Source organism: Peromyscus eremicus, chromosome 8a (genome assembly GCF_949786415.1).
Source record: "Peromyscus eremicus chromosome 8a, PerEre_H2_v1, whole genome shotgun sequence".
Lineage (NCBI taxonomy): Eukaryota > Metazoa > Chordata > Mammalia > Rodentia > Cricetidae > Peromyscus > Peromyscus eremicus.
In genome coordinates this window covers 103386684-103514616 of record NC_081423.1, presented here as the reverse complement: position 1 = coordinate 103514616, position 127933 = coordinate 103386684, and the positions used below count along the sequence as shown (strand labels likewise).

At 45.5% G+C, this 127933-nt stretch overlaps 5 protein-coding genes across 13 annotated transcripts; 2 read left to right on the top strand and 3 right to left on the bottom strand.

Annotated features, from left to right (window-relative positions):
* Positions 1–7396: 7396 nt before the first annotated feature.
* Positions 7397–29244, bottom strand: Narf (nuclear prelamin A recognition factor). 2 transcript variants are annotated; one of them, XM_059272327.1, is made up of 11 exons: positions 24089–29244; positions 22850–22930; positions 19512–19655; positions 17328–17460; positions 15451–15585; positions 15080–15198; positions 14056–14185; positions 11939–12002; positions 10288–10425; positions 9737–9894; positions 7397–7832 (listed from the first exon to the last, which is right to left on the bottom strand). In XM_059272327.1, the coding sequence occupies exons 1-11, from the start codon at positions 24224–24226 to the stop codon at positions 7558–7560; spliced, it is 1515 nt and encodes a 504-aa protein (XP_059128310.1). In that variant the 5' UTR covers positions 24227–29244; the 3' UTR covers positions 7397–7557. The 2 variants fall into 2 exon arrangements, with proteins under 2 accessions (XP_059128310.1, XP_059128311.1); XM_059272328.1 differs by having other exon boundaries at positions 7397–7799.
* On the top strand, positions 24036–43694 carry LOC131918059 (cytochrome b-245 chaperone 1). 5 transcript variants are annotated; one of them, XM_059272338.1, is made up of 10 exons: positions 24036–24357; positions 35996–36090; positions 36587–36760; positions 37281–37401; positions 38777–38818; positions 39276–39349; positions 40239–40335; positions 41494–41638; positions 41957–42096; positions 42244–43694. In XM_059272338.1, the coding sequence occupies exons 4-9, from the start codon at positions 37317–37319 to the stop codon at positions 42075–42077; spliced, it is 564 nt and encodes a 187-aa protein (XP_059128321.1). In that variant the 5' UTR covers positions 24036–24357; positions 35996–36090; positions 36587–36760; positions 37281–37316; the 3' UTR covers positions 42078–42096; positions 42244–43694. The 5 variants fall into 5 exon arrangements, with proteins under 5 accessions (XP_059128321.1, XP_059128320.1, XP_059128317.1 ...); XM_059272337.1 differs by having other exon boundaries at positions 37248–37401; positions 41957–43694; XM_059272334.1 differs by having other exon boundaries at positions 24037–24357; positions 41957–43694.
* On the bottom strand, positions 38296–62354 carry Hexd (hexosaminidase D). Of its 3 annotated transcripts, none has more exons than XM_059272329.1 (13): positions 61954–62354; positions 60808–60944; positions 54545–54654; positions 51965–52052; positions 50850–51014; positions 49242–49425; positions 48333–48404; positions 47767–47962; positions 46469–46551; positions 45088–45166; positions 44909–45010; positions 44676–44765; positions 38296–44057 (listed from the first exon to the last, which is right to left on the bottom strand). In XM_059272329.1, the coding sequence occupies exons 2-13, from the start codon at positions 60889–60891 to the stop codon at positions 43853–43855; spliced, it is 1458 nt and encodes a 485-aa protein (XP_059128312.1). In that variant the 5' UTR covers positions 60892–60944; positions 61954–62354; the 3' UTR covers positions 38296–43852. The 3 variants fall into 3 exon arrangements, with proteins under 3 accessions (XP_059128312.1, XP_059128313.1, XP_059128314.1); XM_059272330.1 differs by having other exon boundaries at positions 60808–60940; XM_059272331.1 differs by having other exon boundaries at positions 43942–44765.
* Positions 61882–104455, top strand: Ogfod3 (2-oxoglutarate and iron dependent oxygenase domain containing 3). Of its 2 annotated transcripts, XM_059272333.1 has the most exons (9): positions 61887–62285; positions 63673–63890; positions 67709–67784; positions 68715–68757; positions 70916–70980; positions 71486–71542; positions 73855–74008; positions 85611–85734; positions 104080–104335. In XM_059272333.1, exons 1-9 carry the CDS (start codon positions 62212–62214, stop codon positions 104214–104216), a joined length of 948 nt encoding a protein of 315 aa, XP_059128316.1. In that variant the 5' UTR covers positions 61887–62211; the 3' UTR covers positions 104217–104335. The 2 variants fall into 2 exon arrangements, with proteins under 2 accessions (XP_059128315.1, XP_059128316.1); XM_059272332.1 differs by lacking the exon at positions 85611–85734 and having other exon boundaries at positions 61882–62285; positions 104080–104455.
* Positions 104456–118260: 13805 nt separating this feature from the next.
* Positions 118261–119885, bottom strand: Uts2r (urotensin 2 receptor). The gene has a single exon (XM_059269886.1). The coding sequence runs from the start codon at positions 119821–119823 to the stop codon at positions 118663–118665; it is 1161 nt and encodes a 386-aa protein (XP_059125869.1). The 5' UTR covers positions 119824–119885; the 3' UTR covers positions 118261–118662.
* Positions 119886–127933: the final 8048 nt, after the last annotated feature.

Below are 127933 nucleotides of genomic sequence, written 5' to 3'. Positions count from 1 at the left end.
TGGCCGCTCTTTTACTCTGCCCTAGGCTACGTAGAGCCACGCACACTGCTCGGGAACCCGCCGAATTGACTAGTGTGCCACCGCTCAGGGCTGTACTTCAAAACTACCCTAGTATACTAGTTCTGCACTCGGTCATTCATACCAATGACTGCAAAAATCTAAGCATTTTGCCAGTTTGTGTGTGTGAGATCCCATCTTTCCCATAAAAAAAGAAACCACCACGGGGGCCGGTGAGAACAGCAGAGCCATGCCAATCGAGCAGGCTGTGAAGGGCTCATGAAGCCAGTGCCAATACTGAGGTGAAGCTTAGGCCCCAGTGTCTTTTCCAGGACCGAAGGGCAGTCGGTGCACCTGCTTTGGCTCTGCTGAGGGAGGCACGTGGTCATGAAGAACGTCACACCAATATGGTGGCCCCTAGGTGCAGGCAATGGGATGCAGTGTTCTTTGAGGCACAAAAGGAGTTCAGGTCAGGGATAGTACAATGGAAAGGTTGAGAACAGGCTGGACTTCATCTGCACATTCTGGGCAAGAGCTTCTAAATAGAGGCCCCAGAAGAGAGGCATCAGAACATTTTGCATTTTAATTCATTCTCTGTGTCTTATGATAAAGGTAATGGAAATCAATATGTCTCTATAACATTTACATATCTTATTTGACATATATGTCTGTAATTACAGTATAAATTCCTAAAGGTTCAAACTGCTTTGTACTATAAATATGGAAGAAGACAATTCATTATTCATTTAGGGATTGTAGATGATGTAGAGATAACCTTGGGAATGATAACTAGGTAAGAGTCTAGAGACAAAACACAGTCAAAGGAAAAGGCAAGAAATGATTTGCCCTCACTGTTGACACCGACTGAGCTCCCGCTTTATACATGTTTGGGTCCAGGGCTGTTTTAAGGTTCTGCAATCTTTTTCCACTCTCCAACAATTTTTGTCCAATAACTTTTCACACAACCCTGGCTATTACAGGTATATAAAATAAACATACAACCAGTTATGTTGCTTTGTTTGGCTTTTGTGGTTGGTTTTGGTACTTTTTGTGGGGAGAGAAAGACAGAGTCTTATTCTATAGCCCTACTTACTATGTAGGCCAGGATCACCTAGAACTCAGGGACCCACCCACTTCTACTTCCCAAGTGTTGGGATTAAAAGCATATACCACTATATCTGGCCAAATCAAACACTTATAATAAATCATGAAGACATTTATTTTAAGGCAATTACTCAATGTACATATAAGTTTACATTTTATTAGATTAAAACAAATCTGCATACTAATAGGATGCATGTGCTTGTCTACTTATGTATATGTAGTGTAGAAGAGTGAATGTTTCCCACTGTGGAACGTGTGGTCACAGGGATTGATGTCAGGATGTCTTCCTCAATGGCTTTTCTCCCTTGTCTTTTTCTGAGACAATATCTCTCAATGAACCTGGAGTTCATTTTGGCAAGGCTGGCTGACCAGTGAGTACCCAGGATCTGCCTGCATGTACTTACTCCTGTGCCCCACTCCCTCCTGTGCCCCACCCAGCTGAATATTGGATCCTGCAGGACATAGAACATCTTTGATGATTTTCAGAGTTGATCCATATGCTTTGTTTGTTGGAGATAGGGTCTCACTACGTAGCCCTGACTGGCTTGGAATTCAGTCACCTTTTTCTGAACCCCAAGTACTGAGATTTAATGTATACTCCAGCAAATTTTGATTTTCTGATTATCACTACTAAGAACACTGCTTTAAATAAATACACAGCTACAAAATGGCATAAGTATGTTTAAGATCACTTCAATAGTTGGAAATACTTTCTCCAAAAACAAATATAAAACAAAAATTCTTACACCTATTGGAGGGGCTAAAATTGACTGACATAAAGACCAGGCAATGATGTGAAGCAACTGAGAAATTTGTGAGACACTATGGGAGATGGTTGGCTTCCTTTTCTTAGTTTCAAACTATTTTGAAACAAGGTATCATGTACCCCAGGCTGGCCAAAGACACTGTTTGAGGATGACCTTGAACTTCTGGTTCTAATGCCACCTCCCAAAACCTGGGATAAAAAGCACTTACCATGCCTGTTTATGTGGTGCTCAGGATGGACCTAGGACTTTATGTATACTAGGCAAGGAAAACAGATCTTATCTTTTTTAAATAAACTTCACAGATGAATAATATACATTCCAAATTGAGTTTTAAAAAATATTCTAGGTTTTGCCTTCCTTTTTGTTTTTTAAGACAGTGTTTCTCTGTGTCATCCTGGCTGTCCTGGAACTCGCTCTGTCGACCAGGCTGGCCTCAAACTGACAGATTTATCTGCCGCTGCCTCCTGAGTGCTTAGATTAAAGGAATGCATTACCACTGCCCGGTTTATTTCTTGTTTGTTTGTTTATGAGATAGTCTCACTGTGTGGCCCTTGCAGGACTGGAACTTGCTATGTGGACCAAGTTGGCCTTGAAGGTTTAAGATTTTTTTATTTGTGTGCCAGGTACATGTGGGTACTTACAGAGGCCAGAAGAGGGTATCAGATCCTCTGGAGCCATAGTTAAAAGTGGTTAAGTTGCCGGGCGTTGGTGGTGCAAGCCTTTAATCCCAGCACTCGGGAGGCAGAGCCAGGTGGATCTCTGTGAGTTCGAGGCCAGCCTGGTCTACAAAGCAAGATCCAGGAAAAGCTCCAAAGCTACACAGAGAAACCCTGTCTCAAAAAAGAAAAAAAAAAAAAAAAAAAAAAAAGTGGTTAAGTCACCTGATGTGGGTCCTGGGAACCAAACTTGGGTCCTCTAAAAAAGCAGCAAGCATACTTACTTGCTGGGCAATCTCTCCAACCACTGCTACCCCTAAATTTACTGTCAGGATTTGAAAGGGAATGTTACTGGGCATGGTGGCTCATGCCTGTAGCCCAGCACTTGGGAGATGACAGATGCAGGAGAATCAGTTCAAAGCAAGCCTTCACTAAATGTGACAGTATCTCAAAGCAAAACAGGAGAGAGGGAGTTGGAGGGGCAGGAAATGGGGTGGGGGAGGGAGATGGGAACGTGGCTGGGTGGTACATGCCTGTCTCAAAAACACAGAAGGTGGAAAAAAGGAAGCAGGGAAGGAAGGCTGAAGGAAAGGGGGTTTGGGTTTTTTTTAAATTTTGTTTTGGTTTTTGAGATAGCATCTCTACCATTTAGTTCTGGCTAGTCTGAGACTATGTAGACTAGACCAGCTTCCAACTCAGAGATCCACCCACCTTTACCTTATAAGTGCTGTGATCAAAGGTGTATGCCCCCGTATCTGGCTGAAAAGGCATGATTCTGAGATACTCTATAAGAATTTCTCCAGCAGTGATATGAGCCTAGAGTCACAACTACTTGGTTGGCTGAGTGGATCCCTTGAGCCAGAGTTCAAGGCCAACCTGGGCACCAGGTTGTTTCAGGGGGGTGGAGGTGGAGTAAAAGTAAAGGAGGAAAGGAGAAAGGGAAGGGGGGAAGAAGAAAGAGAAAAAGCAGAAGGGAGGGCAGGAAAGGGAAAAGAGAGATAGAGCTGGGGACACAGCTCAGCTATCAGAGCCTGCTTAGTATAGTCCCAGACTCTGGATTCAATCCCAACACTGTATAAACAGGGTATGGTAGTATGCATCTATAATCCTAGCACTTGGGAAGTAGAGGCATGAGGATTGAAAACTTCAAAGCCAGCCCAGGCTAGAGTGAGCTCAAAGCTAGCTTGGGTGACTTAGTGAGACCTTGTCTCAAAATAGAGTATAAGAGAAAGGGGTTTTGTGTGTGTGTTAGAGATGTAGCTCAGTGGTAGCTTTTGCCTAGCACATGACATACCTGAGTTCCATTCCCAGCACTAGACAGACAGACAGACAGACAGACACACACACACACACACACACACACACACACACTCATTTAAGCAAAACTGCACCCAGGGATATCTAGAAAGATGGCTCAGCAGTTAGCTCTTGCTGCTCTTCTAGAGGACCAAAAGTTCAATTCCCCCCTCACAAGTGCCTGTTAACTCCATCTCCAGGGCATCCAACACCCTCTTCTGGCCTCTGTGGATACCCATACACACCTGACTTTCACTCACATAGACACACACACACACACACACAAATGAAAGTCGTAATAAATCTTTTTAAAACTGCATTCAGTTTACATCCATTTCAACTTAGTATTTACAAGGAGACACATCCACAGGCAATACTGTGCTTCATGAAAGGTGAGATGTGAGGCGTTTTCTCTTCCATAATGGACTGCACCCTTTCAAATGGTAAGCCAAAGTAAACTCTTCAGGCAATTTCCCATCTGTAGATGCAGAAGGGAACCCACATGTAGTATGCCAAGTGCATTACCCTTACAGCTAGCTGTGCCCCTCAGATGAGTGCTGCACCCACTCAGCACCTGCAGCTCAACTGCCAGCTGCAACTCCAACTTCTGTGGCTGGCTCACTTGAAATGCACCTGGCAAGCCCAGCTATCAACCAATGAGTAGGGCACATACTGCAAGTCAGATCTTACAGCAATCCCAAGTGCACGTTACCAGGAAAAATGCAGTGAATCTTTTTCCCCACTTTCTGCTTTTGTGGTTTTAGAGGATGAACTCAGTGCCCAGGTACGATAGGCACACACTCTGCTCCTGAACTATGGCCCCCACCCTGACAGAACCATTTCTAAATTACCTGTAAAAGAAACCAAATTTGTTGTTTTTGTGACAGAATTTCATCGTGTATAAGCATGGTTATCCACAGTGGCATAAACTAATACAGCTCAGGCCAGGTAGGAAACAAACTTGGTCCTCTGCCAAGCTAGACCATAGGCACTGTAAAAGAGAGTACTGGGTAGATATGAATCTGGGATTGTGCTGTCTTCTCATGTTAGAACCAGTCACTCATCAGGAGACATGTCTACTCTGACTACAGTTGTCATGCTGCTTAGACCAGGTCTTGTCTGTCAAGGACTTGCTCACTTTGTGTTTAAACTGTTTTTTTGTTTTGGGTTTTTTCAAGACAGGGTTTCTTTGTGCACCCCTGGCTGTCCTGGAACATGCTCTTTAGACCAGGCTGGCCTTGAACTCACCTGCCTTTGCCTTCCAAATGCTGAGGTCACAGGTATGTGCCACCACCACCCTGTTCATGCTTCCACTGTGATGGATGAACAGAAAGACACTTGCAGTCTTGAAAAGCTCACAGGGCCATAACCTAGCACCAGCAAAACAGAAGGCCCTACATCTCATATCTTAGCACCTAGCCTCAGCTGCTGTCATGGATAGTGCCATGAAATTTTTAGGAAGTCAATCCCTTCCTACATTGACTCTCAGTGCCCTGAGCCTGCTGGGCATCCTCCTGACCTATCAGGAAGGGACTCAGAAACAAGGTAATACCATTCAGGCTAGGGCATGATAAGGGCTGCAAATTGCAGGGTGTAGTCCAGGATAGGCAGAACAGCATCTGGGTCTTTCAACTCTACACTCAGACCCTGTTGCACTGTTTATTCCATAATCAGTTACTTTGGGGGATAGATACCAAGGCATATGGACTGAAAGCAAAAAATTGTAATTTATAACAGTGGTTCTCAACTTTCCTAATGCTGCAACCCTTTAATACAGTTTCTCATGTTGTCCTGACCCCCAACCATAAAATTCTTTCCATTGCTACTTCATAACTGTAATATTGCTACTGTTATGAATCATAATGTTCATATCTGATGCACAGGATATCTGATATGCAACCCCTATGGGAGAGTTGAGACCCACAGGTTAAGAACTGCTGGTTTACAACATACCCAGCTATGCTCTTAGACTCACGGGAGTAATAAAACATAAACCAAAGCTGACAACACTGAGGAGTCAAGGTAATCACATACATGAGCAAAATCCAAGTGCTTTATAAAACCAGCTCTGCTTCTTCAGGCATTATCTCCTGGATGAACTCTAGTATGTGGCTCATGATTGTGTAGATTTCGTCATTGCGCAGCTATTTCTGTGTGTGGATACACCAGTTCCCCTTTCTAAGGCATGCTCACAGCAGCAGTAGTGAGGGCTAAAGGGATGATGCCACAGAGCAGTGGGCTTTGTGGAGCTGAGGGCACAAGCCATGCCCATTTGTATGAAAAGACAGTCCTGTTTATGCCAAAAGGCTCTGGGGAGGAGTTTAGAGGAGGCTGGACATTAGAAAGCAGTTCCACCCACTCCATGGAGCCTCAGCTCTATCTTCCTGCCCCATGAAGGTAACCGATGAGCTGGACCTCCTTAGAACCCAAAGCCTAAGTGGGCTACCCTCTTAATTTTCTGCTCTACTTATTTATTTTTAAATGTACATTGGATCAAATCAGGTCCTCATATATGCTAAGCCAATGTTCCACTCAGTGGATAGCTGACACTCTTCATCCACCTTTCCCCTGCTATGAGATGAGTCCAACTCAAAGCTGAATGCACAGGTCAGGTAGAAACTGACTCACCCACCAATGGTCCAGCTTGCCAAGAGTTGTAGTAGCTGCTGACCTTTGGTGACTACGAAGAGCATGGCTCACTGTTACTACAACTTAAAATTAGCATAATTTTCTTTAAAATTACTTTTTGGGGGGTGACCTTGGTGGCACACATACATACACCATGGTGCCTGTGGATAATTTATGGGAGTTGGTCTCTCCTTCCACCAAGTGGGCTCCACAGGTCAAACTAAGGTTGTCAAACTAAGGTTCGTACCAATGAGCCATCTTACTGGCCTTAGAATTCAAAATTATTTTCAAAAATGTGTACAAGTAAAAGAGCCAAACTGGGCAGGGTTAGGGTTAGGGCAGAAGCCATAGTTATCTACCTTACAGCAGTCTGGCCCTTCCTGCCATCCTCATTTCTGCAGCAATAAACTGAGGCTCATGGATCACAACTCCAGGGTCTTGAGTCTTTAAGAACACATTTTGAAAGCCGGGCGGTGGTGGCGCACACCTTTAATCCCAGCACTTGGGAGGCAGAGGCAGGCGGATCTCTGTGAGTTCGAGGCCAGGCTGGTCTCCAAAGCGAGTTCCAGGAAAGGCGCAAAGCTACACAGAGAAACCCTGTCTCGAAAAACCAAAAAAAAAAAAAAAAAAAAAAAAAAAAAAAACCACATTTTGAGATGGGCAGTGGTGGCACACGCCTTTAGTCCTAGCACTTGGGAGGCAGATCTCTGTGAGTTCAAGGCCAGCCTGATCTACAGAGTGAGATGCAGAACAGCTAAGGATACACAAAGAAACCCTGTCTCGAAAAACAAAAACAACCAAACAAAAAAAGAACACATTTTCGATTAAAAACAAACAAACAAACAAACAAACCAAAAAAACCCCTGAAAGACAGGGTTATGTCCCTGGCCTCACTCTTTGGGATCTTTCTTATAATTTTGGATTAAAAGAACACTCAGAGAGGAAAAGTGCTTCTCCCATGTGAAAACATTCCACTCCCTCACACACTACAAAGATAGCACCATGTTGCATGTTGCGGAGGAGCACTACCAAAACTGGAGTGACCCGTTGTTGTTGAAGCGTCCACCACTCTCCACTCAGAGCTGTCTCCTCCTGCCCTCCTGGCTCTGTCACCACTTGATATCCAAGCTGTCTGTGCAGGCTTCCAGGCTCTGGTATGTGGTGTGCAGCACCTCCTGGACTTTGGGGGACTCAGTACCCTCCAGCCACTCCTGGTACAACTCCTGCACATGTGCACTGCTCTCTGGGGGCCGCACAGGAATGCCGGAGTAGATCCCTTCCATTTGCCGCAGTAGTGCACGATCTGTGTGGCCGTCCTCTCTCTGTGCTTGGCCTCTGCCATTTAAGCATCCTGAAAGATACACACAGGTGGACCTCTTCTTCCCTGTGGGGTAGCCAGTTACAATGGAGCTGTACATCAAGGGACACAGCTGGAAGCAAGAGAAGCATGAAACAAGCAGTACCATGTGACCTGAGCTTGTTTCTGGGGCTCATAGTATTCTCTGAGGTTATCATGGAGCCTGCCCAGGAGGAGAGCCCTGGATGTTCTTTAGTTTTACCATATACATTACCCATAAACTGTTTTTCTTTTTAATAATTTATTTATTTTTTTTTTATGTACATTGGTGTTTTGCCTGTATGTCTGTGTAAAGGTGTCAGATCCCCTGGAACTGGAACCACAGACAGTTGTATACTGCCATGTGGGAGCTAGGAATTGAACCTGGGTCCTCTGGAAGAACCGGCACCGCTCTTAACCTCTGAGCCATCTCTCCAACCCCACCATAAACTGGTTTTACCTAAAAGCCTTTAGAAGTGGGCAGCTTTCTCCTATCTGGATTCCTGGCTTCTTCTGATAATTACCCAAAGAGCATGGAATGGCTGAAAAGCTGTGAGCACAACTACCTGCACACAGTGTTGTCAGTGTGCAGGCCCAACAAGGCTGCATTAGGGCTGAGTGAGCTATGAGCTCTCCATGAGCATCCATGTAGTCTAAGTATGTGTCTCCTACTGTCAGTCTACCCACTCTTAAACCTGCAGATCACACTCACACACACACTCTCTCTCTCTCTCTCTCTCTCTCTCTCTCTCTCTCTCTCTCTCTCTCTCTCCAAAATGCATTAAGTACAATAGCTTGGAGGTAGAATGTGTGTCTAGAAGGCTCAAGTTCCTAGTTTCTACTCCTAGCATCAAGACTTTCATTTAAAAGAACCAGGAGATGGGCTGGGAATGCATAGCTCAGTGGAAAGCTATATGAAAGTACTTACTACCATATACAATGCTTTGGGTTCAGACTGCAGCACCAGGGGGAAAAAACAGGAACAAATTCCCACCTGGTTAAACTTCACTCTCCACTGATCCAAGCCATGTGACAGCTGGACTTTTGATGTCTACTTTTTCAGTGGGCATGCATCCACTTCCTCTCCTCTCCAGGCCTATGCACAGTTTTCCCCAGAAAGCAATATGGGCTCTCCCAGAGGCTCCACCCACCAGCCATCTTGTCTCTGCTCACTGTAGCACAGGGTTCTAACAGGAAAAGTAGCTGCCCCTGCTCTCATCCCCCTCTCAAATGCTGGCTTCTGGCAGCTTCCCTCCTCTAGAAGATCCTGTAGGACATGGACTAGAAATATAGGCCTCTCCTTTGTCTCACTCTTTACGAATCCTTTCTTCATTTCTGATGGTACACCTTCCCTGGCTCCCTCTGGGCCTTTCTGAGAACTAGTGTTCCTACTTGAGTACCTTTTATCACCCCAAACTCAGGATGACCTAGGCATTCCTGGTCTTGAGGCAGCTCCTTCACACCCACAACACTTCAGATCGGAGGCTCCCCTCATTCTCCAATACCTATACCTTCTCTATCAGCAAGAGATTCCAGGCACTACATCTTATCTTAGCTCTGGCCTGCTCTCATTTCTCTCCACCCTAGATGAGAACTTTCCTCACCTGCCTGGGTCTTTACACCTGGATGGTTAATTTCCCTTTGAAGCAGGGGGAACTCTTAGAGAGCAAGTACCATCTTCCCTTCCTACTGCCACTCTTCACAGGGTCAGCGTCTCCTCATAGTCCCTGTGTACCAACTCCATGTTAGTGACCTTAGGAGCTGGTTCCCATCTGGTACCACGTGGGGCTCCCATATGGCACTGACAAAGGAATGTCTAAGGATACAACTTTCCACTTTTCACACTACAGTTGAGGGAAGGGAACCTTCATGGCTGAGGATAACATGCCATGGCATAAGGAAGCAACCTGCCCTGCATTAGTGGCTATTAGTGGGCCTTCTGCACCCCTTACCTCTGGGACATGCGAGGACCTCCACGAAGTGATACGGGAATTTGCCCTTCTTGAGTTTCAGGACCATGTTCTGGATATTGCGAAAGCCATATGCTGCAGCAAAGCGCAGTAAAACCTCCCCATTCTTCTCAAGGGTAACCTCATGGAAGTCTTTGTTTCTATAAATCAATAAAATGGGTTTTAATGGTCAGTGACCTAAAGATCACTTCTGTTTGTTTGAGGTACAGTCTTACTATGTGGACCAGGCTGACCTTGAACTCACTCACAATTTTTCCTCAGTCTCCCCAGTGCTACGTTTACCATATCTGCCCATTTTTCAATTTAAGTTTTGAATGTTACCAAGATAATTTCAATGGGAAGACACACAAAAGGTCCTTCTATCCAGTGCTGGCTTTCCTATAAGAGCAGCCACTGGGAGAACAGCCATGTATACCACATCCATCAGGCACACTACACATACTGCATTCAGGCCACAGACATCACACCCTGGCTCTGGCTGATCTCTCAGCACCACTCCTGGCTACACCAGCTGTAGATATGCTGGCTCAAACCTTAGTGCACGGTAGGTGATCTCCTCTACGTGCTCGCCAAACAACTCTTTGGCTGCATGTCTGAAGACGTGGGCCAGATGCCCATCCGAGCTCACTCCATCGTGACGACGTACTGCCTCCTCCTTCACATCTCCAAACCTCAAAGAGATAGGATAAAATCATTAGTGCTGATAAAGAGCAGCAAGTATGTACTTTTCTGTGTCAACTTGACATGCAAGCTAGAGTAATCAGAGAGGAAGAAGCATCCGTTGAGGAAATGCCTCCAGCTGTAGGGCATTTTCTCAATTAGTGGTCAACGGGGAGGGCCCAGCACGTTTGTGGGTGGTACTATCCTTGGGTTGGTGGTCATGGGTTCTCTAAGAAAGCAGGCTGAACAAGCCAGGGGAAGCAAGCCTGTAAGCAGCACCCCTGCATGCCTCTGCATCAGCTCCTGCCTCCAGGATCCTGCCCTGTTTCAGTTCCTGTCCTGACCTCCTTCAGTGGAAGTGTAAGCCAAATAAATCCCTTCCTCCCCAACTTGCTTTTTGGTCATGGTATTTCATTACAGCAATAGAAACCCTGACTAAGACAAAATACTAACTCAGTTTTTATAGGAACAGGATCCAGGGAGCCACTAAAGGTTAGTCCTTTGCAGGTATTTAAACTTTGGGGAGCTACCATGTGGGTGCTAAGAACCAAACCTGGATCCTCTGAAAGAGCAGTAAATGCTCTTAACCCACTGAGTCAGCTCCAAAAGCATATTCTTTTTTTTTTTTTTTAAACTTTTCCCCCCAAAGGTTTATTTATTTATTATGTATACAATATTCTGTCTGCATGTGTTCTTGCAGGCCAGAAGATGGCACCAGATCTCATTATAGATGGTTGTGAGCCACCATGTGGTTGCTGGGAATTGAACTCATGACCTCTGGAAGAGTAGTCAGTGCTCTTAACCGCTGAGCCATCTCTCCAGCCCCAAAAGCATATTCTTAATAAGGTCTAATGATCAACATGGAATGTCATCTCACATCTAGCCCAAGACTGCAAGTGGGGCTATGTCACTGGGTTCACTCATTTGCTTCTTTGTGCAGCTACATGTGCATTCAGGGCAGGACAGTTGTGGGGTGACTTAAGCATGTCCAGGCCAGAATGAGGACCCTTGGTCACCCTGGGTCCAAGGTCGGCTCCAGCAGCAGGTACTCCAGCTGTTGTAATTCTACAAACTTCCATCTCACCTCCCATAAAAGAGGGCACAAATGTAGCACCCAGGCCAAAGGTTGTTCACTTGGTCTTTGCATTATACTTTGTACGGGACCCAAGGATGCAGCAAAAGCCAGTCCTAGCTGGGGATCAGGGTCACCATGGGAAACAGAAACCCAGCAGCTATGTTCTTGGTGCAAAGAGACCAGAGGGAGCCACAGTGTTAGATGTGTGGCTCTGCTCCACATAGCTTCTATGATTGCCTTTCTTCCTGAAGGATACAGTAAGCTCCCAAACCCGCTGGCAGTACTAGAGAATAGTGTCCCAGTCCAGGATCCTGCCTGAATTTGTTTCAAAGGCCAGGTTGGTAAGGCTGCAGGAACCTGTCTCAGTACTCAGATGATCTGATTAGGGCAGCCCTGGGGCCTGCTAAGCTCACCGGAGGCCCCTCCCAACTTACAAAGATGCCACTTACAAAGTATCCACAGCAGTGTCTTTCACAGAGAGGTCACTTTGCTCCATTATCTGAGCAATTTCACCTGGAGAAAAACAAGAGGCATGAGTTACTGAAAGGAGGACAGGTGGCCCAGAACTCTGGGCCAGGCTACATTAGAAACCTAGGACCCCTCCTTGCTGTATAACCCATTTTATTTATCAGGAGCTCCTCACCAGGAAAAAATAATGCTAACATCAGAAAAGCACTTAAAAAAAAATATGAAAACAGAATCCTCTTTTGGACCCTGAACTGAGGTAATTTTGTAGTTGCTTCACGCTGCCTCAAAGTGGCAGCTTGTGTATGCACACCACACTGCTATGTTGTGACACGTGGACACTGTGCATCAAAAGCTGCTCATAACCAGAAACACTTTGTATACCACCTTCTTTCTACGTAAGGGTTCTCAAGAAAAATCCCTGGTAGAGTCCCCTAGACAACAGTAAGACATCATTAACACACAGCACAGGTTGAGTTCTCAAGGTGGTTCTAAGACAGTCCCCTGAAGGTTCTTATTCCATCAATGTAAGTAGAGAGACACTGGGCCCCCTGCTCAGGAAGTATAGAACAGCACCACTGAACACCTTGCCCTCCCTGCCACACAGTTCCACCTTGGTCAAAGCTAGAATCCCAGGAAAGGGAGGAAGAGGGCTCCTGATCTTCAATGTCATCCTGAAAGATAACCAGGCCACTTGACCCTGGTCTAAACACCTTCAAGGATCAGTTTTCAGAGTCTAATTCAAGTAGACAAGCCTGGATCCTAACAAGCTCCCCACAAGCACTCTTGGCCTTCTTTCTTCTGAAAAGCTCCAAGGACACCAGTGGATAATTTTCATCCCCAACCAAATTTGCCAGTCTCTAAAGCAGTGGTTCTCAACTTTCCTAATGCTTCGACCCCTTTTATAAAATCCTCATGTTGTGGTGACCCCAAACATAAAATTATTCGCCTTGCTACTTCATAACTATAATTATTCTACTGTTATGAATCATACTGTAAATATCTGCTGTGACCCCTGTCAGGGTTGCAGCCCACAGGTTGAGAATCGCTGCCCTAAAACATAGCATCTGCAAAGTGCTACCAACAGGGCCACTAAATGCAACATTACTAAAGTATAAATGAATTTTCCACTTCATTCAGTGTAAAACATTCTTTGTGTCCTACAGTATACTGGTTTTCTCACATGTGGAAAAGTGTGGAGGGTCTTTGCAGGTTTTACAAGCAGGCATCCACAAGGAAATGAAAATTCAGCCTGATTTTTGGTACTGGTGCTGGGCCAAGACTTTGAGAGTCTGACCACCAGTTCATCTACTTCAGCCATATTTAAGCACAGCACAATTTTGGAAACAAGTTTTCTGATAACAATTAACTTGGCCCTGTAATTACCACAAAGCTTAAGACATATTTACATTAAAGCTCTTTACAAAATACATATGGCTTCATCCCTAAGATAAGGTTTTTTGTTGACTTAGAAGCAATGCTCAAGATAAGGGTCTAGGGAGAATGACTGAAGTAAACATAATGCCCATGGGAGTCAGGATTTGGTGTGACCCTAAGATAACATAGAAGTCAATTAGGCTGTTGTAAAGTACAAAAGACATCACTCATAAGGATGGGTTTTATGGCCTAGAAACAATGCTCAAGATTGTTGGGGAAAGGGTCTAGAATAAGTAAAACCTAAATTCTGGAGGATACGGGCAAAGCCTGGCTCAACAGATAGTAAAGGATCACCAGGTTATAAACTACACCCACTACCAGAATTCCAGGAGGAGGACAGGTTAAGCATTTCTTTCCTCTGAAGGATGCTTACATGGTTTAACCTTCCTGGCTTCTCCAGTGCACAAGCACTTTTTGCCCTCTACAGGAAACAATGTTGATGGGCTATGATGTAAAAACACATCACCTAAGAGCCATGTTGTCAATATCATTCTCCCACAGACCTGACTCATCTGGAGGAAGACTGAGAGGAGGCAAGACGCAGAACCTTCCTCTTCACTTTAGGCCACTGAGGCCCCAAGAATCCTTAGTTATCAGTGCCATCAGACAGCTTAGCCAGACTGGCCTGTCAGAGACATGCTCACTTTCTGAGTCCACCTCTCACCTGAAGTCAGAACACAGTCAGTGCCCCTGGCACCATTCAAAGTAGTGGAAAGTCCCTCTCGAAGAGCTTCCAGCTTCTTATCATAGCAAGGAGCCACGACAACATGGAAAATTTTCTCTGGAGACAGATTCTGCGGAGGACAGCACTCAGCTTAGAGCTTCAGGGAAGCAATGATGGCAACTAGATCATGGGGGAGTCCCAAATGCTGCTCCCACCCTACCCCGTGTATGGTGCTGTCTCATGAGCTCTGCACAGTAAGAACAGGTCTGTGTTCCACCTGTTTTACTGGAAGACTTTAGGAAGCTGTTCAAGGAACAACATCTAGGCCACTCCTCTCCTAAGACAAACCAAGAGCCAGTTGCCCAGTGACTTTTACATTTAGGCCAGAGTAGAAAAGCCATATTCAGGGTAGGGGTAGAGTCCAAGAGGAAACATACCTCAATCTAGCCCTCTAGGGGTTAAGCCAAGAGGTTGCTACAGCCCAGAACTCTAGGCCCAGCTGTTCCTACTAGCAGCTGCAATCAGATCTGTAACTCTGGGCTCCACTCAGACAGCACAGGGCTAGGAGCCCTAAGAAGACTAAGAAACACTAGAACTCTCACAGCAGGTATAAGAGGGCAAGTGGGGGGTGGGGGAGGAGCTGAAGAGATGGCTCAGAGGTTAAGAACACTGGCTGCTCTTCCAGAGGACCTAAGTTCAATTCCCAGTATACAACCATCTATAATTCGATTTAGTGCCCTCTTCTGGCATTTAAGCAGAACACTATACATAATAAATAAATAAATCTTAAAAAAAAAAAAAAAAAAAAAGGGGGCAAGCGGGGTGGGCATCTGTGGCCTGGAGCAAAAAGCCAGGATAGAGGTGAGGCTTAGCTTCCTGAGGTACCCAGAACAGAAGCAATCAGGCAGTGTCTCCATAGACGAGGTCCAGGGCCACCCTGTCCATGGAGTGTTCGGTGTTCCCCTCAGGCCTTACTCACCTTGAGTCCACCCTCTGCTGCTGTTCTCTGGAGAGGCTGGCTTACCTGCTGTCTAGCAAAGTAATCCTTCACCAAGGAGCCCATGACCTGCTGGGGGGACTTAGCAGTGCAGAGATGTGGGATGACTGGGCGGCCCAGCACACGCTCAGCATATCTGACCCAACCTAGAGAGAGAAGGAGAAATAGAAAGATGAAGAGAAAGAACACATGAAGTCAGTTCCCTCTGCTTCCCCCTGCCCTCTGACTGAGACTGTCATCCCAGGATGAGCCAAGACACCCTCTTCTACATTGTCCATATTCATAAGGTGACCTACTCTACAAGGTTGAGTGAGATAGGCCTGCCCACTTCCAACCAAATCCAGGGCCACATTTTTTCTACAGTTCTGATGAAATGGTACCAGCAGGCTTGTGCTCACCAGGACAGGCAGAGGTCAACATGGGCAGTTCACGCTGCTCCTCACTATGCTGGTGATACCGGCGTACAAATTCCTTCTGACTCTCCAAGATGCTGAAATCAGCAGCGATTGTGGTGTCAAATACATAGTGCACCCCTGCAGGAAAGAGAGACATGGATGTTTCTCTCAGACCAAGTATGGATCCAGATCACATCTGATTTCAAGTACTCTCTATCTTCCATTTTATATTAAGACAAGGTCTTACTATGCAGCCCTCACTAGTCCAGAGCTCATTAGGTCATGTAGACTAGGCTAGCCTTGAACTTGTGATGATCTGTCTGATTCCCAAGTGCTATGATTAAAAGCATGGACCACAACACTTGGCTTTTTGTTTTTTGTTTTTTTTTTTCTTTTTTTGGAGCTGAGGATCAAACCCAGGGCCTTCTGCTTTCTAGGCAAGCGCTCTACCACTGAGCTAAATCCCCAACCTTGTTGTTATTTTTGACAAAGTCTTTCTATGTAGCCCAGGTGGATGCGAGCCCAGGAATGTGAGCATTATAGGTAGACACAACCATTCCCAGATTTTGAGCACCCCAGTTCTTCCTCAACTGTTTCAGACATAAACACAGATCACAGATTTGATGACACCTGCCTCTCCTTACCACCTGACCACAGTTAGTCTTGATACTTTTCTTACAACAGTAGCCTGGTTCAGACTGGGCATTTTACTTGTTTGTTGTTTGAAACAAAGTCTTGTTATATAGTCCTGGCCAGCCTGGAACTCACTATAGTCACCAGGTCTGCCTTGAACTCATGGATGATCCTCCTGCCTCTGCTTCCTGAGTGCTACTTATAGATGTGCTACAGTATCTTCCTGACTCTCACTTTTATGTATGGTGTTGAGGGACAGTGAATTTACACCAGTACTCTCCTGTATTGGAGAGAGCCCTTACTTGCTAAACCATTTTGATGAACCTTACTTGTTGAGATAGTTTTCTCACAGAATCTGAAGTGTGCTATTTTGGCTAGATTGGCTAGCTAGGGAGCCCCTGAAAACGACCTGTCTCCATTCTTCCAATGCTAAAGTTATAGGAGTCGGCTGCCACGCCTAGCTCATTTTTTTTTTTTTTTTCCAGACAAGGTCTCACTGTATATCTGTGGATGGCCTAGTGCTTACCATGTACACCAAGCTGGTCTTGAACTCAGAGATCCACCTGCCTCTGCCTCCCAGTGCTGGGATTAAAGCTATGTGCACCACTGGAGCAAATTACCTTTCATTCCTCACATAAAAAACACATGCCTGGGGATAGAGATGTAGGTGAGGGCTACAGCTTACCTAGCTAGAAAAGGTTCTTAGGAAAACAGACATTAGTCATTGCAGAAATAATTATCAAATAATCATTCTGTGAGCTAGAGGCAAGTATAGGAGCCTCCTAGTAATCACTGTCTACCTGTCAGCAGGGGGTTACCTCTTACTACAGAGCAGGGGGTTACCTCTTACTACAGACCAGTCAATCTCATTGTAACAAAACATCTATCTGCACACAACACAGGGTATGTGACACCCCCACCTACCACTGGTAGCAAGCTGGATTCCTGACACAAGGGATGGTGTCCTTTGACATTCCAGGTTTTTCTATCCTATGCCCTTGAAAACTGAACTTGAAAAATAAAAAAAATGACCTTTCATGAACTGAAAGTATACTCCTACAGTATTATAAAAAAAAGTAACTGGTCAGGCAGTGGTGGCACACACCTTTAAGCCTAGTACTTGGGAGGCAGAGGTCGGCAGATCTCTGTGAGTTTGAGGCCAGCCTGGTTTACAAATTGAATTCCAGGACAGCCAGGGCTACACAGAAAAAAATCTGTCTCAAAAACTAAAAAAGGGATTGACTCACCAAGACTTTTGAGGAAGCCACAGAGTCTTCTGGATGCATCAGTGACACTGAGGTTGAATTTAGCAGCAAAATAAGGCAGAGACTGAGGACACACAGACACAACCAGCACTCTGTGCTTTGAGGTGTCACATTTCTAGAAGAAAAAACAATAATGTCACATGTGTATTGATTGCATCAGGAGCAAAGTAAGACACCTTAATGGAAAATTCATAGTAAATGAAATTTTTGTTTGTTTGTTTGTTTGTTTTGAGACAGGGTTTCTCTTCTTTGTATGGCCCTGGCTGTCCTGGAATTCACTCTGTAGACAAGGCTGGCCTCGAACTCAGAGATTCAACTGCCTCTGCCTCCAAAGGCATGCACCACCATAGCCCAGCAAAAACATAAAAGTTTTAAAACACATTTTAAACAAAAGAAAGAAAAGAAAAAGATGTAGGCTATAGAGCAAGTTCTAGGGCAGCCAGGACTATCACAGAGAGGAAAAACCCTGTCTCGAAAAACAAACAAAAAAGATGAATAGGATCTTGGTGTGGTGGTGAGTAGTTGACCTATAATCTTATCACTCAGGAGATGGGAGCAGGAGGATCAGCAGCACATCTGTATACCTAGGCCTCCAGTGTTGTCTATGAGGCTCCAGATGGGGCTCATTATCTGCAGATGAAATGCAGGATGACAGGGATATCGACAATAAATTACTAACAAAATCCAATTTAGAAGTAAACTTAAAAGCATTTCTACTAATGTCCAAAGGAAGGTTTTAACCAGTACTACTTATCACCATTGTTACTTTGTACCAGTTTATCCAAAAACAAGATGTACAAAACTTCTGTCATGGCAGCACATGCCTATACTCCTAGCACTGTAGAGGCTGAGACAGAGGAATAGAAATTTTGCGACCAGCCTCAGATATATATTAGACACTGTCACACAACACAAAAAGGTAATGATTACAAAATTGAATTTTTTCTTCTAATAAACTTATAAAACTAAAATACTTTGGCAAATCAGTCATATGCTAAGTTTATAAAATGCCATACACAAAACTGACACATTAACCATAGAATTCCAACACACCTACAAAAATCAACATTGTGGAATGTAGCAATAGAATGTAATATGTTTTGCAAAGCATCAGTGAACCCCATCACATCAAGAACAAGTTGCAGATACAAAGAATCAAGGAGCATTGACACACACTGATGGGGCAGATCCTCGGGTCATAGCTGGCTGGCAAGTACCCTGGATATTTTATCTATCTATCTATCTGTCTGTCTGTCTGTCTGTCTATCTATCTATCTATCTATCTATCATCTATCTGTCTATCTATCTATCTATCTATCTATCTATCTATCTATCTATCATCTATCTACCATCTATCTATGCTGGCTAGTTTTATGTTAACTTGACACAAGCTAGAGTTATCTGAAAGGAGGGAAACTCAATTGAGAAAATGTCTCCATAAGATACAGCTGCAGCAGGGCTGGAGAGATGGCTCAAAGGTTAAGAGCACTGGCCTAAGTTCAATTCCCAGCAACCGCATGGTGGCTCACAACCATCTATAATGAGATCTGGTGCCCTCTTCTGGCTTGCAGGCATGCATGCAAGCAGAACACTTTAAGAAAAAAAAAAATCCAGCTGCAGGGCATTTTCTTAATTAGTGATGGATGGGGGGGGGCCTATTTTGAGTGGTGCCTTCCCAGGCTGGTGGTCCTGGGTTCTATAAGAAAGCAGGCTGAGCAAGCCATGATGAGCAAGCCAGTAAGCAGCACTCTTCCAGGAGCATCAGCTCCTACCTCCAGGTTCCTGCCCTGTTTGAGTTCCTAACTTGACTTTTCCTTCAATGATGCAATAAGATGTGGAAGTATAAACCAAATAAACCCTTTCCTCCCAAACTTGGTTTTGGTCATAGTGTTTCATCACAGTAATAGTAACCCTAACTAGGACTTTATCATATCTATCTATCTATCTATCTATCTATCTATCTATCTATCTGTATTGAGGATTGAACCTAGTACAAGTGTTCTATCAATGAGCTATTCATTCATTCATTCATTCATTCATTCACTCATTCATAAACAAGGTCTTGTTAAGTTGCTCAGGGTGGTCTTGAACTTGCAATTCTCTTGCCTCAGTTTCCCAGTAGTTGGAATTACAGGCCTGCACCATCAGTTCCAGCAGACACCATACCTTATTAAGATTCAAGACATGGAAGAAGTCCTTGGCACTCTGCTGGGAAAGCTGGACTCCTTCCTCCACGGTCACACAGCTGTCACAGGCCAGGCAGTCACTCAGAAATATCTTCGCATCTGCCAACTTATGGAATTCTCCCTTCTAGGAAAGAAAACGGTGTTAACACTGTTTCTTTTCTTTTCGGGTTTTTTTTTTTTTTTCTTTCTTCAGTTTTTTGAGACAGGGTTTCTCTGTGTAGCCCCAGCTGTCCTTGAGCTCTATCTGTAGACCAGGCTGGCCTTGAACTCAGAGATCCACCTTTGTTTGTGGTCCATGCTGTGGTTTTTTGTTTTGTTTCGGTAGCATCGTTTCTTTAGGGAAGGTAAATGCATAAGCACAATAAAGAAAAGAATCTACACTTAACATGGAGACAAAGTCAGGCCTGAAGCGTCAGAAGGAGCTACTGGGCAACGGTCTCTGTTCTGAACAGTTCACGGCAGTGGAGGCACATGTCACGGCACAGGCCCCTGATGGCACTTAGGTTCATGCAGATGACAAGCAAGGGTAAACTAGCCCCAGTGTTATCGTGTGGAAAGATGATACTCCTGCCTGCTGTAAACTGGCCTAAAGGCTATCTCCATATCCTCTTCTTCCACCCTTCCTCTCCAGTGCCCATGAACAAGCCTCATGTTTCCCTGCCTAGCTCTTCCAGCTCCACACTGCTGAGCAGACTTGCTTGAGGTTTCCTCCTGTATGCAACACAGACCTCAGCTCCCAGCTCTGAACTGCTGGTGATCATTTCTGGCCCACCTTACCTCAATAAAGGGAGACTGATCATCTGGATGCTGGAACTCTATGACCTTGGTCCCTTTAACCCCATTTTGTATTCACCCCTGTGCCCCACTCTGGCTCTTTTTGGTCCCCAGAGAAATCTACTAAAGCACAAGTCACATTTCCACTGCTCAAAGCCCCTGACAGCACTCTCTCAGAACAGGGTCCACAGCACAGCTTTTGCCTGCCCCTGCCCTGCCCCACCCTCCCGGCCCACGGGCTCACATTCAGCCACACTGACTTTGTTCTTGAGTTCTTTCACAGGGAATATTCCAAATGAGCTCTCACTCACCTATTGGCCCTAACAGAGCTGGCATCCTGAGATTTATTTTCAGTGCCCACTAGCACAGTGTCAACTCGCTTGTCCCTTCCTAATGACCTCACAGAGGTTGGCATTTTATGTTCCTTATGCTCCCCGGCCCCTCTAAGAGCCTAGAAGGTGCTTAGGTGCTAGAGGTGTAGGTGACTTACACACCCCTCCTTGCAAGTGCAAGGCTCTAGGTTCAAACTGTATTAGTGAAAAATAAAATAAGCCAGGTGATATGGCACATGCCTTTAATCTCAGGACTCCTGAGACACAGAAAGAATCATTGAGCTTAAGCCCAGCATGGTTCCAAGCCATAGGTATACATATGTGACCCTGTCTCAAAAAGAAAAATAAATAAATAGAAGCTGGGGATGGCTCAGCAGTTAAGAGCACTGGCTGCTCTTTTGAAGACACAGGTTCAGTTGCCAGCATCCATGTAGTGGTTAACAACTATTTGTAATTCCAGTTCCAGGGGATTCAAACATCCTCTTCTGACATCAATGAACACCAGGCATTTATATGGTGCAGACATCCATCAGATGTTCCATTCTATTTTCAATTCTAACCTTCAGGGCCCAGTCTACCAACTCCTCCCCAACACCCCTCAGCCTTTTAAAAAGTATGTCCAGCCAGGCAGTGGTGGCACACACCTTTAATCCCAGCACTCAGGAGGCAGAGGCAGGCAGATCTCTGTGAGTTTGAGGCCAGCCTGGTCTACAGAGTGAGATCCAGGACAGGCACCAAAACTACATAGAGAAACCCTGTCTTGAAAAAAAAAAAAAAAGTATGTCCACACTAAACTACCAAGGTGCTGGTTAGACTGTGTTCAAACTTATCTCATCCTTACCAGAACCCTGGGAGAGAAGAAACCCAACTCCCCACAACACTGATAAGAAATAGGGCCACAAAGTATTGTAGGTTTATTTCATTTTTTTTTTTTTTTGGAGACGGAATTTTGCTGTGTAGTCTAAGCAGGCCTCAAACTCATGACACTCTGCCTCTACTTCTGAAGTATGTACTAGCATGCCAATGGGATTAGATTTCTTTCCAAAGTCATACAATAGTGTTGACATTAGGGAGCAGTCCTGCTGTCTAAACTGACACACGACTCCAGAGGCCACTACTCTTGGTGCACTGCTCTTCCCCAAAGGCTTAGTCTCCAAAGCACAATAATGCACACAGGAGAGCCAGAACTATGCCCATCAGATTAAACAGTACATCAGAACTACTAAATCTAAGAGGAAAATCCTAGTAACCTATTTCTCCCATGTTATTAATTCTCCACTTATATAAAAAAGCTGTTTTTTTGTTTTGTTTTGTTTTTTTGTTTTTTACACTAACAGCTTGCTTGCTTGCTTGCTTAATAGTGGGATGGGGGAAAAGGGGGCGAGTCATGGCATATGTGTTGTATAGAGGTAGTAGAAAGGCAACTAGTGAAAGCTGGTTCTCTCCTGTCACCTATGTGTTCATATGTCACATATAGGTCTTGGGAATCAAGCTGGCATCCTGAGGCTTGGTGGCAAGTGTCTTTACTAGCTGAACTACCTAACTAGCTCTAAAATCAATTTGTTTGTTTGTGATTGAGCTTAGGGCCTCAGGATAGCTAGCCAAGCACTCTATCAGTTGACTTAAATCCTTAGTTATTGTTTTTGAGACAAGGTTTCATGTATAGCTTAGACTGGACTCAAACTGAGACTCCAGAGGTATGCCACGATGCCTGACTAGTCCTAATATTTTCTAAGAGAACAGTGACTGTAACTTTCTCTGTGAATCCAGAACATAGCAAGACACATGCAGAGGCAAATGCCCCTCAGAGCATGAAGTAGGTCTAAAACCCAGCGCAGAGTGTGATACAATAAGTACAAATAAGCATCATTACTAGCTAAAACAAGAACTGAACTAAAGAAACAGCAATTTAAACACCAAGCTTAAAGAATCATGAAACTTGAGTTATATCTTTCCACATGTTACAGAATCTAAGTTCCTTTCATTTTATAGAATACAGCTTTCAACAGTGCACCAGGATGATGCTATTTCTCATGTAGTACCTGGCCTGGTTTGAGATGACTCAAGACTGTCCTATACATGGCCCTTACCACTTTTTACTTCTATCTTTCTTAGAGCAGTGAAGTGCAAGGTGATATGAATGTCTAGCGGGAGAAAACACAGCAGCAGCTACTCCACTCACATTAGGCTGACAACTGAAATGTTTACTTGCCTCTTCATTCTCCTGGGCTGGACTTGATACATCAGTGGACACATTCTCCTGGTCATCAGTTTTTGATTTTTTACTACATTCCTTAAAAAAAAAAAAAAAAAAAGTGGGGGGAATGACAAGGAAATGTTAGAAGGGGAAAATTCTTCTTCTTTATTTTATTTCAGCTTTCTTTGAGATCATGTCTTTCTATATAGCCCTGGAACTCACTATGTAGAACAGGCTGACCTCAAACTACTCACAGAGATCCTCCTGCCTCTGCCTCCTGAGTGCTAGAATTAAGGTGTGTGCTACTATACCAGATTTAAAGAAAAAAAAATGAGATAGGTTGTTGATAAATTGCACTGTCTAACTTTGAGTACATGATCTCCTGGCTCAATCTCTCAATCACAGGTATGTACCACCAAGCTCAGCCAATAATTTAGTGTGATTCTCTTCATTACCAAAAAAAACCCCAAAACATATCCTGAGCAGTTAATCTTACTTCGAGAAACCATTTCTATAGAAATAAAATCATTCCTATTTAAGCATGGATACACAGAAACACAAGCTGCGTGCACACACACACACACACACACACACACCTCCATCTGCATTGTTTTTGATAATTAACAGCAGAAGTGATATAACCTTAATGAGTACAAGAACACTTAGATGTGGCTATCACACAAAAATACAGGTGATTCCCTGAAAGATGTTTACTTACCACTTATGGTGGTAATTTAAAAAGAACAACTTATGGGGTGTTTGTATATGATACAATCCCTAAAAAAAAAAGATTCCTGCACATGCCATGCACCACACGGATATCACCATGTGGCAGCAAGTGTGGTGGTTGTCAGTCGCTTCAATCACCTAGTGGAGCAGGACAGGAAGGCTTGTGCTTAATTCCTTCTCCACTTGTTTTCACTGATACTCTAAGTATGCAAGTTTGTTGTCCTTGTTTTAATGTAAGAGCCGCTCAATGCATTTCTGATCACTTCATTAATCGTTTACTTCCACAGCAGGGTGCCAGGACTGGGATCGGGCACTGGCCTCAGAACAGTAGCTTCCACGACTAGTCAGGTGGTGCACCCGCCCGCAGTGGCCTACAGCCAGCTCGCCACCCAGTCCTCGGCAGCCAGGTGACGGCTATCAGAGACTGACATAACAGAAAGGAGGGTGCACACCGGTCGAGCCCGACACTCAGCACATTTTGCAGTCTTGGCTTTCGCACCCAGTCCCACCGGATGCCGCACTCACCTTTCGTGTGCAGTGCTCACACTTCATCTGGAGCAGGACTGGCGGGAGGCCGACGCACCCCAGCTGAGCGGAATAAGGAAGACTGGAACACCGCCGCCTGCAACTGGCTAGCGACCCGCGACCCTTTGTTGTCTTCATCGGCGGTGGCCCCGCCCCCAGGACTGGGGTAGACCAATGAGAGAGTCGAAACAAAATGAGCCCCACCCCTGGACCAATGAGAAGAGTACGAGGGCAATATCCGCCTAGGCCAATGAGAGTGCCTGGAAGTGGTAAGCCCCTCCCTAAAGCCAATCAGAAAGTGGGGGAGGAGCTTGTCTTTGGGGGGAAAGTTGACGGGCCGAAGCATAATCTCCAGTTATTTTTTTGCTGGCGGTGAAAGCGGTAATGGTAGGTGTATGAGGCAGAAAAAACGCGCTGACCGAGTGGAGGAGGCGGTCCGCAGCGACTGCAGAGCGCCTTTCGCCGAGGCGCAGCCTGGCCAGCTCAGTGAAGTCAGTGTCCTAAACTCAGTTCTACTGCAGCTCCTCGAGGGCGGGGTAGGCGCCGCCCTCTGTCACCGCCATGACCATCCAGCAAAGTCTCACGTAGGCTGGTGCGGCAAAAGTGCACATGCGCAGTAGGCTTGCGTTGCTTTGTGAGTTTGGCTGAGCGTGGAGGGAAGACCAAAAGTAGGCTGACCTTTAAGTTTGGCATGGTATTATACCATATATCACTTACAATTAAGAAAGTACTAACATTTTGCTGGACGTGGTGGCTCAAACTTTAATCCCAGCACTCGGGAGGCAGAGGTAGACCAATCTCTAGTCTACAGAGCGAGAGCAAATTCAGGTAGGATAAGCAAGCATGTTAGAGAAGGTTTGTAATCCCAGTACTCAGGCGGTTGAGGCAAGAGAATGGTAAAATCAAAGCCAACCTATCCTACCCTGCTACTTGTCTCAAAGGCAGCCCAAAAGCCTCATTCTTTTGTTGTGGCATTGGAATCCAGTGGGAAAGACCAAAGACTTAAACTCAATTCAAATTTAGATTAAATGAATTTATTCTTACTGCTACCAGAGGGATGGCAGCCTTAGAGCCAAAGAGCATGCCAGAAGGGGGCTAAAGGAAGGGTTTGTAAAGGTGGATATCAAAGGTGTACATTACAGTTATCTAGGGAATCCACAGCTGGGCAAGAAAATTGTTTTACTCCCCTCATTACGAAAGCAAAATGCAAGCAGTTAATCCCTCATAGCAGAAAAACACTATTATCTCCCCACCCCCACCCTTTTTTCCCCCTAGCATCCATATGACTGGCAAGAAAAAAAAAATCCCTAGCTTCACTTCTGGGGATTGAGTACCCTCTTCTGGCCTCTGCTGGAGGCCACAGACGCACACATGCTAGCAAAACACTCATAAAACAAAAAGAAGTACATTTATGAATTTAAGTGTTGCACTAGTGCCCGCGCTACCACCACCCGTTCACCATGTCCGAGCGAGGGGCTGTGGATCAAAAAACAGCTGTTAATTCACAGGGAGATAAAGGATCAGGGTTGCCCTTTAAGACATCATACAAAGGACAAAGTTGACCTGTTGGAATCTTTAAAGTGGACCAAAGCCAGAAAGGTTTTGAAATCATTAAGCGTGCGTAGCTGATCCATATGCAGAGTAATCTTTTGTGGATGTATGCCTGTGCGTAATAATTCATGACCTAAATAATGATAAGGAAAGGATACCTGTACCTTTTCTGGGGCTATCTGTAAATTAGCCAGGCTAAGAACCTCTTGTAATTTAGAAAAGGCATCAAAAACAAGTTTTTTATCTTTAGCAGCCAATAAAATATCATCCATATGGTGAATTATATAAGCATCTGGAAAAGCTTTTCGAGCTGGAGCTATGGCCAAAGACACATAAATTTGATATATAGTAGGGCTATTGGCCATTCCTTGGGGCAGAACTACCCACTGATATCTCTGATAAGGTTCTTTAAGATTTTCTGAAGGAACACTAAAAGCAAATCGAGGACTGTCCTCGGGATGCAAAGGAATGGTGAAGAAACAATCCCTCAAGTCAACCACAATTAAATGCCAATGTTTAGGAATTGCCACAGGAGCAGGCAAGCCAGGCTGTGTTGCTCCCATGAGAAGCATGGTTTTATTTACAGCTCTAAGATCTTGTAATAGCCTCTATTTTTCTGACTTCTTTTTAATAACAAATATAGCTGTGTTCCAAGGTGAAGTGGAAGGAAAGATATGTCCAGCAACTAACTGTTCCTTAACTAAAGCGTTTGCAGTGTCCAATTTTTCTTTAGTAAGGGGCCACCATTCCACCCATACAGCATCATCACTTTTCCAAGTGATTCTTATCAGTTGTATTATCAGAGGCTGCTGTTCATTGACCCCTATGGAAAAGACCCTAATCCTCTAGTATCCCCAGGACATCTAGTAACACAACTTTTGTCTGCCACAGGGAGTGGGTCTCCTTGCAACATTTTCCCTAAGCCTCTGCCCGGGGCAGTAACCCTGACTTTTCAGCATCTGTTGTACAGGCTGTGTAGTAAGCACTGCTCCCATACCTTCTAATACATCCCGTCCCCACAAGTTCACTGGAATGTCAGGTAGCACAAAGGGTTGAAAAGTTCCTGCATGACCTTCCTCATCCTTCCAATTTAAGAGTAGCCTGCTCTATAATGGCATCTGAGCTGTGCTGATACCTTGTAGGTTAGAGGTGGAATCTTTAAGGGGCCGTGCTTTGGGCCCGTGTTTTATAGAGATGACTGAAGTGTCAGCACCAGTATCTAAAAGACTCTGAAAACTGTGGATCATTAATTTTTAAATTTAGCATGGGTCTTTGTTCTAAAGTGGAAACCCAGCAGACTAGAGGGCCTGTAGAGCCAAATCCACCCTCACCTCTATGTGCTTTAAGAAAAGGATTATTAGTTTGAAAGCAAGACATCAAAAGTAATTGTGCTATGCAAGCACCCTGGGGAATAACTGTCACCCCCTTACCAGCCTCAACCATGATTCTAATTTTTCCTTCAGAGTCTTCATCTATCACTCCTGGAATTACTCTACTACCTTGCATAAGAGCACTATTCCTGCCCAGAATCAGACCTAAAGACCCTGCAGGTAGTGGGCCCATGACTCCAGTACTGAGAGCCTGGGGGCCCATTTAAGGTGTTAATACTGCTCTGGCGGAGGCGCAGAGGTCCAATCCTGTGCTTCCAGGGGTGCCTCTGATAAAGTCTTGGACAGAAAGGGATTCCTTCGAGGAATGAACTGGATGGCATGGTGGGAAACTGGGGTTGGGACAGGTGTATCCAGGGCTCCATACACCGTACTCCTCCAGAATATTTCCCCCTTATGGCTGAAGCCATTACCTGTCCTATGATGTGATGCCCATCTATATCTCTACATAATTTAAGATAATCATTTAAGCTCTTATTTTTATGAGGCCTAATGGCCTCCTTGCAATATTTATTGGCATTTTAAAAGGCCAATTGCTTTATTATAGGCATGGCTTGATCAACATCCCCAAATACTCTCCCTGTTAATTGAAGCAGGCAATCTACAAATTCTGCAAATGGTTCTAATGGCCCCTGAATGACTTTACATAGTTGTTCACCAGCAGCTTTATTAGGCAGCCCTTTCCATGCTCTGGTAGTGGCTACGCTAATCTGTGCATAAACTGTGGGATCATACAAAATTTGTGCTTGTAAAGTGGCATACTGCCCTATACCCGTGAGCATCTCAAGATTACGATCCGGGAAGCCTGCAGCGGCATTTCTATTAGCTGTAGTTTGACAATGAAACTCACTCCTCCAAATTAAATAATCCACCCCCAGAGAGAGCAGTGCAACACAACTGCATCCAGTTGCTAGGGGTACAATTTAAGGCAGAAAAAGATTCAAGTATAGCTGTGGTAAAAGGAGCATGGGACCCATATGACATTACAGCTTCCTTAATCTGTTTAATGCTTTTAAAATCTAGGGGATCGTGTTCCCTTTGCCTCTAACCTTGAGCATTTTGAGTCTCTATAACTGGGTAAGCAACTCCCCCCATTAACCCCTCTATGAGTGTGGAAGGAAGGACCTCTGTGTTGCAAAAGTCAGGGTTACAGGCTGGAGGTCTATCCTTGTAAGAAATCTTCTGTGATTTCCCTCGTAAGCATCTCGTATCTTTTTCTAATCTGACTTCTACATCATCACCCTCTGAAGACGACTCTGCAGGGTGAGAAACATCAGAAGTTTGAAGGGATATGAAAGCCTCCTCTATCTGAGACTCCTCCAACACAGCTTTAGCTTCAGTTAATTGTTCTTGAACTTTGACATTATCACTAAGCAACACATCTTTAACCAAGTGCCACAAAGAAAAAGTAGCTAAGGGTATGGAATCAGGCCCTTCTTTATGCAAATATTTTTGTAAGTCAACCTTGACCTGTTCCCAATCTGGTATATTAAATCCCCCAGAGACCAGAAACCAAGGACTAACATTCTGGAGGATGTGAACAAAATCTTTAGCCATCTTGCTCTTAACTACAGTGCCTTGCTGCCTCAGCAGTCCAATTAACTGTTCCTTGAGGAGCGACTGTGAGCTAGCTGCACCCATTTCAATTCAATTCACCCTTACCTTCTCTTTTCTTTAAAATGCTGGCCAGCCTTACTTTTGGGTGTCCATCAGTGACATCCCTTCTTTCTTGGATCTCGGTGGGAAATAAACACTGATTGGCCGGTAGCCAGACAGGAAGTATAGGCGGGGCTAACAGAGAGGAGAATTGAGTGAACAGGAATTCTGAGGAGGAGACTTCCTGGAGCCGCTGCCAGGACAAGCAAGATGTAAGGTACCAGTAAGCCAGGAGCCACATGGCAAAGTATAGATTAATAGAAATGGGCTAAGTATAAGAGTAAGAGCTAGACAATGATAGGCCTGAGCTAATGGCCAAGCAGTTTAAATAATGTAAGCATGTGTGTGTTTATTTTATAAGTGGGCTCCGGGACTGGTGGGACTTGGTGGGACCCGGTGAAAAAGGCTCTCCAGCAACACTTACCTTCTCTTTTCTTTAAAATGCTGGCCAGCCTTACTTTCGGGTGTCCATCAGTGACATCCCTTCTTTCTTGGATCTCGGTGGGACTTCCATTTGCTGCAGTAGCGCCCACGCTACCACCACCCGTTCACCATGTCTGAGGGGCTGTGGATCAAAAAACAGAGACAAAAGACAGCAGGTCATTCGCCTCAGCAGAATGCCGAATGCCATTTATTGAAGGAGGGAGGAAACCTTAAATACAGGCTTACAGCACAATGGAGGAACCCCGGAGGGAAGAAGTTCGCTATCGAATGTTCTATCTTGCATCTAAGCTGTTTATACCAAATGCAGGATACACGAACAAAGAACCTCCGGTGAGCATTCAGGAAGAAGGAAACCGGCAGGGAATCAGCATAGGGAAGACATCTGGTCAAGGTCAGCAAGCAAGGCAACAGCTACCCAAAATGGGGGGCCAGGGCCCTCATTTAAGGTCCAGTGAAATGATTAGCAGGTCAAGGCACTTGTCAACAACCTAACAATTTGAGTTCCATCACCAGCCTACCTCTGCTGCCAAAGCAGTTATGTCATCACCTGTCGCCAGGTGCCTTTCCACTGCACTTGGCTCTTATCTCTCTTGCCTCTCTCATGTCCCCACTCTGACACGGACTTTTGCCTCTCACCCAATAAACCTCTTGCACTAACTCTGTTGCATGTGGTGTGTTTGCTTAGGCATACCTTGGCAGGGCCCATCAAAAGGTACCCACTTCACCTTTCTTTTTTATTTATCATTACACCCAGAACTCACATAGTGAAATGGTGAAAGGAGAGAACTCCTGCAAGTTGTCCTCTCTTCCACTTAACACTATGAATACATACAAACATACAACATAATAAAAAATTAAATATCATTGTAGATTTAAGTACCTGATTTTTAGTTCACTAAAATTATTCTTAGTGATGTATGGGTATGGGCAGTAACCTGAGAAGCTCGAGATTCCATCTCCAGAACCAAAACCTGTTCTGCTTCAAAGGCTATTTTTTGTTGTTAGTCTCTTCCTCTCTTCTGTATCTTTGGTAGTTTTTCCGTGTGTGTGTGTGTGTGTGTGTGTGTGTGTGTGTGTGTGTGTGCATAGATGCACATGGGTAAGAGTTAGTTCTCTTCTACCTTCTTGGTTCCAAGAATCAAGCTCAGATCAACTTCAGCAGCTTAGCCATTTCACTGATCCTCTTGATTAACTGCAGGCTTAGGTACGCCTAGGAAAGGGAATTCCCTAAAGATGTCTTCACCCCCAGAAAGCAGGAAGTAATTTTAAGAACACAATGCCCACATTCCCAAGAGGTGGGGTGGGTGTGTTTTGGTCGTTTAATGAGTTATGGATATTGTCATTGTTTACAATGGTTGGTTACAAGTTGTTAATTGTTAATAGTCAAAAAAAAAAGCTAAACAAAGGAGAGTAGATACAGGGTTCTTGTTTTAAAAAAAAGAAAAAGAAAAAAGAAGATATAGAAAAGGGTAGATCATTGAATCTACTCTGAAAAAAGGGAAGATATAGAAATGATAAGATAAAAGGCAGATCTTTGGGTCCACTCAGAAAAGAAAAAAAATAATGTATATGATAAGATAAAAAGGGAGATTATTGAATCTACTTTTAAAAAGGAACTAATTCTTTCAAAGAAGATAAGCAATGAATTTTTTTATTTTATTTAAAAATATATTTATGTATACATTATCCTGTCTGCATGTGTCCTTGAAGGCCAGAAGAGGGCACCAGATCTCGTTATGGATGGTTGTGAGCCACCATGTGGTTGCTGGGAATTGAACTCAGGACCTCCGGAAGAGCAGTCAGAGCTCTTAACCACTGAGCCATCTCTCCAGTCTGAGCAATGAATTTTTTTGTCTGGATTTGTCAAATGTTAATGGACTGGACATTGTTAATGTATATAATGGAGTTTTTTGTCTGAATCTGTCAAATGTTAATGGACTAGACATTGTTAATGTAATTCTTGATTGTATATATTGTGTGTACCTATTGGATGTAGTATTTCTTTTTAAATTTTAGACAAAAAAGGGGGAATGTGGTGATATTGTGTTCCCCAATATACATTTTTTTAAAGATTTATTTATTTATTATATATACAGAAGAGGGTGCCAGATCTCCTTACAGACGGTTGTGAGCCACCATGTGGTTGCTGGGAATTGAACTCAGGACCTCTGGAAGAGCAGTCAGTGCTCTTAACCTATGAGCCATCTCTTCAGCCCCTCCCCAATATATTGTGAACACTAATAAACTTATCTGGGGTCAGAGAACTAGATATAGAGGCCAGAAAATGGTGGCACACACACCTTTAATCCTAGCATTCCGAAGGCAGAGATCCGTCTGACTCTCTGTGAGTTCAAAGCCATACTGGAAACAGCCAGGCATGGTGACACATGCCTTTAATCCCAGGAAGTGATGGCAAGAAGCAGAAAGGTATATAAGGTGTGAGAACCAGGAACTAAAGCCTGGTTAAGCTTTTAGGCTTTTGAACAGCAGTTCAGCTGAGATACATTCGGATGAAGACTCTGAGGCTTCCAGTTTGAGGAAACAGGATCAGCTGAGGAATTGGTGAGGTGAGGTGGCTGTGGCTTGTTCTGCTTCTCTGATCTTCCAGTATTCACCCCAATACCCTGGGTTCAGGTTTGATTTTATTAATAAGACCTTTTAAGATTTGTGCTACAATTTATATTGTCCTATGTTGTCATTATAGCTCTGGAAGTGGCTAAATTACAAATTTTACATAGCCAGCATCAATTGTTCAGTTTCATTAAGCATAGAGGCTGGATAAACAATAAAACTACCTACACTGAACCAATACCATGGTCAGCTTGTTTTCTATCTACTCTCCAGATTTTCAGCTACACTCAGAAGGCAACTAGAGTTTCTGCATGCAACTGCTCTATTACTAAGCTCTACACCACAGAACAATTTTAGCTTACTTCATAAGTACTTTAAATGTTACAGCTCTAAAGAGAAAGCTTTGAAGGGACACTAGCCCATTGGAGCATGTGATTCTGGCAGGCCTTAGCCTGTAGTTGGAAGGTTTCTCCGGTCCGCTCCTGCCCAGCCCAGCCTGGCCGTGGTCCTGCAGCCGCTTATAAAATAATCACTCAGAGGCTTAATATTATTTACAAACTGTATGGCCTATGTCAGGCTTCTTGCTAGATAGCTCTTATAACTTAACCCATTTCTATTTATCTATAAGTTGTCATGTGGCCATGGCATTACTGGTACTTTCATATCTTGTTTCTCCCGGCAGTGCTGGTGTCTCTCTAGACTCTGCCTTTCTCTTTCCTGTCTCCTTCCTTGGATTTCCTGCCTGCCTTTAAGCTGCCCAAAGCAGCTTATTTATTAACCTATGGGAACAACATATATTCATAGTGTACAGAAAGACATCCCCCAGCATTGTCCGTCTTCCCCATTCCCTCTGCCTTTCGAAAAAATCATTGGATTACATTACTAAAGCTAGCCACCAAGATCTAGTACCTTATTTGACCACTTCCTCCTCCTGAGGCTGGCTAGCAAAGTCCAGCAATCAAAAGCCCCTTTTGGCTCACCTAATTAACATGCTCAATTAAAATTAAACACCTCATCCTAACATGGGGTTTCCCCCTTTACCTTTATAAACCACCATTTGTCTATGGGTCACATCTGTCTACTTTCTATCCAGAGGCAGTCCTTTGTTCCTCTGGGACAAATACCCCTACTCCCTTTCCCTATCTCCTTCCCCTTCTCACCTATCTCCTTTATCACTGAATCCTAGCCCATTCTAACACAGACCTCCCCTTTTTATCCTCTTAAAAATTACACCTGCAAGGTCATTTGCTGCTGTTTTCTGCCTGAGTCAGAAAGCAGCCACTTTGACTTTTCTTCCTCACTTAATAAAGGATCTCTCTGTGAAAACAGGCATTTGGGAGTGGTTTGTGCCTAATCCATGGGTCTGGGAGGAAGCCCCCACTATTGGGTGGGTGGGTGGTCTCCTTCAGTCTTCCCCAGTGGAAGTGCTACAGCTCTACTCTGAGGGGATCCCCAGTGCCCCTGTTACAGCTTGAAAGGCTTCCCCAGTGGAGGTGCTGCAGCTCTGAGGGGAAGATTCCCCAACAGAAGTGTTAGAGCTCTGAGGAAAGAAAGAGGTTGCCCTATGAAGTGCTGCAGCTCTGAAGGGAAAAGTATCCTGGCAGTTTCAAGCCAAGGAATACCACAAAGTCACCACAAATCTCACACAAGAGATTTGTTGGGAGAAACGCAAGAGGGTTATTGTCCCTGCTCAGGTGAGAAGCAGCAGGGAACCGAGCAGGAGACAGGCTTCTATAGGGTTTCTTGAGGGAGGAGATTTCCAGGGTAAGGATTGATGGGATTTAAAGCCAAGCCCAGGGATAGGTGGAATGTCTAGCTAAGGGATTGATGGGTTTTCCTGCTCAGGAATTGGTGGGGTCTGGCAGTTTTTCAAACCTGGAAATGGGCTCAGATCTTTTACCCTACAGGTACAGGCAGAGGTGTCACCTACAGCAAACCTACTAGGAGAAATAATGTATTACTAGTCTGTGTGACCTCCAAAGTCAGTGACTTAAAAATTAACCAAAAGCAACTGGGTGCAGTGGTACATGCCTTTAATACCAGCACTTGAGAGGAAGAGGCAGGAAGATCTCTGTGAATTTTGTTTTATGTGTATGAGTATTTTGCCTACATGTATGTATGCAGGCCAGGTTACATGCTTTCCTGGTACCTGGGGACATCATAAGAGGGTTGAGAGTTGTCATATATGTGCTGGAAACCAAACCAGGTCCTCTGCAAAAGCAACAAATGTTCTTAACCACTGAGCCCACTCTCCAACCCTAGTTGTGTGTGTGTGTGTGTGTGTGTGTGTGTGTGTGTGTATGTATGTGTGTGTGTGTGTGTGTATGTATGTGTATTTCCAGCTGGCCTAGAATTCTGGGTTCTAATGCCTCTGCCTCCCAAGTGGTGTGCTGGAATTAAAGGAGTGTGCCATCACCAACAGGCCAAAGCTGGATTTTAAAAGGAGACAAAGCAGAAAGAATTTAGGTACTGAGGAGGATTGAATGCAGGTCATTGTGCATTCTACCTTTGAGCTACACCTCCAGTTCTCTTTTTACTTATTTTGAGATAGGTCTCACTAGATTGCCCATACTGGCCTTGAACTCACTCTATATCCCAAGTTGGCTTAGAATTTGTGGAGCAATTCTCTTCAGCCTTCCAATACTGGGGTTAGAAGCCTATATCAAAATCTCTCTCTCTCTCTCTCTCTCTCTCTCTCTCTCTCTCTCTCTCTCTCTCTCTCACACACACACACACACACACACACACACACATATTGACAAAACTTCTAGGGTTTTGCATCACATAACAAACAAATTTAAAGAGAACAGTAAAGTAATAGAAATCTCAGCTCTAGCATGATGTTCTAGCACCCAAAGATCACTTTACGTGTGTTGGAGGCAACTACAAAACTAAAAGCTCCTGCTTTTAGTGCCACTGTAGTTATTGTGTGTTAGGTCTCCAAGAAACCAGGGACAAAATGCTAACTGAGGTGCCAATTAACATATCAAAGCAGATGCTGGCCAGGCTCTCAGTGAGCACCTGTCACAGAATCCCTCCTCCTCAGCATTTCTCATACCCTCCCACTACTCTAAACCTCTCCACCCACTGCACTTCCCTTCCCTTCCCCAGCTTTTCTTTTCCTATAAACCCCAGCCATTTTGGCTTCGCCGCCCTCTGTGCTCTCTTGACTTCTTGTGCCCTCTGCCATTTTGGTCTTCTTTTGTCTCCCTCTCTTCTCTTTCCTCTCATGGCTCAGTCTATTCTGCTGGCCCTGTTCAGTCTGGCCTCTTCTAGATGCCTCTGGTTGTGCTTTTCCTCATATCTATAATAAAAACCTCCTCAAATTCCATTTATTTTACATCTTTTGTTAGACTGACTCCAGGTAGTCCATGTTTCCCATGCTGTCCTAGTGTAATCTATCATTTCCTTAAAATTCCAGATCCAACCAGGTGGTGGTGGTCCATGCCTTTAGCCCCAGCACTCCAAAGGCAGAGGCACAGGCAGGAGAATTTCTCTGAGTTCGAAGCCAGCCTGGTCTACAGAGGACTTCCAGGGCAGCCAGGGTCACACAGAGAAGCCCTGTCTCGATAAACAAACAAACAAACTGAAGGACGCAGGCAGAAGCATCCTGGCCTGACTTACTGCCATTTCCGAGTCAGACCCCTTTTCACCCATTGGGTGAAACAAAGTTCAGGTTCTCAAACCCTAGGGGACTTTACTTCTCTAGAACATTATGGCTGTTCCTAACAACAGAAAGAACAAATGAATTTGATTGGTTGGACTGAAAAGTTGACAGTGATGGAACATTCAAGGAAGCTTCTAATCTAAATCCTGATTGGTGAAAATTATAACTGTAAATTGGTAACACATGCTTGTGATTTTGTGCTTAAATACTTGTTCCAATTGGCATTTGGGGTAGTGTTCCCGAGTCTATTCTGTGGCCCTGATCCATCAGTCTCCTCCCCTTCCCCCCTTCTTTTGTGCTTCTGTGGTGGTATTATGTTCCCCAAAATATTGTGCACCCTAATAAACTTATCTGGGGTCAGAGACAGAACAGCCACTAGATACAAAGGCTAGAAAATGGTGGCACTCACACCTTTAATCCTAGCACTCCAGAGGTAGAAATCCCTCTGGATCTCTGTGAGTTCAAAGCCACATTGGAAACAGCCAGGCATGGTGACTCACGCCTTTAATCCGAGAAAGTGAGCCTTTTATCCCAGGGAGTGATGACAGAAAGCAAAAAGATATATAAGGCGTGAAGACCAGGAACTAGAATCATTTGGCTGGTTAAGCATTTGGCTGGTTATGCTTTTAGGTTTTGAGCAGCATAGTTCAGCTGAGAGCCATTCGGATATGAGGACACAGAGGCTTCCAGTCTGAGGAAACAAGATCACCTGAGGAATTGGCAAGGTGAGGAAGCTGTGGCCTGTTCTGTCTCTCTGATTTTCCAGCGTTCACCCCAATACCTGGCTCCAGGTTTGATTTTATTAACAAGACTCTTTAAGATTCCTGCATCATGCTTCCCTAACCTTGCCTTGAGGTAACCTCTGTGTCTGCTTGGGTTGATTCGGAGCCTCGGACCACAACAAAATAATAAAGTCCGATCCACTTCTCAGACTCCTAAACCACGTCCACATGCTGGTCGGTAGGATACCGCCTTGAGTGATGCCATTCTTGGCAGGCCGGAGGTTAAATTATGTTGCCCCATCCACCGTGCCTGCCCTCCAGTACCAGGCCCCGCCCCAGTGAGGCACAACTCGGGCGTAATCACTCAGTCTCCACCCCTGGGAAGTCCCTACCCTGTTCTTAGTCCGGAAGTCTGTGGGACAGAAGTCCGGAAGTTCGAGTGGTGGTTCCCTAGTTCGCTCCGGCTAATTTGGTACGCTTTCCTCTATCCCGGCGCAAGTGTGTGTCCCGAGGCTTTTCTGGTTCCGACCCGCTGTGCTTCCTTCCCGTTCTCATGTTCCTGCCTGTGCGGGTCATTGCTTGCAGACCTGGATCGGGCCCACAGCAGATTGAGCAGACCGGGCGTGTGCACTCCGGAGGAGCGAGCGGAACGGGCCGCTTGTGGAGCTTGTTGGTAACTGAGGCCAGGGGGAGGCAAATTGTGCACCTAACTAGGATTCTTGAGGATGTAGGTTACGAAGCTTGAACGCACCTGGGTATCCAAGGAGCTACTCAAAACTGGGGCTTTGGAAGTTGTTTCCATGGGTCTTGCCGCAGTGTCCCATAATTCGGATGCATTTGGGCCATAGTTAGTATGATAGCAGAAACTCAAGACACAGTAGCACTTTCAGTTCCCTTTCTTGGTAGGAAGAGTTTTTGGAAGACTTGGTTAAGGTGCCGGAAGCCTGAGAGTTGCTGGGGGCTAACAGAACAACTTCAAGACGAGGGTTCGGTCACAGAAAGGGTTCCCAGATATGATTGTGGCTTGGAAATGAGATCAGGCCTCACTTTCTGGGCTGTGTAGTCCCTGTGCCCATACATAATTGTAAGTTGAGACGGTCTCATGGAGAAAAGAGTTCAGAGTCGCCTGACTAGACTGATGAGGCGCTCCCTGTGTGCAGTGGTTGCAGGCTTCAGCTGTGTGTCTTTCCCAGCCTGCTCTGCTGTGAAGTGAAGCCCAGGTTCCAGGGATGTACATGCAGGTGGAGACTCGAACCAGCACCCGCCTCCATCTGAAGAGGGCTCCAGGCATCCGGTCTTGGTCCCTGCTGGTCGGTAAGGCTTTCCAATTTTACCATCTTAAATCTTAAAAGTGATGCAAACAGTTTCTTTGTATTCTATTAGAGGTCCCTCAATACAAGAACTTGATAAGCATGTTTTATTAATCTTAGTGTGCCTTTTCTTTCAGATGATATGCAGGGTCCTCTTGCATACTGGGCAACCTCTCTTAACACTGATATGCATTCTCAGCCTATCTGCTTTCTTGAGGTCACTAGTGTTTCTTCCATGTGACAGGTGATCACAGGTTCACATTTCTCCTCTTCCCTGTCTCCTTCCCCTTCGTAAGTGCACTTAGCCTCCTGGACTTCTCCCCCATCACTGCCTATCAGAAGTCTCTTGCATCTCAGGGACAGCTGCACTTGTGTTGGCTAGGCTGTACAGAGTCTGAGGTGAGGCACTGGCTGTGACTTAGCAGCAGCGTCTCTGTAGTCTGTCCTTATGATTTGTGAAGGTCCTCATGACGTTCTGTATGTTATGCTCTGTGTTGTGTTATAATTCTCTATGTAGTCTTGTCTTCATTCCTCATCACATGTAGGAAATACTTAAATCTGGGTCATTTGCATTTTTCATTTAGTTGCAGACAAGTCTGGTGAATGACATGGATATCATATCCTGTTTTTTATTTATTTTTATTTTTTAATTATATGTGTATGTGTATCTATGTATGGGTCTATGCAGGTGCATATAGGTGCCCATGGAGTCCAAAAGAGCATTAGCTCCCTAGAGCTGAAGTTACATGAGGTTTGAATGGCCTGACATGAGTATAGGAACCAAATGTTTGATGGACTTTTCTTTGGGCCGCCAGCTCATAAATAACGAAATGGAAACTTATTATGAAAGTTTGGCCTTTAGCTTAGGCTTGTCTCCAACTTGCTTTTATAACCTGCTTCTATTAATCTATGTTCTGCCACGTGGCTTTTTTACCTCTCGTCCATTCTGTATATCTGACTAGCACTGTTGCTGACATCTGAGTACCGAGATTCATCCCGATTTCCTTTTGCTGCCCAGAAGTCCTGCCTAGCTACTCTCTACTGCATAGCTATTGGATATTCAGCTCTTTATTAAACCAATCACAGTGACACACCCTCACATGGTGTGATAAAATATCCCACAACAGTGCTGAGAACTGAACTGGGGTCCTCTGCAAAAGTAGTATATATTCTTAACTAATAAGCTATCTTTCCAATTCCCTTGTCCCTTATTTTTAAACAAACTTCTTGGCTGTGTCACCAACCCTGCACTATGTAGCCTCTACTTGCTGCCCCTGAACATGTCCTGCCATGAGACAGGCCTGCTTGCTAGGGCTATAGCACTACGAAGAAGTGGGACTCCCCTTAGCTACTTAACAAGATAATCCCTCTCTTTACAGGAATATTATCCACTGGCCTGGCTGCTGCCTATTACAGTGGAGGTAAAGTATGCTATCCCCTTCAATTTCCTTGTACTTGGAAATGAACAAAACAGTCACCTGTGAGCAGTCCTGGTGTGTGTGGCCTTTAGGGTGGCCTCTGCCTTGCCTTGTGAGAGATGACCGCAGCCAATGTCTTGCATCTTAAATTTCTTCCTGTTATAAAATACTCTTGGAAAGAAGTTCTTTAGCATTTATTTGCTTGCTGCCTTGCTATAGGAAGGAATCATGTGTCCCACCCTCCATGACAAGGCTATATAGATCTACCTATCTCTTAGGTGGACTTAGGCAGAGTTTGGGAAACACATGTCACCAGTGACCCAGGCAGGTACAGAAGCACAGTTGACTACGCCTCTAACCTGAGCTGAAGGAAGGAAAGGCTGGGCTGGTGGGACCCTCATATGGACACATCACCTTGGCTTCTTTAGCTAATGGGCTGATATACTGTGTCTGCTTGCAGATAGTCTAGGCTGGAAGCTCTTCTATGTCACAGGCTGCCTGTTTGTGGCTGTACAGAACTTGGAGGACTGGGAGGTAAGATGGTACAGTAGCACCCTTCCCATTTGGAAGCATCTGTCCCAGTCCAGAGGCACTGGTTACCTGGAGTCAGCCCTAGACTCTTGTAGAAGCTACTCATAGCTTTTCACCAGGTTCTGTGTTGTGTGTTGTTTTTTTGCAGGCTTGCCTCAAACTCAAAAGTAAACTTACTGCTTCAGCCTTCTGATAGGCATAAAGCACCACACTCAACTCACAGAAGTTCTTTTTTTCCTGGGGTTGTACAAGTCTGCATTGTCCCTTGGCTGGACTGGCTGCATAGGGCAGGGACCTGTGAGAACATTCTGCTAACTCACAATTGGACCAGCTCCCAGGTCCTGAAGTTCAAGGGTTGGGGCTTCCTCTGACCAACTAGGACCTTACTGTAGGCCTAAAATAGTTGAAAGGAATCAGCAGAACCGGAGCCTGGGAAAAGTCAGCCTTTGGGGAAGTCCCCTACCCTTAGCTTTGGCCCTCTTAGAACCCTTGAAGCTGCCTGGCCCAGGCTTCTGCTTTTTGCTTAATGGCCTCATTGCCAACCTGTCCTTTTGTCCTTTCATTTACCCAGTACAGAGGGATGAACTTTAGGCCTCATACCTGCTGGGTAAGTGTTCTACCACTGAGTTAGATAGCCAGCCTGGTCTTGTTCTCATGCAAAGAGGAAAGGGAACCTACTCCATCTGCTCTCTCTCCTGTGCTCCTTGCCCACAGAAGTACAAGAGGTCAGACACAGAAGTTGGTTCTGGAAGAGAGCCCTGGAGTCTTTGGGGGTTGGTTTTCCACTGGGCATCTTGAGTATTTGTGCCAGTGTGAGTGGGGGGGGGATGATGTCTCAGCATAGCTTGGCCCTCTTCCTGGAGTTGTGTGGTTAGCATACATTGGTTTGCAGGAAGCCATTTTCAACAAGAGCACTGGGAAGGTCATCTTAAAAACATTCAGCCTCTACAAGAAGCTGCTGACTCTTCTCAGAGCAGGCCATGACCAAGGTAAGATGTGGGTAAAGGCTTGGGGAGGTCTGGATGGGTCACCTACTCAAGGAATGAGGGTCCCCCAGACATATCGTGGCTTGCAGGGTGGGATCCAGGCAGATATCTCATCCCAGGTTTCAGCCTATCAGGAAGGATGGAAGCTCCTCATTAGCTCTCTGAGGTTGGTGAGGGTAGTAGGAGTCAGTCACTCTGTCAGGTAGACTAGCAGGGAGTCATCCTGTTCTTCAGGAACCACTTTGCCTTTCACAGACCCAAGTCCTATATCTGATTCCTATCAGCTGTGTTAGCCATGCAGCGAGAGGATGGTCAGAGGAAGTCCCTAACCCTTGAACTTTTGGGCCTGTAAGCAAGCCTAACTGTGAAGTAACAGAAGGTTCTCACAGGTCTCTTCTCTCTGAATTCAGCCCAGGCATTGTGCATTACAAACATGCAAGTAACTGCGTGTGCATCCCACAGGATCTTCAGTAGGCTTTTAACATAAGGAGTTAGGCCCCAAGGACTTCAGGCCTTTAACTTGTATGGAGTGCTGGCAGTATATATCCAAATGTAGCATTCAAATGTGGTAGTATACAGCCAATGAAGACCAGAGCAGGTTTGTGGGGATGTGCATTAGTGCACTGGCTGAACTACCCCAGGCTGCTTGTTGGGAGCCCTGACACACCTGAGAACCAATCCCCACAGGCAGCAAGCCACCGGGTTAGCCCCGTGTCACTGACAGTGGAATGATCTCATAGGTTTCCTAGTGGCTCTTGGGAAAGCAGTATCAGCCATACATTAGTTAGCAATGGTTTTCCTGTGCAAGGAAATAGCAGGGCTACTCTACTGGAACCAGATAAGTTTTCCAGCCTTAGGTAAAATTAGGCAAAAAAGGTAGCTTGAAGATGGCAGCTTGGGCTTAGTGATCCCTGCTGTAAGATTGCTCAGGCCAGCCAGCTTCTTTCTGCCTAAAACTGCAGGAGTGATGAGTCCCCTGGGGGGTATTCTTATCCAGAAGTTATTCTGGAGCCACAGTCCAGAATGTGGAATAGCAATTATGTTTGTCACTAATGCCACTTCTACTGTTCAGCAGAGCTGGGCATCCTGAAACAGGCTGTCCTACAGCATAGGGTGAGAGCATAGGGATGACTGTTCATCTGCAAACCCTTCTGTCCCCAGTGGTGGTCCTGTTGAAAGACATCCAGGATGTGAATGTGGAGGAAGAAAAGGTCCGTTACTTTGGGAAGGGTTACACCGTGGTGCTCCGGTTTGCAACAGGCTTCTCCCATCCCCTTACTCAGAGTGCAGTCATGGGCCGACGCAGGTAAGGGTGGTATAGAGCAAGACTGGGCTATCCTTTTGGGTTTCTCATTCAGCAGGGGAGAAGCTGAATGTCTGTAGATAGGAATATGGGGCTGCAGGAAGGATGGATGTACTTAGGAGTAGCTTTGCCATGGGTATCTGTAGGGGAGGCAACAGAACAAGGTTGAGGTCTGTTAAGAGTAGGGCTGAGGCCAGAGATACTGGGCCCATTTGGGACCCCTGGGGTTCTTGTAGATATATGGTAGGAGATGAGACAGTGTGGGTCTTTTGTGGTGTGTTACCTTTGCCATGGTGACCTACTTTCTTGATTCTGGCCTAGTGATGTGGAAGCCATTGCCAAACTCATCACTAGCTTCTTGGACCTGCACCGCCTGGAGAGCCCCTCAGAACGGTCACAAAGCAGCGACAGTGAAGCTGATGGCCTGGGTGACCAGAGCTGACATTGTGGAATGACTGCTGGTAAATGTCACCCATTTCTGACATGTCTCCAACTGACTTGCCAATTATGAAGGTGCAGGCAGATCTTGGGCACCTGCCTATGGGTCCTTGGGCAGTTCTTGTGTGGACCACCTGCCTTTTGCTTGTTTATGCTTCTATGCTTTGCAGAACCATGGGCTGGATATCTTCCACAACCCAGATGCAGGAGGTTGGTGCTATCCAGAGGAGGGCAGGATCTCAGAAATCAGCGCTTTCTCCAGTTAGACTGCAGCTCTGGCTTAGGCAGCACAGCCTGGTTTGGATAAGCTCACCCAAGGGCATCTGAGGTATAAGATGCCAGTCTTTCTTCAGCATAGGCCTAGTGCCTGCCTTCAAGAGGTCTTGCCACCCCAGGCTATTGCAGTCAAGACTCCACTTCATAGTGAGACACCCACATGCATGTAAGGAGGACCCACTCTTTCTGTGTGCATAGTGGTTTGGACTTGTTGCTATAAATCCTGATGTCTCCTCTCCTTGACCATCCCTTCTCAAGATAGACATTTTGGTGGTCAGGGGCTTCCCCGAGGGCAGCTCTGAATGCTGGATGCCTGGGTGCTGCCGGGCTGCAGAACTCTCAGAGAAACCAGAGTGCTGCTGACTGCCCTGTTCCTGCCTAGACCACTTGTCTGAGATCCCAGCAGTGTTGCAGCATAGTTGTTAGGAAGGGAAGGCTCTCCCAACCCAATCTGGGAAGAAGCTGCTAGTGGAGGAAAGGCCACCTCTTCTGGCATCCTGTAGCCTTTAAGACCTGGGAGCTCCTTTACAGAAATTGGGTCTTAGCCTCTCAAGCCTTGAAAAGACCTGAAGAAGATAGGCATGTGATACACACCCCTATAAATCTCAGCCTTAAGAAGTGGGGCAGGAAGAAAGTTCAAGGCCAGTCTGGGCCACTGCCTCTTCTAACAGAAGTTGGTACCAGCCACTGATGGTTCTTTTCTGTTCTTCTAGTCTTTTTCTGAGTGGACTCAAGTCTCTCAAAAGTACAGTGTCCACTAAATTCCTAGCTTGGCTTCTAGGCCTGAAAGCTGTGGACCTCTGGTCTACACACAGCCCCCCTCAAAAGTTGTGTACTCATGCCTGGCCAGGGAGAACTGGGAAACTGAGGAGTTATATAGACAAAGAAGTCAAGGCAGCCCTGAGGCCACTGTACTTGGGCTGAGCAGGAATAGTTAGGCCAGAACCCTTAACAGATTTTCTTTGAAGTGACTACTACCAGTTCTGACTTGGGGAACATGGTCCCTTGAACATGCCAAAGTGAGCTTTTTAAATGGTCAAGTTAGAGAATTTTTTTTTCCACAAATGAAAAGTGTGAAATAATAGCTGTTGGCTTTTGGCTTGTTGCCTACAGACTCTTAAGGTACTTTAGACAAGGGAGGAGGATTCTGTTTCTTGGGTGCTGTCATATCCCCTTCCTATGTTTCCCAGTGTTGGGACTCATTCCTCGGTAAAGGAATGAAGCCCTCTATAAGCCAGGGTGGTGGTAAAACGCTGATCCAATTTTCTGTTAGTGGGACTTCTGCTTCTACTGTTTGTTTGATTTTTTATTTCATAATTAAAAAGCTCTACATGCAGATTGCAAATGAGTCTCCATGTGCCTTTTTCTGTTTTCAGCTTTGCCCAAGGTTACTGTTTATACAGTTTGGGAGCCTATCTGCACATGTGTCCAGGCCCCACATTGGCTGGGCACTGAGGCAGGAATCTTGGTGTTGTCCAGGCTGATAAACAGAGCCCCAGCCCTTTAGGGGTTCTGACCTGTGTCCCAGCCTGAGCTGGTGGGGGGTGGCAGTGGGGCAGCCTCCCCCAGGTCCTGCAGTAGACCCTGCAGTCGCTGCATACTTGGGAGCACATTCTCCTCTAGCCACTCCTCTATGGTGTCCGGGTAGAAGGCCAGCTGCAGGGCCACCTCCAACTGCTGCACAAGGTTGCTCCACCTGCTCAGAAGGCTGAGGGCAACAGCAGCCATGAGCTTGACTTGATGAGAATTCCTGTTAAGGCTCAAGTTTACATAGCTAAACTCATGTCCTCAGCCCCTAGAGTCAGTACTGTTCCATGCCTCAGTTTACCATTGGAATGAAATAAATGAATGATTGGTCACATTTTAACAATCAAAAACCACTATCTGGCATGAGGGTCATGCTGTTGGCAGCATGTTGCACTCAGTGCAAGTGTATTCTTATTAGCCCAGCTTAGAGTCCTGAACCAGGGGAGGACACAGGCTGCCTGGGGCTCCAGCAACAAGGGCACTCAGCTAGGTTGCACCAGGGAGTTAAAGGGCCAACATGGACTCTAGGTAGCCTGATTCCAAAGATGAGCCTTGGGTCAGGCTGAACATATGGTTGATGATCTGTCTCAGGCCAGGAAGCACTTAGCTGCTTGCTAATATTAGGAGCAGTGTTATTGAACAGTGGCCTATCAACTGATCCAAGATCTACAGCTGCAGTACCTGGAGCACTTGTCTTGCCTTAACACTGATAACCATATCATTGCTACTGTGTGTGTTCATAAAGGGACAGGGTGTTTCAGAGGCTGAACACTTGGGAGGATGAGATGATGGTGGCTACCTGAGTGCCTCTGGCTGTATGTGCTGGATCATAACTGGGTGAATAAGCTTCCGCCTGCGATGGTAGGGGCTGAACCAGCCAGTGACATACCTGGAGCAAATCCAGACAGTGTTAGTGGGCCAGTAGTGGCTAGGCGTTAACTGTGGGGGAAACTTAAGAATCTGATAGAAATTTTTAGAAGTCTTTCTAGAAAACCTTTGTAACAATGCCAGGAGAGATATGGGGTCGCTTACCTGTTCCTTTCCAGAAGTGTATCCACAGAGCTGCGCAGGTGAAGACTAATTTGTGTGACGAGGGCATGGATGTCACTGCCAGGGAAGGAACCAGCTCCCTCACTGCCAGAGAGTCACACTGAGAACAGTGCTCCCCAGAGAAGGGAGGGGTGGGGGAATGTCAGGTAGGATGGGATTACCTCATAGTATCCATTATTTCCAGGCTTGAAACCCCAAGGAAGTGTTCCACTCTCAGCTTAACATCCTCAGCAAAGCCTCCTGAAACCATCCACAGGCAGAAGTGGTCAGAGAGGCCTCCTGACCTTTGGGTGCTATGGGCAAAAGGCACAGCATCTCAAGGGGGAACCCCAGGCAGGCTAGCTGGCTGCTTTTTATTGAGCATGTGAAAGATATTTGTTAAAGATCAGGGAGTGGAAATAAGAATGGTATTGTAGGTAGCATCAGTACATGGATGTCCATGTGCACGTGTCCAGGCTCTATCATGGGCAGAGTACTCTACAGCACCTGGAACAAACTGCTGGGTTGTGGGAGACCAGGGCAGACACACCTCCAGGTCAGGACAAAAGGCTGTCACAGGAAGCCATTGACAGACAGTTCCTAGCTCTGTGTTGGGAGGCCTAGGTCCCAGTACAATCACTTCTCAAAAACAGGAAGAGCTAAAGCCAACACCACTAACACCAATGTCTCTTCAGTATTGGTGTGCTTATTATTTGTCTTTCTGCACATTCTAGACAGTTTACAATGAACAACTGCCAGAAACTAAAATAAGACCACCTCTACATCCTTGCTCTACTCCACAGCTGTTAAATGTTTTTTTTGTTTGTTTGTTTGTTTTTGGTTTTGGTTTTTCGAGACAGAGTTTCTCTGTGTAGCTTTGTGCCTTTCCTGGAACTCACTTGGTAGTCCAGGCTGGCCTCGAACTCACAGAGATCCACCTGGCTCTGCCTCCCGAGTGCTGGGATTAAAGGCGTGCGCCACCACCGCCCGGCTGTTAAATGTTTTTTTGGGGGCCCTTCTTTCCATGTGGACATCCTTTGAGCATTGTAAATTCCTATATAGTCTTATAGTTTAAATGGGCATGGTTTATTTCATCAAGGCCCCACTGCCTACACATGCTCTGAGCAGTGCCCATGCCTCTCTTCTGCAGTCAGTTGTCCCTATAGGTCATCTGGGTGTAGGAGCACTGGGATAAGGGGCTCCTGCAGCAGTGGAAGCATCTAGTTCTGCAGTCTGCCTCACAACTCACAGGATACTTGGGCAGCAAAGAGAACCTGCATCTGCATCTGAGGCATTAATTTCTTGTGTAGGGTCTCTGACTCTGGGGGGCATGTCCATTCTAACTTCCCAATCCACCCGAGGCTCAGGCTGAGGATCTAGATATGGGCAATCCTGAACCTGACAAGCAAGTGGACAAACTAGAAACATGAGTCTTCTTCCCCTGTAAAGGACTATAATCCAGACAGATCAGGTCAATGATCAAGGGAAACCAGCACTTGGCCTCCTTTCTTCCTGTCTGGCTAGGGGTAGGTAGCAGACCTAAAATTGTTGGCTGGAACATACCATGTACAAGTAACTGTAGACAGGCAGCCAGGGATGGGATTCCCACAGGGAGCAGCTCACACAGCACAGAGAAGTGGTCATACCTATGTCCAGAAGAAGAGTATTCAGCTCCACAGCCCTCATTCATCTCAGCATGATGATGATGCCCTGATCTGGGGTACTCCAGTTTCGAGGGGTTCCTAAGCTGAGAACCACTGTGGGCAGCCTGATGTATCCCAGTACCTGACTCAGGGTTTTTAAAATGGGTTTCATGTCATGGGATTTTGCATTAGATTTGTTATGATGCCCCTAGGGAGGAGCCTGTATAGGGGAAACAGGCTCTAAGCACCTGGGTCCACTTCACAGTGTACACTCAAGGTGGAGTGTCTATAGAGCCTTTATTATCCCTTTTCTAGTACTGGTCTGCTTCTTGGAGGTCTTTTCTGTAGCCTGCATACTATCTATCCACCTCATGCTTTCCCCTAAGGCCCCAGGAGGTCAACAGTTTAGGGTGGGCATCTGATCCCTCCAGTGCTGGGCAGAAGCCTCCTGGCCTGGTCTCAGTTTCTTCAGCTGTAAGGGTATAGAGAGATGTTCCTGAGTGTGGCAGATGAAGGCTAATGGAAGAACCAGGGGCCAGTGATTACACCACCACCATCAGTTTTCCTTTACCTCTGTGAGTCACTAGTCACCATGCAAGGCATAGAAAAGGCTTCACTCTATGTGAGTCTTGGTTTAACCCACACCTCGATGCTCTCTACTGGAATGGCAAATGCTTAATAAGTCTTCATGAGCCATCTAGAATCATCTCTGAAGCCAACCAGTGGACATGTACTGAAGCCATGAGCTCCATAACCATACTAGACAACCTCACTTGGCTAAGAACCCTGCTGTGTAGTCACATTTTGGAACCTGTGAAGGCCCCAGAGGGACACCTTTCCAGCTCTTCCTAGTGGAGTTGCCAGCTTCAACTGGTCCAGCTCAAAGGTTGGAACCTCATGCTAGGACTTAGCCAGAACCAAAGACTGGGTTCATTCTATTTTTCAAAGGGTGTGACATCTTAAAAGAACCAGGACTAATCTTCATGCCCTGCTACACGAGACATATGGTATCACTCATGGACTATGCGGACTACAGAGACTAGAGGGCTGCATGCTTGTGGTTCTGAGCACTCCAGTGTCTCCTCAGTAGAGTTAATGAGGCAGCCACAAAGGCATGAAGTGCATGATTTAGGAAGGGGCAAGGCTAACACTAGACAGGTTGCCATCATGGGTAATGGGAACTGTTCCCCACTCCCCACACCCAGCCTGAGAGCTTACCTCTGCCAGCCAGTCAGGATGATTCCTTGCAGAGTATCCACTGGACCACTGACTGCCACCTGTAGCCATTGCTCATGGTTTCTAATATGGTGCTCAACAGGGGGCAGGGCCTGATTAGCCCCTGTGGCCCCCTTGAAGGCACTGGCAGCCCACAGCCTCTGGAAGCCACACTCCTGGTACTTTCCCATGAGGAAGACTAGGCAAGAAAACAAGCAGATGAGCAGCTCTCACAGAGAAGCCCTGGATACACAGCCTAACCAGAGCAGCTGAGAGCCACAACTGTCCTAGCAGAGAGGAAGACTCCAACCATTCCCATATCACTCATAGGGATAAATACTTCAGGAAGAGCTGGAAAGAACCTGGGATGATCTGGAGCCAGCAGGGGATCCTATGCCAGGACAGGAGGCTTTGCATGGCTTTTCTGTTCCATGCTGGTCAGCCAAGCTAATGAGGTGCCTGTATTCCCAACAGGAATACAGTTCAGGTTACAGGGTCATGGAGGACTGGGAAACAATCATGCAGGCACATGCACCATGAGGAATGTAGCATGAGCAACCTATACTGACTTTTGCTGTGGACATCCAGGTCAGCTCCATAGTCCCAGAGCACAGGCTCCACCAGTTGAGGCACCCCAGATGCTGTCAACAGAGCAAGGCAATGAGTGTGGGACCGACCACTCAGGTCACACCCTTGCTCCTTAGACACATTTGTTTTATATAAGGGTCTCACTTTGCTGCCCAGGCTGGCCTTGAACTCTAATCCTCCTGCCTCATCCTCCTAAGTACTGAGATTATAGTCATGTGCCACCATGTTTACCTCTGGCACATTCATTTAATGTTAAAGTGGGAACATAAACCGTTTTCTCAAGTCTAATGGGTTTTAAGTATAGTTTGCAGCTGTGCTAGGCTTTTGGCTATAAACACCAGAGCTACAAATGATATTTGTAGCTACCTGCTTTAGTGAGGAAGGACTCCTAAGCTCTTCTCCAAGCTGCTGGCTTTGCAGCCTCAGGGAACTGGAACACATCTTTAATAGGAGCTGATTCTAATTCATAATGTAAAACATACACTAGTCTCACAGAGTATAGGTACAGCTGGCCCTGGATCTCTGCATTAAACTCAGGGTTCAGTGGAGCTAGGTGATATGTTTAAGTGCTATCTCCCAGGCTGGGGAAGGTACTCTTCAGCTTTCATCTCTAAGCTTTGGGACAGTGTGAACTTTTGGCCTTGACATCTATAAGGCTGACCACAGAGTGCACACGGGGCTAAAGCTATCAGAAGCACTGGACACTCCCATGGCCTCTCTGGGCCTGCCAGCAGCCACACCAATTTCTGGCCCACATTCCTACAAGGCTGTACAGTGACTTGAAAGGAAGGGTTAAACCCAACATTTTCACTGGAGCACACATTAAGCTTCTGGAACTTGAGGTCCTGGGCAGCCACATGTAAGCCCCCATCCATACAGGCCCTGCCAACCTTTTAGCTGTTCCTGGGGGATGTCTCGTAGCATGTCATCCCACACCAAGGGTGTTGTGCCAGGGTGCTGTGCCAGCACATGGCTGGCTACTGCCTGCATGTGGGACAAACACAATTTTGCGTGGCTGTTCTGTTCCTGCTGTAGCCACTGTTTTGAGGTCTCCCCCTCGCCCAAGTAGTAGACCTAGGAGGAAGAAACAGGATGGGATTGTATCTGTTGCCACCCTTACATCCAGGTTCACAATTGTCCTGAATCTTGGGGTAGCTGAAAGTACAGAGGAGACTAATTGAACCCAGGACTCTGGAAAAGCAGCCCGTGCTTGTAACCGCAGAGCCATCACTCCAGTCCCCCATCCTCTTCTTTTTGGAGGCAGGACTTCATATAGCCTAGGCTGGTTTGTAATTCCATATGCTGTAAAGGTTGCTGAGTTACAAGTGTGTATCATCATACCTTACTTTCAGATTTCCTTATTTTGAGATACCACAGCCCAAGCTGACCTAGAACTCATTGTGTAGCCCAGGGTGGTCTCAAATTTGTGGCAATTCTTTTGCCCTAACCTCCAAGTGCTAGGATTACAGGTGTCACCCACCATGTCCAGCTCCTTTTAAAAATGGAAATCTCAGGGCTGAATGCCTACAAACCCAGGCAGTGGCCTTTATCTCAGACTCTCCAGTCCTGTCCCACACATCTGGAATCTAGCCAGATAAGCAGAGAGGTAGAGGCTAGCCACTGGGTAGGCTAGGTAGGAGGACATACCACAGACACACTAGGGGAACACTTTTCCCAAATAGTGCTTCAAGATCCAAACATAACACTTTCTTCCTCTCAACACCTCAAATGCATTTCTTTGGCTAGAACCATCTGAAAGGGCATGAATTTGCTCATGGCTGGGACTGGCTCTGTCCCTGCAGGAGGAGGAATAGGTAAAGATGCCTATCCCTCTGTAATATCTGGTATACAGGGTACCTTACCTGGGCTCTGCAGGGCTGCCCTATGCCAGGTGACACTCCAGAGATGTCATCTAGAATAGTTCCATAAATAGAACTATCTCCTTGGCAATCCCTGCCTTTATTCTTTAGTATTTGGACTATTTCTCTATTCAAAAGAATCCATAGGGTCTGGCATGGTGGTACATGCCTATAATTCTATTGTTTGGCAGGTTGAGGCAGAAGAATCAAAAGATCAAACCAGCCTGGATAATGTAATGAAACTGCATCTCAAAAAATTTTTTAATTAAATTAAACTAAACCAAACCAAACCAAAAGAAAACACAGAGGGGGCTGGAGAGATTACACTGGAAACTCTTGCAGAGGATCCAGCTTTGATTCCCAGCACCCACAAGGTGGCTCACAACCATCTGTAATTCCAGTCCCAGGTGATCCTGACACCCTCTTCTGGCCCCTGTGGGCACCAGGCACACACATAGTACACAGACATACACGCAGGCAAAATATCCATACACATAAAATAAATAAGTAAATAAATAAATACAAAAGAGAGAGAGAGAGAGAGAGAGAGAGAGAGAGAGAGAGAGAGAGAAACCTTGACATAAGACTGGGTGGCTTTGAAAAGAAGAGGCTGCAGACCTTGAGATCAAAGGCACTCACCTCATCACAGCCAATGTGGAGCCACCGGACACCCCTATGTAGCTCCAGAATCTGGTCAATCATATCTTTTACCAATGCCAGAGACTCAGCCTCATGAGGGTTCAGGGTATTGGGGAAGAGAGCCACTTCACGGAGATGTGCAAATGCTTCATGCTTTAGCACAAACTATGGAGAGACAAGGACAGAAGGAAGCTGGTGCTCAAGGACCCTGGTCCCCTGCGTGTCCTTGACAAGAGTTCCAAGCTTATGTTGCTTAACTCGACAGTGTGCCTGAGGGCCAGCTGGATGGCCTGCAAAGATTACTCCTGTCTCTTCCAGATGTCTGCAGGTGAGATAAGCTTCAGAGCCCACAGGGCAGTAGCTTCTGACTCTACCTGAGCTGGGCTCTAAACCCTCTAGCTGGTTCCTCAGCAGCCTTCTTCCCTTCTCCCTTCCGTTTCCTTCTCCTCCTTCCTTCCTTTCCTCCTCCTCCTCTTCTCTCTCTCTCTCTGGTGTTGAGACTTTAATTCAAGGCCTTGCACGAGCTAAGTAATTTATTTTCCACTGTGCTATATCTCTAGCTTCTTCTTTTGACTTACATGGTTTTTGCTTGTTAGGGTTAGGATCTGTGTACCACATGTGTCTAGTGCCCATGAGGCCAGAAAGAGGTCATAGATTCCGTGGAGCTGGAGTTACAGGTGGTTTTGAGCTGTGTCATGGGTGCTGGGAATCAAATTTGGGTTCTCTGGAAGAGCAGCCAGTGCTCTTAACAGTTCCAGCCCCTCCAGTCCTTTTTTTAAAATTTTATTTTAGGGGAGTGAATGCAGCTGCATCCTACAAGCCATTAAATCAACATCATGTTTGCTTCTCAGTTGTCTTACATGAGAAATAATTTTGAATACTGGTAAAAAGACATAAGCAGAAAATGGAAGGCATCCTTCCTTCCTGGCGCAGCTGTCCTGACCAAGAGTAGTGCTCTCTGGCTGCTTACAGGTCAGTGCTTCTGAGAATGGGGTTCAGGCAGCATTGCACTGCTGCTGCCTATGCCCTGTCAGGCCTTGTTGCCTCACACTGGAGCCCAAGCCCAGTCTCTGAACCCTATACTCATACCAGCAATTTTCATTCCTCTCACTCACCTCCATGTGTCCAAATGTCTGCACCAAGGGAACAACCTCCAGCTCACTGAGTCTGGCCAGGTGCAGGATCTCTGTAACTTCAGAGTGGCTGGAGTGATAAGAGCACACAGGGGCTTGTGTCAGTCCAGCCTAGTCCTTTCTTACCCCTTTGCATCTTATATGAACTGGTCATAGAATCATCCTGCACAACAGGGGTTGGCAGATTGGCCCAAGAGCAAAATTTATCGCTCAGCCGCTTTTGTACAGCCCTTAACCTAAGAAAGGGTCCTTTCACCCCCGTCCTCCTCTTTTTTTTTTTTTTTAACTTTGAAAGACAAACAGATATTCACTGTTTGGAAAGCAGCAGCGCACAGAGAGCAGGCAAACCTACAGCAGATACAGATGCACTAGAGAAATGTGATGCCCAGAGCCATACTGCCCTCCAGTATGGTGGTCACTTCATACTCCACCAGCAGGAGGCTGCACTTCCTCTCCCCACCACCACAGAATGCTGCCTTTAGTCTGTTTGGGATTTTTTGAAACAGGATGGCAGCCCATACTCCTGCCTGAGCCATCCAAGACTAATATTATAGGAAATTATCACCACACCTAACTAAAGAATCAGCAATGACCACATCTATACTCCCCCAACCTTCTGCTTGGGATCAAACCAATACCTTGTGTATGCTAGGCAAGCACTTGACCACTGGGCTACAACCCCAGCTTTACCAATTCAGTAGCTAAAATGACACTGCAAAGTTGTTTTAATCTTGATTTCTATGAGAGGCTTAGTATTTTCCCACTTGCTTATGCATTCCAAGTTTAAAATCGAACTGTGAGAAGCTGGGGAGATCATTCAGTGGTGGAAATGCCTGTCGCATAAGCAAGAGAATTAGAGTTCAGATTCCCAGACCCCAGGTAAATGCTGGGTAAGCATAGTGGCCCATCTGTAATTCCAGTGCTCAGAAGGCACAGACAAGGGGTCCCAGAGCAAGCTGGCTTCCCAGACTAGCCAAAATGGTGTATTCTGGACTCAACCAAAGATGCTACTTCAATAAAGAAAGTGGAGAGTGATAAAGACTTGGGATGCCAACTTCAGGCCTCCACATGTACTTGTACATATGCACCCACACACATGGTGAATGCAAACGCACATGCACATGCACATACACGAGAAAAAAATATCCAATTGTGGCCTTAAATGAAGCCCAGTCCCAGCTGCCCCATGACTTCCCTGCAGGGTCAGAGTAGGTGTTTATTTTCTCTTTTAAATGTTTCCTAATTACCTTGAATGTACATGTTTTACTTAAAAAATTTCTGCATGTGTGTGTATGCTAAGTGTATGTATGTAGACCATGTGCTTGCAGGAACCTGAGGTTAGAAGAGAACATTGGATCCCCTGGAGTTACAAGTGGTTGTAAGCCACTATATGAGTACTGGGAACCAAACCCAGATCTTCTGTAAAAACAGTAAGTGCTTCTAAACACAAACACATCTCTCCATCCTCTATGTGTTTTACTTAAATAAAAAAAAAATATTTTTTGTCTGAGTGTTTTGCCTGCATTTGTCTGTATACTACCTTTTTTCTTTGTTTTTTTGTTTCTCTGTGTAATAGCCCTGGCTCTCCTGGAACTTGATTGTAGACTGGGCTGGTCATGAACACAAAGGGCTCCACCTGCCTCTGCCTCCAAGTGCTGGGATTAAATGTATGTCACCACACCCAGCTTGCATAACACTACCACTTTTTTTAATGTGTGAGAAGGTCAGAAGAGGGTACTGGACACCCTGGAACTAGAGTTATAGGTGACTGTAAACTACCGTGTGGAGGCTGGGTACTGAACCTAGGTCCTCTGGAAGAGCATTCAATGCTCTTAACACATGAGCTATCTCTCCAGCCCCAATGTTTTATGTTTATAAAGTGTTTGGGTTTGTTTGTTTGTTTTTTTTAATCTTTTTTTTTAATTTATTTTATTTTTTTTATTCTTTAAAGATTTATTTATTATGTATACAGTATTATGCCTGCATGTATCCCTGCAGGCCCAAAGAGGGAACCAGATCTCATTACAGATGGTTTTCAGCCACCATGTGGTTGCTGGGAATTGAACTCAGGACCTTTGGAAGAACAGCCAGTGCTCTTAACCTCTGAGCCATCTCACCAGCCCCCTTGTTTGTTTTTTTATACAGAGTTTCTCTATGTAGCCCTGGCTGTCCTGGAATTCATTCTGTAGTTTAGGCTGGCCTCCAACTCAGAGATTCGCCTGCCTCTGCCTTCCAAGAGCTGGGATGAAAGGCTACGCCACCACCGCCCTGCCAGTTTTGTTTCTGAGATGGGATTTCACTCTTTAGCCCAAAGTGACCTTTAACTTTCAACAATCATCTTGTCTCAGCCTCCCAAACTGTGGGATTACAGGTGTGAGCCACCACACCAGGGTACATTGTTTTAATTTTGTAACCAATTTATATAAATAACCACATACACTTAGAAAGACAGAAAAGGAATGCAAGATGTTAGATTTCAATTATTCCATCCATAGTTCTGCATATGCCTTCCTTCTTGGAGGCCCTTGCCGTTCACTTGGCATCCTCTGCTAGCTTTGATACCTGTATGCATGCTTGGCCCTCAGCAGCCTCAGGCGGCCCTCATAGGGAAACATGTCTTCATACTCAATGAGGAGGCCATTTGCACCAAGTGCATGGAACAGGGGAAAAACCTGGAGGGAAACAGGGTGTTGAAAAAAGTGGCAATCTGAACAACGAAGGACTTAGATAAAGTGTGTACCTTTTTCCTTACTAGGTTTTGGAGAGGGATCGGACTGATACTCATATTTCTCTTACAAACTTTCAATCTGGAATGTGTATTTGATATTTGCTGAACAAATTCTTAGTTAATAACATATCTATTTAGCACAGGAATGTAATGTGCCATGAAATAGCTGTTACCAAAGAACAATGAATTTTGGTGGGTCAGCTGAGGGAGGACTTATGCCATCTGGGAGAGTCATCCTGGAGCCAGGCCAGAATGGTCTAATGCACAAGAACCTGTGTGTCATAGCAGCAGGGAGGGCCAGGTTCAGCTCTGGAGATGAGTTCAGCTTCTCGGAAGGAAAAGCAGGTGGGGTGTGTGCGTGTGTGTGCGCGCGCGTGCAGAGGTAGGGTTCAAAGTCTCAAAGCTTGTCCTCTCATTCTCTCACCACTTCCTTCCCTATCTTTATGTTAAGGGTAGGAATCTCCTTATCTTCAGGAGTTTTAGAACCTGTTCATGCCTACTATACAGAATAATCAATTATGTATCAACCCCCCACCCCCCCAACCCCCCACCCCGTCTGAGATCAAGGACAGGGATTTAAAAATAAAACAACACACATAGTCGGCACTAATGAGGAAGCCTCTATCTATATTTAAAACAGCCATCAATCTCTAAATAAGGGTTCAAATGTTTCTGTGACTTGTAACATGTTTTCTTCCTTAAAGTACAGGAAAGTTCTGAAGCATGCTCAATCAAAGAAGTCAGATCAGGACTGAAAATCAGCAGTAGATGATTCACAAAATGGATATTAAGTGAGTGTGAATGACAGAGGCAGTCTGACCACTGAGAGAGGTAAGCTAACTCCATTATCCACACTGAGATAAAGTCAAGGATGGTGATGGTATCTAATTTCCCCAGTGTTAGCTTCCCATGGCCTCTTGATATCTGTGTAGAACTGGGCACCTCTGTTTTATGGGCTGGGAAAGACCACTTGTTATACAGATGTTTGAGAGGTTGAGACTAGGGAGGCCAGGCCCTCACAGACACATGAGCCTCTGGGCTTTCATGTATTAGATGGTAGCAGAGGTTCTCATTGTTAAGCTGTATAAACATACATTGTAAGCTAATGTTTACTTTTCTCTTTGTTTGGAATACTTTGTTGTTGTTGTTGTTGTTGTTGTTGTTGTTTTAAGACAGGGTTTCTCTGTGTAACAGCTCTGGCTGTCCTTGAACTTACTTTGTAGACTAGATTGACCTCACACTCACAGAGATCTGCCTGCCTCTGACTCCTGAGTGCTGGGATTAAAGGCTTGCACCACCACTGCCCGGCTGTCTGGAATACTTTAAAGCAAATCCCAGACATTCTTTCACTTGTAAATACTTCAATTTATATTTCAAACTATTTGTTAAGGACTTAAAAGACAATAACCATAACCCTTATCCCACCAAATCAGTTATTAATAATCCCTCAATACTCCTCATTCCCAAATTTTCCTGTTTCAAAAAGCTGTGGCTTGGGTCAGATGTATACATTTTTTAAAATTTTGTTTATTTATTTAATGTGAATTGGTGTTTTGCTTACATGCATGTCTGTGTGAGGGTGTCAGATCTTCTGGAACTGGAGTTATAGGTAGTTGTGAATTGCCATGCAGGTGCTGGGAACTGAACCTGGGTCCTCTGAAGAGCAGCCAGAGCTCTTAACCGCTGAGCCATCTCTCCAGCCTCCAGATTTATACATTTTTACGTAGATTTTCTGTTTGTTTCTGTGTATGTGTTAATATACGTTTATGTGTGAGAAGGCCAGAGATCTACCTCATAAGGGCTGAGATTATAAGTATAAGCCATAACCTATAATTTTTTTTTTAACATTTATTTATGGGTTGGGGGAGCCACAGTGCCTATGTGAAGATCAGAGATTTGGCAAGTGGTTCTCTTCTTCCTTTATAAAGGATCCAGGGATCAAACTCATGTCATCAGGCTGGTAGGAAGTACCTTTATCCAATGACCCATCATCTCACTAGCCCCTTGAGATTTTTCGTTTTTTGAGATAGGGTTTCTCTGTGAAACAGTCTTGGCTGTCCTGGAACTCACAGAGATCTGTGTGCCTCTGCCTCTCGAGTGCTGGGATTAAAGGCATGTACCACCGCCCGGCCCTTGAGCAGATTTTTAAAGCAGTATCTGTGCTGATTTTGAGACAGTGTCTCACTATGTAGCTCTGGCTGGCCTGGCACTTGCAGAGCTCTGTCTTTGCTCCCTGGCTATACAACGTTCTTTGAGACAGGGTAACATACTGCATTCTAGGCTGGCCTAGGGCTAGCTATGCGGCCCACACTTGCCTCCTCACGTGTCAGCCTCTCACTGATAATAAACACTGTTTTTTAATTTCAAATTTATTTGCTAAAATCACTTGCTAAAATTTATTTGCTAAAAATCAACACTTGTTCTGTGTGGGTCTCAAAATTATGGTTCTGATTGCATTCTCAAATGTCCCTTAGCATATCTATTTTCCATTTTCCTGCAGTTAGTAGTTAGCTACCAAAGTGTTAGAGTCAAGTTAAAAATATTACACTTGCCAGGCGGTGGTGGTGCACGCCTTTAATCCCAGCACTCGAGAGGCAGAGGCAGGCGGATCTCTGTGAGTTCGAGGCCAGCCTGGGCTACCAAGTGAGTTCCAGGAAAGGCGCAAAGCTACACAGAGAAACCCTGTCTCGAAAAACCAAAAAAAAAAAAAATAAATAAATAAATAAATAAATAAATAAATAAAATTACACTTGTAGGGTTGGAGAGATGGTTCAGCAGTTAAGAGCACTGGCTGCTCTTCCAGAGGACCCAGGTTCAATTCCCAGTACCCACATGGCAGCTCAATCCTGTCTGTAACTCCAGTTCCAGGGCTTCTGATACCCTCACAGAGACATACATGCAGGCTAAACACCAATGAATATAAAATAAATAAAAGTTAAAAAAAATTACACTTGTGGTTTTTTGTTTTTTGTTTTTCCCCAAGACAGGGTTTTGTAGTTTTGGTGCCTGTCCTGGATCTTGCTCTGTAGACCAAGCTAGCCTCGAACTCACAGAGATCCACCTGGCTCTGCCTCCTGAGTGATGATGGGATTAAAGGTGTGTGCCACCTCCATATGGCTTAAAATATTACACTTATTTATATGTGTATATACATGTGTGGGCACACACGCACAACAGACCATGTGTGCAGTCAGAGCATAACTTGCAGAAATCAGTTCTCTCCTTCCACCTGTGGGGCCTAGGGATCAAATTCAGGTTCTTAGGTTTAGTAGCAAGGGACTTTATCACTGAGCTATGTCATTGATCATGTCTTTAAAAGCCATGTTTCCTTCTTTGGGCAAGAATATTTCCAAAATGGCAATGGAGGGTGCACATCTGATGGAGTTCAGATGGCCCTGGCCAGAACCCTCCATGGACATTTTCCCAAGGTTGTACTGCCCTGAGTTACTGCAGCTAGCATGTCATTAGGATTACTGAGTGAGAGCTTTCCTTTTTTCTTCCTTCTCCCTTTTTTCAGTGGGATGGGTGTGTATATGTGTCAAAACACGGGCCCTCAAGTAGCAAAACCTACTATGTAGTTAAAGATGACCTTGAACTGGCCTTCCTGTCTCCACCTTCTAAGTGCTAGGACTGGTCTAAGTCACCAACCAGCTTTTTTATGTATTTATTGTTTTTTTTATTATTTGTTTTTATCTTATGCAGAATTTATTCCTATAATGTATGCTTTTGCCTCTTCAGTTTCTTTGGGACATCTTTTCCTTCTTCACGGCCACCTCCTCTGGCTTAGGAACAATGTGGTCCTTTTCAGTGAGGATCATATGGGTTAATCCCTTATGGGCTCTGTAACTAGGCTGTACATCTCAGGTACTTTGCTCACTTGGATATATTCAATGACTAGACAGTACTTCTAAATCCTTAAGTTCATCAATGCTCTGCACTTTTTTTTTTTTTTTTTTTTTTGAGATAGGGCCTCATATAGCCCAGGCTAACCCTGAACTTGGTATATAGCTGAAGATGACCTCGAACTTCTGACTCTCCTGCTTCCACATCCCAAATACTGACTATAGGCATGTAACACCTCACTCATCTCTTGTTCTGCTGGCCATCTGAAACTTGTTCTGTAGACCAGGCTAGCCTCAAACTCAGAGATTAAAGGAGTGCGCCATCACTGCCTGGTATTTGTTCTGCATTTTGTTTTCTGAGACAGGGTTTCTCTGTGTAGCCCTGGCTGTCCTGGATCTTGCTCTGTAGACCAGGCTGGCCTGGAACTCACAGGGAGTTCTCTACCTCCTGAGTGCTGGGATTAAAGGCGTGCACCACCACCACCTGCTACTACTGAGCTACCTTACCAGCTCCCCATCACCACCTCTTTTGTTTGCTTGTTTTTTGTTTTTTTGAGACAGGGTTTCTTTGTGTGTAGCCCTAGGTGTCCTGAAACTCACTCTGTAGACCAGGCTGGCCTGGAACTCACGAAGATCTGCCTGTCTCTGCCTCCCTAGTGTTGGAATTAAAGGCCTGTGCCACCATTGCCTGGCACTACCACTTTTTTGAGACAATGTCTCATGTAGTTCAGGATGGTCTTGAATTTGCTATGGGATCAATGCTGGCCTTGATCTCCTGAACCTCCTGCCTCTATTTCCCAAGTACTGGGGTTACAGATGAGTGCTACTATGTTCATGTTGAATAATGTGTTGGAATTCTAGGATTGTTGTAAGAAATGACTACAAATGAAATAGCTTCAAATAACAGGAATTTTCTCTGATAGTTCTGGAAGCCAGAAGTCCCAAATCCAGGACTTGGCAGGGCATGCTTTCTCTGAAGGCTTCCTGGGAGAGTCCTTCCTGCCTCTTCCAGCTTCTGGTGGTTCTAACTATCCTTCCTGTTCACATTCCAGCCTCTGCTTCTGTTGTCACAGGGTGTCCTTCTCATGTGTCTTCTCCTCTTCTGCCTGGGTTTAGATCCCCAACACTCATGTGAAAGCCAGGTATGGGGGGTGTGCCTGTAACCCCAGCGCTGGTGAGTTCCAGGTTCAGTGAGAGATCCTGTCTCAAGAAAAAATGTGGTGATAGAGGAAAATATCTGTTGTTGACCTCTGATCCCCCCGAGGGCGAGTGTACAGTGTGCTCCCCCAAAACATATACCCCACGCATAATCCACCTTTTTAAAAAAGTAATTCTTATTTATTTATTCATTGAATGTTTATGTGTGTTGGTATTTGGCCTGTGTGTACGTCTGTATGAGGGAATCAGATCCACTAGAACTTGAGTTACAGACAGTAGGTGCTAGGAATTGAACCTGGGTACTTTGGAAGAACAGCCAATGTTCTTAACCACTGAGCCATCTCTCCAGCCCCTTAATCTACCTTTCTTATTCGGACTCACAGAAACCCAGTATAACCTCATCTTAACTGGTCAGTTCTCCACAGACTATTTTCAGGTAAGGTCATATGTACAGGTACTAAATGTTAAGACTTGAACTTATTCTTTTGGTGGTTACAATTGAGCCCCAACAAAGACGTCTTGGTGCTGTGGGATGGTCTGTATGTCAAGTGTGTTGCTGATTGGTCAATAAATAAATCACTGATTGGCCAGTGGCCAGGCAGGAAGTATAGGTGGGACAGGGAGAATAAAGCTGAGAAGTGGAGGGCTGAGTCAGGGAGACACTGCCAGCCGCCACGATGACAAACAGCATGTGAAGATGCCGGTAAGCCACGAGCCACGTGGCAAGGTATAGATTAATGGAAATGGATTAATTTAAGCTGTAAGAACAGTTAGAAAGAAGCCTGCCACGGCCATACAGTTTGTAAGCAATATGTCTCTGTGTTTACTTGGTCGGGTCTGAGCAGCTGTGGGACTGGCAGGTGAGAGAGATTTGTCCTGACTGTGGGCCAGGCAGGAAAACTCGAGCTACATCGTGGTTTCTTCTTTTTTTGTGTGCCATCCTGGTTGTTCTGTCTGGTTTTGAGAGGAACTGGGAGAAAAGGAAACATTTATGCTTTGTTATGACCCTGCCTGATCCATGGTCCTCAAAGTTGTATCACCAGTGCCCACTTCCACAGAGTAAAAGGTGATTATCGAGAGGTGAAGGGAGACCTTACCTCAGAGAGATATGAAACCTTTGGTGGTGCTCCCTTGAGGTCCAAATGAACTAATCTCATCTTAAATGGTGTAGAACATGACATGTTGGTATTTTTTTGTGAACTCCTATAAGAAGATCTTTGTCTCGGACTTCTTCCTGGTGGAGAGAACTCAAGTTACAAACGGGAGCAGAGGGAGCCCTCCCCTTTCTTTTTCAGTTCTGATACCAGCCAATTTTGCTCAACTAAACAAGAGGAAACTCACTTTACTAATATGAAAATAAACCAAAAAGTTTATTTCCATGTTCAAATATAGTATTTGTGAATTGCCCCCAAAATAGAAAACCATTTATTTCCTTGGGAGATTATTATGATTTATGGCAACAAAAAAACTCTGTAAGCATGGCAGTGGCACACACCTGTAACACCTTTCCCACCCCACCCCACCTGAGGAAGGAGGATTGAAAGTTTAAGGCTTGCCTGGGCTATAAAGAAAGTTCAAGGCTGGCCTCGGCAACTTAATGAGTCCCTGTCTCCATATTAATAAGTAAAACAAGCCTGGGGATATAGTTTAGTGGTACAGCACTTGTCTAGCATGCTAAGACCTTAGGTTCAATTCCTAGTACTGAAAACACAATTAAGGCAATGATAATGGGGGTGGTGGTGGTGGGAGTGATGCTAGTTCCATGATACAGCACTTGCTCACTATGCCAGAAGCCCTGGGATCCACACTCAGCACTGCAAATAATAATAATCTGAAAAGGGAGTAAGCTCTACATATATCGGAGCTAAATGTAATTTGCATTTAAATTAATTTCTGGATGATATTGAAGCTGCCAGGAAATTAAAGAAACAGTTTTCTACCTTTTATAAAACCACAAAGGATTATTTAGGAAAGGAGCTAATGAGTCGTGCATCCAGTTCCATGATTTCACCTGCTCGTCCTGTGAAAGGACTCAAAGTCCTAGCCTTAGGGACTATACTCCTCCCTCAACTCCAACCCCGACCCGCCCACTCGCAGGCAGGTAATACTTGTCCAAGAGGCTGGTCCTGCAGCTCAAAGCCCCTGACAGGATTCTCAGTGCAGCTTTCAGGGGAAAAGGGTGGCGGCTGTGGGAGATAGGTCATCCTGGTCCAGCCCACCGTATGGCTGTGGGCTTGACTCACCCACGCTGTCGCCTCAGCACTGCTACTGGAGAACGCTGAACTCCGAAGGTGCCCTAGGGGAGCGGCGCCAAGGGCCGAGAAGACCCCGCCTCCCCTTGCTCGGCCTCCGATTGCTCACGTCTGGCCGCGAGTCGGCTGAGGGCCGAGCGTGTCGCTCCTGGGTCCCCACACCGAGCCCGCCTCGCGTTCGCTGTCGCGGCTGTTGCCCCGGGTTTAGCGGCTCTCGTGCCCCTCCTGGGTCCGCGGCGGCCTGGCCCAATGGCGCCTCAGCGGAGGGGACCACCTAGAGTTCCCGAGGGAAGCAGTGCAGCCGAGCGCCGGCGCGCGAACAGGTAGCGAGGACCGTAGGAGGCCGCGCGCAATAGCGGGCGGCGCCTGACTAGTGTAGTGTGGGTGTGACCATTCCGGGGGTGGAGTCTGACGGGGGTGGGGCGTGGCCATGACCGCGGTGGCTGGTGGTAGAGTGGGGCGTGGCCACCCCAGGGTTGGGACGTGGTCATGACAAGCCGGGGGTTGGGGGGTCTGACCGGACATATAGATGTGACTGTGACTGGGTCAGCTCCTGGCAGAGGTATGGGATGGGACTTGCCCTATTGCGATGTGATCGGGCGTGACTTGGAGAGAGAGCGTGGAAGCAATGTAGGCGTGGTGTGTCTGGGGGCGTGGCTTGGGGTATCTGCTGCAAACTTCCTATGGTGAGATGTCCAAGTGGCTGCCCACCAAGGAACTCTGCACAAAGGTCCTACCTACAGGGAGCTTTTTCCTTGGAGTCGGTGTGCATTCAGTTACCTAAGCAGATTTTTCTTACTAGGGGGCATTTCTGGGCCTTTATGACTCCTTTCTGCTGTGTATACATGACCCACCTCCCTGCTGGTTACCTCATCCCAGCCTTTCAAACCTCACCTGTCCAAAACTGGCCTTGTTGGTCTCTGTCATACCCACACCTGAATCCAAAGGTGTGGTCCGCCTTTGGGGACAGGGACCTAGCTCTTGACAATTCTGCGTGTATTTCAAGACCTATGTATGGCCCGTGAGACCTTTCCTGGACAGCAGAGCTCAGATATACACACAGCTATGTAGAGACACAGACACAGCTTCATCAAGACCACACAGACCAGGGTCATAGAGACATCTTAACTCATGCATCATTTCTGACATGCTTCTGTACTCTTTCTGGCCTCAGATTTATTATTTAAGTGGATTTGATTTGTGTAAGTTGATTTAAGTACACATGTATTCTTGTAGGGACACATGCTTGGGGTGGGGCAATCATATAGGGATGCATAAGTGTGATTAGAGACTCACATTCCATGGCAATCCTCCAAACAGAAACTCTGTGGGGGAAAAAAAAAAAAGAAACTCTGTGGGCTGGACAGGAAGTGCCTGTAGTCAACTCATGTTTTTTGTCCATTGAAGCACATGTTCAGCCCTGTCCCATCAGAGAAGACAGGGTCACATACTGCCTGGGAAGCTCCTCTGAGGGGTGGTGCGTGATGGGCATCCTGATAAGTTGGGTGGGTTGTGGATCGAGGTAGGCCCTGTTTCCCATCAGCATGAGTACCTGCAATATCTCAAGATTGATGGGAGTCCATCCACCTTGATCAGAGGTCAATATAGGCACAGCCTAAGGCTGGTGGCATCCAGTGTGAACATCTTGTGGTTTTGATTGGCATGCTTAGTATGATAGCTGCATCCAGTGGTTATGTTTTCTATTCTCAGCACCAAGAAAGACCGGCTGCCTCAGGAGGCACAGAGGTCATGGCTAAGGACTGTGGTCTTTGGAGTTGGCCTTGCGCTGATCACATTCCTGTTCTGGAGTAGTCTGAGGATGGATGATGATGTTGCTGAAGTCTTGGCCCATCGTGGTGAGGTCCTGGAAGGCAGGTTCATTGAGGTTCCCTGCTCTGAGGACTATGATGGTCACCGGAGATTTGAAGGTATGTGCCACAGGCTTCTCAAGAAAGAGTAACTGGTAGGAAAAAAAAACGAAACAAAATACATGCACGCACGCACGCACGCACGCACGCACGCACGCACACACACATGCGCAAAAACTGCTGGGTGGTGGTGGAGCACACCTTGAATCCCAGCACTCGGGAGGCAGAGGCAGGCAGATCTCTGTGAGTTCAAGGCCAGCTTAATCTACAAAGCCAGTTCCAGGATAGCCAGGGCTGTGACACAGAGAAGCCCTGTCTTGAAAAATCAAACAAACAAACAAAAAAAGAGTGAATGGTAGGAGGCTGGAGAGATGGCTCAGCATTTAAGAAAACTTGTTGCTTTTCCAGAGGACCTGAGTTCAGTTCCTAGCACCCTTGACAGGCAGCTCACAACTACCTGTAACTCCACCCTCAGGAGATCCAACTCCTCCTTCTTCTACAGGCACCTGCAATCACATGCACATACCTACACACAGATACACACAACGTGACAGAAATGAAATTCAACATTGCTTTTTGCTACAACTGGAATCAGTTGAAAATGGTCTATTTGGGCAGAGACAAACTTTACCATCTAAGTAGGCAAGCCCACACTGGTTTGGAGAGTAAAGATGTTTCAGGGTCAGTCTCCAATGCCACTCCAATGTAGACAGCATCTTAGCAAGCTTCTGTGTCTAGAGGCTGCATGCAGCGAAGTAACAGGGTTAGGAAGGTGAGAAAGGGTCAGCAAGATGGCTTGGCAGATAAAAATATATAATAACAAGCCAGATGACCTGAGTTCAATATCCTGAACCCATGTGGTAGAAGAGAAGCAGCTCCCATAAGTAGTGGAGTAAGTAGAACCAACTCTGACCTCTACACACATGTCATGCATGTATCCACACACATAAAATAATGAATGTAAAAGAAAGTTCTAGGAAGATGAGGTTGTTAAGTGAAAAACCAAAAAGGTGATGATAAGGAATATCCAGAAAATGTGATGAGAAGAATGTTATCCCAAGTCACAGCTCTGCAGCTCCACTGATGGCACTGGTTGAGGCAGGAAGGAACAGCCAGGTTGGAGCCCTGGGGAAATAGAAGAGGAGCCACAGGGTGCTGAGGACAGTCAGCACCCTGGAGAGCACGCACCCCTGGGCTGGGTGGATGGGGTGGGGTGCAGGCCTCCTTGGGCTGCTGTTTTCCTGAACATTCCGTACCACCCAGACACATTCTATTTCTGAAATGTAGCATTTGGGCATTGTAGGCGGGACTTTTCTTTCCTATCTGCCAGTTTCCAAATAACCAATACAGAGACTCAATATTAAATATAAATGCTTGGTCGATAGATTAGGCTTGTTACTAGCTAACTCTTATAAGTTAAATTAATCCATTTCTATTAATCTATGTGTTGCCACACGGCTCGTGGCTTTACCTGTCCTCCAGCATGTCTTGCTCCTTCTGCCTCTCCTGGTGACTCCCCTGACTCCGCCCTTCTTCTTCCTAGTGTCCTTAGTCTGGTTTTCCCTCCTAACCTTATCCTGTCCAGCTATTGACCAGTCAGCTTCTTTATTAAACCAATCACAGTATAATTTACACAGTATACAGAGGATTATTCCACAGTAGGGCCTGGCTCTAAATAAACCAAAAGGATGGTGTATTGTTTTTTGTTTTTTTTTGGTTTTTTTGTTTTTTGTTTTTGTTTTTTTAATGCTTTGCTTTTTGGGGGACTGTCACCCAGCTCCAAATAAATACATGGAGACTTATTCTTACTTTTGAATGCCTGGCCTTGGCTTGGCTTATTTCTAACCATTTTTCTTTCTTTCTTTTTTTTAAAAAAATTATTTATTTATTTGTATTTTATGTGCATTGGTGTTTTGCCTGAATGTATGTCTGTGTGAGGGTGTGGGATCCCCTGAAACAGGAGTTAGACAGTTGTGAGCTGCCATGTGGGTGCTGGGAATTGAACCTGGGTCCTCTGGAAGAGCAGTCATTGCTTTTAACCACTCAGCCATCTCTCCAGCCCCCTAACCATTTTTCTTAACAATTAACGTTTCTCTTCTTCTGCATTTTGCCTCTGGGCTTTCACTTTTCTCTATTTTATATACCTTGCTTTCCTTCTTACTCCGTGGCTGACCATGTGCTGGGTGACTGGCCCCTGTTTTCCTCCTCAACTCCATCTCTCTCTCTCTCTCTCTCTCTCTCTCTCTCTCTCTCTCTCTCTCTCCCTTTCTTTTCTTTTCTCCTTTTTTTTTTTTTTAGAGTTTCTCTGTGTAGCTTTGGAGCCTGTCCTGCATCTCGCTCTGTAGACCAGGCTGGCCTCAAACTCACAGAGATCTGTTTGACGCTGCCTCCCGAGTGCTGGGATTAAAGGTGTGCACCACTGCCGCCCGGCCTTCCCTTTGTTCTTTATTTATTCTCTCTGCCTGCCAGCCCTGCCTATCCCTATCCTGGCTAGCTGTTGGCCATTCAGCTCTTTATTAGACCAATCAGGTGTTTTAGGCAGGCAAAGTAACAGTTTTATAGAATTAAACAAATGCAATGTAAAAGAATGCAAAACATCTTTGCATCATTAAACAAATATTCCACAGCATATACAAATGTAACACATCTTAAACTAATATTCCACAACAGGATGGTTTACTTTTTATTCAAAATAATGTTTTGGACTCCAATGAAGAAAAGAATCTATGTTCTTCCACAAAGGGGCACTGTTGTCATGCACAAGACGCAGCACTTAGCCACATGGGAGATGGCAGGGGAGCACTTTGTGGACTGGGTGGCCAAGGACAAAGGTTCATCATTATTTTCTCCTTCAGCAGTCAGTAAAATAAACATGTTTCTGTTGTGTTGGATGATCTGTCCTAGGACATTTTCCTTCAAACATCTTAATTTATAACACACACGCGCGCGCACACACACACACACACACACACACACACACACACACAAACTATAAATGGCAGTTTCCCAGCTAGAGTTTGCATATCTTGCAGGAAGATTCCCCAGAGTCTACAGTCCCATTTCATCAGTAAGAGTGTTACACAGCTCACTTGGGGCAAGGGAACTGACCACCCTTTGCTGCCAGAATACAGGAACTGGTTGTTTGCTGAGCTTGCCTCTGATGCTCTACTCCATCCTGGTCATCTCTCCCACAACCCTGAACCCCATCACACTCACCCTCACCCCATCTAAGCTGCTTCTGACTTCCTTCCTCTCAGTGTCTGCATGACACCAAGGTGGAAGGAGATACAGAGATGAGTATGGCAGGCAGGTGCTGTGGTCCTGGAGAGGGATAGTGACCAAAATAACAGGTTCAGCTTGGAGTGTGCCAGAACTTTTCAATGAGTATTTAAGATTGTTCAAACCAGCAAGCAAGATAAGGAATGTTGCCAAACTGTTAATGTGCTAGCATAGGCCTGTAATCTCAGAACTAGGAGACTGAGGCATGACGTTCTTAAATTTTGAGGCAGCCTCAACTACATAGTGAGACCATATATCCAACAAACAAGACAAAGCAAAACCAAAATGTCAATGCAATGTCTGGAGGCTTCCTTGTTTTCCCAGGGTTTGGGAACAGTGACTGGTGTTAGAATCAGCCTATCCAGCATAGGTATGTGGGAAACCTGGGACACCTGGGGAGGAGGGGGTGTGAGCTCTGAGGTTGTGCACAGGGCACAGTTCTGGTGAAAAGTTACCATTGTTTATCTGAAGTTGACTTTTAACTAGGTGTACTAGCCAAAGTGGCCCCCTAGTCATGGTGGAGGGCCTTGCCAGCTCAACCATGATCTTGGGGCGGTGGCTTTGGTAGTCAGCATTTCCCATTGACTCTCACCCTCCAGGCTGTACTCCCAGGAAGTGTGGCAGAGGTGTCACTGACATGGTGATTACCAGGGAGGAGGCGGAGCAGATTCGCAGGTACTCATGCATCTCTGTACTTTGCCTAGGGCATCCATGGGTTTAGCAGTGAATGGGGAGTGAGCCAGGGCAGCTACAGAGTGGAGAGAACTCTTATAGTCCTGTGGATCATCCCCAAGGCTTTTGGGGGCGAGAGGGCAGGCTTCCTATTTCCTGCTTCATTTGAGGAAATGCTGTGACCTTAGCAATGTTTTTGCTGATTGATTAGTCTAGAGCCCAGCTTCCCCTCCAAGAAGCTTACTATGCTATGGAAACAAGGCCTCCGGCCTCTGCTGACAACCACTAGATAATATTTCACCTCTCTGTGGTTCATGAATGCTAGCTCAGAAGCAGCTGGTGCTGGAGTTTTCTTTGTGAGGATTTTAAAAACAAGATCTTAAAAAGAAGGATTTAGTTTTCTGACTAGCTGTTCAGACTCAACATGTGACCCTTCATTTGGCCCTTGAGTCCCATTCTCCTCCATCCTCATGCTGGTCCTGCTACAGTGCCCAGCAGGGAGTCTGTTCTCTGTCTCCTTCTCCCCACCCTCATCCTATATCTCTGCCATACCTGAGTATTATTAATGCTTTACTGAGGGGTGAGTGTTCCCGTCAAAGCTCTTCAGTAAGGTAGTCCTCTTACTGGAATGGTTCTTTTACAGTCTGAGATGTGACTACCAAAATCTCCATCAACCTGGGAACTATCAGGTCACAGACAAACGAAGAGGCACCTTTGCTATGGTCAGAAATTAGGTCAGTGGTTTCCAAGCAGTAGCAAGAGGATGATGTATCCTCAGCTTTGAAAGTTACAGTTTTGAGTTTCCATCATAAATGTTAAACTAGCAGAACCTATAAACAAGGCACTATTATATTGATTGATGTTTTTGCCTATGTACTTTATGGATAATGCTGTCAACCAAATTCTGACTTAAAGGTGTTTTTTCACCCACAGAATAGCAGAGAAGGGACTCTCTCTAGGCGGATCAGATGGAGGGGTGAGTTGACATGGTTCCTGTTCCCATTTTCTTGATACTTTTAAGTTTGCTCTCCTTGGAAGGGAAGGAGAAAGTGTTGGACACACAGGGTCCCCTCTGTTCCCCACCACAGGCATGGGCTGATATGTCCATGGTGTTTCTCAGACAGTGGCTGGTGTTTCTTCTGCCTACTGAGCATAAAATAAATCCCTCTTGGGAAGATTGTGTGTTAAGTCACACATGGCCACCTCTTCAGGCTGTCATAGGCTGCCTGTCTTCAGTTCACACTGGCACTTTAGACACTCTGCATAGGGACAGGGAGGGTTGGGGAGGGGTGGGAGAAAGGGAGAGGGAACTGACAAAGGAGTCAGAAGCCTGGTAGCCAGGTGGCTGCTGGGAAAGGCAAAGCCCCTTAAGATGCTTAGATGGATCTCACTGCAAGAGTCCAGCAGAGGCCTATCATCCTTTGCACAAGGGTGGATCATACAAGGAATAGGATGGTGTGTCTACGTGGAACCTATGACATAATTTGGAAATAGGATTTTTGTAGTTGTAATTGAGGGAAAGTCCTTATCAGGAGCCCCAAGTCCAAGCACAGGTGTCTGTCTAAGAGAGAGCCAAAGGAAAACTTAAAGAGAGGAGAAAGCCTATGTGTGGATAGATGGAGGTAGATATGGCTACAAACCAAAGAAAGCCAGGGGCCACAGATGCTGGAGGACAAGGAAGGACCATGCCCGAGAGCTTAGGCCACAAACCAAGGAGTGCCCCTGAGCCACCTTGATTCTAGACTTCTGGCCTCAGAGGTGGGAGAATGAACTTGTACAGCTGGAAGTCCTCGTTCTGTGTTAGTGCAGCCACAGGAATAAACTGGGCTAGCCAACCTCTGCAAATGGACAGGTGGACGGTGGTCACTGGGACCTTGGTATTGGTGTGGATTCTCACTTGATTTCTACTTAGTGTGAGGAAATATCTGAGCATGGGTTTCTCTCTCTGTGTATTTTGCCAATTGCTTAGCATTGTAGTCTGTGGTCAGCACAAATCAAGTCTGCAGAGCTAATGTCTTTGGGAAAGTTGACTTTCAGACTTTGCTCTAATTTCAAAGTATTTCTGTAATTGCCCAACTTCACCCATGACTCTCTCTTTAGAGTTCTGAAAATGGAATTCCTTTTATGTTGTTCAGTTTCGCTCAGGGAGATATTTGCTAAAAGGTCAGTGAGTGACCTTTCTCTTACTCCTTCTTCAGCATTTCCTTGAAAGTCAGCATAAATAGGCTTGATACCTTTAAGTTCAGTAAACATTGAGTAAGCCCATGTTGTGTTCACACCTTAGCTAAGTAACTGTGAGAATAAGGAAAGGGGCCTGGTGTCTGTTACTACTGGCTATACATGGGGAAAAATGGTCCATGTTGGTGACTGCTTTCCTCTTGGGATGCAGGGAAAGACTCAGAGGTGGGAGGTGAGGATCAGAAAACATTTCTTAAATGTTACCGATGTGTAGTTCCATATAAACTGTTTAACTGGGAGCCCCAAGAACATGCCCACATGCATCTGTGGCCAGCATACACAGAAAAACCCAAAACCATCATAGGGATAGGCCAGCAGGTTTGGCACATCCATGTAGTGGGATAGCCTTGGTGCTTAGCTGGGATAAACAACTCGAGTTATGCTAAAGGAAAGAGCATATCACAGGATCTATCTGCTATTCCTCCACCTCAACAGGACACAGCTAGCTTCCTAAGAAAGTAGATCTTCAGGTGTCCAGGATGGGCTGGCAGAGAGCAGAGAGGGATCACAAAAGGGTGTAGTTGGTGTACATGCAGAAGTGTACACTTATGCAGAAACTAGTCACACTGCACACTTCACACAGACAGAATTGTGTGGTAATTTTTACCTTGACAGACTTAGTGGAGGGAAGGAAAGTGGGAGTCAATAGGGTGGACTGTAACTCACCATAATTCCCAGATGTGTCTAGGGACTGTTTCTGAAAGTGTTAGGGCAAAAAGTTTGGTTTCCTTTTTTGGGCAGCAGAAAGAGACACCTCTGTCCAGGCAGACAGTGCACAAGGCAGGGCTTTAAGATGCCAGAAGCAGAGTGTTTATACAATGGATTGTGGTATCTGGGGCTCAACGTTAGCTGTGAAAGCAACCATCACTTGTTTTACACACACATGTCTTTTTCAGGCATCTATCCTGGATTTGCACTCTGGGGCCCTGTCTGTCGGGAAGCATTTTGTGAACCTGTACAGGTGAGAGGCTGGAGGAAGTGGAAGAGGCAGGATGCAGGTGGGCACCTGGCAGCTGCATGGATGTTCTTCAAGGGCTAGAGAGAGGTCTAAGAGAGTTCTCATCCTCATTGTCATTGTTCTGTCAACTGTTGATGTCCCTTCCTCCCTCGATCTTCCTTTCTTCTCCATCCTTCTCACTTTCTGACCCTTTCCTTCTCTGTAACATAGTTATTATTGTAGAAATGGAATAACTCTCATGACAGCTCTACTTTTAGAGACTTGCTGGTTAGCTTGAGGAAAGACTGATTAAAGGAAACAAGGAAGCTGGGTGTGGTGGTTTATCCCTGTCATCTGAAGCAGGAGGATTATCCCAAGTTGAAGATCAGCCTGAGCTACAGAGTGAGACCCTGGTTTTTTTTTTGTTGTTGTTGTTGTTTTTGTTTTGGTTTTTTTTTGTTTTTTTTTTAAAGGCAAGGAAAAGATTAGTAACATGCTATATCTGCTAATGTTATTCATTATTTCACAGATACTTTGGGGATAAAGTACAAAATATCTTCTCTGAGGAGGACTTCCAGTTATATAGGTAAGGAAGATAAAGATTGGCTCTCTGATGTCCTGTCATATCAGGCCAGGGTAATGGCTCCTGTATGAGGGATTGAGACCTGTGAATGTAGACGAAGCTCAGCTTGTCTCTGGGTAGACGGGCAGCTCCCCTAATACTTTCTAAGCCCTCTTGGTCCCATAGCAGACATATCCTGCTACTGGTCACAGCCCAGCACCTGTCACATGATTCTTGCTCAGTCCTCTCCCAGAGGCATCTTGCCTATCTGGGGAATTTTTTTAATTAAAGCTTCTATTTAAAGGTTATTAAGATGTGTATTACAGGTGGCTGGAGAGATGGCCTAGCCATTAAGAGAACTGGTTGCTCTTCCAGAGAACTCTGTAGATGGACTTTACTTTCCTTCCTGCCAGTTTCCAAATAACTGACACGGAGACTTAATATTAATTATAATGCTTGGCCAGTAGCTCAGGCTTATTACTAACTAGCTCTTACAACTTAAATTAATCCATTTCTATTAATCTACATACTGCCACGTGGCACGTGGCTTTACCTGTCCTCCAGCATGTCTTGCTCCCTCTATGTCTCCTCTGACTCCGCCCTTGTTCTTCCCAGAATTCTCCTAGTCTGGCTCTCCTGCTCAATCTCTCCTGCCCCAGCTATAGGCCAGTTAACTCTTTATTAACTAATGAGAGTAATACATATTTACAGTGCACAAAGATTGTTCCACAGCAGGACCCAGGTTCAATTCTCAGACCCCACAAGGCAGCTCATGACTGTCTGTAACTCCAGTTCCAGAGAATCTGATACCCTCACACAGACATGCATGCAGGCAAGACACAGGTGCATATGAAATAAAAATAAGTAAAGTTATTAAAAAAGAATAAGTATTATAGCATAGGAAATAGTCCAGGGAGATGATATACACTATCTATTTAGTTAGTCTCGTTACTAATGTTGCCTAACTGCAGTATGACATCACTCACCAGAAAGGGCACTAGTACAGCACTCTGATCTTGTTCAGAATTTCAGGCTTTACCTGTGACCACATGTGAGCATGTGTGTGTTGGATTTTATCACCTACTAGATTGTGTTGAACCAGCCAAGACACTGAACATGGCATCAGAGCACCAAGTTCCTGCTGCCCTTTTTAGCCTTGTGCCTACCCATCTCTGATGATCAGAAATCATCTCATCAGCCATGTTGCCTGGAAGCATAGCTGATACTTCACCCTTGTTATGTTCCCAGGGAAACAGCTGCTAAACAAAGCCTATGTTCTGGTCCAGAGAGCAGGTGAAGGGCTTGACTAACTCTGCATACCTGGCAGTGGAAACAGCAAGTCATCACTTAATGCACAATACATTTATCATCCTTTAAGTTCACTGTTGCAGGTGGAATGGAGCCATCAGGAGCTTTGCAGCAACTTTTGAGGGTCCCACTTTGCATGTAGCTCCACTCTGTGGTACTCTCAAGACATGGGACCTAGCCCATAACTGTCCCCAGCTGACCAGTTGTGTTCCTAGCCCTCACTAGTTTATGTTTATTCCTAGTATGTACACAGTGGCTTAAATAGAAAGGGTCTGTGATATTTTAACATTGTAAGTTCCACAAATTTATAAGATTAAAAAAAAATGCTGGGTGGTGGTGGCCCATGCCCTTAATCCCAGCACTCAGGAGGCAGTAACAGACAAATCTCTGAGTTCAAGGCCAGCCTGGTCTACAGAGCAAGTTCCAGGATGGCCAGGGCTGCACAGTGAAACCTTGTCTCAAAAAACCAAAACCAAATCAAACCAAACCAAAACAACAACAAAACTAATCCTTCCAAAAAAAACAAAACACAAACCAAAAGATATCTAATGCGACAGGAAAACAAAATTGAGCTATATGTTCTTCTTGAGCATCATGGACACAGACCTCCTTGAACTACAGAGAGCAGAGAGTACCTTCTACAAGGTCTTCCCTCCACACATGAAATCTAGACAAGTGTAGACTCCTGGACAACCGGGAGTCAGCACAGTGGAACACGAAACTTGTGTTTCTGGGTGTCAATCAAGGTGACTATCCCAACAGCAAGCATGAAGATCATTGCAGCCACAGGAATGCTCCTTACAGACATTGCTACCTGCAGATGGTATACAAGGGAATTAAAGGTGGAAAACACTAAATACTTATTGTATTCAAAGATCTTCTATTTTCTGTTCGGTTTAGGAGTTAAGTGGAGATTTGCAATTAGGAGGAAAAGTGAAAAGAATATCCCGATCAGTTTCACTCTAAAAAACATTTAAAATAATTAAAATTTCCAAAAATATCAGACTGATCCATTGTGTCCTCTTCAGGGATGTGCGGCAGAAGGTCCAGCTCACCATTGCTGAAGCCTTTGGCATCAGCTCATCCTCGTTGTACCTGACAAAGCCCACATTCTTCTCCCGAATAAATAGCACAGAAGCCCAGACAGCTCATGATGAGTATTGGCATGCCCATGTGGACAAGGTAAGCATTTGGTAAGTGGGTTCTTTCTCTTGTCTGTGACTAGAATTCTAGGCATCTGCTCTGCAACGTCTCTCTGCACTATTTTAGACTTCTTTTCCTGGGGTTCCAGGGTGCACTCTAAGTTAGTTGATGCACTTGAGGAAATAGAATTAGTTTTTGTGGATGTTGAGGGCTGGAATAAAAGGTTTGGTGGCTGCTGGGGAGCACCATGGGCCTTGTGGTGTCCTTTGTTCTATACTTGTTCCCAGATTCGTGTACAGCCTTTCTGATTGGGCTGCGTAAGCCCAGGGTCCCTTTTGTTACTTCTCTGGCCCAGGTCTCTGCATCCCCACAGGATGTCCTCCTTCCATCACAGTGTTTTTCCTTTTTTTTTTCTTTGTCTCCTCCCTAAGACCTTGTCACTAGCAGCAGCAGGGAAGCCCTGGGGGTTCACTTGTGTCCTTGACCTCTGTCACAGAAGAGAATTCAGGATGAGTAAGAGGGAAGCAAAGTTAGAAAGTTTATTGATGAAGTCTGAAGACAAGATGCACTTGAGGAGAGTTGGTGTTAGGAGCCTCAGCAGTCACTGTGAATGTGATGTGGGAGCTTTGAAGCCGCTCGATCTGCAGCCATGTTTGGACATTAGGAAAGTTTATACTGGCATACTTTTCCTTTCTTCTTTTCTTTTCTTTTTTCTTTCTTTCTTCTTATTTTTTTCAAAACAGGGTTTCTCTGTGTAGCCGTGGCTATCCTGGAACTCACTCTGTAGACCAGGCTGGCCTCAAACTCAAAGATCTACCTATCTCTGCCTCTTGAGTGCTGGAATTAAAGGCATGTGCCACAGCTGCCCGGCTTCTTATCCACAGAATTTTGTCCTTGAAGAAGAGTCCATTTTAGGTACACTGGACAGACTTGCTGCTAGAGAAGGCAGTTCTACTAGAGATAAAATGTTCATGTGGGGATGTTACCCAGTTGATAGAGTACTTCCCTAGCAAGAATGAGGCCCTGGATTCAATCCCCAGCATCGTTAGACTGGAAAGGATGATGCATGTCTGTGACCCTAGCGCCTAGGAGGTGGAAAAGCAGAGCACCAGGAGTTCAAGATTACTTTCAGCTACATAGAGAGTTTGAGTCCAGTCTGGGCTACATGATACTATCTCAAAACAACACGAAGACAACCAACACCATTCATAAAAGGGCTCCTTATTACTATGTAGATCACATGTAGGCAGGTCTCTTAGGGCATACTTCATTAGCCATTTTAATAATCGTAATTTGTAATGTTTCTCAGAAAGTGGGTACCATTATTTTGCAGGTGGTCTGGTTAGTAATATAAAAATTCCTGGGGTGTCAGTCTGTGAGAAATGGAAATCAGAGCAAAGGAGAAGGAGGAGCCCTCTTACTTCTTATCTCCTCTCTGTTTCCTAACTTGTTATCTGCCTTGGTTAGTTCAGCCCTGCTGAGATTTCTCAGCCCCTGTAGGCCAAGTTATCCCCAGTCACTGACATTAACCTTCTCTATGAAGATCTCTTCCCTCTGTACTGTGAACAGCTGGTGAGGACTCCTGTCCAGCACACAGTTCTCCTAACAGTGCCAGGTGACTGCCAAGATACTATGAGAAAGTGGAATGCCATCCCTTCCATGCCACAATCTGCCCCCACCTTTTCCTTTGAGTGTGGTAACTGGTAACTATGTGGTTTAGGAGGGTCCTTTGCAGTATGTGAGGGTAGGTTGAAGTTTTTAAGGAGTCAGAACAGGGCAGGGATCCTGTATCCTCTCATGCTTCCTGGTGCTGCTTGCTCTGCCTGGGTCTTTTGATGCTTGTTGTGGTTCATCTTTGCTTTTTCAAGACAGGTTTCTCTCTGTGAAGCCCTGGCTGTCTGTGAACTTGCTCTGTAGAACAGGCTGGCCTTGAAATCACAGTTCTCTGCTTTCAGAGTGCTGGGATCAAAGGCATGTGCCACCACCACCGGCTCATCTTTGCTTTCTTTAACTTGAGTTTCACTGCTGAAGCTACTGGAGTCAGTGCCCTGTTGGCTTACAGGGTTCATGTTACCTTGGTATTAGCCTAGGGGGCTGATGCTGGATTGGGGAACACTCAGCTCATGACGTCAAGCTAGATCCACCAACAGAGACTGATACCCACAGACAAGTCTTGCATCATGTTCTGTTGAGTTTCAGGAATATTTTTCCACGCCTCACTGGCCTGCTCACCTTTGAGGGCTTGCTGCTCACTCCTGGACATTTCTATCCCTGTTAGGAGATGACCATTGTTATGGTGACTGGTTGGGGCACAGAAGCAGCAGAGGAGAGCAGGGTTTGGACTTGCTCAGGAGATGTTGGCCTTGTGCTCTTCCTTAGGCTCCTGTTCTCATAGTGCCAACAGGGCTGATCAATCACTTGATTCTGTCCTTAAACTCAGGATGCAGGCAGTGGGAAATTGAGGATGGCGTGGGAGGGTAGTGGTGGCTTAATGCTTGTAGCTGGTCCTTGGAGCCTCATTATTCTTATCTCTTAGCACAGACTTGCTAATTGAATGATTGATCAGACTGGAAAGTATTCTAATGTGATTGAAATTCTGTGCATGTCTTACATCACTGTCTTTGTGGCACATCTCACTAGTACCTTTATTAACTAGATGCTGATTTGTGAGTGTTCTCTCTGACATCACTTGGAAACAGCTCTGCATGTGGCAGGTGCTTGCCTGCAATACAGGGCACTGGAAACTCCTTGTAGCACCTGCCACATGCAGTATGTTCTGAGGATCCTCCAAGTAGCTATTCAGAAATGGCAGTGATACCTGGCTTCTGGTCTCTGAGGAAACTCTGAAGCTCTGTCACAGCGCCTTTGTATAGACCCAGCAGCAATGGTCAGAGCCCAGAGCTTTCCAAGACCCCATGCATTCTCCCCAAATCACGTCTATATGAGGAGGCCGCTGGTGTGCTTCTTGTAGGAGCTTGAACATACTTCTTATTTCATGAACTATGGACTGAGGAGCCCCTTGAGTGAGTGTAGGTTTGCGGGCACCAGCATAGACATGACAAACTGAGGAGACTTCTGGCCCTGCAGTGAAGTCTGTCCTTTTAGAAGCTTAGCTGCCAAAATCATACCTTTCTCTCCTGGTGTGTTCTTCCAGCCTGGGGATGGTCCTGGCTACTGTGCCACTGTTTGCTTCTCTGTCGTCACCTGTAACCCCTCTGGTGACAGTTGCCGCTTTCCCACCTACAGTGTCTTGGTTTGCTCATCCGGTTCCTAAACTAACCATGACCAGCCTAAGAAAACATGTACACATCTTTTACTAACCATGACCGGCCTAAGAAAACGTGTACACATCTTTTACTAACCATGACCGGCCTAAGAAAACGTGTACACATCTTTTTTTCCTTTTTTGTTTTGTTTCGTTTTGTTTTGTTTTGAGACAGGGTTTCTTAGTATAGCAGCTCTGACTGTCTTGAAACTCAGCTTTGCAGACCAGGCTCGCCTCAAACTCACGGAGACTGGCCTGTGTAGCATGAATCTTAGATGGTCTTATTAATAAAGTCAAACCCAGGGCCAGGTATTGGGGTGAATGCTGGAAGATCAGAGAAGCAGAACAAGCCACAGCCACCTCACCTCACCAATTCCTCAGCTGATCCTGTTTCCTCAGACTGGAAGCCTCTGAGTCCTCATCCAGAATGAAATCTCAGCTGAACTGTTGCTCAAAAGCCTAAAAGCTTAACCAGCTCTAGTTCCTGTTCCTCACGCCTTAAATACCTTTCTGCTTCCTGCCATCACTTCCGGGGATTAAAGGCGTGAGTCACCGTTCCTGGCTGTTTCCAGTGTGGCCTTGAACTCACAGAGATCCAGACAGATTTCTGCCTCTGGAATGCTAGGATTAAAGGCGTGAGTGCCACCATTTTCTGCCCTCTATATCTAGTGGCTGTTCTGTTCTCTGACCCCAGATAAGTTTATTAGGGTGCATAATATTTTGGGGAACACAATACCACCACAGGCCTGTCTCTGCTTCCTGAGTGCTGGGATTAAAGGTGTGCACCTCCACCACCCAGCTTCTCTCTCTCTCTCTCTTTTTTTTTTTTTTTTTTTTTTGAGACAGGGACTCATCGTGTATGCTTGGCTAGCCTGGAACTCATTATATAGACCAGGCTGGTCTTGAACTCACAGAGATCTTCCTGTATCTGCCTCCCAAGTGCTGGTACTAAAGACATGCATCACCATACCTGGCCAACTTTTTCTTATTTTCTCATTTGGTGCTTGGGATGGAATCCAGGACCTAAAGCATCCTAGGAAAGCTCTGGTTCAGTGAGAACATCCCAGCCTCTCAGTGATGTTTCTCTGCATGCATTTTGTGGGGTTTGTTGTTTTTTATGTATATGAGTGTTTTGCTTGCATGTGTGTATATGTACCACATATATGCCTCATGCCCATAAAGGTCAGAAAAAGGCATTAGATCCCCTGGAACTGGAGTTACAGATGGTTACGAGCTTCCCTATGGGTTCTGGGAGCCAAACTTGGGTCCTCTGGAAGAGTAGCCAGCACTCTTAACTGCTGAGCCATCTCTCCAGGCCGTGTGTGCAGTTTTTTTAAATTTTTTTTTTTTTTAATTTTTGTGTGTGTGTGTGTTTGTGTTTGTATAAATGTATGTTTCATGTACACATGAAAGATTGCAGGTGCCTGTGGAGGCTGGAAGAGAACTTAGATCCCGTAGGGCTATAGTTACTCGCAGTTGTAAGTGGCTGATGTGCATGCTGCTGGAAACCAAACTCAGGTCTTCAGCAAGAGCAGCAAGCACACTTAACCACTGAGGTGTCTCTCAGCCACCTCTATGTACAGTTTTAAATGCTTTTGAAAGCTTTAAAATGTTTTTTCTGGTGCTTGGTCACTGCTCGGTGGTGCTGTGAGCATAGTTACTGATTCTGGAGAGTTTGGGACCATTATTTCTTTAAATAGGTTTTTCTTCACTAACCTTTCTCTTCTTTTCATGGGACTCGGTGACAGACTATCAGTACTTTAGGTACATTCCCAAGGCTCCACTTTCCTAGTTCTCTGTCCTCCAGATGTACTCTACCCTCTGTCCAAGGCTTTTACCTACCTCCTTCTCCATCAACTGAGATCCAATCCAATGTGGTTTTCAGATTGAAGAATTCTGTTTGCTTGTTTTGAGATTGTGTCTTTGGGTAGTCCAGCCTAGCCTTAAACTTCCTGTACACCTGAGACTGACATTGAATTCCCCCACCTTTGGAGTGAAATCACAGGCTAGCACCAGCATGCCTGCCTTTCTTCAGTTTCTGTTTCTGCCTGCTAGATTGTGGTGACTGCAGTGATTAAGTTAAAGCCTTCCAAGATCCCTGTGGCCCATGACTAAATTCTACCTGTCTGTTTGGGAACCAAAGCAGCATCTGAAGCTTGTGTTTCCTAATTAGATGTTTGCTTTGGCCAGCCTGGTGCATAGTGGGTTCCAGGACAGTCAGAGCCACATATCGAGACACTGTACTGGGGGAAAAAAAACGCTTCAGTGAACCAGAACTAGGTGGATTTTTGGGTGGCTGCCACAGTGTTCTGCAGAGCGCCTTGCCGCATAACTTCTAGCCAGTGTGCTACATTTTAAGTTTGGTTATTTTAATAGTAATGTATCCTACAAGGTTCAAAAGTGAAAAGAATATAAGAAGACACTTGCCCAAATTAACACAATGGCCATGGCCAGATTTTAGGATCTCTTCTCCAACTACCTTCTTTTTGTTGTTGTTTTGTATTTTGTTTTTTGAAACAGGGTTTCTCTGTGTAGCCTGGAACTGTGTAGCCTTGTAGACCAGGCTAACCTTGAACTCAGAGATTCACCTACCTTTGCTTCCTGAGGGCTGAGGTTAATGGCCTGTGCCACCACCACCTGACTCTCCAACTACTTTTATGCAAAAACAAATGCATATAATAGAGTGTTTTGTCATTTATAGAGAATCACATTTTTTCTAAGTTGTTCCCTTTTCTGTTAAGCAATTGATGGCAAATTTAATCTTGAAGCTAGTGGTCTCATCCACAGAACCCTGCGATCAGTCTGTAATGCTCTCTTTTTTAAAATGTAATTTAATTTATTATTACGGGTCTTGGTCTACCAGGGTGAATGTGCAGAATTCAGAAGAAAACTTTGTAGAGTTAGTTCTTTCCTTCTACCTTTATACAAGTTCCAGGGATTGAACTCAAACTACCCACTGAGTCATTGTATGCTTTTTTTTTTTTTTTAGCCCTGGCTGTCCTAGAACTCATTCTGTAGCCCAGGCTGGCCTTGAACTCACAGAGATCTGCCTGCCTCTGCCTCCTGAGTGCTGGGATTAAAGGTGTGTGCCACCGCAGCCTGGGCTTTTTGTTGTTTTTAATGAAACTAGATATTCAGATACTGAAATATCCTTTAAATAATATTTTTAAAATATTTATTATCAGCCGGGCGGTGGTGGCGCACGCCTTTAATCCCAGCACTCGGGAGGCAGAGCCAGGCGGATCTCAGTGAGTTCGAGGCTAGCCTGGTCTCCAAAGCGAGTTCCAGGAAAAGCGCAAAGCTACACAGAGAAACCCTGTCTCGAAAAACCAAAAAAAAAAAAAAAAAAAAAAAAAATTTATTATCATTATTGTGCATGCATGTGTGTGTGCATGTACATGGCATGTACGTGTGGGCATATGTGTGGAGGTCAGAGGACAACTTTGTGAGGCTGATTTTCTTCTTCTACTTTCTCATGGGTTTGGGATTGAGCCCAAGCACCAGCGTTGCCCTTGAGCATCTTCACTCACTGAGCCGTCTCACTGGCCCCGAAGTGTCTAACTACTGTGCTTTCCAGCACTCTTCTTACCAGCAGCAGTCACTTTTGGGTTAATACACAAATTTTAATCTGTTATATTTAACAGTAAAGAATGTTCTACTTATGACTGTGTCACGTTTCATTCACAGTCACCAAACGTTTGTGTCCCGTCTTTGGCTACCACAATTCATGCTACTGGAGCAGAAGGGCATGTGACTCCCTTTTTAGGGATCAGTCTCTTGGGTATATGTGGATGTACTAATGAATAAGGGATTGTTCTGAAATCTAGATTACAAATTCTACTGACCTGTAGTGGTATTGTGTTCCCCCAAAATATTGTGCACTCTAATAAACTTATCTGGGGTCAGAGACAGAACAGCCACAATATTAAACATAGAAGATAGGCAGTGGTAGTACACGCCTTTAATCCTAGCATTCCAGAGGCAGAAATCTACCTGGATCTCTGTGAGGTCAAGGATACAGCCAAGCATGGTGACTCACGCCTTTAACCCTAGAAAGCAAGCCTTTAATCCCAGGGAGTGATGGTAGAAAGCAGAAAGGTATATAAGGCGTGAAGACCAGAAACTAGAGGCATTTGGCAGGTTAAGCTTTTAGGATTTTGAGCAGCACATTTCAGCTGAGAGGCATCCAGTCTGAGGAAACAGGATCAGCTGAGGAATTGGCAAGGTGAGGTGTCTGTGGCTTGTTCTGCTTCTCTAATCTTCCAGCATTCACCCCAATACCTGGCACTGGGTTTGATCTTATTAATAAGACCATTTAAGATTCGTGCTACACAGACCCAAAGGAGGTTTTTTTGAGACAGGGTTTCTCTGTATAGTTTTGGTGCCTGCCCTGGATCTCACAGAGATCCTCCTGGCTCTGCCTCCTGAGTGCTGGGATTAAAGGCATGCACCATCACCGCCTGGCCCAAGAAGGTTTTAAAAACATTCCCCTATAAGCTTCTCTCATTTTCTCTCTCTCTACCACCTTTCTTCCCTCCCTCTCTATTTCTCAGACAGACTCTCACTCTGTAGTCTAAGCTGGCCTCAAACTCACTGTGTAGCCCAGGCTGTCCTTGAACTCACAATGATCCTTCTCCTATGTGCTGAGGTTACAAAGTTTTAATATTACTAAATTTTTCCTTTTATATTCTAGCTGTCCATACATTTGGAATTATGAGAAATAAATGTCATGTCTGATGATGGCAAAGGTCTATCACTTTTCCATATAAAGAGTCAGTTGCTCTGAGGCCATTTGTAAAGTTACCTGTGGTTTTCCCACCAATCTGGGGGTACCACTCATACAATTACCAGTTACCCATTGATAGACTCCAGACCCAGGGTACTACCTTCTCAAGTGGGCGCCCCAAGAACCCAGACTCCGGTCCAGGTGATGCAAACAGCAAGAGGTTTATTGAAGCGGCTGTACAGTCAGGCCACTCCTATCCTGAGAGCAAGAGTCGCATCCTACTGGGGCCACATAGGTACTTTTAAAGGAAAAACCCACAAAAGCCACAAGATTACACAATTTCGTTTCGATTGATTTATGTCTAGAGGCTAATTTCACAAGATCATGGTCTGATCACAGAGGGGGTACACTCACGTCCAAATGCACATTCTTCCTGAAACCTCAAGGGGGGTATCAGGGTGGGAGTGAGAATTACACAAAGGTTACAGTGGTCTTTCCTGGAACACTTGCAACTATCCCAGTCACAGTTGAGCGCATCTCTTAACAGAAATCTCTTTACATTGTTACATTGTGGCAGGGGTGGCTGAGTCAGTTTGCCCTTAGAACTAGCTTTTTTTTAGTTCCTCATTTTCCGGGGGCTTGGGGGACGGTGTGTAAGCCTGAAGGGTTAGGGTCTTTCGCCCATAAATTCATGTGAACTTCTAAATTCTTTCTTCTATTCTAATTTAAGTTTTCATTTTAAAAATTAATTTATTTTCTTGTGTGCGTGTATGTATATTTTGCCTGAATGTATGTCTGTGTACCACATGTGTGTCTGGTGCCTACAGAAGCCAGGAGATAGTGCACCAGAGTTTCAGTTAGCTTTGAGCCACCATGTGGGTGCTGGAAATTGAACCCAGGATCTCTGGAAGTGCAGCTAGCATTCTTAACTGCTGTGGATGTCTTTCTGTATGCTGTGAATATGTGTTGCTCTGATTGGTTGATAAATAAAGCCATTTGGCCTATGGCAAGACAGCTTAGAGGCTGGTGGGAAATCCAAACAGATAGACAGGAAGAGAAAGGAGAGGTAAGGCAGACGCTGTGAGCCAAAGCCAGGAGAAGCAAGATGTAAAGGTATCGGTAAGCCACAAGCCATATGTATAGTATAGCCACAAGTATAGATTTATAGAAATGGGTTAATTTAAGATATAAGAGCTAGCTAACAAGAGGCCTGCCATAGCCTATACAGTTTGTAAGTAATATAAGCCTCCGTGTGTTTACTTGGGTCTGAGCGGCTGTGGGACCAGGCAGGACCCAGGAAAACTTCCACCTACACTTAACTACTGAGTTATCTCTCCATCTCCTAGTTTTCTTTTCTGTTTAAAATTTTTATTATATTTTATTTATTTGGTGTGCGTGTACTTGTGTCTCGTGGTGTATGTGTTTAGGTCAGACAACAGCTTGCAGGAATTAGTTCTTTTCTTCTACCATGTGGGTTCTAGTGTCAGGCCTGGTGGAAAGTATCTTCATTTACGAAACCATCTTGTCAGCCCCCAGTCTCAGTTTTCTACAACTGCATCAACAACAAATGACTTTGACTCTTGTTCTGTGAATTACGTAAGTCAGAACGCATGTAATAAGCTAATTTTGTCTGACTTCAAAGCCTTGCATCTCTTGCAGTGCTGTCTCAGTGTGTCTGGTAGGCTTCCAGGAATGTCCTAACAACTGCCCGTGATGGATCCTGCTTCAGTGCCCATTCTCCTGAGAGTCGGTATCAGGAGCATTTGTTGTGGGACTCTTGGGGGTAGAGTATATTTTCATACTTTATGTGAGTGTGTGTGTTTTGTGTGTGTAGTGTACACTCATGTCTGAAGGGCAAAGGAGGATATTGGGTGCCCTGTTCTATCACTCTTCACTTTATTACTTTGAGACAGGGTCTCTCACTGAAGCTGAAGCAAGGCTGGCAGTCAGCAAGCCCCAGAAGTCCTCTTATTCCCACCCCCAACAGTACTGTGGTTGCAGATATGTGTACAGCTATGCCCAACATTTTATATGAGTGCAAGGGATTCAAATTCAGATCCTCATACTGGCATAGACAGTGTTGTTACTCCCTGAACCTTCCTCCTACCCCCCCCCACGGCACCTTTGTGTGTGTGTTTTGTTTGAGGCAGCATCTGATGTAATACAGGCTGGCTAGAGACTCAATATATAGCTAAGGATGACTTTGAATTCTTGATCTTTCTGCCTCTACCTCCCAAGAGCTGTGATTACAGGCATGTATCACCATGCCCAGCTTACTCTGTGCTTCTTGTTAAATATATTTCTATTTAATGTTTTGAGTTGTTGTAGCAGGGCTTCCCATGCTCATGCCACTTTGATATAAGACAAATTTTCTGATGCATTATTAAGTATAGATTCTGCTGAAGTTTTCCTATACTTAATTGTTCTGTTCTAGTGATATCTGTCTTAATTTGGGCTCCCCAGGGCAAAGCCTGGGTAAGAACTGGTGTGGGAACTCTTGTAGGGGTATATACAGAAGCAGGAGGGTGGGAGGAAGTGACCAGTTGTACTGAATCAGCACAGGAACTCCAGGGGTGCAGCTCTTCCCATGATCGACTGGCTCCAGATTGGTCTCTGTCCAGTGGTGTAGTAGAACTGTATGGGACAGAAAGGAGGCTCCTCCTGCCCTCAGCACTGGCTCTGTGGGGATCCTGGGTACAAGCCTCCATATTCTGGGGTTGGTGTCACCTTCTTCTGTGGAGAAAGCTACAAGGCCTCAGGAAATTCATCAACTCATCATACCTAAACTGGAACCCAGCATTAATGAGTGATGGAGCAGGCTTTTTCTGCCCATTGTCCTGCTCAGTTAGCATTGCCACCTCTTCCTCAAGACCCACAATCATGGCCTCCAGGGTGATGGTATGTGCTGTATGTGCTCCAGGAATGTGAGGGTCTAAGCATAGATGAGCATGAGCAAGCTTGCTTCTGTATCCAGTGGAGCATGCTAGTCACACATTGACAATTGTCTGAGCCTCTCATAAGGTTCCAAGAGATGCCACATTCCCAAAGAGGCCATAGAATGGTAGGTGCCAGGGACCAGGTTGGGAATTAGGGTCAGTGGTGACAGATGTCCAATTTGGGAAGATGCAGAGGCTAGGGTAGAAGGTAGGGATGGCTGTACAGCAAGGTGAGTATGCTCAGTCCTGCTAATAGTGCTTGGAAAAATGGTTGAAAGTAGATTTCATACTATATATATTTTACAGAAAGTTTTGGACTGCCCTATAGTTGGCCACAATTGACATGCTTTTTTCTATAGACAGTACACTGTTCACATTGCTATGCTCAGGATAGGAGCCAATTTGCACCAGCTTCTATTCTGTGCTCATCACCCCTTCTTGCAGCTTTGCTGAAGCATAACTGGCTCCAAAGCCTCATTTCCGGGGCTGGAGAGATGACTCAAAGGTTAAGAGCACTTGCTGATCTTGTAGAGGGAATCCACATTGCATGGCTCACAACCGTCTATAACTAAATCTCCACGGGAATCCAATACCCTCTTCTGGCCTCCTTGGACATCTTAACACACATGGTATACACAGACACATACACATAAGTAATAATACAATTTTTAAAATTGAGAAGTCTGACCCGCTCCCTTATGCTTCACCCCACAGGTGACCTATGGCTCTTTTGACTACACTTCACTGCTTTACCTCTCAGATTACTTAGAGGACTTCGGTGGAGGGCGCTTTGTGTTCATGGAGGAAGGGTCCAACAAGACAGTGGAGCCCAGAGCTGGTAGGACACAGCCTGGTGGGTTGTCCTAGGGTATGGGATACAGGCCTGTAATTCAGCTAGATGGCATTTGTGCATGTTCACAAGCATGTATGTACACACGCATGCGCTCACACACACACACATACACACACACACACACACACACACACACACGTATTGTGGGTGAGGTGGACTTTACTCCAGGCAATACTACATTTATAGAACACCTACTCTACATCTTTTGGTCTTAGTTCTAGGTTTGTCCAAGTCTATCTGCTAATCATAACACCCAGAGGCCAGCTTTGTTACTCAGTTGCCCAGTGTTACTGCAAGTGACTGGCAGGGCCAGGCTTCTAGGGGTATCACATTGGAGTTGGAGTGCAGGGTCTCACCAGATTCTGTTGCATGCTTCTGTTCAATACCTTTTGTTTGTTTGTTTGTTTGTTTTGTTTTGTTTTGAGACAGGGTTTCTCTATGTAACAGCCCTGGCTATCCTGGCTGGCCTTGAATGCACAGAGATCCACCTGCCTCTACCTCCCGAGTGCTGGGATTAAAGGTGTGTGATACCATGCCCGACTTCTTCATGACCTTTTTTGAAGGGACCTAACAACTTAAGATTAAGTGATGTTGGCTGGGGAGAATCACAGTGGTGAGTGCTTATGCATGAGGCCCTGGAATCCCTAGCTCCACAAAATAAAGACAATAAAAATAAGAAAGACTAAATGATAGTTCTAATGCAATGTTAGACATCGTGTGCTGCATTCTATTGTGTCCTGCATAGCATTGTGGGGCCTGTCTCAGAGCTCATCTCCCTGGTGGCCTGAAGACCCAGAGTCCCCAGCACCATGCTGCATGGTTCTCCCCAGGGAGCAGACAAATGTCCCTTCCTGCCTAACTTCTGGAGAGACTGAGCCCAGGTCCTAGTGGGGAGGTAGAAACTGAGCCTAGATCTGAGTAGGAGGTGGAAATTGAGTCCAGGTCCTGGTAGACAGGTGATAGCTTTGGGGACCCAGTCCTATGTGGGAAAATACAAGAATGGGTGTTCCACCTTCCTGAGATGTGGTCTCTGCCCCTGGCCAAGACCCAGCTGACATGCAAACACACACACACACACACACACACACACACACACACACACACACTGACCGTTGCACCAGCGTGTCTTCTGTACCATGTTCCACCTGTCTGCTACAGTGTCACCCTCACCAGGTAAGTGGTCCTGTTGTTACTTCTCTGGCTATTAACAGCTCCATCAGAGAAGCAAGGCTGTCCACACGAGATGATTCAGAAAATCGTTTTGGACTATGGATCCAGCACCTCCTTGCAATGGTGTTTGCTGTGACCTGCACAGCCTGGATGACTGACAAATGATGAGGAATGAAGAAATGACAGGCACACCTACAGAGAAGCTGGGATTGAGTGGCCCATGTGCTCTAAGGAAACATACCAGCAGCCCAGAAACTCAGTGCATTTATTATATGCTACTGAGCAAGGAGGTGTGTTATTTTATACAGCTAAACAAAGAGACAGGTTTATTATATACAACTAATCTCAGTAAGGGAGGGTGCTGTAGGGGAGCAGTCATCAGGAAAGAGGAAGCTGTGGTTGATAGTCTCTGCATACACCAGTTTAAACTGAAGGTCAATTTTGGTAGCATCTGTATTTGCACCAGAGAAAGGTTTTGCCATTCTAGTGGGTCTGAAGCATTAGGGTCCTAGATATGGCCATGGTCATGCCGGTAATACATATTGAGGCTGGGCATATTGGCACATACCTTTAATCCCAGAACTTAAGAGACAGAAGCAGGCAGATCTCTATAAGTTTGAGGCCAGCTTGATTTGCAAAATGAGTTTCAGAACAACCAGAGCTACATAGAGAGACTCTGTTTCAACAAACAGAACAGAAATAATACATATTCATTCAAGACTTCATCCACTTCCATAAGTGTTGAACATGAAAACAGCTTTTAAAAATGTGTTTATGGGTGTATGTATGAGTGTGGGTTTGTGCACATGAGTGCAGTGCCTGTAGAGGCCAGAAGAGGGCATCAGATTTTTTCTGAACTAGAGTAATAGGCAGTTGTCAGCTGCCTGACCTTGGTGCTGGGCACTGAACTTGGGTTCTCTGTTCTCTGCAAGAACAATATATGCTCATAACTGATGTGCCATCTCTTCAGCCTTTGAAAATGGCTTCTGAATCAAAAGATAGAATGGGAAATTAAAGGGTTCTGTCTCTCCTTTGGTTGGCATTGATCATGGGACAGGCCATGTCTACATCCTATAGGCAGCTGGGACTCAGTGACTCATTCAGTGTGGTGTGAGCCTCTATTGATGGGTTTAGGACCTAAGAACAGAGTGGTTACACCAGACCAGGCCCCAGACTGCGTGAAGGGTGGGTCCAGGAAACAGTGCTGCTTTGCAGATGGTACAGGAGTATCCACCATAGTGGCTGAACAGGATGGGTGTGGCATTGCCATGGTCTCTCTGCAGACTGGAACTGTAGAGACTGGCATGAGAGCTGGCTGCTACATGGGAATTGATATGAATTATGGGGACATGTCCTAGTCACTGTTCTGTTACTATGAAGAGACCCCATGATCATGGCAACTTTTATAAAGGAAAGCATTTAATTGGGGCTTGCTTACAGTTTCAGAGGTGTCCTCCATTGTCATCATGGCAGGGAACGTGGCAGCATATAGGCAGACATGTTGCTGGAGAAGTAGCTGAGAGTTCTATATCTGGATCCTCAGGCAGCAGGAAGAGAGAGACACTGGGCCTGGCTTGGGCTCTTGAAACCTCAAAGCTCACCCTCAGTGACATACTTCCTCCAACAAGGCCACATCTACTCCCAAAAGGCCACATGTCCTAATCCTTTCAAATAGTGCCACTTCCTGGTGACCAGGCATTCAAATCTTTAAGCCTATGGGGGCCATTCTCATTCAAATCACCACAAGACATCACTATTTACCACTTAGGGCTCCTGAGGGGGGAACAGGACTCAGGAGGTCCCTCTCCTGAGATTAGAGGGACCTGTTTTGGAACACTGGGGACCTGTCTAGGGCTGTTTGATGGTCAGGGCCCGGTCTGCTCCCTAGATGAGGGTAAAAGCTGATGGAATATGTCAACTTCTGGCTTCACCTACTAAGGTAAGTAAGGTATTAAGCACACTACCAGTGTCAGTCACTCCTGTGAGAAGTATACCCAGTACCTCCTTCTAAAAGCCATGTTAAAACTTAAAATATAGAAAGAACAAATATTTAATTTCACAATGAATTCCCTAGAATCATGACAGTGGTCTATATCTGTGCAATGTTCCTCTTCCTGGGCTTGTGGCAGGCTCTCTGGCCATTTCGGGGTGCATTGTTCCTCTCCTTGCATCTGTTTTTGCCACTGCCCAGCCTGGTGCTCAGAATCCAGCAAAGCCATTCACACTCACCCAAAGTTCATTATGAAATTCATTATGAATTATAATTCTCCAAGGGAAGAAGCTGAAGGGTAGGGTCCTGGTGAGCCAGGCAAGTTTCCTGCCATTCACCACAAATCCCAGCTCTAGCCGTCCATGGGACACACATAGGGTCCTTCTGACCAGGTGCTCATTGAGTCTTAATGACCAGGGTTTTTATTGGCTGTTGGTAAAGAGAGCATGGCTGACACCCCCCAACCAGTGTAACTCTCTGGCCCTCAGAGGTTGGGCTTATTCCATATGGCCCTGGGCCCTGCTGTAAATCATGAGGCTGGCTGGACTACATGGTGGGGCTCACAACCCAGGTCAGCAAAGACTGTGGTCAGTCCTTTCTCTGAAATAGATAAGGTGTGGTCAATCAACTGTTTATTTGCTCCCACCCTGTACTGTAACCCCCAGTCACCCTTTAGGGGTCCCAAGCACTTTATGGGCTGAAAGCCAGCAAAACTTTGGAGTAGCTGTCACTCAGGGACTATGATTACATGAGGAGACATGCAGGATTCTAGAAACCTAGGTCACTTTGTGATTTGGTTTTTCAGTTGCCAAGTTCAGTCCTGCTTTAAGGATGTAGGTGGCCATCAGACAGTGCTTCCCAGAGATAGGGGGTATCATACAATCCCCTGTTCTGAGAACTGGGGTGTCCCTGTTCATCATTGTGCTTGGCAGTCCTTGTCTGTCTTGTCTCTGCTCTGGGGCTGATGTTTTGATTCCATTGTAAGGGTCCTATCATTTTGTAACTCCAAGGCCTCTCTCACATATCTGTCATTTCAAAAACATGGACTTTTGAGCTGTCAGAGTTAAGTGGAGTTCATTAAAAGTAAATGAAGTCCGAAGCCTGCACTAGCCTGTATCAGCATTACCACCGTCATTTAGGGTGTGAGAGTCTGTAAGCAGTGAGGAAAGTGATAAACGTGACTATTTTTCCCTCACAAAGCGGTACTACAGTCTGCAGCCGTGGAGGTATCCATTCGCTGTGCGAGGTTGGGTCCTGCAAGCTGAGCCTCTTTATATCAGCTGACTATTCCCAAGTCACCTGGTCACAGGAGAGGCTTCAACTAGAGTACAGGAGTCCCTCCTGTAAAAAGGTGATGCTGTAGCCATGCACCCTGCAGCTATGTGCTCACCATGAGCTGTCTCACTGGCTTACATACTCTGTCTTTTTCTGTCTCGCTCCTCTTCCTCCCACCCTTCTGGTTTTTTTGGTTTTTTTTTTTTTTTTTTTTTTTTTTTTGCTTGTTTGTTTTGTTTTGAGACAGTCTCATGAGGCTGATCTTGAATTCCTGATCCTTTGCCATCATTTGCCAAGTGCTGGGATTACAGTTGTGTGCTGCCACACCTGGCTTTATTTCCTCAACTCTTGAAGGAAATCAAAGTTGAAGCTCTTAAGAAGTCCAATTTATTGGGTTTGGGGATTTAGCTCAGTGGTAGAGTAGAGCACTTGCCTAGCAAGTGCAAGGCCCTGGGTTTGGTCCTCAGCTCTGAGAAAGAAAAAAAGAGAAGTTCAACTTGTTGATCTTTTTCTTCTAGTATTCATTCTTTTTTTTTATTTGTTTGTTTTGTTTTGTTTTTTTGTTTTTTTGAGACAGGGTTTCTCTGTGTAGCTTTGGAGCCTGTCCTAGAACTCGCTCTGTATATAGTATTCATTCTTTAAAATAATGCCTAAGAAATATTTGCCACCCTAAGATTATAGGGATTTTTCTTGTGTTCATTTGTAGAGACTTTATGACTTTTTTTTTTTAAAGTTTATTTATTTATTGTGTATATAGTGTTCTGCCTGCATGTGTCCTTGCAGGCCAGAAGAGGGCACCAGATCTAATTGCAAGTGGTTGTGAGCCACCATGTGGTTGCTGGGAATTGAACTCAGGACCTCTGGAAGAGCAGTCAGTGCTCTTAACCACTGAGCCATCTCTCCAGCCCAACTTTATGACTTTTATATTAATGCTTCTGATCCTTGTTGAGATAATATTGATGTGTGGTGTGAGGTAGGGGCCAGTGTTCACTTGTTATATATGGGTTTCCAGATGTTTCTACATCATTTGTTGAAGAGACTATCTTACCCATCAAGTGATCCTTGAAGCTTTTGTCATAGGTCCATAGACTGTGTCCATATGCTTCTGGCTCCGCCCACTGAGTTACATGCCGTAATGTCTCCACCACTATAGCTTTATAACCTGGAACACAGGTGGCATTAGTCCTTATTCTTCATTTTAAAAGTTATTTTTGCTGCCAAAATTTTTTTGTCTTAATTTCTAAACGAATTTTAGAGTCTACTTACTAATTTCTGCAAAAATTTTGTTTTGAGTTGCATTGAATCTGTGGAGTAATTAAAGCAAAATACCAAGGTTTTTGGCTGGCCCACTTCCACCTACAAGTGCTCCCATAACTTTTGTGTTTTCATTTTCCTATCTTTTACTCAAATATGAGATAAATCAACACCATAGTATGTTAAGTATGTTATTAAGTTATCCTTTCCCCTCTCTTTAAATGATTTATCCCTTCTCTTGGGAATTAGCAGGAGAGTGTCCTCCCCCTGCCCCCACCCTCCACCTGCTCATCCCTTCCAATATTTCCCACCCCTTTCTGGATCCAGGTTTCTAGCTGGGAGTATCTCCCTTCAGCCTGTGGCAAGGAGGCTACAGTGATGTGTAGATGTAACCAACCGTCTTATTAAATAAGAAACACAGAGCTGATTCAGAGAAGAAAGCCAAGAGGTCAGAACTAAGAGCCTTACCCTTCCTGCTTCAGCTATCCTGCTTCAGCCAAGAGAGCTCTCCGAAAAAGGGGCTACTTCCTGTGTGTATGTCTTTATATAGTCTAGCTGTTCTGCCTTCTCATTGGTTGTAAACCCAAACACGTGACTGCCTCATCACTGCCTGTATGTACCACCCTCCAGGTCCTTAAAGGCGTGCGCCACCACCGCCACACACTTGCTATGGCTCTAATAGCTCTGACCCCCAGGCAACTTTATTTATTAACATACAATTAAAATCACATTTCAGTACAAGTAAAATACTACCACATTTCCCCTTTTCTATTTTAATAAAAAGGAAAAAAAAGAAAAAGGTTATAACTAACAAAAGAAAAACTATATACAAAAGTACAATAACTATATACAATATGTACAAATAATAAATGTCTAAACAATGTCTAGTCCATTTGTATTTGACAAATTCAGAGATAATAATTTCATTATCCTATTTTGTTAAGTCCAAAATGTATCTAATTCACTTTCTATCCTAATTAATCTTCAACTATAACTAACTAACCTTCAACTATAACTAACTAATTTTCAACTCCCTCAGAGACCCAAGAAGGAAATAATATTAGCTAACAAAAATAAAAACAGAAAGTACATGCAAGCAACTTCCAAAAAGTTTGTGAGTTGACAGAAACAGCCAGCTGCCTGGACAGTCACCTGAGGTTTCTCCGCAATGCTGGGGCATTATCTTCAGCCTATAGGCTTAGCATATCTGACAGACTCATTTGTGAAGTAGGATGTACACAAGGTCAACAGTTCAACCTCACATTGGGTGAGAGCAGTCCATGTACCAGAAACACCTGAATTCCACTAGTGTCATGTCATGATTCAGGATTTTAAATTCTGGAAATTATTGATGGTTTTTTAATTCAGCTGTCCATTCTTCTTGGCTGTGTATATATGGCTTCATCTCAGCATCCCGTTCTTCTCCACATCCCTCTATTAAATGCCAGTCTACTATTGAGAGGCGTGAGCTTAGTTACTCTTCAAGAATAACTGTTTCAGCTGCTGTTCCATAGCACATCAGAAGCCATCGGCCCACTGCCTGTTCAGCTGCCTTCGAAGAAAAGGGCACTGTACCTTTTCCAGATTGCGAAGGCCACTTCAGGGATGGTGCCATATTGTCCTGGCCTCAGAAGATGCCTTTTGATAAAGCCATAACCACACTTGTTTTGGCAAGAATCAGTAGTCCTTTGTTTCATGTCCTGTCCGTCCATTTTGTCCTGTTGATTCGAGGATACTTTGTTGTCCAGTGGCTAACTTTTGCCACAATGAAAGTTAACTCATATGCAGTTTCTTCAATGCCCATATTTTCTCTGAAGTAGATTGGTGCTGCCAGAAGCCGACATGTCTCATAGTCATAACAAAAAAGAAAAATTTTCTAAGTTATTAAAACATTTTAAATGCCATATTCTGTAGATCTCTGAAGGGTTTGAAGATGACCTGTCTAAAATATATCTGCTCAATTTTTAAAACATATCTAATATAACTACAAGTTCTATTGTAATGTCTAACTACTAACTTTCATTTCTTTATATCCTAATAGTTGGTAATAATAACATTCAAGGATCAGAAAATTGCATTGTTAAATGAATGGTATAAGTACAATTAGAAATATACATATAACATTTTCTAACAATATCAATTTCAATATATATATAATTTGTATACAATATAAAACAATCCAATCCAATGTAAAGTATTTAAAACTAGTAATTGTCTTTTTCTTCTTCTTTCTTTCTCTTTTTTTTTAAACAAGAACCTTAAATCTAATCTGCTTAGCCTTTTTCTTAACCCTTGACAACAACTTGTAACCAACCCCCCTAAACATTGAAAATTATCCCAGACCCAAAACCCATTAAAAAGACCAAAAAAACACCCACCCCACACCACCTCTTTGGGAATGTGGGCGTCATATTCTTAAAATTGCTTCCTGCTAGGTATGGGCGAAGTTATCTTTATCCTGAAAGAAAAATTTTAGGTTAATTGTCAAATTCTAGGAAAGGTAACTATATCCTTCATTATCCATTCTGTGTATAATGCCAAAGTTCAGGGTTTATCTCAAGTCCTTATTCAAGTAGTCTTTGAGACTGGATCATCTCAGCTAGTCATCTCGAAATTGCTCTGAGCACCTTGTAGTTCAAAGCTGATCTGTAGATGATGTTTGTCAGCTTAGTGATGTTATTATTGTCCATGTGGAATTGTTGTTGTTGTGGGGCCCCAACTTCTTCCTTGAGACTTCAGTTGATGTTAGGCCTGGTCGTGATTTCCTGCAGAAAACTGATAAGAGACTCGAACACAAAGACATATATATGCAGCTAATTGAAGCCTTTTTTCTAGAATTAATTAGTACTCTATATGACCATTCATATCTTAACAAAGTTTAAAATGTATATATATCTATATATCTATATATATTAATCTTGTAAATTTTGATATAAAATTTATACTTTAAGAAAAGTTTAAAGAATCAGAATAGAATCAAAGAGTTGAGATTAGTAATAGAATAGTCCCTTAATTAATTTGGCTTTTCTCCTGTCTCATAGCAGAAGATGGCTCTTTTATTCTGGCATGATACAGGGAGTTTGCATTTTCCTTTTAACAACATGCTTGAATTTAAAGAAGGAGGGAGCCATTCTCCAACTCCAAAGTCAGCTTTAAATTTTAATTGGACTGGGACTATTAGAAGACCAATAGTGTTAAATCTTTAGAGAAAAGCAGAAACAAACATTTAGGAAGACATAAAATTTTTTAGATAATATATACCCATACACCGTTTCACTCTGCTTCCTGGGATAGAAGATTTGTCCCTTTTCTTCAGTTGTCTCATTTGTCCAGTGTTCTTCAGATTCCTTAACCTTCATTTTCCTAAAAGACAAAAACAAAAACCTTTCCCCAAGACTAATTTTGGGGATGTTCCTTTTTGGCAAGTTATTATCTGGTTAAATGAAAAGATATGTGTTACTGGTATAAGTTAGTTTAAATTGGATGTTCATGCTGGTTGAAGAACTATCACCTCCTCTAATTAAGAGGTTTCTCTTGTTCAAATCAAACCTTTATCAATTTTGATGGTACCCACAGCTTATCTTCTCCTGTAGAAACAAAAGCAAAACCTCGTCCCCAACGTAACACATACCCTGGTTTCCATTCTGAGGTCAGCACATCCTTAAAGTATATAGGCTGATTTAATTCTGTAGTTTTTTCTATTATCCAATGTCTCTCTGCAGCTGTTGTTCCTTTCTCATTGGCATTAAGAAAATTCAAAGTTAATAGAGCATTATGCAGTCTGTTTTTGGGGGTTTTTGTTACCCCTTTCTGTTTATTTAGCATATCCTTTAGAGTTCTGTTTGATCTTTCTATAACTGCTTGACCTGTAGGATTATGTGGTATGCCTGTAATATGCTTTATATTATAATAAGCAAAAAACTGTTTAATTTTAACAGAGACATATGATGGAGCATTATCAATTTTGATTTGTGCAGGTATACCCATGATGGCCATAACTTCTAGCAAATGAGTGATTACAGAATCAGCTTTTTCAGAACTCAAAGCAGTTGCCCACTGAAATCCTGAATAAGTATCGATAGTGTGGTGTACATATTTCAGTCTTCCAAATTCTGCAAAGTGAAACACGTCCATCTGCCAGATTTCATTCCTTTGAGTACCCTTTGGGTTACATCCTGCTGGTAATGGTGTTTGATTGTAGAAAGAACAAGTAGGACATTTCTTTACTATTTCTTTGGCTTATTGCCAGGTTATGGAAAAATCCTTTTTCAAACCTTTACTATTGACATGATATTTTTTATGAAATTCTGAGGCCTCCAGCACATTTCCTATCAATAATTTATCAATCTCATCATTGCCTTGTGCTAGAGGGCCTGGCAGACCAGTATGGGATCGGATATGAGTTATATATAAAGGATGACTCCTTTTCCTGATTGTATCTTGTAATTGAATAAATAGTGAAGTTAATTCTGAAGCGTCAGGGATAAATTCTGCAGTCTCAATATGTAATACTACTCTTTCAGCATACTGAGAGTCAGTTACTATGTTGAGAGGTTCTGAAAAATCCATTAATACCAACAGAATAGCATACAATTCTGATTTTTGAACTGAATTATAAGGACTTTGAACCACTTTACTTAAATTTTCTGATTTGTAACCTGCCTTTCCTTGTTTGTTGGCATCTGTATAAAATGTACGAATTCCAGATATGGGCTTTTCCCGTACAATTCGAGGCAAGATCCAATCAGCTCTCTTTATAAGATCAATTCTATCGCTTTTGGGATATTTGCTGTTAATTTCTCCCAAAAAATTACTGCAAGCTCTTTGCCAAGGTTCACTTTCTGTCCATAATTTTTCAATGTCCTCCTTAGTTAAAGGTACGACAATTTCTGCTGGGTCTATTCCTGCTAATTGACGAAGTCTCAATTTTCCTTTCCAAATCAAGTCAGAGATTTTTTCCACATAAGTTTTTAATTTTTTATTTGGTTTATTTGGTAAAAATATCCATTCTAATATAATATCTTCCCTCTGCATTAATATTCCTGTAGGAGAATGCCTAGAAGGTAAAATAACCAAAATGTAATCCAGCTTTGGATCAATACGATCCACGTGCCCTTCATGTACTTTCTTTTCTACCAAGACCAATTCTTTCTCAGCTTCAGGTGATAATTCTCTTGGACTATTTAAGTCCTTGTCACCTTCTAAGGTTTTGAACAAATTATGCAGTTCATCATTTTTTACCCCAACAATAGTTCGTAGATGAGAAATATCTCCAAATAATCTTTGAAAGTCATTAAGAGTCTGTAGTCTATCTCTCCTAATTTGCACCTTTTGGGGTCTAATTTTTTGTAGCTCTGTTTTATATCCTAAATAATTAATAGAATCTCCTCTTTGTATCTTTTCAGGAGCAATTTGTAATCCCCAGCAAGGCAAAATTTTCTTTACTTCTTCAAACATTCTTTCTAAAGTATCTGCATTTGAATCAGCCAGTAAAATATCATCCATATAATGATAAATTATAGATTTAGGAAATTTTTTACATATCACTTCCAATGGCTGTTGTACAAAATATTGGCACAGAGTTGGGCTATTCAACATTCCCTGTGGGAGGAGCCTCCATTGAAATCTTTTAACCGGTTGAGAATTATTATAAGTAGGCACTGTGAAAGCAAATCTTTCTCTGTCTTTTTCTTGTAAGGGTATTGAAAAGAAACAGTCTTTTAAATCAATAACTATGAGAGGCCATCCTTTTGGTAACAGAGTAGGCAAAGGAATTCCAGATTGTAGAGAGCCCATTGGCTGAATTACTTTGTTAATTGCTCTAAGGTCTGTTACCATTCTCCATTTACCAGATTTCTTTTTAATAACAAATACAGGAGAATTCCAAGGGCTGGTTGATTCCTCAATATGCTGAGCATTTAACTGTTCTTCTACCAGCTCTTCTAAAGCCTGTTTCTCTGTTGTTAAAGGCCATTGCTGGACCCATACAGGCTTGTCTGTTAACCATTTTAAAGGTAGAGCTGTTGATATCTTTGGAAGATCATCAGTTGTTGTACCCTGTTCTTGTATAATATGGATGGCTGGTGACCATTCAGAATATTGCCTTCTAATATTTCTCTCAGAAACATGTGCTAGTTTATGATTTGTTTCTGAGATTGGAGGGATGTTAATCTGAGTATTCCATTGTTGTAACAAGTCTCGACCCCACAGGTTTATAGCTATGTTAGCTACATATGGTTTCAATTTTCCTCTCTGTCCTCCTGGACCTATACATTCAAGCCATCTTGCACTCTGTTTCACCTGAGATAAGGTCCCAATTCCTAAAAGTTGAACGTTTACCTCCTGAAGAGGCCAAGTTGGATGCCAAAATTCTGGTGCAATTATGGTAACGTCCGCACCTGTGTCTACCAGACCAGACAACAAAACACCATTTATTTTTATCGATAATTTTGGTCTTTGTTCATTAATAGAAGTTTGCCAAAAAATTTTCTTTATGTTTTCTCCTGAATTTTCTATTCTCTCTGTTTCATCTTCCTGACCAGCATGACTTATTCCAATAGGCATTTGGTTATTTAATTGCTCTGAGTAGGGGTTTCCTTTACGACTGCAGGAAAGGTTTGAACTGGATTTGCTATTGGGGCCTGCATGAGGCCCCTCTGGGAGTTTCCTGAAGACTGAGGCAAAGGATTACCCTGTCTGTCCCTTGTTGATCTACATTCGTTGGTCCAGTGTTTTCCCTTACAACACCTTCTGCATACTCCAGAAGGAAGGGGCATTCTGTTGCCATTGTTCCTTGAAGAAACATTGTTTCTAGGAATGACCTGTTTACAGTCCCTTTTCAAATGTCCTTGCTTTCCACATCCAAAACATCTAACATTTCTCAAACCTTTTGAAATTGCTTCTCCTACCCACATATCATCATGCTCATGAGCTTCAACATTAACCGTATCTCTAATCCAATCTTCCAAAGGTGCAGATCTTGCCTTTAACGGCCTGATTATTGTTTTGCATGCTGCATTCGCATTCTCAAAGGCCAAAGATTCAATTATTATCTTACTAGCTTCTGAATCCGGGACCATTCTCTTTACTGCTGAAGCCAGTCTTTGTAAAAAATCTGTGAAAGATTCTTTTGGGCCTTGTACAACCTTTGTAAATGACTCAGTTTTTTTTCCTGGTTCCTCAACTCTGTCCCATGCATTCAAGGCTGCTGTTCGACATAAAATTAGGGTTTGGACATCATATAAACATTGTGTTTGTGCTGAAGCATATTGACCTTCTCCAATAAGCTGATCCTGGCAGACTTGTATTCCTTTATCCCTCCACTGTTTTTCTATGTTTTTAGCTTCGTCCTTGAACCAAGTTAGCCACTGAAGCCTTTGACTGGTTTCAAGAACAGCTTGTGCCAGCTCCCGCCAGTCCTGTGGTACAATCCTGTTATATGTTGACCAAGAGTTTAACATTTGCTTTACATATGGGGAATGCATGCCATAAGATACTATTGCCTCCTTAAACCTTCGTAAATCTAACATTTCAAATGGAGCCCAAATATTTTGTGTAGTCATTTGATCAGGTAACTGCTGTACGGTTACTGGACAAACTAAGGGTGACTGTGTGAAAACAGGCTTTCTTTCTGTAACCCTATGATCCAATCTTGAAGCAACTTCACTGTTAGTTTCTTCTGTCTGAGTTTTTACAGGTTTAACAGGTTTTTCTAAAGCTGTCACCCTGGCACTTAAATTGACTATCTTTTTAAATAGTAAAATGAGGATAAGCATAGTAATAAAATGCATAATTCGATCAACATTAATCTTCTCATATAGCTGTTCCATTGTCAGACTGTCTAAAATTGCAAACAAAGCCCAATTTTCTTCCAATGTACACAGAAAACCCATTTTTTTTTTAATATGGAAAAAAATTTCTCTTTTAAATAGTTTCCTTTAAAATATCTGATATGTTAAGAGACTTACCAAGTCCTCGTAGACCAGTACAAATCCGAGGGAATTTCAAAACAGCCACCTAGTGTCCGAGGTGTGAATCCAGAGAGAGAGAGAGAGAGAGAGAGAGAGAGAGAGAGAGAGAGAGAGAGCAAGCGTAGCCTCAAGTTCTGCCTAAGAGCTTGAATCCAGCCATGTGTTCCCGCTTGAGCCTAGTCAAGCCTTGGCTCTGGCTACCTTAAGCTCCAACCACGTGCGTTGGCTTTACAGGCAGGGGCCCTGTTCGGCAGGGCAGGCCTGAGTTGTTTGTAGCACTGGCTTTAAGCAAGTAGCTCAAGGTTAGTCCGGCCTGAGGCCGAGCCGGCCGCCCTGGCGGGAAACTGGACGTGCCGCCAAGCCAAGTTAAGCGGTTTTTAATGGATTCTTGTCACATTGGGCACCAAATGTAGATGTAACCAACAGTCTTATTAAATAAGAAACACAGAGCTGATTCAGAGAAGAAAGCCAAGAGGTCAGAACTAAGAGCCTTACCCTTCCTGCTTCAGCTATCCTGCTTCAGCCAAGAGAGCTCTCCGAAAAAGGGGCTACTTCCTGTGTGTATGTCTTTATATAGTCTAGCTGTTCTGCCTTCTCATTGGTTGTAAACCCAAACACGTGACTGCCTCATCACTGCCTGTATGTACCACCCTCCAGGTCCTTAAAGGCGTGCGCCACCACCGCCACACACTTGCTATGGCTCTAATAGCTCTGACCCCCAGGCAACTTTATTTATTAACATACAATTAAAATCACATTTCAGTACAAGTAAAATACCACCACAGTGATGTTTCTGAATGTGTCCTCATTTTACCTTTTATCCCCTCAATGGTGCTGGGGATGAGCCCAGGTTCTCATGAATGCAGCATAGGCATTATACTGTAAGCTGCACCCCTAGATCTCACTGTTTATTGTTTTGTTTTGCTTTGAGACAGGGTTTTATTCTGTAGCTCAGGCTAACTGGACACTTCAGATGCTCTGTCTCAGCCTCTCGACTCCTGAGATTATATATGAATATCACACTGCCTGGTGCCCCTCATTTTTTTTTTTTTATTTTCATTGGATGTTAAATTCTGAGTTGATAGGGGTCCTATGTGCTTGCCCTTCCTGATTCCCCCCCAACTCTTTCTTTCTTTCTTTTCTTTTTTTTCTTTTTTGAGACTGGTCAAGCTTTGCTTGAACTTATGAACTTTTGCCTCAGTCGCTAAGGTACTGGAATTCTACATGAACCACCATTTGTTTTTATTTTATGTGTGTGTTAGCCTTCATATTGTAGGTACCCTGTGTCCTTGAAGTGTTCACAGATGCCAGAAGAGGATACCAGATCCCCTGGAGGCACAGATGGTTGTGAGCTGCCATGTGGGTGCTGGAAATTGCACCGAGGTCCTCTGCAAAAGCAGCCAGTGCTCCTAACTGCTGAGCTGTCTCTACCCTCTTTGTTTGAAATAGACTCTCAGATATCTCAGAATACCTCAGGCTAGCCTTGAATTCACTCTGTGGCCAAGGGTGACTTTGAACTGATTCTTCTGTCTCTGCTTCTCTCTAAAGTGCTGGGATTGAAGATGTACACCATCATGCTCAGTTAATCCAGTACACAGGATCAAACCTAGGACTTCATGCATGCTAGGCAAGCACTCTCCCAGCTGAGCTATATCCCCAGTGAAATGTTTGTTTTGTTTTGTTTTGTTTTTAAGCAGGGTGAAGGGATTTAACCAGCAAATAAACGGTCTAGTGACCTCACGTTCATCTTTGAGGTATTAACATAAGCTTTGGTTTAAACAGGGTAAGAGGTGTTCATAATTAAGCAGTCTTGGACAAGGTTAGGTATGGTTAACCATTGTCTCCATTCTGGTTCTCCAGAGTGGTAGGAAGTTGTTTTAGCCATCATCTCTGCTCCAGAGTGCACTCTCACCTACCTAGACAGTTACCTTCATCTGGAAGGATGCTCTGTCCTACAAGACTCTAGCAATAAAAGGTGACTGCAGGTTTAGGATAATGACATTTCTGTGCTGTTAGCCTAAAGGGGGATGAGATGGTCAGGAGGTAGTCCTCAGTCCTTAGCATGCCTACACAGAGTCAAGCAGGAGTCTAACACAAAGTAAAGGAGATGGACACAAAATGGAGGCAGAGATGTCAGGCTTTCATCCTGCTTTTAGTTGCCCATGGGTCCAAGTGTAGAGTATGGGCAAGCCCCTAAGTGCCTGTTATACTACTTTTTAGCAAAACAAGCCCCTAAGTGCCTGTTTTACTACTGTATCTTGGTAAAGGATATCACATAGCCAAGAAGCATGAAAGAGACAGAGAGGGTGGGAACAAGTGGATTAAAATATCTTATTCGTTTTTCTTTCTTTTTTAAAGATAAGGTCTCACTATGTAGCCCTGGCTGGCCTAGAACTCTGTATGTGGACCAGGTTGGCCTCAAACTCACAGAGGTCTGCCTGCCCTTGTCCCTAAGTGCTGGGATTAAAGTCATGGGGCAATCCAGAAAATGTGGGGCATTTACCCACCAACCCCACAGCTCCCCAGAGTTTTCTTGAGTGTGAGCAGCAGGAAATATTAGATAGAAGGATTTATATTGTGGAGATAAAAAGATAGAAAATAAAGGATAGCCTCGAGAGGGCCTGGAACTTTTTCCAACGGGCCCTGACTGGCTCTGCCCCAGGGTATTTATAGAGACGCCAAGGGGTGGAGCAAAAAACCTCCTCCCCCAGCACAGCCAAGTGCAGACCATCCCAGACACCTGTACTCAGGCCTGTGGTCCTAATCATCCTCTATGTGGACCTGCTGGGTAAAGCCATGAGGAACCTGAAAACGGGCTCCCACAAGAAAATATCATTTTTTAAAAAATTTCAGTTCCTACTGCTCCTGAGGAGAAGCCGGCCACTGTCTCTTGTATATGCTTCCCTCCTCCTCTGCTACTTTCAAGATTTTTCAGTAATTTTGTTTCATCAGCTTGATCGTGGTGTGCAGAGGTACTGATTTATTTATTTGCATTTTTCATCCCCTTGGGGGAATGTTTAGTCACTGATTCTTTTAGCTTCTTTTTTTTTTAAATCCCAATGTGAATCTCTTCTAAACCTGCTAGTTGGTGTATGGTTTCCTGTCTTCCCAAGCTCAGGAGACACTGTTGTCTTCCATTGTTTTTCCTGTGTAGTCTGGCTGTGTGAAGGACATACAGGACTGTCTGGGTCTGTGAGAACTCCTCTCTTACTGAACGTTGCCACACAGAAGTGTGTCTGTCATTGTGGAGGAGCAGAAAGGGTAGACAGGGAGGGGACCAAGTATCTCAGGTACCCCCTCCATGGGACTCTCTGTGTATTGAGGTTAGGCTGCCTGTTTCCACATCTCAGGTTTAGTTGACAAAGGAAGAAACAAGGACAAAATGTCTTTAAAAACACATGAGCTCACTGGGCGGTGGTGGCGCACACCTTTAATCCCAGCACTCCGGAGGCAGAGGCAGGCGGATCTCAGTGAGTTCAAGGCCAGCCTGGTTTCTAAAGCGAGTTCCCGGAAAGGTGCAAAGCTACACAGAGAAACCCTGTCTCGGAAAAAAAAACAAAAAACAAAAAAAAAAACAAACAAACAAACCAAAAAAGAAAACAAAACACATGAGCTCAGAAAGTGGTAACTCCACACACCCTGGGAAGCCTGGCCCTTCATACACAGTACTTGATGGGTGCAGGAGGAAGGAAGGGCCACCAAGGCTCCTCACACTTGGTTTCCTTGCTCTGCATTCTCTGGGTTCTGTCAGCCTCCCACGAGGATGTGGTGCAGGTCAGATGGACTTTTCTCCCTTTTTGAGGGTTTAAAGTCCCAATAGGAAGAAATGCAGTGGCCAGAAGGGAAACAGCATTGTCATGGAGCATGTGAAGGCCTGCTGCGCGTCAGATGCGGCCCTTTCTGAATCTCAGTGTTGCGCAGGAGTTCACAAAGCTGGGCGCAGCGTTTAGCAGTAAGCACTTATAGTAAAAGTGTGTACGAGCCGCTTAGAGACTCAAGCAGATAAACACTCTCTTAGAATAGAAGTTTGGAAGGACTCCCAAGACCAGGGCATGTTGCCCTGAGTAGCCCTGATGCTGCATGGAAGGGGCTGTTTCTGTTTTCACGGGTCATCTATTTTGATATGCTTCTCTGGGTTGCTAGGATAATAATGATTATCCTCCATGATTGATTTTTTTTTTAAGTTCTTTTTTCTGTTTTACATGTATGGGTGTTTTGTCTGCATGTGTGTCTGTAAACATGTGCAGTGCCTATGGAAGTCACAAGAGGCATCAGATTCCTTAGTGCTGGAGTTAGAGCCAACTGAGAGCTGCCGTGTGGATGCTGGTCATCATACCAGAGGACTCTGGGAGAACAACCAGTGCTCCGAACTGCTGAACCATCTCTCCAGCCCCTATGATTAGTTTTTATTTCCCACCTGTCAGACCTGGAAAGCTACTAGCAAGCCTCTGTCTCCCCACAATAGAAAGTCCCCATAGCCAGGAAGACTGGGGGTCTCCTCTGCCCCCTCGATGCACCCAGCACTGCTGGTTCAGTTCTCTAAGTCCTCTGGCTTTTGTCACAGCAGTTGGGGGTCAGGGTTTTTCCATCTTGTCCAGTGCTGTTCTGTTCATTGCTGTGTTCATCCTGCAAGTGTGTCCTAGAGGTTACCTCTCTTTTCTCTCCCTCCAGGTCGAGTCTCATTCTTTACCTCAGGCTCTGAGAACCTGCACCGGGTGGAGAAGGTCCTCTGGGGTACCCGCTATGCCATCACCATCGCTTTTACCTGCAACCCTGACCATGGCATCAAGGATCCAGTACTCACATAACGAGCTAGGTTGCATCCTGAGGACCATGTCTGGAAGCCTGTGGGTGGCACCCTATTGTTGGGACACAGCCCTGTCGATGAAGGCACTCCCAGGCCAGGCTGAACCTGCGCTCACCCCCCCCCCCCATTCCAGCCCATCGCTGCTGCACAGAGTGCCTTATGAATTAGCCTGAATTTTGATTTGCAAATGTTTTAATATTTTCATCTGTGAGTAAATCAAGGAAGGAGTCTCTCACCTGATAGCTCTGAGTGTGTGAGATGCCCGCCATGGCTGGCAGGCCTCATTCCTCAGGAGGGATCCCCATGTAGGGAAGAAACACCCATCTGTTAGTGGAGCTAGACATCTTGCCCCAGCCCACATAGCCCACTGAAGGTATTCAGTTCTAGAACAGACCAGGCAAACAGGAGGGGACACAGGGACAGAAATGGTGGCACTTTGGAGAAGGCTCCAGTAGTTGGTATCTCTGGGAACATGAAAAATTTCATGGGTGAAGGATAATTCTGTGCGTTTAAGGAGGAGATGGACATTGTGTGACCTGAGAACCAGCCTGAATTCAGTCTTCTGTGCTGGGCCCTGTCTGTCACCAGCATTATCCCTGTAGTACAAGTCCAAGTATGTCCCTGCCAAGGAGGGTCTCATCATCCCTGTGCCCAGCATGAGACACAGTGTGTTTGTCTCCTCATTCTGGTGCCATCTCTTTTCCCATCAGCAGCAGTCAGAAGAACTAGGAATAAACGTGCCATGGGGGAGGCCTGGGTCCCAGGGGCAACTCCAGCTTGATCAATCCAGTTTCTGCCAGGTCAAGCATGGGTCACAGTTGCTCCCTGAAACCACATCCCCAGGAGAAGGGCTGACCCCTCCCCCATGCACACATGTAAATAGAGTCCCAAGAATGTCCCCAAGAAACAGATTCATCTGGCTATCTTGATATAACATCCTGGGAAGAGCAGCTGGGACATCCCTCTTCTGTTCAGGAAGCATGGCACATGGCCATGCACCCCTGAGGCAGGTGGCCCTGATGTTGAAATTACCCCCACAGCCCATATGCCTCCAGTGGTAGTTCAAGACAGCTCAGGCATCTCAGGCCTTTGCGCTGACTTGCAGCATGATTAAAAATAAAGGGGTGGGGGGTGCTCCTAGACCCTGGGAATGAGTAGATGTGAGGCCAATGAAGGTATGAGGAGATCTCAAATAGAGGAGCCTGGATCTGCATTGTACCACCTGTCTCAGAGCAGGATGTCTCATCTCCACATGCAGAGGATCATGCCTTTGTTCTAGCAGGTTGTACCACGGACAAAACTGTGCTCTGAGTGCTGAGGCCTCTGCTGCCCCCATTGGTGGTTCTGAGTAGATCATGGGAACAGCCAAGCTCTGGCTGGTGGATGAGGCTGACTGCAGGGCTGCTGCTTCCTGGGCCTGACCGTCGGGGCAGTGGTGCCAGGCCACCCTGCAGTTGTCATCTTGTGGCTCTGACCCTTGGATTTCTGGTTGTAGTTAAGACAGGCATGTCAACCAGAGAGGTGGCTCAGTAGTTAAGGGCACTGGCTGCTCTTCCAGAGGTCCTGAGTTCAATTCCCAGCAACCACATGGTGGCTCACAACCATCTGTAATGAGATCTGGTGCCCTCTTCTGGCCTGCAGGGATACATATACCAAATAAATAAATAAATAAATAAATAAATAAATAAATAAATAAATAAATAAATAAATATTTAAGCCGGGCGGTGGCGGTGGCGGCGGCGGCGGCGGCGGCGGCGGCGGCGGCGGCGGCGGCGGCGGCGGCGGCGCACGCACGCCTTTAATCCCAGCACTCGGGAGGCAGAGCCAGGCGGATCTCTGTGAGTTCGAGGCCGGCCTGGGCTACCAAGTGAGTTCCAGGAAAGGTGCAAAGCTACACAGAGAAACCCTGTCTCGAAAAAACCAAAAAAAAAAAAAAAAAAAAAAAAAGACAGGCATGTCATGGGCTGCATGGCAAGGCTGCGTAGCACCTCCCCCATAGTCATAGCCCTGATATCCTCTGCGGCCTTTAAATATTAGGCAGTACTTACCTGGTGAGGAGGTCTGGCCATCTTATCCCAAGCCAGCCAGACACAGCATGAAAAACAGTACTTGAGTGGGAATAGGTCATGGGTCTTAATGAAGCTCCAGAAGCTTCTGGAAAGGTCACATGGCCAAGAACACTCCTCCACAGCTGGGACCAAAGCTGGGATCAGGTGTCAGCAATGGTCAGGGGTTTGGGACTGGAACAAGGGTGATCCTGCAGGTCCTAGTAGTTAAGGATAGCCATGGGCATTTGAGCAAGCATCACCTGGCAGCCAGTATAAGGTGACACTCTAGACATGGGTTCAGCCTGTGTTATACTACAACCTGACAGGTTTCTTCAGAGCAAGTGCAAAGCCAGTGCAGTTTCCTCCCTCAGACTCACAGCCAAGTCTATGTGAGCCCCTTCTAGACAATGCCAAGGAGGCCCTGTAAATTCTTTTCCTTTAGATCTGTGGTTGTCATTGAAACATTGCCAAAGATATGTCACGTGGAAGCCAGGGAGTAGAGCTCATAAAGGACCTTCATTCACTATTTCTGGGCCAGCATCTTCTTACAGTGTCATGCCTGGACAGACCTAGTAAGAGTTGAGAGTCCTGTGGATGTGACAAGAGCATCCTGTATGACACTACATAGTACTGTCAGCTTCAGCTTCAGCTGTCCCCACAGCCACAAGACTCCCCCCCCCCACTTGTTGCCTGTCCTGGGGGTCTAGATCATGTGAACAGAATGAAAGACACTTTTGCTTGTCACCGAAATGGAGATCGAAGACTGCATGGGTCCCACCTTGCAAATCTCCAGGGAAAGCACTGGGATTCTGGAAAGGAAGCCAGGTCTGGGAGGCAGGGACTTCGGGTTCATGGCTACTACCCTGCCAGCTTAGGTATGGGCAGGTCTAATCCCAAACCCTCACATATATTCTATGAGTCCCATCCATGGTTTCCCATACCCAATGCTTGCAGTGGAACTCTGGAGAGATCTGAAAATCGTCCTGTTACTATCCGGCCTCCACACAGCCTTAATCTAGGTACCATCAACCTCTGTGGAACCTCTTCTAAGCCTCCATGCAATGTCCCACCTCTTAAATGCTCTTAACTCTGAGGCAGGAGGTAAGCAAAGCAACAGCCAGAGTTTATTTATGTTTCATGTGCTCAACTGACACATTACTTTCGAGATAACCTGGGGAAACATCACCGAAAGTTCAAAGCAGCAAGACAAACACATTGGAAATAGTAGGTTGAAATCAAACAAAGGAAACCTGGATACACTTCCCTAGAGGCTCTCTGATAAATTGCAGTCCAGTCCCATCTCAGCAGTCTCTCCTGGGACACCTGACACTGTAAATATCAGGGTTTCATCCATTTCTTGAGTATCTGTTTTCATCCCTGTGAGTCGCCTTGTGCCAGGCCTTCAGCTCTCTCCATGGATCTCTGTCTTTCTGTCTCTGTCTGTCTGTGTCTCTGTCTCTCCCTCTCTCAGATAGTGTCTCATTGTGTAGCTCTGACTGGTTTGGAACTTGGTATGTAAATGAGGCTGACCTCTAGCTTACAAAAGTCTGCCTGTTTCTGCCTCCCAAGTGCTGGAAATAAAGGTGTGCACCACCATGCCTGGCTTTCCATGGGTCTTAACCTGAGCGTCTTTTCTGTGCTTTTATTTCCTTCCTGTTAGCACCAACTGGGAGAGAGCAGTTCTTGCCCGTTAGGAGTTAAGGCACACCCCTTTGTTTTCTCTGGGGCTCTCAGTTGCCCTTCTGTACTGTGATCGCCCTTGGTATCTGCACCCGTATGTGCACACCATGGCACACACATGCAGGGAAGGGTCTGTGGCCTGTGGACTACCCCGTAGAGGAAATTGCCCCAACTCAGCCCCATCTGGCTTTCTATCTTATTAAGCCTTCTTGAGGCCTAGATTAGGCAGAACAAGGGGGTGCTCAGGGCTGTATCCGTATTCTTGAGAAGGCAGGCGGGGGCTCACAGAATTCTCTCTGGCTGTGCCATGTTGGAAGATCACACAATGCCCCCTCCTGTGACCTTTTATAAGAACAGAGCACACCTTTAATCTCAGCACTCAGGAGCCAGAGGCAGGTGGATCTCTATGAGTTCTAGGCCAGCCTGGTCTATAGAACAAGTTCCAGGACAGGCTCCTAAAGCTACACAGAGAAACCCTGTCTCAAAAAACAAACAAACAAAAAGAACAGATAGCGCTAGTTGATGGTCTCTTTAAAAGGCCTGAGAAGGATAAGGGGATGGGTACCCTAGGGTCTCCACACACCTTAGCTTCTTAACTTCATGCATCTTGCCTCAATCTCTTGTCTTTCCCCAGTGTGCCCAGCCCCTTGGCTCAGGCCTGCCTAGCTTTCACCCCCTGCGGCAAAGCACCCTTTTGACCTCAGGGAAGGCTAGAAGTACACAAAGTGTGTGGGGGGGGCAGTCTTGGCTATGCATAGGTCCAGACCAATGAGCCATCCTCATCTTTGTCTTTTAATGAGGCCAATCACAGGCTGGGTTTGGGAGGGATAACCGCCACCTTTCCCCATGCATCATGCCCCTCTCAGAGGCCTTCAGCTCAGACAGTCCTAATACGTGTCTACACTTCAGGCTTTATGTGCATATTGATTCACCCACCAGGCCACAGGCCCAATCCTGTTCAGGGTCCCAGCCCTATGAGGATTCTTGGCATAGACTAGCCAACACTGACTGCCAGTGTACCGGGCACCACCCTGGGCACCCGTGGTGTCTCTGATTCCACATTGATGCATACTTATTGAGTGAGACACAGGATCTGGACTTTCAATCATGCTATGAGTTGCCAGAAGCTGTGAAAGGCTCACTATGTCCCTGCTGGCTAGCTAAAGTAGCTGCGTTCCAGGCTCATGGCCACTGGGCAGATGGAAGCACCACCAGCACAGCCTCTGGGCAGTGTCTTTTATAAATCCTGCAAGAAACCATTGGCACTTAGCATCTGACTGCATACCCTCTCCCTTGTTCTCTGTCTGCAAAGCCTGGGTGCCCCTTATACCCCTAGTTCCTTATCTAAGAGGACTTAATAGAAAAATGACCAAGCGTCAGGACAGCTGAGGTCACTGTAATACCTGAAAGACAGATGGCCAGCCAATCTGTGTAGTCTGAGAGCACTGCAGGTGGAAAGAGCTGGGTAGGGGAGGAAGGGACGTCTCCAGAAGGTGACGCCTGGGCTGAACAGAGATCATGTGTTGGTAGGGAAGGGTGGGCAGAGAGGTGTGATGTGCTAGATAGAGTCCTGGCTGCTTTCCTGCACTTCCTTACCATTGACCCCACCCTGCCTCAGCATCTGTGGTTCCAGGAAGACAAAGCTGCAGTATACCACTGCTCAGCCATAGGCCACTGCTAGCCTGTGCATCTGCCTCTGACAGATTAGGGGACAGGGACAGGGATCGGGATCCTTTGGAGACAGGTCAGTCCTGAGGGATTTGGCCTTCCTGACTCCACATGGGACAGGCTTCTCACTGGCCTAGAAATGGCCTCAGTCTGGAGGTGCCTAACATTGGCTCCAGCAACCTGGCTTCCGTCCATCCGTCATCTGTCTGGAATTTGAATGGAAAAACTTGCATATGGTGAGGAGAGGTGCCAGGACAGGCTTGACTAGCTCCCCAGAACCTTCCCAAGGGTATTTGAGAGCCTAGCTCTTAGCTACCCCTCCCCTGATGGCTCTTCTGGTGGCCTGGCAAGAGCAACAACACCACTCCCTCCTGCTGGGTGCAAGTTCTGGGCAGGAAGAGGTTAGGCCTTCACAAACCAGTGACAGTCATTTGCTCCTGCTGTCCTTGTAGGTAAGGGCTTTCTCATGTTTCAGCACTGGCAGTATCATCCCCATAGTCCAGGTGGGGGCCCCTGTGGTTCCCTTTAATTGAGATAATATCCACTCTGCTTGTAGGTGATACTTACCAAAGGACTTCATTCCTGGAAAGATTATGAATGCAGGAAACCTTGATGTGTGTCCTTTTCCGTTGATGAATGACTTACATGGGTGTAGGCATGCTCTGAGCCATGGTGTCATCATGTCCACCTCCACTGGTGTACCCCATGCAATCAGCTGGGCACCTCCTACCTTTTCCAGTTTGGAGCTGTAAAAACATCTAGCCTGGGAGACGTGGCATTAACCCTGAGCTGAGGCAAGGTGCTCTGAAGCCAAATCCAAGCAATAATAGAGCTGCTTGAAGACAGATCAGCCTGCTGGCTGGAGAATGGGATCATGCCTGGTAAACTGTTTATCTACCAAGTTTGCTAGCTGAGGAACTTTCTTCCTTCATTCACTCAGTCCATTCATCTACTAGATGCAAGGCCTCCACTGTCTTGCTTGTGGGGTGCACAGCTTGTCAGGATACCATCACTGTTGCCTGGTTTTGCTCTGGACTGAGAGAGCTGAGTAAAGGTTTGGATAAGGACAGATATGTCTTATCCCTGTGGCCCTCTCATGAGCCACAGGGGCACTCAGTCTAGCCAGGCCATCTGGCTGCTGGGCTTGCTGAGGTCTTCCCATATTTGGCAAAGTCTTCTGCTCCTGGCACTCTCAACACTTAACTTTGCTTTTTACAAAACAACTCCAGTTTAGCCAGTGTCTTTCAGTGGAGCACGCACCAGCATTCTATGAGAAGAACTTTCTTCTCAAACACACTGGAAATACCTTGGATCAGTGGTGAAGGCCAAGAACAGGAAAGCTTTAGCCTCTCCATGAGTGGTCATGGCCCAACCACTAGAACAGTGACTTGGCTTTTACTCTAGACAAGCAGTGGCCATGTGGCTGCACCACTGTTGGTTTCAAGTATCATGGTGCACCTGACAATCTGTTGATATCTGTACTGTATAAATCCACTTGTCTACCTGTAGATTGTGGTTCATCCATCATCAGATTCCTTAAAGCCACAGAAAGTGAGCTATGCCCACTGTACAGCATACCAATAGGATGCAGACACACAAGGTCACAGATGTGAGATCCTACCATAAAGTTCTAGAATAGTTGTTCTCAACCTGTGGGTCACAACCCCTTTGGGGTTATATGTCAGATTTTTATATTATGGTTCATAACAGTATCAAAATTACAGTTATGAAGTAGCAATGAAATAATTTTATGGCTGGGGGTCACCACAACATGAGTGTAACTAGATGGTTTCCTATGTTCCACCCAGTCTGCAGCTGCTCAGACCCAAGTAAACACACAGAAGCTTATATTAGTTAAAACTGCTTGTCCATTAGCTCAGGCTTTCCACTGACTAGCTCTTACATTTAAACTCAGCCCATTTCTGTTAATCTATATGTTGCCATGTGTTCCAGGGCCTTACCTGTGTGTCATTACATGCTGCTCCCTGGACGGCAGGCTGGCATCTCCTGACTCAGCCTTCCTCTTCCCAGAATTCTCTATGTCTGTTTATCCCACCTACACTTCCTGCCTGGCTACTGGCCAATCAGCTTTTTACTTATCAACCAGAGCAGCACATTCACAGCATACAGAACACCCCACAGCACATGAGGAACTGTATTAAAAGGTCATAGCATTAGGAAGTTTGAGAACCACTGATTTAGCAAAACCTGAGAGCAGCAGGAACAATCTCTGGGAGAGTGGGGTTGGCCAGGCCTTTGGGACAAGGTAGCTGGAGATGCTTGTAGGACATGTTCAGGTCCTGTCTTGTGGACATTATCAGCATGACCAGGTTAGAATCAGGTGCTTATTGTGGGCAGAAAAGCCTCTTGTTGAAATTTTCTGATTGGGGTAGACAGGTTTCTATAGCTGCTTGGTGTGTAGGGACCTCCATTTTCCTCACCCACATCCGCTTGCTCTGTGTACACCTCACAGAGTAGAGCCATTGACCGTGAGATTCACAAAGCAAAGGAGCCCAGGACCCAGTGCATAGGGCCAGAAGGGGGCTGGACCAGACCTAAATAATGGGGTGGACACTGGAGAAAAGAAAAGTTTAGCAAAGTGGGGCTTTCAAAGGCAGGGGACCTCTGGTGGTTGGGCAACATGAGCCTGGACCCTAGTTCTGACTTCTTCAGTTCCCAGGCTCTTGCACTTACTCCATTTCCTTCTCCCTATGGCATAGCTGATGATGGCCCAGTGTGCAGGGGTGTTAATCTAGGGAACCTGGGAAGCACGGGACCCTTGTTAGTCTGGAAATGCTCTGGTCCAGCTAAGCTTGGAGTAATAGTGGAGGTCTCTGACACTGCTATACTTAAATAACATTCCCAAATTTAAAGCTTCAAGTATCCTCTGGGAGAAATTTCAGAAAGTATAAGACTAAAAAACTAAAGTTTTCCTACCATCAGCTAACATTGTTGATATTGAAGGCACTTCTGTGAAGCTTGTGTGTATATATTTACATACCATGCAATCCTACACACAGGCATACTTGTCCACATACAACCACACACCAGACTCCTGTGCACACAATCACAAATGCATTTCTGTTTGTTTTAAATGAAACTTGCCATTGTGCTATACAATTTTATGTTCTGGTCTCTCTCCATGACCACCATGCCTCAGGTTCATCCCTTTCTGACTCCACAGAACATGCTTTGGTTTTTTTTTTTGTTTGTTTGTTTGTTTGTTTTGTTTTTTGAGACAGGGTTTCTCTTTGTAGCTTTGCGCCTTTCCTGGAACTCACTTGGTAGCCCAGGCTGGCCTCGAACTCACAGAGATCCGCCTGGCTCTGCCTCCCGAGTGCTGGGATTAAAGGCGTGCGCCACCACCGCCCGGCTTTTTTTTTGTTTTGTTTTGTTTTGTTTTGTTTTTTAGAACATTCTTTGAAGATGCCATGCTATGACCTAGTTAACAGCTGTGAGACATTCCATGACAGTGCTGAAATCAAATCCTTGCTGCATAAATCCTTATAGACATCTGATATTTGGATTTCAGGATAAAATCCCCATCTCTCAGGCAAGAGTCATAAACATTGGTGTGGCTCTATTTATTTATTTGAATTCTAAAATAGACTATGTTTTATTTATTCTTTGACAGTCTCATACATGTAAACAATGTATCTTGATCATATCCATTTTGTATATATATATAATTTTGTGGTGCTGGGCATGGAACCCAATCCCTCATACCTCTTGGGCAAATGTTCTATCAACCAGTCCCACAGGGCTCTTGATGAGAAAGGTCAATTTTTTGGGTTTTGTTTTGTTTTTGTTTTTTTAAACCACAGACTCCCTATTTTGGCTTGTAGAATTTTTTTTTTTCATCAGATTCTGAATGGCCTATATAGCCAGAGTTTTCCCCTCTTCTGGAGAGCTCTGGGTTCTGGGTCAGACTTCCTTCCTTCCTTCCTTCCTTCCTTCCTTCCTTCCTTCCTTCCTTTATTTTTTTTTTTTTTTTTTTTTAAGATTTATTTATTTATTATGTACACAGTGTTCTGCCTGCATGTATGCTTGCAGGCCAGAAGAGGGCACCAGATCTCATTACAGATGGTTGTGAGCCACCATGTGGTTGCTGGGAATTGAACTCAGGACCTTTGGAAGAACAAGCAGTGCTCTTAACCTCTGAGCCATCTCTCCAGCCCCTTCCTTTATTTTTTAATTAGGGTCTCACTATATAGCCCTGGCTGCCTGGAATTTGCTGTGTAGACCAGGCTGGCCTTGACCTGCCTCTGCCTCCTGAGTGCTAGGATTAAAGGTGTGCACCACCACCGTCCACTGGGTCAGACTTGCAATCATCTTTCTTTTCCTCATTTTAGAAATATGGGCACTCATTTTTCTCCTTCATTCTTTCATGATTTTATATTTCACATTGTCTTAATTAGGGTTTCTATTGCTGTGAAGAGACACTATGGCCACTGCAACTCTCATAAAGGAAAACATTTAATTGGGGCTGGCTTACAGTTTCAGAGGTTTAGTCCATTATCATCATGGTGGAACATGGCAGTGTGCAGGCAGACATGATGCTGGAGAAGGAGCTGAGAGTTCCACATCTTGATACACAAGCATCAGAAAGAGACTGTGTCCCACACTGGGTATAGCTTGAGCATAGGAGACCTTAAAGCCTGTCCTGCCCCTCCCCCACAGTGACACACTTCCTCCAACAAGGCTACACCTTTTAATAGCACCACTCCCTATGAGCCTGTGGGGCCATTTTCTTTCAAACCACCACACGAAAATGTTTAAAATGCCACCTGAGTTTTGCTTTCCTGAGGGACACAGTCACCTGCCTGGTAGAGTGTCTCATCCACTTAAGGCAAATCTCTTGTCTCCAGGGTCAGCCTGGTTCAGATCTGAGCCATTTCTGAGCCAGGTTACCTCACTGGAAGATTATAGTATTGGGGTGTTTAGCACCTTGGAGGAAAGTGGCACAAAGACCTTGGAGCCTCTGCTCTCCTGGCTGTTGTCTACACTGTGTCCAGATCAGAAGCAGGTGCTTCTGACTCTGCCCAAATCCCATGACCTCAACAGGCATCCACAGCCAGGCTGAACTGTGATGAGTGGCCTCGACCTCCTGCCCAGGCAACACTGTCCAGCAGCTCCTACCCAGGTCTAATGTAGGATAAAGCAAGAGCCCCAGGCAGAGTGGGTGGACTTCACACCCTAAGGGCATGTGAGTCTGGAACCCTGTCCTGGAACATAGGTGTCCCAAGAAGCCAACTCATCCTGGGACAGTCAGAGGCCCGGGGCAGCAGTCAAAGGCCAGCTCCACCTTCCCCCAACACTCTGACACAAAGCACAGGGTGCATCACACGGGTATTTCAGCTTGTTTTCTTCTTTGCTAGAGTTTGAGTGTTGGGTGGATGACATTTAAAAGCTAAAGAACTTGATCTATCATCCTATGCCCCTCAGCCTCAGTGGGCTCATCCATCACACAGGTCAAGTTTCCCCTCCCCAGCCACTGGCTATCACTGCCCAGGAGGCTATGCCTGGACTCGGATGGGGACCCCATCAGCTCATTAACAGCGAGATCAAGCCTAGGAGCATGGCCACTCCACCTCTGTCTCCTTCCCACTTCTCGTGACCCCTTCCCCTCCCTCCTATCATTGAATCCTCCCCTTCTCTCCTGGCTGGCCAGAGCAGCACAGGGCTCTCTCCATCATAACTTTCCCTGAATTTATTCTAAGCTCCAGACCTAACTGTCTTGTCCTTGCCCAGGCTTGGGTCCTCAGGCCACCTTTTCCTGTCTTTTCTGTTTTGACAGCTTGGGGGCTACTCTAGAAAGGCTCATGTCCTAGGGAGCCCCTGGGTACCAATCAGCAGGACTGCTGCTCACCCCAGGTTCAGACACCCTGCCGGTACTTTCTATTTGGAACAGGAAGCTAAAAGTTCTCTGAGGACCTGAGAAGTGAAGAGGGAAAATTACCATGTTAGCTGGCAATCATGGGTCCAGGAGGACATTGTCCCCAAAACATGGTGGGTGAGCAGGGCCCAGGTCAGTGATGGGCAAGCTGGCAGGACAGTGAAGTCCCACATGCTTCAACAGGAGTTCGCTAGCAGGGCTTTCAGTTTGTGCTGGGTATGACAGGAAGGTCTCAGTGGAGGGCAGCTCCAGCTCCCAGCTAGACGCGAGGGCAGGCAGGCCATAGATGGGCCTGCTACTGAAGCTATGGGCCAAAGAAGGACAGAGCCAAGGTGACTCTGTGATGGTAGCTATGCCCAACCCCACTACCCAGAGAGGTAGAGAGACTTGGAAGCTATGCTTGGTATCACTCATATTGGAAGCTGACATGTTACCTCCATTATTAGTTGGTCACAGGCAGAATCTCTAGAGGATGGCAGAGTGTGCTGTGTGTGTTTAGTATGTGTTTGTATATGTTGTGGGTTTTGTGTATATTATATGTTATGTCTGTGGTATGTACATATATGTATATGGTAAGTTTGATGGGTGTTGTACATGATATGGTATGTGTATTAGGGGTGAATGTATGAGGTAAATGTTTTATGCATTTGTTGTGTGTGATGTGGAATGTGTGGTGGGATACATGTTTGGGTGTGTACTTGGTGCATTTGTTATATGTAGTGTGTTTGGTGTGTGTGTGTGCACATGTATACATGCATTATTATTGTTCTGCACCAACCTCTGTCAGTGCTGGTCCAAAGAGACTCTGAGGCCAGATCTAGCTGGTGCCAAGACTCTAGGATAGTGACTGTCACAGAGATGCTGGTTATTCATCCAAGTTTTTCCAGGACAGTGGTTCTTATTACAAGTGGCCTTTTGGAAGCTCTGGCTTTAGGACTTTGTTCCTGTCAGGCTGGTAGGGATATCTGGGATATATTAGGTCCCTCTGGGTAAAGACACGTGTTCCCACAGACCTCACTAGGTTACCTCCCTGATGTTGGCTCTAGGGATGAGCTACACTCCACATCACTCAGGCTTTTCCAGTTCATGGCCACCCCATCCTGTACTCTAGAACAGCCTCTGAGGGGAGGAGGGATATGGTTCTCTCTAGGGATGGTACCCACCCCTTCAGTTGTGTGCTGACTCTGGATCACAGTGCCCTAAGTGGGCATATAGTGTTGCAGAAACTCCCTTCTCTGGGTCATCTGAGCTCTGGAGCATGAGGAAGCCTCCCAGAGAAGTGGGCCTGGAATGAGGGCCACCCTTGCCCAGGACTGAGCCCACAACAGGAGTGAGTGTCAAGTAAGGTGGTACAAACTTGGACCCAGCCCTGAGTTCTTAGAGACAAGACCAGGAATTGGACTTTGTCAAGAAAGAAGGGGCTTTCTAATGCCAAAGCCCAGCATCAAAGAGACAGCGGGGTTTGGGGCAAAGGAACAGGGCAGCCCAGGGGCAGGGGTTCCAGCCTGGGTTAGGATGCTCTGTCCCACCACCCACATACTCCTCAAGTGAGTTCACTAGCCAGTTGCTGGTTTTGTTTTGCAGAAGTGGTGGTGAAACCTAGGGCCTCTCACATGCTAAGCACGTGTTCTGACACTGAGCTATATTCCCAGCCCTTTTAAAATTTTAATTTAGAGTTAGGCATGGTGGCACATGCCTTTAATCCCAGGTGGATCTTTGTGAGTTCAAGGCCAGTCTTGTCTACATAGTGAGTCTGAGGCCAACCAGGGCTTCATAGTGAGACACTATCTCAAAAAAAAAAGTTTTTTTATTTTTTTAATTTAGAGACAAAGTCTTTGATATTTAGCACAGACTTCGTGTGTTCATGTATGTGCCCATGTCTCTTTGTTTTTTTTTATTTGTTTGTTTGTTTGGTTTTTTTCGAGACAGAGTTTCTCTGTGGAGCCTGTCCTGGAACTAGCTCTGTAGACCAGGCTGGCCTTGAACTCACTGAGATCCTCCTGTCTCTGCCTCCTGAGTGCTGGGATTAAAGGCGTGTGCCACCAATACCTGGCTCCTCTTATTTTGCTTTTTAATAGCAAAATAAATCTACTATCTTAGCCATAGAGAAGCACAAAGTACTGTGGCCAGCCACAGTATCTACTTCTGGAGCACTGTATCACTCCAGAGACCTGAACTTCATATCCTGCCACAGCAAGAGTACTAACCAGACCAAGGTGCTGTCCCAGCCTCTGATGTTCACCCTAAAGGGGGAGGACAGATGTTGTCTGGCCATGTAGGAGGAATGGTCAGCCAAGGCAAGGATGTCCTGAGGATGGTACTTGGGACAGAGAAACAGTTTGTCCAGGAACAGTGAAGCCAAGGCCTCGTTGCTGTCATGATGAGCCACGTGTGGGTTTTGACTGCCTCATCTAAGAACTACAGCCTGCAGGGCCTCTTTTTTACACGTGAGCTCCACTGCTAGCTTGGCAGCTTCTCCTCCCAGTCTGCCCATCCCACCCCAGCTTCTCATACCTCTCAGTTATCTGCCCTCCTTCCCACCCTAAATAAATGGGAGGGCTCCCATATAGGGACATCCACCGGCAAAGGCTTGGAAAGCAGACATGCCCTCACCGAACACTCAGGTGCCTCATGAGTCCAGGACCACCCCCTCCGGCCTTCCATCCCCAGCACCGAGGCAGGGCAGACTACAGAGCACAGGGTTTATTGTTCTGTGTGCATATGGAAACAAGAAGCTACCATGGGTTGGGGTTAGGAGAGGGAGAGGGTAGAAATTGGCTACAGACCCCTTACCCACAAGTGGGGGCGGGTCCTCAAGGCTGGAAGAGCTTACATCTCCAGATCAGGTTCCCAGCCCAGCACAGCTGCTCTGAGTAAGTAGGCTTTAGATGACTCAATTCTCTGGGGTCTTCAGAAGAGGGTCTGGGCCACAGCTTCTGAAGATCCGGAGAGAGAGGTTCAGAGGAGTGTTGGCATTGCAAGAAAGGTGCTGATGGAGTTGAAGTGAGCAGCAGTGAAGAAGAACAGGGAACTTTCCAGAAGAGAGTTGAGGAAGACAGACAAGATGGTTAGGTTTGAATAGGGGATTCCGGGAATGGGCTCCTGAGTGGCCTGGCTTTGGGTCCTTTCCTACCCCCAGGCTCAAACAGGGACTCTCAGACAAAGGCCCCACTAGGGGGAACTGGGGACAGCATGAGGGTCTCTGTGGTCTGCTGGCTGCTGGAGGACAGCGAGCGGCCTGAGTTCTGCTGGAGGTGGACTCGGCTGGGCAGGAAGCTGCCTGTACTCCCTGGGCCACGACAGCTACTACCCAGTGACCGCTGGCGGCCACGAAGGTACTCACGATAGTTCTTGGTGAGCAGTGTATAGAGGAAGGGATTGATGCAGCTGTTGCCATAAGTGAGGCAAGTGGTCAGGTAGTTGACAATGCGTGCAGTCTGGGGTGCCAGTAGCATGGCCTCGTGGTACTGGGCCAGCAGCTGCCACAGCCAGAAGGGTAGGAAGCAGGCCCAGAAGAGAAGGACAATGCCAAAGATGAGGTAGAGCACTCTGGGGTTGGGCAGCCGGCGCGTCTGCTTGAAAGAGGCTTGCTGAGATAGCCAGTAGGCCCTGGCCAGGCGAACGTAGAGCAGCCCAATGACCAGGCCAGGCCCCACAATACTGGTCCCAAAGAGCAGTGTCAGGTAAATACGGTGGGCATGAGGGCTCCAGGCCGGCAGGCAGAGGCTCTTGGGGCCCCTATGCACCAGTCGGATGGCAAGCATCATGGGTAAGGTCAGCAGCAGTGCCAGCAACCAGGTGCCCAGTGCCAGCAGCTTACGGTAACCCTTGGAGCGCTGTACCGTGTCCAGAGGCCTCAGGATTGCTGCATAGCGCTCGCTGCTCATTATGGTCAGAGTGAAGATGCTGGCATGCATGGTCAGAAAGTCCAGGCTAAAGAGAACGCGGCAGCCCACATCTCCAAAGTGCCAGTCCTTAGTGACATAGGTGGCCACAATGAAGGGAATGCTCAACAGGTACAGCAGGTCAGCCAGTGCCAGGTTGACCACATAGACATACATGGAAGCTGAGGCATGCAGGAATCGGCACATGACTACCAGAGTGTATACATTTCCCACCATGCCCACCACACCCATGGTTGAGAGCACTGCCCCAATGGCACCTGTGGCCACCAGGTCTTGCAAGGAGCTGTGATCTGTTAGGCCAGTCCAGGAACTGTTGAGGGACATATTGGGGCCACCAGGCAACTCAGACACAGTGTCTCCTGACATGGCCAGCATGGGAAAGCTGGTTGTAGACTCCAGGCTCAGCGCCATCTCTGTCCTCACACTGGGCTTCTGGTGGGGGTCCTACTGCCCATTGAGGAGGGCCTGTAGGAAACTTGTCCTGTGGGAGAAGATTAGTGTCAAAGGTGCAAGACAGCCACCTACTTCCATGCCCTAGCAGCCTCTAGGATGGACAGTCACTGTCCCTCTGTGAAGAGACAAGGGCTCACCAAGTCCTGTCCCCTGTTGGAACCCTAAAAAAAAAAAAAAACCTTTTGTGTCATCTCCCCAGCTACACAGAGGGACCATAGGGCCACTGGGACCCACTGCCCACCCTCCAGGATACTCCCCAGCAGGAACCCAGTCCCACTCCAATGCAAATGTAAGGCCTTTGCTTTTCTGAAAAGCTGGTCACAGCATGGCAGAGGTCAGCACTGGGCAGAGATGAGAGTCCTAAGATCTAGCTCTGCAACCTAAGAGTCTCGTTTCCCGATTATGTCACTTGTATACTTTAAAAAGGTGATTACTTCCAGTCACAAAGTAATATCAACTGAGCTTAAAAGTTCCAATAGAAAAATAGGTAAATTTTTCATTTATCATACCAAAGAAATGAGCCTGGATCCTTGCCTTACATTACATACATAGTGATGGAGGGCAGCCAAAAAAGCCTTTGGAAGAAATCATTATGAGCCACGGCAGGAAAATACTTCTTTTTTCTAAAAAATTGTTTAACTTACATTCTTATTTGGTGTGCATGTGTGAGTGCGTGTGTACATATGGGAATGCTACAGTGTTCATGTGGAGGTTAGGACACTTTTGGGATTGATCTTTTTCCTTTTTTTTCTGTGTAGATCTCCAGGCTCTAAAGTCGTCAGTCTTGGAGGCAAGCACTCCTACCCACTGAACTATCTCTCCACCTTCCAGAAAATTATTATTATTTAAAAAAAACAAAGGCTCGGTATGCAGCCATGGCTGGCCTGGAACTCTCTATGTAGATCAGAATGGCCTTGAACTCACAGAGATCCACCTGCTTCTGCCTCCTGAGTGTGCCACTATGCCCGACATTTTTATTTTTTAAAGAACAGCCCTCTCAGCGCTCTCTCTCTCTCTCTCTCTCTCTCTCTCTCTCTCTCTCTCTCTCTCTCAGGTTTGTTTTATATGTACGAGTGTTTTGACTTCACAAATGTATGTGTACCAGGTACACATCAGGGTATCTTCAGGAGCCAGAAGAGCGTATCAGATACCTTGAAACTGGAGTTGCAGATGGTTGTGAACCACACTCAGGTCCTCTGCAAGAGCAGCAAGTGCTCTCAATCACTGAGTGATCTCTCTAGCTCAGGAAAAGATTACTTAAAAACAAACTTAACTGGGGCTGGAGAGATCACTTGCTGATCTTTCAGAAGAATTGGGTTGGATTCCCAGCACCCACATGGCAGCTGTCTTAGGGTTCTATTGCTGTGAAGAGACACCATGACCATGGCAACTCTTACAAAGGAAAACGTTTAATTGGGGCTGGATTAAACAATTCAGAGGTTTAGTCCATTATCATCGTGGCAGGAAGCATGGTAGCAGCAGGCAGACGTGGTGCTGGAAGGATAGCTGAGAGTTCTACATCTGGATCCGCAGGCAGCAGGAAGAGAGTGAAAAACTAGGTCTGGCTTGAGCTTCTGAGACCTCAGAGCCCACTCCCAGTGACACACTTCCTCCAACAAGCCACACCCTCCAAAAGTACCAGTCCCTATGAGCCGATGGGGCCATTTAATTCAAACCACCACAGCAACTAATAACCATCTGTAACTTCAGCTCCAGGGAGTCAGACACTCTTTTCTGAACTCCTCAGGTACCACCAGGCACACATGTGAAGTACATGCATATATGCAAACAACATTCATACACATAATAAAAATAAAAAGTCTTTTAAAAAAACACGAAACCCCAAGATTCATCAAAATTAAGAACTTCATTAAACAAGTAAAAGTGAGATGAGAAAATATACATCAGATCAATGGACGAGTGAACAATGTACACGCAAGAATTGTAAACCGTGAAGGAAGGAATGATTGGCTGTTTGCGGGGAGGGGAGGGGGAGGAAGGCAAACTGAACAGGAATGTCTGAAGGAAAATACCCAAAAGGCCACAAACTAATGAAAAGATGTTCTGCACAGCTTGTTACCACAGAGAAATGCAAATCAAAATCACAAACTCTAAAGCGTGCACGTGCGCTCACAGGCACACACACAGAGCATGCCTGTGTTGTGGATATTTGTACACTGTGTGAAGGTGTATTGCTGTGACTGGTATAATAAAAAGCCAATAGCCAATAGCAGGATTTCTGGGGAGAGAAAGGAAGAGGAGGAGGAATCTAGGCGCACAGGAGTAGCCAGGAGACATGGAGGAAACAGGAGGTACAAGATGGGAGAGAGGTAACGCCATGTGATACAACATAGTAAGAACTAGTTAGGAACAAACCTAAGCTAAGGCCAAGCTTTCATAACAATAAGTCCCTGTGTCATTATTTGGGAGCTGGTTGGCAGGATAGAAAAAGACTTGTTACATGCCTATAGCCAGAAAGATCAATGCACCTGTTCTTGAGTTATGGGAGTTATAACTAGAATTTCTAATGACTGCAATTGAGAGTATGAAATGGTAAAGCAGCCTTGGAAAAGTTTGGCACTTCAATGAAGCAAACCAAACAGGTGTGTACTGTGTCACCAGTGATCCCACTTACACTCCAAAGAACAGCAGCTTTGTGTCTAATGAGTTTGAAACAACCCAATTGACCATAAATAGCAGCAGCAATAGTATAAAGCAAAAGTTCCATTAAAATGACCCAAAGAAATGAAAAGACCTGTGCTGCAGTGTGGGTGAAACGCGGTTCTGAAGGACAGTAGCAGGCAGGAGTTCAAATGTGGCTCCCTCTGAGATGATTTCATTAACGGTTACAGGAGGTCAGAGCAGTGGCGTGTGTGTGTGTGTGTGTGTGTGTGTGTGTGTGTGTGTGTGTGTTCTCACTGTGGAACACTGGAAATCCCTCATGGCTAGGTATGCACATTCCCTGCCCTCAGTGGTACTCACACGTTAAAAACAAAACAAAAAACCTGTCTAAGCTTCAGCCAAGGGTGGCAGTGCACACCTTTAATTCCAGCACTCGGGAGGCTGAGGCAGGCAGATCCCTGAATTCGAGGCCAGCCTGGTCTACATCCCTGAATTCGAGTTCTAGGACAGCCAGGGCTACACAGAGGAAGCCTGTCTCAAAAAACCAAACCAAACAAAAAACCCCTCTAAGCTTCATATACTTCAGACTCTTGATGACTCGATTAGGTTAGCCTCAAAAGAAAAAGAAAGGCCTAAAGGGTGGACCTAAAGGGTGAACTTTCTGAGAGAAAGTGGATTGAGAAGACCCGGAGTTGCACAGGCCTCTCCAACATCCAGGCCTAGAAATGTCTGTGGAAGTGCTCTTTCTCCTCAGCCAAAGCAGAAGCACCAGGCAGATCTAGGGTGAGAAGTCCTCTTCCCCCTTGCTGTCTCACCTCACTGGTCAGCACCAGAGACACTGGGGTCTTCCTGCCCGGCAGAACGCAGAAATGACGACTGACCCTCTAGTCACCAGTCCAGGGATGGTGAAAGTTTCCAGTGGATAGTCTGCGGTGAAACCGACCAAACCCCGCGTGGTGCACAGGCACTCCCAGGCACTCGCGAGCCGCGCCCTCCGGGATTGAGAGGTGCACGCTGGGCTCGGGGTAGGCAGTCGCCCTGCGCGCCGGGTGCCTCGGGTTGTGCAGCCCACGACCGTGCGCTCACCTTAGTCACGAAGCCATCGGTTGCCTCCCAGCCCAGGGCTTAAGAGAGACGCCCGCGTCCTGTCACTCAGATACTCGAGACCCAGTGGCCATCACCGCGCGCAGGCTGGCTAATGTCCCCGAGCGCTCTCCCAGGCTGGGCGGTGGGGCGCGAGGTTCTGAGCCCGCTCCGCTCGGGGCACACGGTGTGGTGCGGGTCTCCCGCCTCCCTAGAGTTCCACGCCACGCCCGCTGCTGAGCTGCAGCAGCCACCTGTCCCGCTGCCAGCTGGGAATGTGCTGGTCTGGGTATTAATAACCGGCCCTGGCCCTCGCAAGAGCTTCTCAGCTGAGATGGGTGCCGGATCCATGCTGAGGTTGGTTGGGGCTACAGAGGGGTTTGCCCGGCCTCGCTGGGATCCCAGAAAAGCAACCCGCTGCCATTCTGCTTCCCGACTTTGCCTTTCTGCTACACCGAATGACCTCTGTGTATGCCGGGGGCTCATCCCCTCCATACCTCATATAACCACCAGTGTCAGATTGAGGCTCAAAGATTTATGACTTACTGTAAAGGTGAGCCCTGAGTGTGAATAGGGGAAGACCCTTGGAACCATGATTAATCATTCTCGAAGTAAACAGGAGCCTAGGTTTGAGTAGCAACCCTGAAGTCTTCCTGTTGTTGACATCAAATCATGTGGCTGCTTCCACAATCTCAGGTGGCTCAGCCTTCTAGGAGAGACCATGTAGGCCAACTTGGGATATAGGGAGCCCCTCTCTACTCTGCCCTTATCTGTGGCAGAGGCCCTGCTGTTAAAGGCATCCTGTGAAGTGGCTAATCCCAGCTGACATGCTGATGCATCAGAAGGACTGGTCCATGTTGGCCACATGCTGGACAAAAATGAATCCCCCATGGCTCCGGACTAGGAGCCAGACCATCAAAGAAAACAATGCAGAGAGATTACTCTATGGGGTTCCGCTTCCTAAGTGGAGCTCAGATGTGGGGTTTGAAGGGAGGCCTTGACTGAAAAGGTTTGAATAAGACCTCAGGGTGGTCCTTTAGCCTCATCTCCTCTGCTCAGACTCCTCTGCTTGCCTCTGTTAGATTTGTATTCCTTTTCTGTGCCACCTTGTACACAAAGCAGTCTGATTTCCATATCCCTTTAAGTCCTGGTTCCCATTTCAGGCTCTGTACTTTCAGCCAGGAGAGGTAGAAAGCCTTCTGGTGGGCATCCCTCTGGGATATAGAGTCACTGAGCCCCATTTTCAACCATGTCTGTGTCATAGGTAGAGAGGGACCCCTGGAAGCTGGGAAGGTCTCACATAATGGGCTGGTGAGCAGTCACATCTGGACTCTCTTTGCAGCAGAACCAGAGCCTCATTCTAGTCAGCCAATCCTCAGGCTTGATGAGAGCCCAGACTAGAGAGGAAGGCCTCTAGAAGCCAATGGTCTACCTAGGGGAAGCTGTCCGGGTCACTGAGCCCACATATATGGATGGCTATAGGCCAGATATATGGATGACCAAGGATGGTCATATTGTTCCTTGGTTCTCTGCACTTCTAGCAGCAGCTTTGAACCCTTGTCTTTTGATATCATTTCCCCTTCTAGTACAGCTAGGCAAGCACTCCACCACTGAGCTGAATCCCAGTCCAGCCCCTCATCTCTTGATCTTGCAGAGCCCCAAGCCACATGGCAACACCATTTTCTAAAGGACATATGCCTATCTAATGTGTATACTGGACAAACTCTGTGGACAGTAGAGCTTCTGGGGCATCCCAAAGATGGTTAGCAGGGGTAAGAACACAGGGAAGGGGCTCAAAGAGAAAGTTCAGAGCCAGAAATGGGAGGTCATCTGAGAACCCTTCTCAGATGCACAGGAAACCTCAGCCTTGGCCTGGTAAAGGAGGAACCTAAGTGTCCACTGGTGCTCAAATGCTCACATAGACCTGGTCTGCCCAAAGGCAAATGCTTCCTACAGTCCCCCGAATCTATTATGCTCTGTGAAGAAGCACCCCACCTATTGGTGAGTCACTTCGGGGACCATTAAATCATGCACTCTGGTCACACCACTTGCACTTTCCCTAAACGTGACTTTAAAGCTTTGCTCTGCACATAATGGCTTCATTATGTTTGAGAATGATAATTTCTCTGAAAAAACTCATTTCTAATTGCCTTACCATGTTCTGAAAAAAAAAATGAGGCTCTGTGGGTAGGAGCCAGTTTGGGGGGCTCTCTTCTCAGGTGCACATCCAGCCCACATACAGGTTCAATTCGACTTATTAAAGAAGACCAATGCTTTATAAATACATCACTAGGTGCTCAAAGACCAGGGGCCCTTCTCTCTGCCATTCTGGTCTACAAGAGCAGTGATTTGTTATGGGAAACAACAACAGTGGGAAAGGTAAGGGGAGGCTGAAAGTGGGGCACCTAGGTTTCAGTGCACCCCTGACATTCTGGGCAGGGCCAGGAAACCACATCTTTTCAGTGCAGAGATGGCTCTTGAAGCCTGCCAATGTCAGTGGCTGGGATACTTCCTCGGGTACTGTGGGTACACCATACAGCCTACAGCTGGGATTCACACACACACACACACACACACACACACACACACACACACACAACACACACACATACACACACACAATACACACACATACACACATACATACACACACACATACACATACACACACACACATATATACACACACATATATATATACACACATATATACACACACACATATATATACACACACACATATACACACACACACATACACACACACACACACACACATTCACACACCACTGCTCAAGCACTCTAGCTTGCAACCAGGCCATATCTCCGGGAGGTGTGTCAATTTGTTCAGAGACTATTCCCGCGACTTCCAGTATCAGGCACTGCAGTTTCCTGCCTCCAGGCCTAATGCCCCTCAGATCTGAGACACAGCTGGAGAGATGATGACCACAATGAAATCAATTAAAACCTGTACCAGTGCGAAGCTGGGGAGAGGGGCAGCTGATTAGTGAACAGCCTCAGACATCTCAACAATCCCAAGTGATGGAAGCTCTAAAGCTGGCAGTGGGCTGAATGCAGACACTGTTCTTGACTGGAAATGCCCAAGCTATTGAAAGCGGAAACACAGAGGCAAAGAGAAATTATCTAACACCCTAGGTTCCCCAAGAATCAACCTCAGGGGCCTCTTGCTGCAGAGAGAGATTATAAGGTCCCAACACTGTAGTCTTCTGGTTCCACAAGGCTGAGTGACCTTTGGGAAAAGGTCCCAGTTCAGGATCCATAAATACCTTACATCCTGGGTGAGGAGACTGCATACAGAGCCATAGGGAGCCTTTCTGGGGACTGCAAAGGCAGAGTAATGGCGGAAGCTCAAATTTTCTTGCAAGAAGTCCACCAAAGCCGTGTGTCCTTACAATACCCAGGAAAAACCTGATCTTGTGGCCATTTCGCTTCAGAAACCCCTCTCTTCTCAGCATGGCCATTCCCTCCTTCCTGCTCCCTGAGTGGCAAGTAGGCCAGAAGCATCAGCTCATCCCTATCTAACAACAGTAGGAGTACCTTGACCTTCGAACCATAGAGGAGCCTCTGTGACAGCCAGAATCTAAGAGGTGGGACCTCCTAGGAGCTGTCTTCACCATCCTTAATATTATCACCACCATTACCACCATGATCATCCCTGCCACCATCTTTGCCATTCCCATACCATCACAACCATTACCAGCATCATTATCTCTTTTACCACCACCGTTACCAGTGTGATTGCTGTCGTTTTACATTCACGTAGTGAGTAAAGGATACCTTCTCCACCTAGATCATAAAATGACAGTGCTTCCCAATAGTTATTTCAGATTGATATTTAAGTGGGAACACCTCCACCTCTCTCTCCTCCATATTCCCATTCTTCTTCCTCCCCAGAGGCACTGTTTCTCTAAGACTTGAATGTCTCCCAAGGTTTTTTGGTCTTTGACCACATGTAGCTTTTCCATGTGTAGTTAATAATTTTTTTTTTTAAATCCAGGAGAGCTTTTTTTTTTTTTTCAATTTATCAATTTATTATGTATACAGTATTCTGCCTGCATGTGTCCCTGCAGGCCAGAAGAGGGCACCAGCTCTCATTACAAGTGGTTGTGAGCCACCATGTGGTTGCTGGGAATTGAACTCAGGACCTCTGGAAGAGCAGTCAGTGCTCTTAACCACTGAGCCATCTCTCCAGCCCCCTAATAATGTATTTAAACACTGTCACAAATGACCCCTCAACTGACAAGAGTTCATGTGTCACTCTGACCAGCTCTACACCCTCCCCGGAACACCTCAGCTGTTTTCCAGGATTCCTCCACCCCATTCCCAGGAACACATGCCCACC

What these genes read in the sequence shown, in the direction of transcription:
- Narf (XM_059272327.1), bottom strand. Translation starts at nt 24,226, where the DNA reads ATGAAGACAACAAAGGGTCGCGGGTCGCTAGCCAGTTGCAGGCGGCGG. An exon ending in TGGCTTCCTCAAAAGTCTTG is followed by an intron (nt 15,586 to 17,327) that starts GTGAGTCAATCC and finishes TCTTTCCTGCAG; the next exon opens with GGGTGCACTATGTATTTGAC. An exon ending in ATCACCTACCGTGCACTAAG is followed by an intron (nt 9,895 to 10,287) that starts GTTTGAGCCAGC and finishes ATTGATTTATAG; the next exon opens with AAACAAAGACTTCCATGAGG.
- LOC131918059 (XM_059272338.1), top strand. Translation starts at nt 37,317, where the DNA reads ATGTACATGCAGGTGGAGACTCGAACCAGCACCCGCCTCCATCTGAAG. An exon ending in AGAACTTGGAGGACTGGGAG is followed by an intron (nt 39,350 to 40,238) that starts GTAAGATGGTAC and finishes ATTGGTTTGCAG; the next exon opens with GAAGCCATTTTCAACAAGAG. An exon ending in CAGAGCAGGCCATGACCAAG is followed by an intron (nt 40,336 to 41,493) that starts GTAAGATGTGGG and finishes TTCTGTCCCCAG; the next exon opens with TGGTGGTCCTGTTGAAAGAC.
- Hexd (XM_059272329.1), bottom strand. Translation starts at nt 60,891, where the DNA reads ATGTCATGTTCTACACCATTTAAGATGAGATTAGTTCATTTGGACCTC. An exon ending in TCCACATTGGCTGTGATGAG is followed by an intron (nt 49,426 to 50,849) that starts GTGAGTGCCTTT and finishes TCTTCCTCCTAG; the next exon opens with GTCTACTACTTGGGCGAGGG. An exon ending in GAAATAATGGATACTATGAG is followed by an intron (nt 45,011 to 45,087) that starts GTAATCCCATCC and finishes ACTCTCTGGCAG; the next exon opens with TGAGGGAGCTGGTTCCTTCC.
- Ogfod3 (XM_059272332.1), top strand. Translation starts at nt 62,212, where the DNA reads ATGGCGCCTCAGCGGAGGGGACCACCTAGAGTTCCCGAGGGAAGCAGT. An exon ending in GAGGACTTCCAGTTATATAG is followed by an intron (nt 71,543 to 73,854) that starts GTAAGGAAGATA and finishes TGTCCTCTTCAG; the next exon opens with GGATGTGCGGCAGAAGGTCC. An exon ending in GGCATGCCCATGTGGACAAG is followed by an intron (nt 74,009 to 104,079) that starts GTAAGCATTTGG and finishes CTCTCCCTCCAG; the next exon opens with GTCGAGTCTCATTCTTTACC.
- Uts2r (XM_059269886.1), bottom strand. Translation starts at nt 119,823, where the DNA reads ATGGCGCTGAGCCTGGAGTCTACAACCAGCTTTCCCATGCTGGCCATG.